We start from the raw sequence: 144,179 nt of genomic DNA, 5'->3' as shown, positions 1-144,179 counted from the left end.
TCACGCTAGGTTTTATCATGGGAACCTTCCTCATATGTTGGAGTCCTTTCTTTCTGATGAATATCATAGCTTCCCTGTGTGCGTCTTGCGTCTCGCCCATTCTCTATGCAACGTTGACGTGGCTTGGGTACTTCAATTCCACTCTGAACCCTATCATATACAGTATCTTCAACAGGGACTTTCGCGAAGCCTTTCGGAGAATACTGCGTGGACTGGTGTGTCTGAACCGACAGTTTGGATATCGGGAGGGCTACCGGGTGACAACTGCCACCAATCGGGTCGCAACCGCCACCAATCGTATCACATTTACACGCCGATACAGTACGTACGTGGTAGCAGAGCGGGTCACCACTATTTGACGGGACGGGGTAGCAATTGTTGGGCACAGCACTGCAGTAATTCGGATGACCCTGGTCAGTTTATGCAGTCAACCTTTTTACCGTCTTCTGTTCTTAATTCTCAGTGTATTGACCACTAATCCGTTGTTTCCCAGTCAGCGACAAAGATCACGTAACGGACAAACCATTTTGAAATATTACATGGTTGAATAAGAACAACCTCTGGTTTAATGGTCGGTTTCAAAGCCTCATATTTACTGCTTTAATGTGTTTGAAAATTGATTCAGAAAGATTGCGATTATAACTCAGTGCACTGTGAATGACACGTGTAAATCCAGAGCCTTGATTAAATTCGGAGATTGTCATGGTTGATTTGTTCTAAGCATGAAATGAATCACGGTTCAATTTGTACCGAGGGAAAATAAAATATTATTTTACATGAAGAGATGATGTTGAGGGTATTAATAACGCTCACCACCAATCTGAATTCAGGAGACAGCTTTATTTGAGCTTCATCAGATACTGTCTCTTGGTTCGTGCATCCGTTTCTTTCGCCGTTCTTCTTGCCAAATGAAACGGTTCTTCGGATGACAACTCGGCAAATTCTTTTGACACATATTGTTTCCTCAAATCGTCCAAAATTGTAGGCTGTAAGATTCAGAATCGTTACCGTGACGACCGCATTGCACGCTAACGAGATAGCAACCAGATTGCACTCGCATGCAAGAGAGAGTAACCCTGGGCGACTCGTGAATTCAATCGACCGGACGCGAATATAAGTCTCTTCGTGCCGTTAAGTATTTCCTAAGAAAGTATAGGCGAACTGTCATACGCTGTATGAAAATGAATCAAAGTACCATGCAAAAAGGTGGATAGGGTTATAGAAATGTCCCTTGACTCTATGCAGCGACGATCCAACTAAGCCGAAAGACATGTCTGATCATGCCGCTGACACGGTCCATTACGCTCAGAGTGCGAAAAAATTTAAATATATTTTCACAGGCGATGCATTTTTGTGTTCTGAAACAGTCGAGCTGTGCCAGAGTTACGCCCTCCTTCAATTTTCTTCTTTCCTTACAATGGTATATTGGGTGTTAAGTTCATTTTTAAATTAAACCTGTCAGAGATATGACATCAGTAAGTGCACAGGGGATCTTCTGACGGACAGTTGACCTTTCGCTTCCACGAAAAACGGTCCGAATCAATTATGCTTACTAAGCCTCTGGGTAAGGCATTTATAATTCTTACCATCAGGGAAAAGATGGACTCGATGCTTAAATCTTTCATATGAGGTAATCTGCGTTTTGTTAGCGTCCAGCTAGGATTTAAAATGCTACTTTCATGCGCTGTGTGTCAAACCTAAAATAATCAAATGAAGCGTGCTTGAAACCAGTCCCACCAACTACAACCTCACCACTCTTCGGCTGTAGCATATGCCTCTATCGGTAACGTGCAGAAATTAAACATACTTTCGCGATCAGATAAGTTAGCAAGTAAGAAATCGACACTTCGTTCCTTATGAATATCAACTGATAGTAAAATTAGGTCACCTAACACAGAAACGACATCCAAAAAGTTCCATACTTCTTAAAATTTAGATTCTGGCCATGTAGTAACGGACTAATAGCCTTCGCATTTGCTTATAATTGGAGTACAAATATTTTAGTGCAGGTTGCTTGCTGGGAATATCAATGCACCCTACAATGTGTACGGAATATAAAAACCTTTACGACAACAATAAGGAAACACTCATTGGTAGGGTAATGATAAAAATCTTACCGTGATCCATGCTGGTTTTGTTCAAAATGGTCGACCCCTACCCAATGCCCTGCATGTGTACATCATTTCTCCCTTCGCGTGCAAAGCAGACAATTAGTTGAAACTTTCAAGATAAAAAACATTCAGTTAGTTGAAACTTGAAAGATAAAAGCATTCAGGGAGTTGTCGTTAAATCAATGGATATATTTCATTGGATTGAAACTTTCAAGATAAAAGCATTCAGGGAGTTGTCGTTAAATCAATGGATATATTTCATTGGATTCCGTTTATAATCTCATGTGTCTCTTTGTGTGTTTTTTCTCTTTCTCTTTTTACCTCTATTCAGTTCTCTCAGTTTCTCTTTGTGTCTCTGCCTCTGTATCTCACCACTTCTCTCTCTCTCTCTCTCTCTCTCTCTCTCTCTCTCTCTCTCTCTCTCTCTCTCTCTCCTCTCTCTCTCTCTCTCTCTCTCTCTCTCTCTCTCTCTCTCCCTCCCGCCCGTGTATGTGTTTCCCTCCTATCTCGATCATAGTGTTAACAACGTCTTGCGTAATCCAAACCAACAGGAGTCAATTCAAATCTGCGAATACTTTATCCCCTGTTTTTAGCATTGCAGGCGCCAAGATTGTAGATGCTGTACTATTCCTTTTACAGTTGACGTCTTGCACAGTTTCTCTTCAGATTTGTATGATTGCGAGAATAAACCTTTAATCAGACGCCCCCGACAGAGTTGCAAATGACATGCAATGACTGTGTTGTGACGCGTTCAGCCGCATCGTCATTTCAAAAATATCAAAGATCATCTGAAGTTATGAATGACTTCCTACGTCAATAAAACCCCCAATTTGGCCTGAAAAGTATTCAGTTTTAACACAAACATAAAGAGACACCGCAACATAAAGATGTTTCAGGAAACCAGCGGTACGTAATAGCGTTTTCGATGTAATCTGTTTACAAACGATTTAATCTTTACTGCCGCGGTCGTCCACAGTCGTGATGGGACTCTGTTCCATTCGGACTGTTTTGATGAGTCAGAGCCCTCGCTATTGTTGACCGATTACAACGATGACTGTAACCTCTGACCCGAGAGATGACCTTACTAGTGTTTAATATGGCGACATAAAAAACAATATCAGGTTTTCGAAGGTGTGGTCGATCAGGCCAACAAAACATTGACTTTTCTGTCGACAGAGAATATTCGTAAGTGGGTGCATTTATAAAGAATTGTGATCTTCCCTGAATGAATTTTCAATCTTTTACAGGACGCATAAGTGTTTTATTTATTTTCATTTTCCCTTCGAAATTAACATCAGAATAGGTCCTTAAATACAATACCGGCGTGAAGCGAACATATGTTTTGCTGTAGTAGAATTCGCCCGTCAGACCCGATATTTGTGACATATTAGGTAAAAATAAACTGACTGACCATGGAAGGGATGGTATTAAATGAGGAATAATTTTGCATGGCCGTTGCCATGGAAACTTAAATGACTACAAACATGTTCAGTTTTTGCCTTCTGAACAGTTTACTTCAAAACAAGGGTTATTGTAGCATATTTTTACAGTTGATAGCGAAGTCGCTATTTTCCCCTTCAATTCTGGGGGAGGGAGGAGTCGCTGCGAATTCTCAAGCAAGACGTGATTAGGTCGATCTTCAGAATTTGTGAAGCTCAATCTCAAATATTAATAAATATGTCTATGCCCGGGAGATTTCATCGAGGTTGAATTTGGCAGTGTATAGGGCTTTCAGAAACCGCCAGTCGTATATATAGTGTAGCATTACCCTTTTCTGTATCAAAGGTCATTTACTGCGGTTTTCAAGTGCATGTGCGCTTCAGTGACAGATATCTCTGACTCCAGAACCCGCAGAGTTTAAAAGCAAATCACGCTAAATTTATTAATAAAGAGAATGGCAACTTAACATCTTCTAGTAATTGTCACAGAACATAACGAGTATCTGATATCTGATAGGAATGTTTTAAGAATAAATATCTATAATATCCAGGGTCCCACTATTGATTTTTCATTGAGTTTTAATATAATTGAGTATTGAGACGCCCATTTCTTCATTATTTTGATAGTATATTACATTTTAATCCCGTCATTCTATGGCAATCCACCCGGCCACAATGCAGACAAATAGAAGCCACGCTGTGACATCAATTGTTCAAAAGCTATCACATGAAAACATTGTGTTCACAGAGGCGAGGAACTCGACGTAAGTGAATTCGGAATTTCAATAAAGCCTGTTTTACTCCTGACTGACACTTCCGCAATGTCGTCCCCTGAAAGCATTTTCATTATAAGTGGTGAGGTATTATCAAATTCGAATAATTTCGCCTGACGAGGCTTATCCTATTCCGCCAGCGTGTCGGGTTCATTCTGATATTCGATTGAGTGGAGTGCAAATACTCGTTTTTACGTTCGGTCAAATGTCGTGGTGGTGAGACTGAATGTTTACCATATTGTGTCGATATGAGCAATCCGCTTAAAACACTCCATTTGCATAGCGCTCATGCAATATTCTAACGATCTTTTTGAGCAAAAGGAGATGAGAAAACCACCGCGATTCTGTCCATAAACCTTTATAGCATGCATGAACTTCGGGCAATGTGATTTGAAACATGCATGCCCATTGACAGCCTGTCATATCACGCCACACGGCACAACACTCAATCGCGTTCCTTTGATGCATAGTGTATAATGGAATTCGTAAGATGTCAAGTTTGAAGTTCAATATCAAAAAGGCATTAGGCACGAGTTGATACGGTTACATTATTGACGCTGTCAGCTTTCTCGCAAGGACGTCGGATGATGAATACATTTAAATTGCATATGCAAAATTTTGAGCTTGTAATGGTGATCGGATTACAAAAACAGCAAAAAGTAACACGTTAGTGAGTGTGTATACTCATTAACAAAATTGTGATTTAAAAATTATTCCGTTTACATTTATTTAACGGTAAAATAACGTACTCATATGCTTTCAGGAATATGATTTTAAATGTTAATTATTGCTATTAAAAAGTTCCATTGCCTTAGCTGGTATCGCCACTTCTAGTCTGACAAAATAAAATGTAATTTTTTAACTGCACATGCGTGAACTAAAATCGAAGTGGGTGACATGCACGAATTCGTGTCGAAGTGGCTTTTTCTTACCCTAACATAAACTTACATCTACATCCACAGATTTTTCTTTCATTAAGTATCCAACATTTAGCGTTTTGCTGCAAGAAAATGCTCTTTTTTCTTGAAGATGAGTAACAGAGGAAATTCCATACAGAATTCAGTGAATATGGTTGGCCATTATTACTGACTGTTCAATTAAACTTGCAGATTCATGTATACCAACAGGATGTGCGGTCATGTAAGGGTCACGAACACAGTTTGGATGAGCAATAGTTGATTGTAAGTCCAAGGACACTTTTGACAGATAATTAGCCTTTTAGTGTTATGGTTTTGTACGGACTCACTGAGGCATAGTGGTTTCGATTACTGGACTACTCTCATTGTTATAATTCGGTTACTACAAAGCTGTAGATTCAAATTTTGTAACATGAGATTTTGCCACAAACTGTCCAGGCGGTTAAGTAAAAGGGCACATATGATTCCCTTTGGTAAATTTGTCATGAAAACCACTGATATATGTTATGCACCTGACGATTACCTCCACTGATTTAATTTAAGGTAGAGGTAAGCACAAATATAACAGTTCCAAAACATATGGTATTTGCCCTTCTGCCCTCAATTAACATGACCTTTGACGTAAAAACAACAAAATATTGCTTCTTGTGATTTTCATGTGGATTTGCAATATGTAGAAACAACAACATATAGTGGATCAAATGTGTTTTTGTATTTAGCTCGCTCGCTCATATGTCACGTAAAGTTCTTTTCATCATTTAGAAAAACGACCGTGTATGGCCACCATACTTTACCATACGTTCAGAAATTTACATTGAAATGACATTCGATCCGTTGCACGAAAACGTCACTCAGATAAAACGCACAGACAGATATGAAATATCATGAAAAAATCGCTTCTGACATGCCAGAACACAAAAATTACTTCGCCTGGTCTAATCACGTAGACGACCAAGCACCTTATGACTGCGTGTACTTTATAAGTAAACCTGACACGCCTTTATCGACAACATTCATTTGATTTTCAAAGGTCATTCACTGAGTGTATTCAGGTGACCTAACAAATTAAGATTAAGTGGTCCGATCTATCGACAAGCCGTTACTCTCTAGTCCCGTCTGAATTTCTAGCAATCAGGCATGTGCTTTGGAAATGTCTCAAGGTATTGGCACGGGATAAACGAAAGGATATCTGTTGACGAAATTCTAGTGAAAATGATCTAAAGACAGACATTTTGATATCGAAAAAATATCAAATTTGTATAGTACATTAAATCACCGTGAAATGTGTTTCACTTTATCAAATACAGGACAGAGTAAGTCACTTTATGAACTAAAGAGGTACAGGGCTTTTTTTAAAATAGGGGTGAGAAAAACCCTCAAATATTTCGCCGTGTCTTCTTCACTTACCAACATGCATAATAACACTAGGGTATTCCAACGTGAATTTATTCGAGTAGGTCAGAGCATTAAATGGATTTCTTCGAATATTTCAGACTAAACGGTGTTTATTTTTCCCAGTACTAGAATGCTGATATCGGATTAAGGAGGCAATGAAACTATAAAAATGCTTTTAAGAGGCGTCTTTCATACGTACTGCTTATCTTGTGAGGTTTCTTGTAGATGGAAGGGAAAAAGACGCAACTACTCAAGAGATACCAATGGTTGTTCTATATTGAATCATCAGCATGCGCGATTTGGTTGTCATTTTGTGTTTTTTCTGTCATTTTTCTTCTCTGTTGCTGATTTCCAGCTACGCGGAAGGAAGTCATTACAGACTTTGCGAATGCCACGCGTTATGTATGGCGGGCTGCCTTTCATGCGTTTCTTGCTCGATTTGAGACATTTAGTCGGACTGATCCGTGTGTGTCTTGGCGCGGTTATTACAAGTGATTGACGCAGACACGCAGGTTTTCGCTTTGACTCCGTAGCTGGCTCATTTCCTCCTTAAAGAGATTGCAGATGCATCTAAACCCTGATTTTATTCATTACCAGCTGCGTGCGAATGAATAGCCGTACCCTAATGGAAGTCAGTGAAGCGATGCTTGATAAGCAAATATGCTAATTATTGCTGCCACTGAAAGATTGATGGGGCTCTGTTCAGTGGTTCTCAGCTCCAGTGATGGATGTGAAAAACTAAAACTCGTTTGTCTATGCCATTATGCAGAAAGAATTGTTAAAGAACCTACCGTCGATCAACATCGAGATCTTTGCATAAATTTACATGAGTAATGAGTCAGCGCATAACATATTTCTACAAGGGTCACTGTTCGCTGTAAAACCTTGCCCGAGTTGAATTACGGTTCCCACTTGATGCGTGTTTATATACGCTTCAGCCATAGAGGATAAGATTATCCGTGTGCTCTCATAATTAAATTTGAAAGAACCGCGAGAAACCGCAAAAAGCAGTTTAAAATAGCTCTGAACAGCAGTGATAGGCCAATGAGCTACACTGTAGAAAAAGGTTTCAATGATCGTTTTTCAAAAAGACGGCGAAATTTTATTTAAAATTTGCAAATCAAGTCTACACTTTGAGTTAAAACGGAATGCACATCGATGAGAAAGATTGCATGACTCTAAAATCTTACAACTGTTTGTTGATATTGTCTCACAAATTTTCAACTTGGTGATAAAAAGTGTTTAATTCCTGGTGGTTTTATTTGAACTTATATAACTTGTAATACTGGCCCGCCTTCGCTTTGACTCCAGTAAGGTATCGAAACAATGCTTTAAAGCTATCGTTCAAGATATGAACAACATGCAAATATGATCAAGGGCAATGCTTTTTACAGAAATTTAATTTGCTATCTGAAATGAAATCAACAAAATTTGATATACCAAAATTCTGATATAAAAGCATAGGTGACAGGAAATGTGCAATCTTCACGACAATAACGATTATTTAATCATCTATAATGCAATCTGTTTGATAAAGTCATGCAAACATGTTTTATGTTATTAAGCAATTTGTGTCCATCTTTAATGTTTAAGATGCGATTTTGTGTGTTTTTTCTGTATTTAAGGATACGATGTGTCGGTAGCGTTAAGGTAATATGCGCCTCAAAAGTGAAAGACTTAAACTTTTGCTCAAACTTTCCTCAATGAAACTTTTGACCATTCTCTTACCAAAGCATGGATAAAAATCAGGGGTCACTGTGCAGACTTTGGTCCTAGAAAGACAAATTATCCAAGATTCCCCAACATTTGAAATTCAATTTGACCGCCATCCCTGTGTTAACTCTGGGGGAAATAAAATTTTCGATTTTCGAAAAACTAAGACTGTGAAAGCTTTTCTTGATCAAGAGCTTTAAAATGAGCTCCCCACAGGCGGTAGGTCAGACGAGAATTGATAAAATTAGAAAGGCCGAATTTCTGTCCCCGAGTCACGTTCAACCTTAAAAAAGTTACAGTGCTTGTCTTAAAGGTGCATTATGGGTAAAAAGCCAACCTCTGTGCGATTTAGCATGGACATTGCACCTATTCATGTAAGAAACATTTTAGTCAGTATACGCGGTTCGCTGACCATTTCAACCTTTCCTGTTACTTTACAAACATACAAAATTCTTCAAGAAATATAATGAACTACGAAACTTACCGGAAGTCAAAAGCGGTGAAAACTAAAAAAGTTATCCTTGACACAATTTGAACAAAACGCTGTGAAACTTTCAATTGAATACCGAGATTTGATGATCAAACTGCTTTTCGAAGCAGCAGACGTCGACTAGGATTCATGGTGATATAAATAACTTTAGGAATGAGAAATTTCTTCTTTAAACATTGTCTTTCTTTTTTTCCCTCATATATAATGTATGTAAAATGCATAGCTTTGTTGCAGCACTGTTCAAGGCGTAATAAACACTTGCAGTGAGCACCATGCGCCAGGGTTTTGCCATCGCAGATCACGTCAGAACCCATGGAGGTCATTGGGCGTAATTGCCTACTCAATCCATCTATATGCAGATCATGAAGCTCACTATCGGCTAATTATCCCTTGTTATCATATTTCGGCTTCAAACTTCAGATAAAATTCATTACGATGTTGATCATCGAAGGACAGCATATGCTACACGCAAATCAGAGAACTACTTGTGCCGTATTGCCCGCCACTCTACCGCAGAGCCAGGCACGGATGTTTACGTTCTGACTCTGCCTCTCTAGTCACGTTTGAGAAGTTGGAACTGCAGCATGTTTTGGAGGACTTTAAAAAAATCAATTCGACGCTATGTATTGTATATACGCACGGGGGATTTCAAACTCGGCATACTTATTGATTTATCATAAAATGGTTGTTTCGGCTGATCGATTCATTTTGTTCACAGCTTAGAGGGCGTGTTAATCAGGGTGAAACATGTTTTATGATACGATCGTCATGTACGGCGTAATCCTGGGTATTCGGCACGCTGCTCTGCCGCAGTGTATATTTTCAACCGCATTTAGGGAGCTTTCTGTTGAGAAAACATTACTCCGCGAAAAGCGGGTGAACTAAAAAAGACAGGACTTTCTTTTAAACGCACTGAACCGCATCATTCAGTATTTTATCAGCACACTGATCAGTACATCATGCCATGGCTTTATCATTAACAGAATTCCTGTGCGAGAATGCGATTTTTCATTTACAGTGACGGATCAGCGTGTTCAGCACCGGTGGATCTCATTAGCATTTGCAAATTATGCCGATACACGTCAGTCGGAGATAACGTTAATACAGTTACACCTCGTCGACCTTAAAAGCTGTGTATTCATAACTCTGTTAAAGAAAGACATCCTCCTGGCCAAATCACTGGCCAAACTATATTATTCACTCAGATGGGAATTTGTTTTAGTCCATTAAAGGTTTCCATGAGAGACGCGCTTGGGGGAGTTTTCTGATGTCGTTTTGGCATTGCAGATATAAAAATACAATTGAAAGGAAGGTTAATGGCTGGCATATATAAACGTAATAATGTTCGACTGTAACATGCGTATACTAAATCATAAAGTTTGTAGACCTACACTGGAAAGCTTAGTCTCTTTGCAATAACGGGGGTTATATTTATTACATGTCTTACTTTATAGGTTCTGGAGCCTGTGGTGTATCAATGATAGTGAATGAAAAAAGAAATACAGTATTAAGTTCCCTTTTTATAGAAGTCAGACTCGGTTTCTGCTTCATATTTCCCAAACGTATATTTGTCATTTAGACCACGTGACAAGGAACCAAAGCCTTGTTCAGATGAGTATTTCCATTCTCGAATCGTATCTATGGAGAGAGACAGACTTCTGAGAATTGCTTCGCGCCAAGAGAAGTAGGTTCGGTTGGAAAAGATAAGGCCTATTGAAGGAAAGTTGACAGAATCCGAGGAGTCCGACCTCATTTATTATTCAACTCACAGATGCGGTCTCTTTTTTTCTCGCTATCAGCGTGATTCCTTTAAGCGGAAATTTACGTTATGAATGGCTTGCCGATAAAGAGGATGCACTTCGGTGTCTGAAGAGGTTATATGATTTAAGAGCCATGCAACAAGTCTTTTTTGAGAATCGTATTTTGTTTACCCTTTCCATTTCCATCTTCCCCATTCGATGGAAACTGCCAGAATGTTATCCTGTCCCGGATTCATAACTGAGTGGACGTTTCACATGGTACACATGGTAACATCACGTATTTCCGATTAAATTTATTTACAAATTCCACTGGCCATGTCTGTTAAAAGCTTTTTTTCATTTTGTCTTTTTTCAGTCAAAACTAAATTACTATCGCAGGTATATTTCTTATGGCAAAGGATAATCAGGTTCTATTTTATTTCCAGAAATATGGAGGAAATGATCATATTATATTTCAGTGATTAACGACTTCTGCGACTGTATTTCACATTCTGATGCTTTTATTTACTTTTATACCAATTTCATTTCATGGGATCATCTAGAAAAAATTCTTTGTTTGGTGAATTAATCTAGATTTGTGAGCTCTGGGGAAATGCACAGATGTACGCGGTAGTAATTCAAAGGGGAAAATCAAGCGATTTTTTAGTTTTGTGGAAGACAAGGGCTGGTGGTATGCAAATACCTTGCATGATTTCAGCGTCACGATCCTACATTGAAAAACCTGCATTGACGTGGCGAACAGCTCTACTCAGCAAACCAATGCCGTATGGCAGACTGGTATACAACAGAGAATTATTATGGTAATCATGCGACCTTTAGCTGTCATATTTATAGAGCTTGTAAATTTGATTCCTTCCCTGGATACGCAAAAGTGTCATCCATTTGCGTCATTATTTGTTCATGCAAAGCTAAGGTCGTCAACACAAATAAAAATGTCCCCCGAGGACATATATATATATAAATATATAGATGAAAGTCCGGAGCTGGATTATTAGATTAAAACATTTATTCGCTACTCAGAGTTTCGTGCATCTTGCGATGCAGTCATCAGGCAACTGCCAAATACAAACCAATACATTCTAGAGTAATGAGAAAATAGAACAAAGGCATTCTGAATGGAACATAACGAGATGCGCGTATTTACGCGCGCGTATACGTGTTTAATTTATGTGGGATAGCAGAAATCTTTTAGAGTGCCTGCAGCACGAAATTAGCTCATTTCTTTTGTTGAGCGTTGCCATGGTTGGTCTACATATGATAAAAAACTTTTCCCACAAACACAAGTTGCACTTCTTGTTGGTATTGGAGTATGGCTTAGCTTGTTTTACCTTTCTCCATTTGATTTCATACTCAATGTTCTGGTCTTTTAACTTCCAAATATATTTACTTAACTCAGTTGCATTTTTATAGCGTTGGTTTTTGAACGAGCAAATATGGTTTCTATATCTAAATTTAAATGTTGTATCACATAGTCCGATGTAAGTTTGTTTTGTGTCCGATGTAATGACTTCCGCTTGGTATACTATGTGTTCATCATTGCAACTACCATTCATCGGGCATTTATTATTGCAGTTGCAGTTTGTCTTATTCTCTTCACTGGGGTTTAAGTTGTTTAATTTAGCCTTGTTGTTGTTTGTTATTATTGTACCAATATTACTCATGCAACTATAACTAATTTTTAGTGTATTTCTCGAAAAGATTTTGTGCAAAAGATTTTGTGCAAAAGATTTTGTGCTTATATAAATATATATATATATATATATATATATATATATATATATATATTATATCTTTATATATATATATATATATATATATAGAGAGAGAGAGAGAGAGAGAGAGAGAGAGAGAGAGAGAGAGAGAGAGAGAGAGAGAGAGAGTGAGAGAGAGAGAAATAGTAAGTATTGCATGTGGAGACACCATGTTAGGTGCCATGGAGACACATAATGAAGTGTATTCTTCAGGAAGTTAATCACCAGCTAAGACCTTTTAGTGATTGGTTGTAAATTTATCAGCAGGACTTGGTTGTTGGTTTCCATTAAATCCAATTACAGTATACAATATATCAGAAGCACTTACAAAATTGTGATAAGCTCAAACGTAACCATTCCATCACAGTTGGAGTTCTTCCTCATACAAATTTACATTTCTACTCCAAATCCAAATTTCAAGACTACGAGGCTAGACAGGGTCATATTGTTGAATTAGCGCTACAATATCAGTCTAGATATTGCACTTACTTATGTCAGTCTGTGGGAACACACGCATACATACATACATACATACATACATACATACATACATACATACATACATACATACATACATACGTACGTACGTACGTACGTACGTAGTATGTACATACATACATACATACATACTTGATGCATACATGCATACATGCATGCATGCATGTAGGCAGGCAGACAGACAGACAGACATATACACTTACATACATATGTGCACATTATACATATAAAAGTAACTTTTCATTCTTTTAGAGAAGGATACAGTTTGACGTAATCTGACGATGTTTGAAATCAAACAATAGATGAACCATTTCGCTCCAGATCACGTATCAATATCGATCATCACAGCTGATGACGACCGAGTGTATCGGTGGAAATATTCAAAGTACAACTTTGTTGTTTGAGTCCAGAAACTAAGCACTATCACGTGTCGTTAGTTGTACAATTAGAGATAATATCCAAAATCTCAAGTCCAGATGGCTGTTATATCACCAAGGAAACTTTTCGAATGACCGACTTAGGAAAAGAGACTGCAAGCCGCAGCAATCACTAATCGCCCAGTTTGAACTGAGCCTGTGTTTCTTCCATAGAGAAGGAAATTGTCACGTCACTCTGCAAAAATGTTTGAATTTGACTTCGTATGTCACTTATTATTTATGAGAATAACTGCGATTATGGACCCATGGGAACTCCCATAGTTTCATTAGTGTTCGTGTCTTTCGAAAATGTAGCACTGGCGTTCCAAATGGAAGTAGGTAATCAGTGGCTCTATGTACCTGTTGGTATCTGAATTCTCAAGGGTCGCTCCAGCTTTATTCTGAAATGGTCGGGTTCATATTATGTTTCGACGCATACGTGGATGACGTGATTCATTTTGCGTTAGTATTTGTTTAATGATTTTGATGATTTCTTACACTATTTTTTGTTTTGTTTTAATGCAACTACTGTTTCTTGTTCTATTGCCCAAAGCTTTGAGATACACAGTATTCAGTCTGTCAACTCAACCTGTACATATGCTGTTGTTGACACATAAATTCTGATCCGGACCAGAATTCAAACATCAAAAAATATCAGTTTATTTTATACGTATAGACACGGTCTTGGCAGTCTAAATGTTGATCTTTCGACAAGCTTTGGGGATTGAAAAAAAATTTAAAAAATAAGGAAAAAAGGAATAAAGCATCAAAAAGTGCACCTACTGGTGCTTTCATTATCAGAAACAACGATTGTCTGCAGTCTGTAACCACTGGTTGCAATAACTCGTGACAAGCTGACGCCAAAATCCACTCTCTCTCCTAGCACAATTCCGTTTCAATAGATATTGAGTGTCTGCCATGCGTGTACACTTCAGGCACCCCTGCTTCATGTAAGCCACGGTCCGAGTTTTCCATTGTATACGATTACAGATAACATGGAGACTGTCTTGTTTTAGATTTCATAAGTAGGTGGATGTGTCTTGTTTTGTCTACGCATCTGATAAGTACCCTCCTAGAATGCCAGAAAGTCAAGTGTTCGCATAACCAAGTACTGACCCGACGTGTGGTATTAAAGGAACTTCCAAACCACATTTTGATCCGGGTGCAGTCCCATTGCCGGGAAAATAAGAGAGTACTTTTAAAAGACGACATTTAGTTTAAGAAAGAACAGTCTGACTAAACTTCAAGATGAAATATTCTCATTAACTAAAGATTTAATCTTTCATCCATTTAAATCCCGGCACACAAAGTGCAATGTAGACCTATACACGGACGACAGGGTATGAGACGTCAGGCCTATACAGGGAAATGCCAACGTTGAAGTTCACGTTGAAGGGGATCAGTGAACGATAACCGACAAGCTGTACAGTTCGTGAAACATATATTCTCCCTCTTTCGAATCAACTATAATGTCATATGACAGAGGGGAAAGGAGCTGACCCAAACTATTGCAGGTTATGTTGTCCCAATTTGATATTGTTGCGGCCGGCAGAGTGGACGCAGACAAGCCAGGCGTGTATACTGATGTTGCCGCAGCGCAACAGCCTGAAACTGAATATCAAAATATCTTGGTTGGGACAACTTACCGTGATCATTGCTTAGCAACGGAGGAGTAAATCTCGCATGAAAAATCGTACAGTGTGATTTTGTCATAAACTGGTGCCAATCATAGAAAGTGAAAGGATGGACTACTTTCCAAAGGCGAACAATTATCAGATACAAAGACTATTTTCACTTACTTCATGGTTACGTGTTCAGCGGTGTGAATGTTGAATTCCTCATGACAAAACCTAAGTAGCTATAGGCCTAACGTGTGTCGCTTACTTTTTATATTTCTGATCACTTTTCCTTTGTATATAAAAGTGCACAAGTTTCTGGATTGTAAATACCAAGAATAAATGAATTAGAATCCGTCCCCAAATTTGTTAGTCGACACTGGCGATCAAAATACGTATCTGACATATACCGGTGCCGTCGTCAAACCATAAACAAGGTGCATCGATATAAGTTGGGAACTGACCAAGAAACTGTCAGTTTTCTTGACTTTGATCGGATCTGATGCAAAATAAGCATTTTTTATGATATAGGCTAATACTGAAACAAAATATAAACTCATTTTTCGGGGTTTACACCTGTCGTACAATTTCATGATCAGTGTCAATTTACGTATACACTACTGAAGTACCTATTTTTGGATAATTGCAAAGATTAAAAAGTAGAATTCGAGTTCAGTTTGACAAGTGAAAAAAACCTATGAAGTCGGGAGAAAGTTTTCTCGTAACCCCCAATATATACTGAAAGTATTTTATCCATTGACATACACACCTAGAGGTACTATTAGGGTGAATGCGTTTTTTTTTTTGGGGGGGGGGGCGGTAGGATTGTGTAGAAGTTGTGTGGCCTTGCGCAAAAGATAATACATGACTAAAATTTCAGAAAAAAATATGTCCCTTTGTAAGTCCGAACAAGGCTTTACCATACGCGAGAGGCAATGGATACACAGATAATAGGTTTTGGGTTCTAGTTATCCAATGGAAAATTCAGGAAAATCTGAGATCAAACTATTTTATTTTCCAAAGAAACGTTTGCCTGTTGAAATGAACAGTTTCGCGTAATCATGCCCTTTATATATAACTTTTTCCTGTTGACTTAATCATTGTGGTACAAAAATAAAATTATTTGGTTGTATAAAAAAATTTAATTTTTTCACCATGCATATGAACGAAATTATTCGACAACAGTTCCGACTGCGTTCAATTTGATTACATCGAGTTGAAAGGAGGCACAGCTCTCATCGAATGGAATAATATCTCTCTTCATATTTGCTCACCTCTTACGATCTTTACAACTACACTCAAGAATTTTCAATTTACGAGTGGTATTTCACTACGTTACATTTTTCACGGTCGGTGCCTGGTTCGCCATCGGCAACGCCATCAATAATAAAATTAACGTTATCTACAGAATTCAAGTTCAAATTCTGCTTCAAACCTGGTGGTCTTTACTTCATTATCACCGTGAGTTACCGAATGTAGGATGGCTGTTTTGAAATTTGACAATATTCACAGTACTATTTACAATAAAAATCTCCGAGTTGTTTTCTATTGGAGTGTTTATTTCGAGGCAATTTCAGTTCTGGGACAACCTTGCGTTTAAATTAAATAAGTCGAAATTAAACTAAAAGCAGCATCAATCAATTTCTTTTTGCATGTCAGTTCAGATTCATCGCACATGCGCAAAAACAACATTTTATTATGTTTTTATAAATAGATTTCATAATATTATATAATTTTATTTCCCGATTGCTTCCTTCCATTCCCTAAACTCGTTTAAAGTGCAGCTCTCGACTCCTTGTTTAGCTTTGCGGTATCTCATACACGGGGATGTGAACTTTCAATAGTTCAGTGACAGACATCGTAAGTCCGATTCAATTTGATCGAATATTGATTTGTCCTCGTTCAACCACAGCTGCAAGCCATTAATCCATTTATCAAATCACACAGGGAAGGAGGAGACACACTCTGTTGCAATACTTATTTCCCTTCTTTTTTGTGCAACAGAAAATCAAAGTAAAAATCCCTACCTGACCTGCATCCCCGTTTTATCTTGACAATGAAGGTTTATTATTGGTTGATTTGTGTTTTGAGCGAACACGTCCCGGAAGAGTTGTGTTGATGAACGGCTTATAACTTTCGATCATTTACTGTATGGGTGGTCGGGCGTGACGTCCAAGGCGATATGACCTTAATTACTAATTGGTCATCCCATTAAAAATTGCTCCATTGGATTTCTATAAGAGAGCAATGCAACAATACAACGATTAATGTGGAGGGTTACAATCCTTACCGTGGGGCATGTATCGCAATATTTCGCTGGGTTAGTGAAATTAATTGGAAATAGCCCACGTCTTAAGCAGCTGTATCACCTTACAGTCATTTCTTATTTTGGGATTTCGCCAACACGGAGTTTCTGGGCGTCTAGACAAGATCACCGGTATTATTCGGTCGCCAACTTGGAATTGCCGTGTCGCCTTTTAAACGTTGTCTTCGAAATCAATATTACAAAAGGAGCACAAATTTCTTCCTTTTGGCCATCATAAATGAGTCCGCTTATTGGCAAGTGAAGAGCGTTGCGTGGATTTCTCTCATAATGTCGTATTGCCAATTAGAAGTGACGGCCCAATTTCGTATATTACTGCTACTAACTCCAAATTGACGTTATAAAGTACAGGCCGTATAGTCTTTTCCATTAAATGGGTCACGCCAAAACCGGCGATCCAGCACGCAATGATAATATAGCTTACTTATGAATTTCAGAAAAGGAGAGTTAGCGAGATTGGACTCAGTGTTTTTACTCGTGCGGCATTGTGTCTTTCCTTCTACTTATTGTTTTATGCTGTTATCGATTATGAATTCATTCAGTTTATTCTACACTTTATTACTCTATGAGAACGGTCAAATGTCTTATTCTTCGGGTCATATCTAAGAGAGTCCAACTTATCAAAACTTGATGTTTTAAACATGCCTATGATAATGTTCAGTTGTAGTACATACTACGTTAATCGGATTTCAACATTTCGTGTCCTTGCTAGCTAATTATTGTATACGGCACGTGCGTTTGACTGTACATGTGTAAGTGCCCTTGCGCACTTGCACGTCACACATATGGTAAGTCTCATTTGTCAGTTATTTCTGTCAAGAAATTGAGCATTGATCTTCAATGGCATTATCAAATAAGAAATGGGAAACAGACCAAAAATCATTTACCATAAACTGAGAATAGTTTTGGTAGGAATTACATATATTTCATTAAATGTGGTGATTCACCTCACAAGACCCATGTACCATATAGAAACTCTGAATAGACCCGCCTGTGTCATTACGGTGACGAAACTTCCGTTCAGAAGTGAAAGGAACATTCAAAAAAACAATAGAGAAATGAACGGAATAGCTGTTCGTTGCGAATACAAGCAAGGTCCTACGTACAGGCTTCCTGTCTTAGTCTAGTACTTAACCACTGGAAATTCGAAAATCTGAAAACAAGTCGTGTGGTCTTAAATTACAAATCCTTATCGAAGGAACCTCAGCTTCTCATTCTACAAACGACTCTTAAAGCAGGGAATAAGTAGGTCATGGCGATATAAACATTGGGAAGGGTCAGTAAAGACGACTACGAGACGAGGAACCTCTATGAAACGAGCTGCCAATACAAGACAGTGGCAGTCAAATCCTTGTCCGTCTACCATGATTGAGACACTTCTCAAAAACTGAAAGACAGGTGTGTGGACGTTTACTTACACTGAATCACCGTTTCAAGTCGGAAACCGTATTCTCTGTCACTCCGATTAATTCATCACTGTATTCACAACATTGGTAGCTTTTAGGCCAAACTGTTCGGTGATCTAACAAGAAGTCTTAGTCGTTTTCTAAAGATTAGATCTTTTACAAATTAAGGTGGCGGTCCTGCTTTTACGCCTTCAAACCACTGTAGCGTACGCGTAGCAACCTCAGATTTTCTGGAACAATGTACAAACAGCATTGGATACGGGAGAAAAGCACCGAGATCGAGTGTGGGTGGTTTAGTCATATTGTCTTTTGAGGGCGATGTGTTCCATAACAATATTTCCGCCTGCATACATGTATTGACATTCGCAAGGATTAAGAATTATTTTGATGAAGTTTGAAATGTATTGTTCTTTACAACGCAAAAGCGTCACTTAAGTTTTGTTATCAACGCATTGCGACTACTCGAGGAAATTTTGTACTCCCGGTTTACTAAGCCGTTAATTTTTAATTTTTGCTCAGAAAGTTTGCCAATATCTCTACGTAGATAGAATTGGAATTCAAATAGCATGTGTTCATTTCATCTAGGTACCGTTGATGACTGCTTACTCTCTCGGGTTTCTGATCAAGAAGGTTGATCAAGACATGATTTCTGTGGATGTGTTCAGTCGCTCGCCTCCAGCTTAGCACTCGCCTTTTTCCCATTTCCAGGAAAAGCCTCTTACTTTTACAACACGCATGTTTCCTAGGGAAATAGATTTTCTGTTTTCCTAGCCGTTTACAATGCGTGCTTGTACTTTGTCAATTTTCCTCACTTCGATTCCTGCGGGTGACTAGATTAAGAACACCGCTCCCATGATACCAAATACCGTAACGAAGAGTTTTCTAAATTATCTGTAATTTGCCACTTCTGAAAATCCATAAATTATTAAGTTCCACCCCGCCACTGTCGGCGGTTTTGTAATTGTTTCACGCGTCGGCGTTAATTGCCAGGGGTTCGACGGAACCCTATGGCCGTTATCAGAAAGCGAATCAAGATTCTCGTCAGATCACCCAAGAGATCGCTTTATCTGATAATCACCTGATCATCGCCGCGAGTTGACCTAGATACTAAGCACCGTACGCTTGCTAATATTCCGGGCGATCTGTGCGTGGTTGAAGACCGATAACGGTGTTTGCTAACATTCCTTTCACTATTTTCTTCCAAACTTACACGTCGTGTCATTTTTTCTAACTGTGAAATGCGTTGTGTTATATCGCGAAACATGTATGTGAAGAGTTTTGAGTGTCAAACAGTTTTCGGGTTTATAAAATATAAATAGTATCAACATGCAGAGTTCCGATTCAAACTCTGCTGCTTCTGACAAGATACAGCTTTCTCCAGTGTAGATTTGAACTTCCCACCAATATCCGAAAACGAACCTGTGTGGTGCATCTGTGTCGTGTAAAACGTGAAATTTTTGATTTCAAGGGAAGATCGAGAAAACCTCTCATTCGTTTAGAGATTCGATTTTAGTAAGTTCAACCCTATACTTGTCATTTCTGGAGGTAAACAGCTCGACCTACATTTTGCTTGTAATTCAACTCACAGCAGGTTTGCCTATATTCCCAATAAGGGAATAACGATATTTAATGCTCGTATCACGTTATCAAACTGTTAGCGGAAAATCTTACTAGCTTTGTCCGGCTTGGTGAAAGAATACTGATAATAGCGATTAAAGCACTGTAAATTATTAATGTGTTTTGATTTCATTACCTGATCTTGGGAATATGGCGCTTCGTCTCACTGTATCCCGGATGCATCGGATAGCGTTGATCAGAAGAATATAAGTCAAGTGTTCAATTTTTCATTAAAACGCTAGAACAGACTTTGACATTGCATTAAAATTCTATGATTCTTCAATATAAGCACACACTCATAGCGTGGATAAACAGTCAAGATTGTTTGCTGAAACCCAAGCTGAATTCAGCAACACAAGCTGAATGACTTGACAGAACTTTACCGGGGGGAACAAATGGTCGCTACCATGTGAATGTACAGTCACTGTTAACAGGAAGGAGTACGAAAAACCAGGAATTGAAGACTGTCGATATGCAGGAGATAGTTCTACAAGCACTTGTCGAGGATATATGTAATATTTTAAAATTTGATTTTGGTAGCCCCGTGACTTCTCTTTTCACCATGGCAATAATCAAGCAAAATTATATGAATACGACTGGAAATAGAATCAGAATATGATCATGGAAAATTGACTAAAATTTCATGATTGATTTAATGTAGTTTCCTCTTTATCTAATTTGTCCTTTTATTGTTATTCATCATATCATAATAACATCAATGTGATAATATCATTTTGTATGAAAACAACTAATGTACACAGGTTGACGTAAACAAATAAGGACATCAGAATAAATCATACAAACTGCCTGCTCGTCGTCATCACCATCATCTCGCCATGGGTAATATCTAACGCCAAATAGCCGACACATAACACAGTATACAACATGAGTATACTGTACAAAAAGAATCACGGAAAGAATACATAATCAGACCATACCGCAGGACATTAAAACACACCACTCCTAAAATTGTAATATTTGATTTGTGGAGCCACGTTCCCTTATTTTACACTGACCAAAATTTCATGAGTTTCATTCATTGTGGTTTCGTTCCTTGTTGTCTAATTTCTCCTTTTATTGTTATTCGTCATATCATAACATCAATGTAATAATATCATTTTGATTATAAAAAAAAACTAATGTATAAATGTTGACGTAAACAAATTAAGACATCAGAATAAATCATACAAACTGCCTACCTTTCATTATCGCCATCCTCATCTTCATCATCATCATCATCATCATGACGACCGTCGTCGTCCTCCTCCTCCCCTACTCCTCCTCATTATCATCATAACCAACAGCACTACCATCACCGCCATCGTCGTCATCTCTATCACCATCATCGCTTAATCAGCGTGACATACACCTACTTTTCCTTGGGAGTTAACATTTTTCAACCGGTTCCAAAGTATTCAGGCAAATTCCGTGGGCTTATGTATTCTAACTTACCTTCACAATCCATGCTGTATTGAGAACAGTACGTTTTATTCTCGTCAGCTAAATATGATTTATTTTGTCACTCGGTGACGTGGTTTTAACAACTTACTTTGATTCATAATCACGTCGTTTACATGCTAAACTATTTAACACTCTGATACAATTTATTCTTGTCGTTGACTGCTGTCTACACTTCGAAAACATGATGTGTATCGATATCCTGTCCGGCTGTCCGTAATGGTTGGCGAACACCAGACTCGGGTAACTTCCATGATTGACGCCTATGATGTTTGTAACTGTCACAGTGGCTGATATGATCCCTTTGGACAACATGACTGATGTCTGGAAAATGCGACGACTGTGGTGAAAACAAGCATAATGTGTGCCAAGAGAAAAGAAGAACATGCTTCGTATCAAAATCACGCATTGCTTTATTTTGCTTCTTGTTCTGCAGAGAACGAATAACACATCGCATCTTTCAATATACTCTCAGAAGGTACAGTCATCTTGAGGAAAATTTACACCTGTGAAACTTGTAAAGTATTATATATGTACCGGAATTCTCTATATATAGTTTTATTGTTTACTCGAGGTTAGCCAGACAAATGTCTTTCGTCCATGAATAATTGATTCTTGCTGATAACTTTATCATTGATCCCATTAAATATGTATTTTTTACACGACGTATTCACACGATAAATAATTCAACATTTTCATCGGCACAGATTACTTCATCGCCAAGCATTCAAATCGACAAAGCCTTTCACGTTACAAAATGTGGCTTGTAAAGGTTGTGCTGTAAAATACAAACCGACACTCTGCAGTTGAAATTCCTATAAGGTTACCAGATACAGATGGTCTGCAGGTTAGGAATGGTCTCATGCCAAATCAGACGTAGATGGCGCCCTCGTGCTTCTTGGCGGGACTCTTCCGTGAAATTCTTGTATTGAAGCATAGTCCATCCACCCACTACTTGAAAGCCATCGTTGTCAACAGTTTGTGCAGAATTCACTTTGAAAATTACTTGTAGAAAATGACGCGTATTGGAAAGTTTCGTTGTTCGTCATTGTTGTTACCGGCTATGTGTTGTTTCTCTGATCAACATGATGCAGATTGCCTCGAACAACCCCTCCCCAGGATATTTACGTTTCACAATCGGAGACAGAAAGGTAAAGTTTAACCAAGCAAAGAAGAAAACTCCATTTTCGTAGTTCCAATTACCAAGGCCAATTATCATGAAATCAACTGATTTTTGCTATTTTCGCTGAATACCAGGATAAAATGCTCTCAGCACACTGTCTGCAAGCCTATTAAACTCATCAACCGATTACTCGGGATTCGATGCTGAGAATGGAGGTGCAGGGCGGAGGACCACTTCAAACTGTTCTTGAAAGCAACCTATATCAATCAATTCTGTGATATAACTAGTGGCAAATATCCTTTTGCTAGATAGCTATCTCTGAGACAGCTTAGATGTTTTTAGAGGCGAATATATTTCTTGAGGAGTCTGTGATAATGTTAAATGTTCTCAATTTATTCACACGGAAGCGATGGTAACTGATTTTTAAAAGTTATACCCTTTACATAAACAGAAAAAGTGTTTATGAAGCGGAACTTGCCGAATAGCAAACTGTTTTTCCTTAGTCCTATTCAGCTTTGCATTATAGTTGTATCAACTCAGTGTTCCATGCTTGTTTAATGTGATGTGTGTGCCGTACCAGAGAGAGAGAGAGAGAGAGAGAGAGAGAGAGAGAGGAGGGCAAACGGATGGACACAAAAAAGAATCCGTAATGATGGTCCGTTTATATGCAAGTTACACAGCCGTATCGTTGGTGGCGCTATATTTAGCCAAAAGGTTGGGTACATGGTTTGGTTGAGATAGGAGATAGTTTGCTTGATTTACAAATTACAATTTTTTTAGACATTTGATAGAAAACGTCGTCATAATTAAATTGACATTCTCACTGACAACAGAAAAGACTTTACTTTGCATGTGTAGTAGTTTATCTCGATCACCCTGGCTTTCATAGGGATTCAAAAAAGAACTCAGATGATAGGGACACGGAAACCATTACTTATCTTGAACTAGACACATCTCGATGATTCTCAGAAAATTTTGAAAATTCGACAGAAAGATGATCAATTTGGTATTTATCATCCTTAAACTATTATACTCCCAGTAAAACAATAGAAGAGGTATCTTGATTGAAAACGAAGGTGTTGCGTCATCTTTCAAAAGTGTACATTCAATGTACAAACGCATAACTTCATATCATACAGTCACGGTCTGTTGACATGACAAGCAACAAGCCCAGTGTAAATCTGGAATGGATGACAAAGAACATATCTGTTATAGTTTTCAAAGTGAATGCTTAACTTGGTACCAAGTCTGTGAATTAAAATTAAATTTGGTGAATGCGATGTAGTGGAGAAATCGTGACTTTTTTCAGACGGCGACGTAGTGAAGTTATCGCTAGATTCCAGGAGAAACGTACTGCCGAAGGTGTTCACTGTATACGCATGTGCAAATGCACGGTGCCACCGCAGGATCAGATGCGCAGACAGCGTAGTTCTGATCCACCGTGAGAGAGGAGTGACGGTGTCTGATCATACTGCAATCATCTCACTCAAGGCGTTCCATACAAAAACTATAATCTGCTGAAATCACCCACTTGAGCCAAATGTGAGTGTTGGCCTGAACCAGCAATGAAAACATTTTACAATGGGAGTGCCACAATTTCGAGAAAAGGGGCCAAGAGACATCGCTCTAAATAGTAGGACTAAATTCATCCAGTGACAGCATTTACCACGGACACTGTAGAAAACACAGGGCTCGAAATTAACTTTTTTCCCCGGTTTTTTCCCGAACAGTTTTCGCCATGGCTTATTTTAAAATTAACGATTCGTGTGTTAATTTTCACACTAACAGCCAAAACATTTCAGACACTAAACACACCAAAACACATACAAGACGAGATGAGTGATGTGTGAAGCCACTTTCCCTTTATTACAGTGGATTTTTCCCCTTTATAATTGCTCTCACAGTAGTAGCAGTAGCAGCATACTAGTATTTATTATAAATATATACATATATTATGTTGCAGTTTAACAAAAACTACATTTTTTGCATGTTATTTTATGATTGTGTTTTTTTTTTGTTTAAGAGTATTTATAAACATGTCATACTGGTACATGTGTATGTTTTATAGTTGTGAGTAATGTATTTTGTAGTACAAGTTCTATCAATACATGAGTGCCCTATATGTTGCGTGTCTCTTTTCAGGATTTCTCTGTAACATTTCAAATTATGAAAAATTTTCCGTGTCTTCCTTGCACAAAAATTAGTGACCCTCCCCCTGACTCATGCGCAAAATGAAGCGGCCCTCCCCCAAACCGCTGCATGAAAAATAGTGACCCTCCCCCCAATCGCACCGGCCTCCCCCCTGTTAATTCTGACCAGGCCCTAACAGAAAATGTATTTACTAAGAGGTGTAAACTTTGAACATCAAAGCTGTTAAAGTCACTTTAGTAGCAGCAGGTCATGGTCGATTGTGTCAAAAGCAGCTGACAAATCGAGAAAGATGAGTTCAACTTAGTTTCTGGAATCAAGAAACACGCTAATATCTTCGTGAACTTTAAGTAGAGCAGTCTCTGTACTGTGAAACTTTCTATGTTTAGATTACAAAGTTTCCAGTAGCAACTTGGAAGTGAGGAGTGACAGTGTTTGCCATTATTTTATAAAAATAAAAAATCTCATACGATAGCTTTTTAGGCTATTGCTTACTTGAATAACGTAATAAAGGTACTTTTCCAGACTGTAGGGAGCGATTAACGGTTTGTGTACAGAATTAAATTATTCAAGCATTTCTTCAGCAAGGCTGTGGGAAGGGGATCAAGACAGCTTGTTTGACTGTATGATGAGAGATAGTTCTTCGGCACTGGTCGGATGGAAAGACGAGATACTGAATTTACCAACGATATGAAAATTTAAGAACTAAGAATCTAGTCTATACAAGGATATATATTTATCTTTCTTGCAAACTACAAAGATAGAGGTACAAGCGAGATTACTGCATTTTCTGGTTGCCAGTTTCACTTTTTGTCGTTGTTATGCTCATTTTAACACTTCCTTTGTTGTGTTTCGCACCTCCTGCACCCTTTTGTTCTCCTGTGTACATACCTTTTGACAGTGAATAATTATGTGGGTACGTTTGTTTTGGGCTACAGTCCTGTGATTCAGTTTTTGCACGGAGCACGGTTACTCTACCCATGGAGTTCCTACCTCCATGCTCTACCCTAACGTGCATGGGAATACAAGCAAGAAGATCTTTGCTTAGATTTCTAGTTTTCGAAAACTGATACTATATACCACTGATCGAATTTAGGAATACAACCTATTGCTGTAATGTTTACCATTGAAGATCAAAACGGCGGCTACTCTCTTGCAGTACCGACACTGATAGTTGCAAAGGTGCCTGATATATTCATGAAAGCAATAATACATTACATTTTGTGCAACAACTTCTCTAAGGCTCAATGTGTTCAACTTGAATTGTGATAAATCAAAGACTTTTCCATCATCATACCGTATGGTTGGAATAGTGGAATCAAATGTAAGCATTAATTTGTCAAAATTGGTTAAATTGTTCACTCTCAAGGGTGGAGGTGGGCTGAACCATCGTGGCGCAGTGGTAGAGTCCAAGCCTTTGGAACCATAGTCAATAGAAGTGAGGTCGATTTAGGAATACAACCTATTGCTGTAATGTTTACCATTGAAGATCAAAACGGCGGCTACTCTCTCTCTTGCAGTACCGACACTGATAGTTGCAAAGGTGCCTGATATATTCATGAAAGCAATAATACATACATTACGATACCCGCACAGGCCCACCTTGATGCAGAGACACTTGGCGCACCTCTACTTGTACAAGCTACCAACGACAGAGCAAGGCGAACACCAGGCCTGAATACGGCCCAGAGTCTGCAAAGCAGTCTGTGGTCATTTATTTTTATTAAAATGGAGACAATGGTTTCCATGGTTGGTATACTGTATTTTTTCTTTAAAAATATAACTTTAATAAAAAAACCTTTGCTTTTATTCTTTGGAGGTAGTAAGTTATAATATATACTTTCTTCTGCTTTCATGATCCATTATCATTATCACTTTGGAAAATATGTGCAAAAGTTGGAACAACAAGGAAAACTCTTTCCATGTAGGATATCCCTATCTAGGCTAGCTATTGATTAAGCAAGAAAGTACTGTTACTGTATTACTGACATCAAAGACATTTTTCTAAAAAAGCAACATTTGAAAATATGACCAAAAAATACACCAACATCACGGTTGTGTAAATCAAAGTCTTGAAATGTAACAAATAAGTCTACTTCTAAGACTTCAACAGGACTGTCTGTACATCAAATGCCGTGCCTGTTAACTGAACTAAAAGCGAGATATGTGCAGAGTGAAAACATTTCATGATACAAGATATCAGGGCAACAGTTCAACTTGGGAAAAAGTCTCTGCGATAGTGTAGTCCAGGCATGCAGTGAAACAGAAAGTGTGACACGGTGATATATTCAATTACATCATATGCCATCATCAGTTCGTATAGAACTTGAAGATGAATTCCAACCTATGATTAGGTGAGCCCTGTTACCATGTCCTAATATCTATCCAACAGTAGTAACAAAAATGAATAAAGAAAGGAACATCAAATTAAGACTAAATTAAGCTTCATTAAACCAAGGTAAGTTTACTTCAAGTTGAGATCAATGCGGTCGTTGAAAGTAATGCTTGAGTCAAGGACGATGTTAAAATCCCTGATAAGTTAAGCGTCTAATTTTCGTTGTCATTTCTGTTAATTGCCCTCCCTGAATCCCTTCATTAATTTGTCCTACCGATCACCGATGCGGGGGCATATAGCCTTTACCAAATAACTCGTTAGCAGCTCTTATGATATGCTAACGAGATATTTGGTCAGGGCGATAAACCCCCGCGTTAATGAAGGGGAACAGGAATGATATAAACTGTTTTCTTTGAAACACTATGACGAGTTAGCGATGGTAAATAATAGGTACACACGTGACACAGGTAAGGCTTATATGATGAAAAAAGGTCAAATACACGACATTTATTGATCATATTCATGACTTCTAGACGAATAATGCCTGCAATACCCTGTGACCTATGTGAGTGTTTTGCTTAAGCTGCTGGCGTACGTAAGGGAATCACAGTAAACTGAGTGAACAGTTTGACTTTTGACCATATGTTGATCATTTATGTAAGGGTATCAGGGCTCGAAATGAACTTTTTCCCCTAGTAGTCCACTTTGACTACCATTTTCTGAAGTTGGTAGCCAGTGACAATGGCTAGTAGCCTATGCACATTTTAGTTTAGGGTTATTGTTTTTTATTAACCAGATAAGAAAAAGCAATTTTTTAAGATACTGCCCATGAAGTGAATAGTGAATTTTCTAGTCATTTGATGTGAATACTTGCACACCTAATATCCAAAGGAAACAGGTATAAAGCCCCCCCCCCCTAAAAAAAAGTTTCTGGTCTTTGACATTCAGCAAAAGTGATGCGGTTTACTTTTTTTTTAATTCTTAACTATGCTGGTTTGGCATTATTGATGCAACAGTTATTGTCTTTTATCACTGGCTGCATAATACTTCCATTTTCTTTTTAGCAGTTTTGGACGTGAAAACAGGGATATCAAGGATAGCTGTACTGATGAGTATGTACCCAAAAAAGCCATGACGTGCAGGTTCTGAAATGACATACGCGGTGACCAGAAACGATCTTTTTTGCCTAATGGACTATAGTGATACTCAAAAGTTTGGCGACCTATTGACAAAATGCAATGAAAATGCGTTTTATTGGCCATTATTTCTTGTGCCTGTCATCCAAGTATTTGAAATTTGGTTGCAAAGTTTCACTGCACGGTTGTCTTTGTAATTTGTATAACAGAATCATAGATTGGCCTTACTCATGTTACTGTGTCCAACTGGATTTGACTGCACTTTAGCTCGTTCCAAAGTGACGGACCCGACATGGCACGCCAAGTACTGACTGAATTTTATGGGCTACCATTTCATGGATTTTGGTTGCCCCAGGCAAAAGTGGGCAAATAGGGGTGTGTTATTGATGAGGAAGACCAGGTCTGGAACACTTTCGTTGATACAGCTCTGTTATAAAGAAGATTTCGTCAAGCAAAGGAACCTAGTCGCTGATGACAACTTGACATCAATATTTATTTTGTTTCTTCGTACTTCAAGCATTTTATCAAGAAAAATTTTGTCGAGGTTTTATTTTACGATAAGTACAGTTTATATTTTTTAAGTTTTGAAGTGTTGCTGCTTGCTCTTCAACTGTAGGGTTTACACAAATTTTATTTTGAATTTTAATAAACATCTTTTTCGTGATAGACACTCGTATAGTCCTTTTGTATTTTAGACAGTCATGTGACGAAGCTGAGAGTTATTTGAGTCAAGAGGTGTAATGACATTTTAACAATAAACCCGTAAGTCGTTATAGCTATTCGAAATACATATATTGTTTTGCCGCGAAATGTGACGGATTGGCAAAGTCACCAAATAATACACACACTGCAATGTTTTATAATATACACGTCGAGGAACTTGTATGAGCCAGAAGTGCAATAGCACTAGATGACACATTGTGATTGGAATTTTTTTTCATAGAGGACATGCCGATTTTGTGACGGAATGTATATAACATGCATTCCTATAAACGTATCGCCCCTCTTCATAAAATTGGTAAATTTGGTAAAATTAAAATAAATCTTATAGTCACACATTTTTTTCATTTAAATTAGAGTCTTTACTTTCCGAAGTTTTACTTTTGTGTTATTTTACAATGAGAATGTAAGTAAATCAAGCATGGTGACCCCACCTTTTTTAACATTTGATAATTCTCACATGCCAGAATTCAAAAATCCCAGTTAACTTTCAAGTCTGCTGGTACATGGTCTCACATGTGTTGCTTGCAGACCTGATCTTGTGTACAAGATATGTTTCACTGTCATCACATGACCCGAACTCTTCTTCAGCTATTTCCGTTCATTGTCAGAGTTATCTCTGTCACTGCCGGTGTGCAGTGACAGTGACACTGCCCTTGGAGTAGCAGGGCAGTAGCTGTATTGACTTTGATAATTTTGACAATAATTTTGTTCAGTTTATACAACTACAGCGTGTTGAACTGTCCACTATTCAGCTTGCAAACTCAGCCTGTAAATATGTACCCCGCATTTGTATCATTAACAAATGACTTTCAGTATGGACTCTAATTCAATTATCATCCATATTCATAAAAGCAGGCTTTTGTTGACAAACTGAATATGTTTCAGAATGCTGTAGGGAAACAGTAAGAAACTGTATTTGATATACTGCATAGAAATATTGAAATAAATTATCAACAGTTGCAGCTTCTGCCCCGATACTAGACCTACTTGTTTGGGTTTTTTACGAAAATTCATACATTTTTAGATTTTTTTCGAGACAAAAGTAATGAAATGCAAAATGGTTCTAGATCTTGTTTTCTTCAAACAACAGCAGAACTCATCCGCCTTTTGCTATAAACAACTTGGTCATAAAATTACAGGTGACCTGATCTTCATTACCAAAAGCAAACTTCGGCAACTCTTTCAATATGGCCAAAATATCGGGAGCCATGAAATAATAATTGGAAATTTAATTTCAGAATTATCATGGATGCCACGTACTGAAAAGTATGCAAGACAGTGGGCCGTAGTTGAGGAAGTCGATGTGGAATATCTCTCTGACTGGCTGAGCAAAGTCAGAGATATATTAAAATCACGCATTTCACATCTTCATGCACTTCCTCAGTATTAGATAACTCATCAGTCAAAGTATACATCAATGCTTAAAACAATGAATATGTTGTATGTATGTATTATTATATCCAGTGTATAATAGATGAATTAAATCTTCATTCAGATAAGAGTACTACAACCTACACTCTTTCCTCCCTCCCTGATGAAGACATTTTTTCAAACCATGCATCTGTGCTAAATGAATTTGGCATTCTTTTGAAAGAGGAGGACAAAATACTGCCTTTGTTGTATTGGATACCTAAACTGCACAAGAGCTCTTACAAACAACACTTTATCGCAGGTTTAAGCAAATGCACCACTAAACATCTGTCACAATTTCATATTGACTGTAATTTTAACAACTATCATAAAATGGTCTTTATCGATATTGTGACAAAGTGTTTGTAATCAGTGGGTTGAATAAAATATGGACACTAACAAGTTCAAAGGAACAATTGCTTGATTTAAAAGTCAAGAAAAACAAGAACGAGTCGATCCGAACATTTGACTTTTCTGCGTTATACACCACAGTTCCCCACGATAACCTAAAAATAAAGCTGTCCTCTTTTAAATTGTGAAAAAGCTTTCCTGCATAAAAACGGCAGCAGAAGATACCAATACATTGCCATCAAACATAGGTCAGGTTATTTCAATTACCAATTGACAGTGTCTCTGAAGTTCAAAAGGATGCATCGGAAAGCGTTGATCAGAAGAATATAAGTCAAGTGTTCAATTTTTCATTAAAACGCTAGAACAGACTTTGACATTGCATTAAAATTCTATGCTTCTTCAATATAAGCACACACTCATAGCGTGGATAAACATTCAAGATTGTTTGCTGAAACCCAAGCTGAATTCAGCAACACAAGCTGAATGACTTGACAGAACTTTACCGGGGGGAACAAATGGTCGCTACCATGTGAATGTACAGTCACTGTTAACAGGAAGGAGTACGAAAAACCAGGAATTGAAGACTGTCGATATGCAGGAGATAGTTCTACAAGTACTTGTCGAGGATATATGTAAGATTTTAAAATTTTGATTTTGGTAGCCCCGTGACTTCTCTTTTCACCATGGCAATAATCAAGCAAAATTATATGAATACGACTGGAAATAGAATCAGAATATGATCATGGAAAATTGACTAAAATTTCATGATTGATTTAATGTAGTTTCCTCTTTATCTAATTTGTCCTTTTATTGTTATTCATCATATCATAACATCAATGTGATAATATCATTTTGTGTGAAAACAACTAATGTACACAGGTTGACGTAAACAAATAAGGACATCAGAATAAATCATACAATCTGCCTGCTCGTCGTCATCACCATCATCTCGCCATGGGTAATATCTAACGCCAAATAGCCGACACATAACACAGTATACAACATGAGTATACTGTACAAAAAGAATCACGGAAAGAATACATAATCAGACCATACCGCAGGACATTAAAACACACCACTCCTAAAATTGTAATAGTTGATTTGTGGAGCCACGTTCCCTTTTTTTACACTGACCAAAATTTCATGAGTTTCATTCATTGTGGTTTCGTTCCTTGTTGTCTAATTTCTCCTTTTATTGTTATTCGTCATATCACAACATCAATGTAATAATATCATTTTGATTATAAAAAAACTAATGTATAAATGTTGACGTAAACAAATTAAGACATCAGAATAAATCATACAAACTGCCTACCTTTCATTATCGCCATCTTAATCTTCATCATCATCATCATCATAATCATCATCACATCATCATCATCATCATCATCATCATAATCATCATCATCATCATCATCATCATCGTCATCACGACCGTCGTCGTCCTCCTCCTCCCCTACTCCTCCTCATTATCATCAAACCAACAGTACTACCATCACCGCCATCGTCGTCAGCTCTATCACTATCATCGCTTAATCAGCGTGACATACACCTACTTGTCCTTGGGAGTTAACATTTTTCAACCGGTTTCAAAGTATTCAGGCAAATTCCGTGGGCTTATTTATTCTAAGTTACCTTCACAATCCATGCTGTATTGAGAATAGTTAGTACGTTTTATTCTCAAGTCAGCTAAATATGATTTATTTTGTCACTCGGTGACGTGGGTTTAGCAACTTACGGTATATTGAATAACTATCAAGTCGTTTTCATGCTAAACTATTTAACACTCTAATACAATTTATTCTTGTCGTTGACTGCTGTCTACACTTCGAAAACATGATGTGTATCGATATCTTGTCCGGCTGTCCGTAATGGTTTGCAAACACCAGACTCGGGTAACTTGCACGATTGATGCCTATGATGATTTCAAACAGTGTTTGTAACGGTGGCTGATATGATCCCTTTGGACAACATGACTGATGTGTGGGAAATGCGACGACTTTGGCGAAAGCAAGCATAATGTGTGCCAAGAGAAAAGAAGAGCATGCTTCTTATCCAAATCACGCATTGCTTTATTTTGCTTCTTGTTAAAATTACTTCACAGAACGAACAACACATCGCATCTTTCAATGTACGCTCAGAAGGTACAGTCATCTTGAGGAAAATTTACACCTGTGAAACTTGTAAAGTATTATATATGTACCGGAATGCTCTATATATAGTTTTATTGTTTACTCGAGGTTAGCCAGACAAATGTCTTTCGTCCATGAATAATTGATTCTTGCTGATAACTTTATCATTGATCCCATTAAATATGTATTTTTACACGACGTATTCACACGATAAATAATTCAACATTTTCATCGGCACAGATTACTTCATCGCCAAGCATTCAAATCGACAAAGCCTTTCACGTTACAGAAATGTAACTTGTAAAGGTTGTGCTGTGTAGAAAATACAAACCGACACTCATGCAGTTGAAAATCCTATAAGGTTACCAGATACAGATGGTCTGCAGGTTAGGAATGGTCTCATGCCAAATCAGACGTAGATGGCGCCCTCGTGCTCCTCGGCGGGACTCTTCCGTGAAATTCTTGTATTGAAGCATAGTCCCTCCACCCACTACTTGAAAGCCATCGTTGTCAACAGTTTTTGCAGGATTCACTTTGAAAATTACTTGTAGAAAATGACGCGTATTGGAAAGTTTCGTTGTTCGTCATTGTTGTTACCGGCGATGGTGACAATTTTAAATTTGAAATAATGGTAATGTAACGTGTTGCTTCTCTGATCCTCATGATGCAGATTGACTCAAATGCCCAATCCCCAGGATATTTACGTTTCACAATCGGAGAGAGAGAGATAAACTTTAACCAAGCAAAGACGAAAACTCCATTTTCGTAGTTCCAATCACCAAGGCCAATTATCATGAAATCAACTGACTTTTGCTATTTTCGCTGAATACCAGGATAAAATGCTCTCAGCACACTGTCTGCAAGCCATCAACAAACAAGCAAACTCATAAACCGATTATTCGGGATTCGATGCTGAGAATGGAGGTGCAGGGCGGAGGACCACTTCATACAGTTCTTGCAAGGAACCGATATCAATCCATTCTGTGATATAACTAGTGGCAAATATCCTTTTGCTAGATGCAGAAATAACTCTGAGACAGTGTACTGCGGCATTTTGTAATATGACGCATTTTGTAACAACTTACGAAAAATGTAATAAGGGTATCAGCATTTGTAATAAAATGGTCTACGCATTTTGTAATAAGGGTATCAGCATTTTGTAATAAAATATTGTTTACGCGATTTGTAATAAGGGTATCAGCGTTTTGTAATAAAACGCGTTTTGTAACATTAGTTAACGCATTTTGTAATAATTATAAACATCCACTGATATTGTATGTATTTCAAATGCTTTGTCGTTTCTGAATACGTAAAATGTAATAGCATATAATGATGTCGAGATTATATCTCACTACCAGTGCTAGGTTATCATAATAACGCCAGATATGGGGGTCTGAGTTCAACTGATTCCCAGTATTAGTCCAACAATTATGAGTGTAATTGTTAGTAAATAATCGTCCACTGGCGTTGCTTTCCTTATTTCAAGAGTCAATTCAACTTTTAACACTGTTACGAACGGTTCAGAACAAGTGATCACGTACTTCTACCAATCAACCTCAGCGGGCGTTGTTCGAACAAATATTAAGTCAGTTTAACTTTTTGTGACACCACATGTCAGGCAGCTGGAACTACATTAAGGTAACGACTCTGCTCTTTCCCTGGAACATTTTTTTTCAACCCAAAATGCCCAGTCAAGACAACAAGGTCACCCCTAAGTGTATTTTTACTATCAAATACGTGTAGCTGAAATTTATTTCTATAATTATGTATCTTTACTTGTAAGCCAGAAATGGATCGCTTCAGGGCACATAAATCCATCTGTCAGTATGACGTTCAAATTGATTTAGGTACATCACATTTACTTTTTCAGACTCTTTATTTCATTCAAGACATCAGCTTACGTGGGAAAACAAGGTCAAACTGTCTTCCCATATTAGCTGTCGATCATGATTGGCAACTCTCTACAATTTTAGATTTTATAAAATTGATCAAGTATACGTGATTGCTCATAGCACTGCTCTAACTCTGAGCAATTTATCACAAGACGTTTCGTACACATTTTCTATAAAGAGCAACTGGATATTTTAGACAAAATTACCACGCACAGCCGAGTATATTCTTTAAATTTATATTGCACGTCAAAATTGAGGCCGAGATGCACTTTTGTGACAGGAAACTGCTTTCTCATTGATCATGCTCTTCATAATCGACTACCGCTAACTGAAGAGATGCTCTCACTAGTAACATTTTCACATATATGAAGCGCGATGTCATGACATTTTGTTAGAAAAAGTGAATTTGACATAAAACTGCCGATAATAAACGTAAGAAAGGTTGCAGTAGTCTCAGCAACTTCTATACGTATGATATGTATTTCTCTAAAGTTGGTTGTCGATAATTTACGGTAATGAGAGGGAGGGGCACGTTAATATGTCAATGCTGACAACTGATATTTATCAAAATATACTGATATAAACACTGCCGTGAAGCAGTTAATTAAAAAACTGAATGATAATTCATTTTAATCATCCCATACACATGGACAAAATAAAGCTCGATCGACAGGCCTGCCACTTTTCCTTGTATATAAAAGGTGACAATTCATATCTACTGAGCCATGGTTTTGTTTTCTCAGATCTATTTCTTTCCCGTTGTGTTCCTCCTTTGAATCTACGCTATCGCCCAATGGTACAATTTGTCTAGCCAACGAGCTAGGATAAGCTGCCCTGCAATACTATGATTAAGCTAAATTTGACTCGCTATCCTACTGGTTATACCTGCCAAATATCTGTCATTATCATTAAATGATAACAGACATAGAAAGATAGATAGACAGGCAGACAGACAGAAAGAGAGACAGACAGACAGACATACTCAGACACTCTTTCCTCCCTCCCTCCCTACATTCATTCATGCATGCATGCATGCATGCATACATACATACATACATACACACATACATACATACATACATACATACATACATACATACATACATACATACATACATACATACATACATACATACATACATACATACATACATACATACATGCATGCATGCATGCATACATGCATACATACATGCATGCATGCATGCATGCATGCATGCATGCATGCATACATACATACATACATACATACATACATACATACATACATACATACATACATACATACTCAACAGGTCAGATATACTTCCGCTTTAGTGTAGCTAAACAAATCAACTCACTAAAACATCAGATTATTCAGACTAGTTTAGTATAGTTTAGTTTAGTTTAGTTTAGTTTAGTTTAGTTTAGTTTAGTTAGTTTTAGTTTTGTCTACTTTAGATAATTTCAGTATAGTTTAAGGTTATTACGAAAATAACGCAAAGAATGTATAAAGACACATACATGTAGTCATTAGCACGCGTGTAGCGCGTCGGGCGATGCGTTGCACTAATGTCTGAGTGCTTACTTTGCGGTATTTTCGTAGTAATTATTATCATACATATCCTTTTTTATCAAGAATATATGCACCATCGTTTCCGATGGATTATTCCCTACACTTTAGAGGCATATTCTGCATCGCTTTCTTAACTGCGAGCGGGTTAAGGGTAAGCGCCATCTTTGTTTACATCGCGCGCTCATCCAACATTCGATGTTCGAGCCGAGCAGCGTTGCCATGTCATATCTGTACAGTGCCGTCTTGGTGAACTTTCGTTTTTACCTCATAATATTTTTCACCTTCAAACAGTCGTAATATATTTACTTCTGATACTTTTATCAGAAGTTATTTTCAAAGTACAGTGTGGAGTTTCAGTATGGAGCCATTCAATGACGCACGGTTTATCATCAAATATGAAAGTAAAAGGGTTATTGCATGCCCGTTACGTGCCCGTTTTTAAGGAAGCTCGATTCTATTGTGTGCGAAGGCAGGTGTACAATAATTTATTTTATGTTATTATATTTTATTTTATCTGAGTATCTACCTGTTGATTGCTGGTTGTCTGCAATACATCAGAAAGAATGTCGTTATCCTCTATTTAATAAATCAACTGACTGTGTATACCAATGATTCTCTCAAATATATGATAATAAACTAGTCAAAATCTAGTAGTTACCTGCCTCAGATGATCAGTTGGTAAAAATACTGTTTGACAACTATCTAAAATTAAGTCTTTCTCATTTGAAATGGAAGTCAGGGAGCGATCAATTTTTGTACTTACTTAACGAGTAAACACACACTTTGTAATACCATTCCAAAGTCAATAAAATATCTGTTAATGCTTTAAAACTGGGAAAATTTTTTAAAATTATTACAAAGTGCTAATTATTATACAATGCTGATACCCTTGTTACATTTTGCGTAGACAATTTTTTATTACAAAATGCTGATACCCTTGTTACAAAACGCGTAGACTGGTTTATACTGCAGACGTTATTACAAAACGCGTCAGTTTTTTACAAAATGCTGATAGCCCTTATTACATTTTGCGTGAGTTATTACAAAATACGTCTGTATTACAAAATGCCGCAGCACAGACAGCTTTGATGTTTTTAGAGGCGAATAAATTTCTGGAGGATTCTGTGATAATATGAAATGTTCTCAATTTATTCACACGGAAGCGATGGTAACTGATTTTTAAAAGTTGTACCCTTTACATAAACAGAAAAAGTGTTTATGAAGCGGAACTTGCCGAATAGCAAACTGTTTTTCCTTAGTCTTATTCAGCTTTGCATTATAGTTGTATCAACTCAGTGTTCCATGCTTGTTTAATGTGATTATAGTGTATGTGTGTGCCGTTGCCAATAGCAGAGAGAGAGAGAGAGAGAGAGAGAGAGAGAGAGAGAGAGAGAGAGAGAGAGAGAGAGTGGGAGGGAGAGAGAGGGAGAGGAGGGCAAACGGATGGACACAAAAAAGAACCCACAGAGACGGACACAAAAAAGAATCCGTAATGATGGTCCGTTTATATGCAAGTTACACAGCCGTATCGTTGGTGGCGCTATATTTAGCCAAAAGGTTGGGTACATGGTTTGGTTGAGATAGGAGATAGTTTGCTTGATTTACAAATTACAATTTTTTTAGACATTTGATAGAAAACGTCGACATAATTAAATTGACATTCTCACTGACAACAGAAAAGACTTTACTTTGCATGTGTAGTAGTTTATCTCGATCACCCTGGCTTTCATAGGGATTCAAAAAAAGAACTCAGATGATAGGGACACGGAAACCATTACTTATCTTGAACTAGCGACACATCTCGATGATAGGCCTTACTTTAAGGCGTATTCTCAGAAAATTTTGAAAATTCGACAGAAAGATGATCGATTTGGTATTTATCATCCTAAAACTATTATACTCCCAGTAAAACAATAGAAGAGGTATCTTGATTGAAAACTCAGGTTTCGCGTCATCTTTCAAAAGTGTACATTCAATGTACAAACGCATAACTTCATATCATACAGTCACGGTCTGTTGACATGACAAGCAACAAGCCCAGTGTAAATCTGGAATGGATGACAAAGAACATATCTGTTATAGTTTTCAAAGCGAATGCTAAACTTGGTCTCAAGTCTGTGAATTAAAATTAAATTTGGTGAATGCGATGTTGTGGAGAAATTGCGACTTTTTTTCAGACGGCGGCGTAGTGAAGTTCTCGCCAGATTCCAGGAGAAACGTACTGCCGAAGGTGTTCACTGTACGCATGTGCAAATGCACCGCAGGATCAGATGCGCAGACAGCGTAGTTCTGATCCACCGTGAGAGAGGAGTGACGGTGTCTGATCATACTGCAATCATCTCACTCAAGGCGTTCCATACAAAAACTATAATCTGCTGAAATCACCCACTTGAGCCAAGTGTGAGTGCTGGCCTGGACCAGCAATAAAAACATTTTACAATGGGAGTGCCAGAATTTCGAGAAATGGGGCCAAGGGACATCGCTCTCAATAGGAGGACTAAATTCATCCCGTGACAGCATTTACCACGGACACTATAGAAAACAGCATATTTTTCAAGAGAGTGCAGAGGGTATATGAGTTCACTGACTCTATATTATATTCATACAGGTGGTAATAGCATGGACATGGAGAAAGATGTCATTTGTCAGTGTATTGTGAATGTAAATGGTGATACGTAAAAACAAGTATCGATTCCAATGCCAATTCTACTGTCACATGACTACTATTATGCACTTTAAAAATTCGCCATCTTTTATAATACGACTTATTATTTTAATACCTTTTATCATTTTAATTATCTTTTCATGAATGCCGACATATTATTTTATCAACTTTTGAAATGTCAAAAACTTAGGGTAGAATATTCATAAAGTAATTTGATGCAACTTGTCCATCAACAACTGCTAATAAAAGTATTTACGTCGCTCATTTATTGAAAAAGTAATTTGTATTACACATGCGTAAGCGTAAGTTGCGCACGAGGCTCGCTGTAAATTATTTACAGTTTAGAGAGTCTGCCGAGGCAGTACAGTGACCGCGCATCAAATTACTGAGCAATGCTGCTGCAGTATAACTATATTGACCATATTTCTGAGGCTCTGTACAACAACTGTGTGAATTTGGCATTAATTCTGATCATCATTTAGAATTGGAGTGCTGTGGGGTACTTTTGTAAGTATTCAATAACGACAGAAATATTAGGTTTTTTTCCAATCACAATGTGTCATCCAGTGCTATTGCACTTCTGGCTCATACAAATTCCTCGACGTGGATATTATAAAACATTGCAGTGTGTGTATTATTTGGTGACTTTGCCAATCCGTTAAATTTTGCGGCAAAACAATATATGTATTTCGAATAGATATAATGACATTTTTAGATTTTTTCGAGACAAAATAATTTCTTTTTCATAGTGGACATGCCGATTTTGTGGCGGAATGTATATAACATGGATTCCTATAAACGTATCGCCCCTCTTCATGAAATTGGTAAATTTGGTAAAATTAAAATAATTCTTATAGTCACACATTTTTTCATTTAAATTAGAGTCTTTACTTTCCAAAGTTTTACTTTTGTGTTATTTTACGATGAGAATGTAAGTAAATCAAGCATGGTGACCCCACCTTTTTTAACATTTGATAATTCTCATATGCCAGAATTCAAAAATCCTTGATAACTTTCAAGTCTCCTGGTACATGGTCTTCCATGTGCTGCCTGCAGGCCTGATCTTGTGTACAAGATATGTTTCACTGTCATGAGTGTCACATGACCCGAACTCTTCTTCAACTACTTCATTGTCAGAGCTATCTCTGTCACTGCCGGTGAGCAGTGACAGTTATACTGCCCGTGGAGCAGCAGGGCAGTAGCTGTATTGACTTTGACAATAATTTTGACAATAATTTTGTTCAGTTTATGAATACACCATCGCTAAGTTGAGGGAAAGAGAGGAGGGTTTATTGCAAAAAGAAGAACAGAAACACCAACAAGGTATAGAACAAAGCACAAAATGAAACGGCAAATATAAAGCAGTAAAGGGCATAAAACTAGTGCCCTCGCAGATCTCAAGCTAAGTACTAACAAAATTTCCAATACAAAACAGTCAAAATAGAAGTAGCAAACTAACCTACAATAAAATATGAGCAAAATATATGGGAGAGGGCCCCTTCAGTCAAGCAACCGAGCAAAGGTCATTGGTGACCTTGGGGTCAAGGTCTGAATGACCTTGATGATGAATCCATCCTGAGAGGCCGAAATGTGGGAAAGGAGTGGAATTCCCGAGAAATGGGGGTCAGGATGGAATCCAAAGCCCGGACACTTGAGAGAAAGGGAAAAGAGAGGAGGAGACAGGGGATGGTGGTGGGATTGGCCGAGCTGGTATGGCATGAACCCAGCGGCTGAATGAATGAATGAATGAATGAATGGGAGCGATGAGACAAAGGCTTGATGATGTAGTGTCGTGTGCAAACGTGGCTGATTGGCTGGGAAGGAGGATTGATAACAGTCATGGGTAGAAGAGCTGATTGGCTAAGGGGACGACGATGATGATGTAAGGAAGGCAGATAGCTAGGTGTAATCACAAAACACATCTGTGATAAAACACAGATTCCACTTTATGAATACACCACCGCTAAGTTGAGGGAAAGAGAGGAGGGTTTATTGCAAAAAGAAGAACGGAAACACCGACAAAGTATAGAATAAAGCATAAAATGAAACGGCAAATATAAAGCAGTAAAGGGCATAGAACTAGTGCCCTCGCAGATCTCAAACTAAGTACTATCAAAACTTACAATACAAAACAGTCAAAATAGAAGTAGCAAACTAACCTACAATAAAATATGAGCAAAATATATGGGAGAGGGCCCCTTCAGTCAAGCAACCGAGCAAAGGTCATTGGTGACCTTGGGGTCAAGGTCTGAATGACCTTGATGATGAATCCATCCTGAGAGGCCGAAATGTGGGAAAGGAGTGGAATTCCCGAGAAATGGGGGTCAGGATGGAATCCAAAGCCCAAACGAAGGCAGTATGACTGAAGTGACCCCCAAAAGGAGGGAAGGAATTGAGAATGATGTTAGTAAAGGGGTTCTCGCACCCAGGGGATCACCGCGGTGGTGATACGGCCTGGGGGAGGGGGTCCTGGGGGACAGGTAAGTTGTACGAGCCAAGGGGGAAACATGATGGAATGAAGACGAGGTTCTCGCACCCAAGGGATCACCGCGGTGGTGATACGGCTTTGTGGGAGGGGGTCCCGGGGAACAGGTAAACTGTACGATCCCGGGTGGAAACATGATGGAACGAATACAAGGTTCTCGCGCCCAAGGGATCACCGCGGTGATGATACGGCTTGGGGGGAGGGGGTCCCGGGGGACAGGTAAATTGTACGAACCCAGGTGGAAACATATCCTAATATTGCAAACTGAGTCATTAAAACAATCAGCGTACAAAGACATTTAGCAGGATCATATCAATTATTGCTTTTTGCATATTTGATGAATGTTTGAAATTAGGGTGATATGTCTAGAACTACTGCAGCAAGTATGATGAATCTTGGTACAGATCTTTAGTTCCTATAATATTGAACAAAGATATTTAGCAGTATCACGTTAAATGTTTGTTCGTTTGTGTATTTGATGAATTATCATATATAGTGTGATATGTCAAGAAATGCTGCAGCAAATTTGATGAAACTTAGTAAAGATGTTGATCTCAAAGTTGTAACAGCATGCAAAGACATGTGGTAGTGTCATATCAATTAATTGCTAATTTGCATACATAATGAATTTCTGTAATTAGCCTGATATGTCAAGAAATACTTCACCAAATTTCATGAAACTTTGTACAGATGTTGAGCTCACGTTGCTTTAACAGTGAATAAAGACATTTTTCAGTGTCATGTTAGTTAATTTTTAGTTTGCATATTTAGTTAACTTTCTTGATAGTTTGATATGTCCATAAATATAACACCAAATTTGATGAACTTACTACAGATGTTGATCTCACAGTGCTGTAATAGAATGCTATTTAGCAGTATTGTTGAAATTAATTGATAATTTGCATACATAATAAGTATGTGGTGTTAGGTAGAATGTCTAGCAGCGCTGCATGAAATTTCATGGAAAATGGTACAGGTGATAATCTGTCAGTGTTATAATAGGACACAAAAATGTTTAGCAACATCCTGTGAATGAAGGTGAAGCTGTATGTTGACAACACAATTTTTTTCAAAGGAATATTTCTCATCTTAGATGACAAGGAAACCCCCTAGCTGATACTATATATTTTCAAACAGCAGACAATCTAAAGTTTAGTATGGTAGCAATAGTTTATTCGAAGGAAGAAGGGGATGTATATTTGGGGTAAAAATCCCCAACTTTGGTATTATTTTATGAAATGTAATATTTCACTTGAAAGAATAGAATATGTAGAAAAAAATGACTGTTTTACATAATCTGAAAATTTCACACAATTTGAATGGAGTTATATTCTTTGGAAACATTGAAACTGGGAGAAAAATGAAATGGAGTTATTAAATTCTTTGGAAACATTGAAACTGGGAGAAAAGATAAGCTGGGAAATTGGGTGATTTGCATACATTTAACACTTCTCTATCACATAACTTATTACTGCTTTAAAAGCTCAAAGGTGAACCAAACCAATATTTTAATCTTAGGTCAACAAATTAATTAAATTTGAATGCATATTTGCAAAAAATTATTTTGGAGCAAGATACACTTTGTTAGGTGCAGCGCCCCCTTAAATTGACTTATTTAAAGACCTTTATGTAATAAGGGTGGCAGGGAAGATTGGCTTTACGTTTCCACCATCATGGTTCGGACCGATTCCTGTGGTGGCCTTCTACCAAACTTTAAGAAGTATTTCAGTTTATTCCTATCTTAGCTTCAATTACTACCGGTACTTTCAACCTTTATTTCATGCAGATTTCCTTAGGCCAAAAAATATAAATTGTGCTGTTCTGATAACATGGTTTTCAAAAATAGGGTAGGTACTAAGGTTGGCAGGGATTTTTTTTTTCCAAATAAATATTTTTATTTTTAAATATGCATTTTTCAGGGGTTCAGGGCAGTCAAATACTGGCCATAACATTTCAAGAAAAATAAATCATACATATAAAAGAAAAAAAAACATAAAAGACATCCTTGTTCAAGCAAAAAAATGCCAAGAAACAAACGTGTGATTTTTACGGTTGTTTCTTTCTTGTTTTTTTACTTCCGTGTTTACGTAGCTCTAAACAAACAGGGTAGGTCGGGTTATCGGAACAGGACACTTTTTTTGTTTGGCCTTCGCTTAGTGTATAATTTTGTTATCTTAATTACTGTCAACTTAGCTTTGCTACACTTATTCTAACCTGTTATACCTTATGACCCCGAAATTTTTCAAGAGATGCGTACATGATTGTCACTTAACGAACCATTTAAAAATATGTCTTCTACTTTTTTCTCCATACATGTATACATGTCCCTTTCTCAAAAATGGGCTTAAAATCGCAATGTGAAAAATAGTCTTTCAGCTATATGTTGCACATTGACTCCATTGTTTGTCTAGTTCACAGTGAGTGGGGTTGTTGATCAATGCCAATAATACTAGGCGGTCATTATGTCCAAGTGCCATTGGCGGTATTTTTAATGTCATTGGGTCACATTCTGTTAGTCACCATGCCTATGCAGATGACAATCAACTCTACAAAGCAACCAAAATTGATGAGATCCATTCTGCCATAGGTTCGATAGGAGATTGCATTAGGTCAAAACATGGATGAAGTACAACAAGCTCCAGTTAAACGACAGTAAAACTGAAGCAATATCTGTGAAAAATCTTGGTGTCACTTTAGATAGCCTTTTAACCATGTCAGAGAGCATACATAACATATGCAGAGCTGCCTATATTCAGCTGAGGCAGATCAGTTCTATTCGTCCTCTGCTCACTGTTCAAGCCACTCAGACTCTTATTATTGCTTTTATTCTATCTCGTTAAGACTATAACTGCAACAGCTTTCTTTCTGGCTGCCCAAAACACAACGTGTTCAAAATGCATCTGCTATACTTGTCTATAAAGCCAAAAAAATCACACAACATACTACTACTTTTGAAATCGCTGCACTGGTTCCCCTATTGGTAATCGTACACAGTACAAACTTACTACAGTTTTTTCGACTTGGTTTCAGGGACTGGACCACAATATCTCTCTGACCTTTTGCAAATGTATACTCCCTCAAGACACTTACGTTCTTCATCTGAGACGTGTCATTTTAGAATACTGCATGTTACCACAAAATACTTTGGTGAAAGAAAGGTCTTTTCCCACTCAGAACCAAAAACTTGGAACAGCCCTGCCCTTAAGACATATTTTTTTAGGGAATAGTGTATTTTGTCCTGTGTGTAGAACTCCCTTTTGAGATTAGGCGCATTATAAATATTCTTTACTATTCTTATTATCTCAGTGGTGAATTTCAGGTCCACATTTTGTATTTTATCACCGCTCTGGAATTTCACCAACTTGAATATCATTCATTCATTCTGATTTGTAGAAGTCTGGAGTGGCAGCTAGTACAGGGACCTCAACACCAACACCATCGTACGTACCGGGTTCAAACAAACCATTAACATCACTGCTCGCCAACATCGGTAAGACACAATGGTACTCTCCAATAAAATGAAGGGGATGTGTTTTCTGCCACAGCATGTCATGAAATCTGATATGCACATTTTTGTGGAGAGACTGTGTGGTTTAATATATGTCCATTACCTGTAACTTTGATGATTTATTCACTGTGTATGTTGTTTTAACTACATTTTCTTGTTCTTCTCACATTCACCATTCAGCCTGTACATGTGTAAACTGCATTTTTATGGTTGACAAGCGACTTCTTCTTAGAACTAGAATTCAAATTTGAACAACAATAATAGTGCATTTTACACATACAGACATAGTATTGACAAGCTAAATAGTTAGTGTTTTGATATGCCGTGGGGAATAGAACAAGAACTCATGATTTGTGTACAAAACAAAACTAGTACATAAATCATCAAAAGTTGAAGTCAATGGCCCTTTAATAGTCAGCATACATATGTGTGTGTTACATTGTAGTGAACGTGTCACAATGTTGAAATACAAAGATTAACATCTCTTCCATCTGTTCTCAAATCTATGACGAAAAAAGATTATATCAGTGTACCGGTATATGTGGTAAGCCATTGAACTCAACTCAAATTATATATCTTTTCTGTCACCAATGGGTCAAACAACGCCCCCTTCAATACGGGATGCGAGAGAAAACTTACAGCAACAACTACAGCAATAGCTGCAGCATTCACAGCTCAGGCCGCAGACAACAGTAACAGCACAGCAGCAACAGCAGCAGCAGAAACCAGCGGCTGTGATTCAGCCAGCAGCAACAACTACAGTACCCACTGCAGCTACCACAACTGCAACACCTTCAACGGCAGCACCTGCTGCAGCATCCACAGCTACAGCACAGCCTGCAGCCAAGAAGGGATTGTCTCTTACCGTGAGTATGATTGCTGCTTGGTGTAGATGAATCCCCTGTTGATCAAGATCAATCTTGTTAAAATCTGTTAGTCTGTCAAAAAATATTATTTATTCATGTTCTGAACAACTGAAATATGTTGAGTGTTATTTCAAATCTTCTCTTGCCGGCCTATCACTTCCCCTTGTACTGAGTAAGTAAAATAAGTCTTTTTGAGCCGAACTAATACATATTTTCTCCTACTTTGCCTAGTATGTTATAGCGGGTCAAGTCAGTAAAAATCAGTATCTGTGTTTTCAGAGGCCTTTGTATGTTTAAATCTTTATTAAAATGCAACATATGGGAATATTACATGTCACTGGTTTCGACCAACTTGACCTGACGGTGATGTAAGAACTCAGCAGTGTAAAGATTAATATTGCAAAAGGAGAGGTGATATTATAGAAATAACGGGCGACGCGGTGACCATTAACGTTTATTTGTGGGCAAGGGCAAGAGGAAAGCCCAAAATTAACGGGCGAGGCTTGCCGAGCCCGTTAATTTGGCTTTCCTCGAGAACCCAAGAAAACCATCAAAATTTCCAAAAATTTCTGGAGCGAACGACAACTGGGCCCCAGAAACTGAGCTATACGCGACGCTCTGTCACACGCGCTGTAAAAAATTGGCAAATCCGAAGATGCTTTCAGAAAAAAGTATCTCAACTTGACCTACAAGTGCTCCATTTTATTTTGTGATTGATCATGATTTACGTTTGAGCTGTAAAGTTACAATACTTTGAGTTGTTAATCTTATTATTCATATTCACGGGCATCTAAACAAACCATTACTGTGTATTTGTGGTCAGTCACGTGGTTCAGCTCGACCAATCAAAATGCGACGGGTAGAGCATGGTAATACAATTATACTATGACTGGCGTTGGATGGATGACAAGAGAAATTAAAACTTGTTGGATGTTGTTAGAGCTGAATTTGATATAGTATTAGGCTACTTTCAACTAAATTTAACTTAATTGCAACATATGAATTTAGACCTCATGTGTAAACAAGCACCACATTCATGCTTCCCCTACCAATTTTCATCGCATTCTGTGAACTTTTTAAACTTTTTCTATACTGAAAGAACTATGTAGTTATGAAGCTTTTACTGTTGCAGGTAATTCCATTCTGTTTTATTGAATAATATGCATCATACCAATGGTTTTGTCAGAGGGTACTAGGATAACTACATGTACAATTGACTTTATGGTACAATTCTGCAATATGCTAATATGTGGCTACTGGAAACAATTTTAGACACAATTATTATCCACAGATCCGAAACAAAATGCTTTACCCCAGTGAATATCCAATCTGATACTATTCTTTCAATGCAAGTACATGCAGTCAGGTAATTTACCTACTGTGCATTGTTGAAACAAAGATCTGTATGTCAATGTGTCCACCTTTTCATTTTTTTGCACAGAGAGAACAAATGTTAGCTGCGCAACAGATGTTCCGACTTTCAAACAATGTGACCAGACCAGAGAAGACTTTGATACTTGGATTTATGGCAGGCTCAAGAGGTATCAAATAAGATATTATCTTTCATGAAATCCACAGATTTTAATCAAACAGTATGTATTTTGTGGTGTTTGTGAAGCCTTGCATTGCAAAACAAATGGCCATCAGTACCTTGCTAAAAATATAACCATAATAATGTACAAATGAAGTAGTATATTTTATAATTTTGTTTCATGTTTTGAAAATTACCACCTGAATATTCCCCACCACTGCGTACTTGCAACCAGGCTTATAGATAATTTTCTGATTGATTACTGAGAAGAGGGTAACTGCTCTCTACTCTATTATTGCAGGGTACTCCAGGGGGGGGGGGGTTGTTGAGTGGCGGCCCGCCCCTCTGTTTTTGGTGACCGCCCCTCTAGCTAATGTGCCGCCCCTGCAATTGGAAACACCGCCCCTTTGTTTTTGATGGAAACGAAGCTCGTAGTTGGCAATTGTTAGCGAGCAACTTGCGTACTTGCCGTGATTAAAATGAACAATACAAATGGTAGGTTGTTCACAACTCGTAATCTTGATGGTGACACTTGGTCTTGGCAAATGGAAATCGTTTCACACCTTTTTTTTGAAAGCGGAGTTTGTCAAAGTAATAATAATAATAACAAGGCAGTATTGCTGAAGGCAATGAGTACTTGGGCCGTGATAGAGTAATTTTGAGGACAATATATACTACTATTCAAATATGATCTTGAATTCCTCCTGTCAATGAGGCATTTGATTAACTGGTTATTAAACGAAGCAATGGCATGACAACGGCAAAATATGTCTAGCAACTTTTGTGGAGTTTGAGGCAGGGGTCTCTTATTTATAGTGAAATTGCTTAAACTCCTTAAATATTCAAATTACAGCAAATTTCTTTTGTTCTCGATGGTAGATGTCTAATATTTAGATGGGCATATTTAGATTTCTACCCTATAGTTATCCTATATACCAAAAATCGGACATCCAGCTCTATTGGCTTGCTCAGAATTAGATATGCGCATAATTAATGAGGTACAATATGTGGTGTCATAAGGTGTCCCATCATACCATTTATGAAGGGTGTAGCACTTGTGGTTACTGAGTTGTGGACAAATATATATATTTGAGGTCAAAGGTCATCGAGGTCACGTCACATTTTGTCAAAATAATTGTATTGCTAAGTTATTCCTATATACCAAAAATCAGACCTCTAGCTCTATTGGCGCGCTCAAAATTATATATGCGCATAATTAATGAGGTACAATATGTGGTGTCATAAGGTGTCTTATCATACCAAATATGAAGGATGTAGCACTTGTGGTTACTGAGTTGTGGACAAATATATATATTTGAGGTCAAAGGTCATTGAGGTCACGTCACATTTTGTCATAATAATTGTATTGCTAAGTTATTCCTATATACCAAAAATCAGACCTCTAGCTCTATTGGCTCGCTCAAAATAAGATATGCACATAATTAATGAGGTACAATATATGGTGTCATAAGGTGTCCTATCATACCAAATATGAAGGGTGTAGCACTTGTGGTTACTGAGTTGTGGACAAATATGTATATTTGAGGTCATAGGTCATCGAGGTCACATGAAGTTTTGTCAAACAAATTATATTGTTAACTTATCCCTATATACCAGAAATCAGACCTCTTGCTCTATTGGCTCGCTCATAATTAGATATGCACATAATTAATGGAGTACAATATGTGGCATCATAAGGTGTCCCATCATACCAAATATGAAAGGTTTAGCACTTGTGGTTACTGAGTCATGGACAATAATGTATATTTGAGGTCAAAGGTCACCAAGGTCACATGATATTTTGTCAAAATGTCTGAGATATCTGCGTGAACCGATGGACTCACTGATGCACTCACTGACGGATATGAGCCAATCTATAAGCCCCCTGGACTTTATCCGTGGGGACAAAAAACTGTGTCACTGCATCCTTTAGGCAATATGAATACGATGAGAAACTAAATTTTTATTTTTCTTGGCATCATACATGCGAGTCTATGGAGAACTGCCTTATACATGGGAGTCTATGGAGGTGTAAACTAAAAGTCCTCTAACACGGCCAAATTTGATAGCATTGTGAAACAAATCGACGTGCATCTGTATGGGGTTGGGTACTGTAGGCGTGAACGGACGGACGGACGCACGGACATGACCAAACCTATAAGTCCCCTCGGACTTCGTCCGTGGTGATTAAAACAACGCAACAGTTATTACAGCTACACCGGCGGTAGGTTCATATCCAGAGCCCCGTACGGTCTGCCGCCGTCGCTTGAAAACAATCTCATGCACCCGGCCATATGGGCAGCTGGCCGGATGCATGACTTCCCGGAGAAGGCGAGCTGTCACGTTCAAGCTCAGGATTATTTGTCGATCAAATTTCAGTAAATTTACCTACCTAGATGAAATTTTGTCTATAGGCTGAAATTTCGCCGAAGTTTGACAAAATTACATCGATTTTTCAGGTTCATATGCGACATTTTTGAGTTTTGAGTGCAGACAGAAATAAGTTTTGAGGCAACATGGCTGCGACCCCATGTTGACCCTAGCCCTGCGTACGATGCTATGTGCTACAGCTAACACACAGCATCGTACGCAGGGCCAGCGAGAGAGTTGCCGACATCGACGGTTATTTACGAAAGTGAATAAAAGACTGTCATTTTGGAAGCGATCGAGTAGCTGAGGTAGGCTGGGATACGACTTGGGCCCAAGAACGCTGAATTTCGGCAGTAATTTGGCTTTTTACGTCAAGTCCCAAAATGGATTTGAAGTCACCGACCCAACGTACGGGTCTTTGCAGGGCTGTGGTGAGCGGGGCGGTTAGCTGTAGCGGAACACACAGCATCGTACGCAGGGCTAGTTGACCCCCAAGTGAAAATGTGTTCGCGATCAAATCTTCCTATATTTTTTCAGAATTTTCAACAAAATCATTGCTTCTTACATCTTTTGTAAAATATAAAATACTAAAATAAAACTGCGATGTGCCATGTCTCCAGATTTCTAAAATATCGTTCGTTGACCGTTCGACGCAAACTTGTGACGCAGTTGAAATTCAATACTGACCGCCAAATAAATGAGACGAGATCAGTCAAGACATCCTCCAAATTATCCAACCATTCGAATTGGAGTTCAGCTCGCTTAGAGTATCATTACATTTTTCGGCCTTTTAGATCGACCCTAATATCTCCCATTTAGGAAATAAATACACAAGCTACCTCGACAAAACTTCGTGCACCATCCAAGACCAAACGCACTACAAATCTGTCTTGACGTCATCATCTCCTTACATGGTAATCGGCATACCGTATTTTTTAGCAAAGGGACACAGAATACGTCGGAGTATTCAGTTTCAAAACGTATTACATTGTGTGATGTTGTCAAAAAAAAGTCATGTCACTGCAGTGTATAAATTACAAACACAAAAGTTCAAATCAGTTTATTTTGGACTGGCTTTACCCAACATTTCATATTGTTTCTTATGCCAGATTTGACCACGTGCTTACTGGCGACCCCTTTTCATGCAAATTTTGTGTCAAATGATGTGTTCCCCTGGAAAAACAAACGTACGATTTCTAAATGAAGGAGGCGAAATTTGCCCTCAAGACTCGAAACCACCTCTTATGGGGTGTACCTAGCTATTTTTAACGAGCTTCTCGAATCTGCAGCTCTATTTCGAAATGATGGTCTGGTTTTCTCAGCTCAAGGATAAGTGTTCTCCATCGCTGTGGGCATTACTATTCTCAACCGGGGGTACAGTTTCCAGTCGTAATGTTTTTCATTGTGTCCGGGATATAAAACCTTTCCTTTTCAAACTTTCTCTTTGATTAACACTAATCCACATCTTGTCAGTGATTAAACATGTTTCAAGTTTAAATGTTAAATTCTGGTCTCGAGCCCTCCTGTTCGACCAAACCGAAATTACCCCTCCCACTTTGGCTCGTCCAGTGGGTGTAGCAAGGGTCGTGCCATCGCCTAGTAAACGGAGGGTGCATTAATTGTTGCATTTCGATGCACATTTTGATTATATTCAGAAGATTTTGTGGCAAAAACTCAGATAGAGAAGCATTTATATTCACATCTCACTTATTCAAGACTGGCTGAGAGCAGCACTTCCATTCAGTTAACATCATTACGCCATTTATTATGCCAAGAAAGATGAAGCCAATACATTTTGCCCTCCCTGGTCTCAGCCAGAAATGGTTATACCTTACAGTTTTTTCCCACGGAATGAAAACAAATGTACTTGGGCTGAGGCCCAAGTACAATAATAATATTTATTTCTTTAAAGCGCACTACACATACGTCTCAGTGCGCTTTACTCATTTTAAATTGATAAAATACCAGCAAAGCAAGACAAACTTAAAATGTAAAAACAATCAAATTGGGCTAAAAACGTACATGGTTAAAAATGATGAAAATTTCTGCAGAGTAAAAACAGTCAAACTACAAAAACATTATTAAAATTCTACAGAGTAAGTAGCAGAAAACGTTAAAATAAAACAAGCATCAGCGGTTACGGTAAAATAGTGACCCTTCCTAAACATTAGTAATAGTGCTTTACAAAAAGGTGAGTCTTTAAAACGCGCTTAAAACAGTCAACGGACTTGGCATTACGAATTTCAGGAGGCAATGAGTTCCATAAAGAAGGTGCGCAGACAGAGAAAGCTCTCTGCCCATATGCCTGTTGAACGTTCCACGCGGTGGCACTACGCGTAAGGAATCACTCAATCTGAGATTTCTGGCAGGGGTGTATATCTCGATCAGATCCATGAGATAAAGTGGAGCAACATGATGAACTATTTTAAAGGTCGTCAACAAGATTTTGAATTTAATTCTAGCTTCTACGGGCAGCCAGTGTAGATCAATGAAAACAGGTGTGATATTATCAAATTTACGAGTACGTGAGACAAGGCGAGCTGCAGCATTCTGAAGTGATTGAAGGCGTCCGAGCTGAAATTTCCCAACACCATACAAAAGACTGTTGCAGCATGGAGGTCTCTACTACCTCCATGGTTGCAGTAATCCAGCTGAGAAGTGACAAATGCATGGACCATCTTTTCTGTGGTGGGTCTGCCAACAATTGACGGATCTTGCCAATTCTACGCAATGCATAAAATCCATTCTTACAAGCACAGGCGCTCCTTAGCTGGGTCGTCTGCTAAGTAGATCGATTTTCGGATCGATCTATTGATCCCGTAGTCGATATGCCCGCCACTGCAACCTAAATACTCACAAGGTGTGCAACACAATCACTCAAAAAACACACCACCCGATTTGTCAACTGGCCGTGCGCTTACACAAAACATTCAAATCTACACTCCCATATACCTAGTTGGATCACAAATTTACCCATCTCCTCAAAAATCACGCCGATGAATGCGTTACTCGCGTCATCTTGAAGAAATCGGCCGTGTTATGAGACCACAGTCGTTTGGAGAGCTATTCAGCGCTGGGTCTATTCGCCCCACAGACGAGTGTGCAGAACCGAGAAATACTCCAAGTCTGGAAACAGAATGGCTATAAAAACCATGCCATGTCACATTCCGTGTCCGATTTCACTGTGAAAATTAGCAAGTTCATCTATCATGCAACCGTCGATCGTTCCCTTCATTCTAAAATTTCATACCTGATACTTTATCTGATTCAAAACTCTCGTTTCATGTGATTATCGGCCGAATTCGACGGACACCTCGCCAAAACCTGGGGGTGAGCAACATTCCGGTCACCTCTTGGGTACCTCCACTTTACTGACGTTGGCGCCGCCTATCCATGAGGGATGACTGGAATGTTGCTCACGCTTATGTTTTGGCCAGGTGTCTCTCGAACTCGGCCGAAAATCACAGGAAATGAGCATTTTGTAAGCAGATGAAGTATCAGGTATAAATTTTCGTGTGATTTTCGGCCGAGTTCAGAAGACACGTCGCCAAAACATAAGGCATGAACAACCTTCCAGTCACCCCTCATGGGTACGCGGCGCTAACGTCAGTAAAGTGGAGGTGCCCAACGTCCACTGTGAGGTGACCGGAATGTTGCTCACGCTTATGATTTACTGACGTGTCCGTCGAATTCGGCCGAAAATCACACGAAACGAGCGTTTGTGAAGCAAATCAAGTACTAGGTATGAATTTTGATAATGATAGGGAACGGTCGACGGTTACATGATAGATGAACTTGCTACTTTTCACGGTAAAATCGAACGTCGAAGATGACATGGTGGCACAATCCCTATACGAAATAGCCATTCTGTTTCCAGACTTGGAGTATTTCTCGGTTCTGCACACTCGTCTATTGGGCGAATAGACCCAGCGCTGAATAGCTCTCCAAACGACTGTGATGAGACCGAGCGCGGTGAAATGCGGCCTGCAGAACGATTCTACCATATGATGTAATTTATTCTAATTAATTTATTTATTTATTCTACCACTGATTGGCTAATCAACCGTCAAAGCAAAGGTCATGGCAAGACGTCACTGCTGAAGTACAGTTGAACCAATCAGCAGTGGAAAAAATGACGTCATATGGTAGAATCGTTCTGCAGGCCGCATTACACCGCGCTTGGTCTCATAACACGGCCGATTTCTTCAAGATGACGCGAGTAACGCATTCATCGGCGTGATTTTTGAGGAGATGGGTAAATTTGTGATCCAACTAGGTATATGGGAGTGTAGATTTGAATGTTTTGTGTAAGCGCACGGCCAGTTGACAAATCGGGTGGTGTGTTTTTTGAGTGGTTGTGTTGCACACCTTGTGAGTATTTAGGTTGCAGTGGCGGGCATTTCGACTACGGGATCAATAGATCGATCCGAAAATCGATCTACTTAGAATTAGCAGACGACCCAGCTAAGGAGCGCCTGTTCTTACAAGTACCGATCTGATCAAACACGTGTAGGCCTATCCCAAAAATCATTGCTAATGCAGTCCTGTTCTGCCACGCACGCTGGGGGACTCCGCAAAGTCTACAGTAGTGCAATTTCAAAGGATTTGTACTTCGAAGGTGTTAATATAGACGCAATTTACCGGTGCACGACAAAGTTTTTCTACAGCGTACACGAAACTCTCACAGCGAACTGCTATGCATGATCAATCGAAAGTTAATTATCCCTCATAAATGGAATCTTCCAGTCTTAGCCAATCAGCAATCGTATATTATACGGAAATGTTTGTCTATGCTCATAATACTAAGGCTTCGTTGCTGAGTGTAGTTGCCCTATGGAACGTACCTTTCTATTGGACAAAGGTACTCTCCCTTGTAAGCTGTACGGAGATGTTAAAATGGCGGCTGTTTTAAGTTAGCTGCCGTCGCGGCTATCGATAGCGGTCCGATCCGTGCATATTGTTTAGCACTAGAAGTTCAGCTTACGCAGACTAGGTAGGAGACGGTGTGGTTTGAACTGCTAATGATTGCAAATGTGAAATCGCGGTAGGCTTTTCTGAATAACCATGCGTCGGGTGGGAGATATGGTTCCGTGTTGGAAGTTCAAGTTGTGCACAGTCGTTTGGAGAGCTATTCAGCGCTGGAACTATTCGCCCCATAGACGAATGTGCAGAAGCGAGAAATACCCCAAGTCTGGAAACAGAATGGCTATAAAAACCACGCCATGTCACATTCCGTGTCCGATTTCACTGTGAAAATAACAAGTTCATCTATCATGCAACCGTCGATCGCTCCCTAGGTCATTCTAAAATTTCATACCTGATACTTTATCTGATTCAAAAACGCTCGTTTCGTGTAATTTTCGGCCGAATTCGACGGACACCTCGCCAAAACCTTGGGGTGAGCAACATTCCGGTTACCTCTTGGGTACCTCCACTTTACTGACGTTGGCGCCGCCTACCCATGAGGGATGACTGGAATGTTGCTCACGCTTATGTTTTGGCCAGGTTTATCTCGAACTCAGCCGAAAATCACAGGAAATGAGCATTTTGTAAGCAGATGAAGTATCAGGTATGAATTTTCGTGTGATTTTCGGCCGAGTTCAGAAGACACGTCGCCAAAACATAAGGCATGAACAACCTTCCAGTCACCCCTCATGGGTACGCGGCGCTAACGTCAGTTAAGTGGAGGTGCCCAACGTCCACTGTGAGGTGACCGGAATGTTGCTCACGCTTATGTTTTAGCGAGGTGTCCGTCGAATTCGGCCGAAATCACACGAAACGAGCGTTTGTGAAGCAAATCAAGTACCAGGTATGAATTTTGAGATGCTAGGGAACGGTCGACGGTTACATGATAGATGAACTTGCTACTTTTCACGGTAAAATCGAACGTCGAAGATGACATGGTGGCACAATCCCTATACGAAATAGCCATTTCATTTCCAGACTTGGGGTATTTCTCGCTTCTGCACACTCGTCTATGGGGCGAATAGTCCCAGCGCTGAATAGCTCTCCAAACGACTGTGGTTGTGCACAGCTTCGTATATTATACTACGTTTGCAATATAGGAGTTCACCAGTACCACGATTCAACTCTTACTCGGTATAAGCTCCATGATACAGCGACCAGAATTGTATAAAGATGGTTTTAGCTTTACATTCGGCCCTTTCCATAACTCTTTCCAACTGTTTGCAAATTGGCCGACGATGGGATACATGCCCGGGATACATGCGTTTGTTACGGCCATGCCATGGACGTCCGTGGTCTACCGTACGTCCACGCTCAGACTTTGGAGATCGGAAGGTTCATTCGCCTTTGATCATAAACAGTCAAGCGGAAGACTCATTTCCTTTAATGTTTCACAGTGTCATAACTATAATTACTTGATCAGCAAGTTGAGAGAAAACTATTACTTATGTCTTTGTTCAATTGTTAGAGAGTACATTAAAAAAAATAAAGACGATTGTTTTGAAGTAATTATCATATTCTTTAAGTATATGACAATTTTAAGTTTTCAATAAAAATGATACATTTAAAAGGCTCTGTCCAATTTTTATGTTCTAAAGTAAATTTTCGAATACGAAAAGAAACATGCTAATTATATGCAAATGATGCTAATTTTATGCAAATTAGCAACGCCTATAAAATCACAAACCGTGGAGAACCCTGTATTGACTCTATCTCTCTCACCGTTTCAAAAACAACCCAACACAAATGATTACAACTGTGAGCTTGAATTGCAACAGTCAAATGTATTTTGATCTTTAAGGAACTTTTTATTTAAGTGAATAACTTTTGCCAAAAACACTCATGACAGGTAAACATTCTCCTTCACCTGCTTATACACCTCTTCAAAACTTAAGCTGTACACTCCCAATATTCCTGCAGATCCACAATTACCATTGATAACAATGGGTTTGGGTTAAACCATGCTGGTGAAAGGGTATGTCTCGTGGATGATTGTTACATGTACATGTATGCAGTCCTGGTTGTAGAATTTCTTCTGATGATATTGTTCAAGGGAAGCTTCATGGTAGGTGTGTACTATAACTCTTTGTTTTGCACTTCTGCTCACAGAAAATCCATGTCCTCAACAAGGAGACATTGTCACTATAAAACTCAGTGAAAACCTAGAGAACAGCAGTGATGGAACACCGATGACCGTCGACAGCTATTTTGAAATGAATTACAGCAATGGACAATGGAAGCGATACAAAATAAGATACAAAAGGCAGTGACCATTGTGATGTGCATCGGCATATTTGAGGTGGCAAGATACACACACCATGAAATTCCAGACTGACAGTTTGTTGTCATCCGTACTGAGCAGTCTATAATGTCTGAAATATTTGTAATGAAAAAGCCCACACAAGATGGGGGATGTCATTTTTTGGTTACAGGTGCATAATTGACTGCTTTTGAAAGGCATCCATGTGTACAACTTAGAGAGTCACAAAATGATAATTATAATCAGTTATCACTATTTCTTTAATTTTCTGTCAATGTATGGCTCGTCAGATAAGATTTGTTTCCTTCTGTATTGAGATTCCATCCTCAAATGAAAGCATATTTCTCACCATGGTTATGTGCTGTAAATAGAAAACAAACCTTCAAATGAAACTCTTGCATTCTAGTGAAAATGCAGTGTTGTTCAGTTTTATAGCTTTTTGTGTAGACTTTCAGTCATGATACAATAACTGTTGCAGCAGTCAACATATTGCTGTAGCCCATGTCAGTGAAAGCAGCGCATTTGCTGAGGGCCAAGAGCACGCTGGTAGCTAAGATTACTGGCAAGTATCACTCCCATCTCAATATTTGACCTGTGTGTGTTTGGAACATCCATTCATATGACTGTAGAACCCAGGTATATTTGACAGATACTTAATGCTTCCTGAAACTCAAATTATATAAAATAATTTATTATGGTCGACAAAATTCAAAATCAAATAATAACTAAAGTCTTTCACTGAAATCAAATCTTTCAATAATCGTTTTCATGACATACACTGCTTTGATGAAAATTACATGATCAAGTGTTGATTTTGTGTTTTCCAGGTGTTTTAGAATGTATACACAATTTTGTGATGTTAGCAAGAATTTAATATGTATCAAGACATTATTTATTTATTAAGCCTGTGATCATTTGTTGTTGACAGGTTATTCAGGATTAATTTGCTTCATAGTGATGAGACTTTTGCTGAAAATAAAGCATAATACTTAAAAAGTAGTGTTAGAATTGTAGGTCAGTCACTACGTAGCTGACTTATGTCAAAGAAAATTTTATGAAAATCTGTATATATAAATCAGAAAAAGGTGATCAGCTTTTTCTGAGAGAATGGCTTTCATCATCAAATTTTTAATTTTTGTTTATTTTCAAATGAAGTAAATATAAGTAACATTGTTACTGTTTGTTGTCAGAGAATATCCAAAGAAGGAGAAGAAATGAGACTATCCTGTCATAAATTTCACTCCAGTTCTGTATTTAACCATTGAAAACAACAGAAATTACCCTTACAAAGAGGGAAATATGTTTATACATGGCAAATTTATTTCAGTTTCTCTCATTAATTTTGAAAGGAGTTATGTATTGACTTTTATGTTGTATATATCTGTGCAATGCAAAACTGCAAAGTGCTGAAAGAAAGTGATCAGGAATGGGTAGGGAGCCCTCACAGTCCAACTTGATGAAAACTGTTGCAAAGTCTCATATGAACTTTGCTTGCACAGACTCTGATTAGTAGATGAATTGAATAACTTTAGCTTCACTGTGAAATCATAATTTAGGTAATACTTGAAATTGTAAAAAGATTTCATTATCATTCATGAAAGTTGTATTTATTCACTCTGCTGAGAAAACTATCCTGCAGTTGTGTGTGCTATTCAGAGAATTAAACATCATTGAATTTATCAAAGAAGTAATAACTTGTACCTTCTTCATAAATAGAAATCATTTCATATATCAATGGAATGATTTCTGTATGCGTCAAATATTTGAATATGGTTGTAACCAATGACTTCATTGCTCACTTAAGCCTTTGAATTGGAGCAATATTATTGATTGAGTGACACAGGATTGTTTTTAAAGCCCCAATGGCTACGAATTACATGATTTTTTTCATTATTTTTTTCAAACCACCGTTGGTTAGTGTAAAATGTGCTGACTGAAGGACATGTATTGACGTATCACTGCTGCCTGATTTAGACCATGACGAGTATTTTAACAAATTAAATAAAAAATGGGTGCTGCACCCTTAAAATGGAGCCCCATCGAAAAGTACAAAAAATGCAGTATTTTGTGCACATATGCACATAATCATCCAAGAAATAAGCATGATGCCTTTTACTTGAATGCACCCACACAATGGCTGACATACAGTATGTTGTTGAATCTTTTTCTCTGTCACATGATTGCTTTTTGAAAATGGCGGGAAATCTAAAATTATGTAAAAAGGTTGAATTTACTGGTACATGCCACTGTCAACACTTATGACAGTACAGTGTTATTCAAAGAAAACTCTTGAAAAACAGGATATTTTAAATTTGAGATTGGTTTATTACACATTCACAGCTATCTGGGCTTTAAGGAAGGATAATTGCAGATTACAACTCTGAAGTGACACATTATTGTAATTTGCCATGCGAAAGAGTTTTATCATGGATGAGTTCTGAGAAGTGATTATATTTTTGATTATTGAATAGTCAAGAGCAGTTACAAGTTTCATGGCTCTTCCTTCAAATATAATGTTCTTCATAAAACTAAGTTGTCAGTGATTATTATGCTGTGTAGATAGTGGAAAGAATTAAGATTGCAAGTACACGAAAAACTGTCATAAAAAGTGTGCATTTTGATTAAATGAATAAACCATTAATGGACTGTAGTGACAGAACTACTTGATGTATGACCATGGGAACTGCATGTCAGCTAGTACAAATAACGGCAAGCTATATCAGACTTTGAGTGGGATCACCGTGACAGGGAGGGGAGGGGGGGCTGATTCTCAGATTTTTTGCTCATTGTTTGCTTGTTTACAAAACATACAGGTTGAGTAAATAACAATATAGTTGAAAGATGACGGTGTGTGTTTGTTAAAAATACAGCAAAAAATAAAATGTGAAATGAAAGCTAGAACAGCACACACACTCTGCCCAGACAAATATGTGTGTAAGTAAAGTTATACTTGAATTTATTTGTTGGGTATTTTGTCTGAGCCCATACGGTGGCATTTAAACAGACATAGATGTAAAGCAGACAATTAATAATTGTCTGCTTTAAAGACGCTTTCCAAAACTTCAAGGGTGGTCTTCGATATTTGTTTCGAGTTACTTTCAGAAACTTGACATTGTATTCTGTCTGCTCTCTGATGAAAAGGAAAAGTATGAGTCAGAAAGATATTGTGAACTGTTTTGAAATTCTTCTTACAAATTCAGCTTCATTGTATATTTTCCCTTATCCGTTGACAGATCACAGGGCCCTCAATCTCTGATGATAATGATGATGATGATGATGTTGATGATGGACTGTGGTGACAGAACAGAGTCCAAATATATTTTTATTTTTCTTCATTTTTTAAATATTTAATCATCATCATCGAAGGCCCAGTGGACAGATATGTTGATATGTAACTTTTTGTGTTGACGACATGCTTCCTGTCTTGGCAATTGCCCGAGGTACATCACGACATAAGTCGTGGGGTGGGATAATACATGGGTAATCGGTTTACGGCAGTACCAGTGAGGGCGCTGTCACCATTGCAAATTTGAGCGTGAGCTAGGGGTGTAAGAGTAACCACTATTTGAGAAGTTAAACGGCCCCAAATCAGGTGACTCTGAGCGATAAGTCATGGCGACTGCCAGTATCAACGAAGTAACAGGTCCCGAGATGGATCGACTGTCTGATCCATTGTTGCGAACTCCTACATCGTTGTCCTCAAGTTACAGCGAAGACCAAGCAGTATACAGAGTTTACAAGAGACGATGGTACATGCTCAGTGTTCTATGCGTCCTGAACATCGCTAATGCTATGGTAGGCATTCATTCATATACCCAGTGAGAGGGACTGTGACCCAGGGCTTCGTGAAATGTGTTTACGAAGTCCCGTCCATTCAATGCCCTTCCAAGTTCCAATGTCCTGTGGACTTTAGCGTACGGGGAGGGGCTCAGTAGTTTGTAGAGTAAATGTTTATTTAGACGCATTTTGTATTCTGCTATCCCAATAAAACAGATTGTTCGTCTGTAAGATCGCTTTGCTACCAAGATTATAGCTTATAATGATTGATATATGAAGTCCGATTTATTGTCGTGCGGTAGAGAAAGTACTACTACTAGTAATAATACACTGGATCTATTACTGTAATCATGTATCAGTTCAATGATATACTGTCTCGGGTGCATCGATTGCCACCTTATCGGGAATACGCCTCTTTCAGGTTTTTGAGAAAACCTCTGGTTTCCAATCCAAGGAACTATTTGTAATTTTATGCGAGCAATATTAGGTCATTTAGCTGCAATAATTGTAGCCCATGGGCCTTTGATTGCCGTGTTGGCTAAAAAGCCCCGTGGGCTACAATTATTGCAGCTAGACTCTAGAAATCTCCTAAAAATAACATGTAAAGTTTCAGTTAGTTCTTACCATACCTCCATGGTTCTTTACAGTCCACAATTCCATTCAAGAAAAACTGTCGAATAGAATTCATGTTAAAAAATACCACGTCTGGCTGATAATTTTTTATTTCTCCGTTATTTGTCAAGCAGCAGATTTTTAGTGTTCACTACTACACTACAAGTTAATTTCTTTTAATAGTGTTGCTGTTTTCATGAAAAAAACTCATTATGCCCAATATCTATTAGGAATATTGTCCTCCTATTTGTATGGCAGTTTTGAGTAATTCTTGTATCTTTACAAATTAAACGGTATAATGCAATGTTATATTGGAAAATTTCACTTCATTTTTTTCTTTTTTCATGCAGATTTGGTTGACTTTCAGTCCAATTGCTGACAAGGCTGGGGAATACTATCATGTGGATTATAATAAAATCAATATGCTCTCCCTTATTTTTATGATTGTTTCCATTCCACTGGGCTTATGTGCAAGTTGGCTGTTAGACACATTTGGACTCAGAGCCAGTGTGAGTATGATAATGATTCAAACATTCAATGCGTTTTACTTCTGTATTTTTGCAATTGCGTTTCTAAGGAAGTGCACATTCCGCATTGTCCCTGTTCCTTTCAAAGAATTTATTGACATTCCGTTTTGTCTAAGCATACCATGTGCATTTTGACAATGGACTCTGCAATAAATCAATGATAAGAAAAGCTATAATTAGGGAAAAGATTCATGTGTATAATAAACCAGTGGTTTCCTATTGGGGTTCAACCTATTTACAAGGAAATGGGTTTAGGCAGACAGAAACTAGCAGCTACCTGCTAATTGAAATGATTGCCGTGCTACGGTGATATTACTTCAATGTGTCTTTGTATTCCCTCAATTAAAAACCTATAAAACTCTAGAAAGTATCACACATTTTAATGTATTTTAAAATAATCAACAGATGATAGGATGCCTTTGGAACCTGAAATAAACATTAAATGTGTTATATTAATTATTAGTTTTCAATGCCAAAATATTTTATTTCATAGTATTAAATCACAACCTGTATTAACCATTCAAAATACAAGGTGGCATCAGATCTATATTTGAATTTCAATCATGTGATACAGTAATAATACAATATAATTGTACTGGTACAATTTGCATTCGTTCATCTCATATTTCATTAGCAGTACAGTAAACATCTAATTACAATGATCATTGTGCTGCCTCTAGATATTACGGTAATTATTCCTGGGTCACTAAGAATCAACGTACCGGTACATTCAGCTATTTGAAATGCACATTATACAAGTCAGTTCAGGTCGGACCTGTCCTTACAGAGCGATCACCTCTCTATAGAGGTAAATTTGTGGCAGTCCTGTAACATATTACATACCAAAGGCCCTCTTCAGAACAGCCACCTCTATTGTGTGGTCAGTGGCCACAAGTAATTGCTCCAATTTGGTACAAAACCTGGGTATAATGGTCAGCATATCTGACCTTGAATGACCTCTGTCAAAAACTGCCTAGGCTGAAAGCAAGAAATGAATATTTGACAAATTTTATATCTTCATCACAATTCTTTCAGAAACTTAATAAATGTATTATGATTTTCAACAGATTTATGGTATGAAATTCTTATCTTTTCCTAAATTTGCCACTAATATAGCACACACCACCCACACTGCAAGTAATGCCACAGAAAGGCCACCTCCACATAGTGGTCACCTTTTCTTTTTCCCTTGAGTGACCACTATACGCAGGTTTGAGTGAATTTGGATGATACCGATGAAGAAACTGGCTCTATTGCATCATTATTACTCTCTACGTCCAAATTTTGTTTACTTTGCCAGCTACCAGTCATCATAAGAGAAGTGTTTTCTAAGCATGTAGTGTATTTGGTACACACTATTTTTAAAACATGTCTCATAATGAAAACCATGTTGGAGTTTTACATCATACAGGCACAATGTAGCAATGCAGCTGATTTGAATATCTATCATCCTTCAACAAATAATCATTACCTGAACATAAACGTGTGTATTTTTGTCCCACAGATAATCTTTGGTTCCTGGCTAAACCTGTTTGGTGCTGCTGTCAGAGTACTCAGCACATTTGACTTCATTCCCCATAATGTCAAGTATCCGTTGGTATTAACTGGTCAAGGAATTGCTGCCTGTTCTCAACCGTTCATACTGTTCTCTCCAACCAAGCTTGCCGCCACTTGGTTCCAGGATAACCAGAGAGCAACAGCAAATATGATCGCTTCTATCTCCAATCCACTTGGTATTTTAGTAGCAAATGTTCTGTCTCCATTTTTAACAGAATCAGCAAAAGATCTTCAATTTACGGTGAGTAACATATGTGATAAAATACTTGGTTCAAACCTGTTTTTTGTTCTAGTTTTACAAAAGTTGTAGTTTAAGGTTGAAGAAATAAAATGCATTGATATTTGAAGTTCAACAGTTACCTAATAGCTTTACTAGACTCTGTGATTCGACAAGTTGTGTGATTATTTGTCACATTGACCAATCATGACTCATCTAGCAAACATCACATTCACTAGATAGAGGTTGTGTGATTGGTTCATAGTTGAGGGAAAGTCTACAATAGGATTGTCCAAAGTCTTAAAGTGGACAAATCACATGCAGAGTTTGTACAACAGAGTTCTACCCTTGTACTGTCTCTGCAAGCTAGCAAAATGAAATGAAAGTAAAATTTCAGGGTGTCCTTGAACAAGTGAGAGGTACGTTATTGTATACTCAACAACACCAAACTGTTTCTCACTCTCACAAGTCTGAAGGATTGATCCCATGGTATATAATGGTTTCAATGAGATCATTGTACTTAAAAATAGTATTGTTCACTTAAAATTATTCAGTTAAACATCTTGCATTTTAGTTTGAAAGTCAAGGTGTAAATGTATGTGTCTGAAATGTTGCAAGGCAGAATATATATATATATATTTCAGTAGACGATAATTTAAATACATGGAATCAACATGTCATGAATATTCAAAGCATTGATGATTGCTGTGGCTAGTAAGTTTTCATTGAATGTATCCTTGAATATTATTTTTTGTTTTGATATTCTCCCAGTTATGCATATACTGTATACCAGCTGGTGTTGGCATGTTGATGGCCACCTGTGGTTTTTGTAGCAGTCATCCACCGACTCCTCCCTCAGCAAGTGCAGCAGATGTCCATGAACCGTTTTTTACAGGACTAAAAAAGGTATGTACCATATGTAATTGCAAATGTATCAGAATCCCTCAGTAGAATATCCTTATTTTAGGTTTCAAATGAGTGCAATTTTTCTGTCTGTTGGCAAAAAAAAACTAATTTTGAAAGGAGCACAGGTTGGCACATCTTTATAATGATGAAATACTTAAAAGAGAGATTTTGCCAAATTTTCAGCCAATTCAAAGGAACCTGGTGTTTCATATAGCATTCTTGCAAAAGGTAAACATGGATATTTGGTTGACACACAGCATGATAAAAATTCATTAATCTCCTCTTTTTATCATTTAAAGATCTTTGTCAGAATCTCTTAGACTATAATTCCTGAAAGAGCTACAATTAAAGTCATTATGCTACTTTAATCAAATTTTTCTGAATTGTGCTAATTTTATTATGCACATATCTTATTAGTCCCCAAGGACAAACGCCGGGGGGACTTTAGGTTGGTCAGTCCCGTGCGTCCGTCGTGCGTCCGTGTGTGCGTGTGTGCGTCCGTCCGTTCACGCAGATATCTCATAGACGCCTGGAGCGATTTTGTTCAAACTTGGTTCAAGGATAGTACCCTACCTCATACAGATGCACGTCGATTTGTTTCACAATGCGATCAAATTGGCCATGTTAGAGGACTTTTTAGTTTTCACCTCCATAGACCCCCATGTATAAGGCAGTCCATAGACTCCCATGTATAAGCACAGGCGACCCATAAAGTATTACTGAGATTTTCACACAGTTTTCTCTATCATTTTCTCTCCTTTCTTCATGCTCTTACTGATCGGAGTAAATAAAATAAATGGTTTATTAGTCCCCACGGACACCGTCCGGGGGGACTTATAGGTTTGGTCATGTCCGTGCGTCCGTGCGTCCGTCCGTCCGTCCGTCCGTTCACGCAGATATCTCAGAGACGCCTGGAGCGATTTCGTTCAAACTTGGTACAAGGATAGTACCATACCTCATACAGATGCACGTCGATTTGTTTCACAATGCGATCAAATTTGGCCGTGGTAGAGGACTTTTTAGTTTTCACCTCCATAGACTTCCATGTATAAGGCAGACCATAGACTCCCATGTATAAGGCAGACCATAGACTCCCATGTATAAGGCAGTCCATAGACTCCCATGTATAAGGCAGTCCATAGACTCCCATGTATAAGGCAGTCCATAGACTCCCATGTATAAGGAAGTCCATAGACTCCCATGTATAAGGCAGTCCATAGACTCCCATGTATAAGGCAGTACATAGGCTCCCATGTATAAGGCCAAGATAAATAAAAATTTAGTTTCTCATCGTATTCATATTGCAAAAAGGATGCAGTGACACAGTTTTTAGTCCCCACAGATAAAGTCCAGGGGGCTCATAGATTGGGTCATGTCAGTCCGTGAGTCCATCCGTTCACGCAGATATCTCAGACACTTTGACAAAATGTCATGTGACCTTGGTGACCTTTGACCTCGAATATACATATTTGTCCATAACTCAGTAACCACAAGTGGTAAACCTTTCATATATGGTATGATGGGACACCCTATGACGCCACATATTGTACCTCATTAATTATGTGCATATCTAATTTTGAGCGAGCCAATAGAGCTAGAGGTCTGATTTTTGGTATATATGGATAACTTAGCAATACAATTTTTTTGACAAAATGTCAAGTGATCTCAATGACCTTTGACCTCAAATATACATATTTGTGCATAACTCAGTAACCTCAAGTGCTACACTCTTCATATTTGGTATGATGGGACACCTTATGACGCCACATATTGTACCTCATTAATTATGCGCATATGTAATTTTGAGCGAGCCAAAAGAGCTAGAGGTCTGATTTTTGGTATATAGGGATAACTTAGCAATACAATTATTTTGAAAAAATGTAATGTGACCTCAATGACCTTTGACCTCAAATATACATATTTGTCCAAAACTCAGTAACCACAAATGCTACACCCTTCATATTTGGTATGATGGGACACCTTATGACGCCACATATTGTACCTCATTAATTATGCACATATCTAATTTTGAGTGAGCGAATAGAGCTAGAGGTCTGATTTTTGGTATATAGGGATAACTTAGCAATACAATTTTTTTGACAAAATGTCACGTGACCTCGGTGACCTTTGACCTCAAATATACATATTTGTCCATAACTCAGTAACCACAAGTGCTACACCCTTCATATATGGTATGATGGGACACCTTATGACGCCACATATGTTCCTCATTAATTATGTGCATATCTAATTTTGAGCGAGCCAATAGAGCTAGAGGTCTGATTTTTGGTATGTAGGGATAACTTAGCAAGACAAATTTTTTGACAAAATGTCACGTGACCTCGGTGACCTTTGACCCCAAATATACATATTTGTCCATAACTCAGGAACCACAAGTGCTACACCCTTCATATTTGGTATGATGGGACACCTTATGACGCCACATATTGTACCTCATTCATTATGTGCATATCTAATTTTGAACAAGCCAATAGAGGTAAATGTATGATTTTTAGTATATAGGGATAGACTATAGGATAGAAATTTTTTGACAAAATGTCATGTGACCTCGATAGCCTTTTACCTAAAATACACGATTATGTCAATAAATAAGTAACCACAAGTGCTATGTCCTTTATATTTAGTAGGATGGGAGACCTTATGACAACACATGCTTTACCTCGTTAATTATGCCCATATATAATGTGGGCAAGCCAATAGAGCTAGAGGTCTGAATTTTGGCATATATGGATTAATTAGCAATACAATGTTTTTTTTCAAAATGTCACGTGACCTTGATGACCTTTGACCTTGAATATGCATATATATGCATAACTCAGTAATCACAAGTTCTTTACGCTTCAATTTTGATAGGATAATAGACCTTAAGATGTCACATCTTGTACCTCATTTATTATGCACATATGTATTTCTTGGCTGGCCAATACAGCTAGAGGTTTGATCTTTTTTTCCCGATTTAGAACCATAACTTAGACATGCCTCTTGTTTCAAATTTGGAACAATGACATAGACCTATGTGTCCATAGATCTGAACATATACACTTTAGTGATACTTCTTAATGACCTCATTTCCCTGCCCCCTCAAGACTAATACTCCTATTACAAGTGGGGACTATGTCATTGTCAATGACTTGTTGAATTTCTAAAAAAAATTTTTTCCCAATGAGTACGTAAGAATGCTAAATACAGATTGACGTTCTATGAGATAGAGAGTTGTCAACCTGAACTATGTTCCTGTTTACTGATATTGTAATGGAGATTCTTGTATGATGTGATATGTCCTAATACAAGCAATGATACCATAAATAGTATTTATTTTGTGTGTTTACACATTCAACACGGCACTGTTGCTGTATCATATGAACAAGTTCAGTGATAAAACATGATTCAGTTTCTTGGGGCACCCAAACTTTTGACACAACAAAATTGATTAATTTTATCAATTCTTTTTGTTGCAGATTATACAAAATAAAGCCTATTTAATCCTGGCATTTAGCTTTGGAGGAGGAATAGCTCTGTTTAGCACACTGACGACACTCTTTCAACAGATTCTATGTCCACAGGGCTACAATGATGTAAGTATTAAAACCCTTCAAATTTTAGACATGAGATATATGAATTAAATGAATTTTGCATATGAATCATGTTCCAACATTCAGTAATGGACAGTGGATGGTGCATTGTAATTTTCAGTTTACATTTCTTCAATGATAATAGTTGAAAAAGTCTTTTAAATTCAAGCTTTTTTAGGTATTGATATTAATTATTAATATTAACTATATTTTAGTTTGAGGTTATCAATGGCCTGAGGTCAGAGATCCCAGAGGTCTTATATCCGCAACCAAATACCTGAGCACACCATTTATAACCCAGTTATAATATGCTAAAGTTAAATACAATTTGACAATGTCGTTATTTAGGACCGAAGTTGGAACGAGGGTTCAGGCAACCAGCCTGAACACAAACTCTAAAAAGAATGTTTCAGAACACGCACGCCTGCACAAGTGATTCTATACAAAGCGGTAACACAATGCATCGATATCGCAATTACATATCAAACTTGAGGAATTTCACTTGAAAAAACGCTCAAAAAACGTTTACAAATTATGTTGTTGTTACATCGCCGTCGCTGCTTATACAAACTCTTCATTTGTGGGTTAATCAAGCTGCACCAGACTAATATTTAAAAATCAAAATCATTCTCAAACCGTACACTTGTTCAACATTATGGCACGTTGAGCTTTCAAGCTGGAGTTCGAAATTTGCGCAAGCTCAAAAATGTACGAGCGCGCAGGTCTTCTAGTTGAGAATATGAACACTGGCTCTAGCCAATCAGATTGCCGGATTCCAGCTATGCATACTATAATATTTTTTTAAGTATTGATTGTGTTGATATGGCACATAATAACTCTACAATAATACTAAAGTTAGCCAGCCTGACTTTAGAAATGTCCTTGAAGACTAAATTTACTTGTGTCTGAGATGCGCCTTGAAAATGAAAGACCTAAACTTTTGCTCAAACTTTCCTCATTGAAACTTTTGACCATTCTCGTACCAAAGCAAGAATAAAAAAAAGGTCACCATGCGAACTTTGGTAATACAGAGACAAATTACCTAAGATTTCCCAATATTTGAAATTCAAAATAAAATTTTGGATTTTTGAAAAACTACATGTAAGACAGTAAAACCTTTTCTTTCACCAAGAGCTGTAAACTGAGCCCCCACAAGTGGTAGATTAGAAGAGAATTGATAAAATTTGAAAGCCTGACTTTCTGTCCCTGAGGCCGTTCTACCTATAACAATTGTACCAGTGTTCTTTGCCATGAATGAATGATAAATTGCAGTGACTTTGACCTTTGATCCTTGACTTCCAGGATGAAATTGGAATTTATGGTGCCTTGATGATATTTTCCGGTATTATTGGAGCTGGATTTGCCGGCGCAGTGGTGGATAAAACAAAAAAGTTTATGGAAACGGCCAAAATATCATATGGTCTTGCTGCAGTATCGTGTTCTTTCTTAGCTGTGGTATGGTCATTTATTGAATCTTTTCAGTCAGTTTTCTCTGAAATACACAAACATACATGTATTGTTGTCAGGACCCACTAGTTGTAATGAGAATACTACCGTATCATTACTGGATGGTGTTTCCAGGAGTTTTGCTTCAAAACTGGCCAGATAAATTTATGTCAACATAAAAAGAACTGACCCACAAAGTGGTCAAAGACTATAGAATTACACAAGCTTCACACCTGAGTCTGCAGAGTAATGGTTGGCCATTAGTATCATGACAAACTATCAAGATACACTTTATGATGTTACCAGTCTATTACGTGGGTAGATTACAGGGTATATGTAGTATAAAGAAACTGTTCATGGCTTTCTTTCATATAAAGATAGCAATGACAAGTTAATAAAGCGGTACAGAATCACAAGAGTTACGTTAATATCACGTGGCCAGGAGAGAGACAAAACACACCCTATCATTGGCATCACTTGAGATCAATGAAGGACACAATATTCACTGTCAACAAATTATTCCACAGATCCTATGGCATATCCAATTATCCATTTGTTTTAGTATCATCATTTGCACACATTTCTTTTGTACATTGATTGAGAGAGAATATTATCTTGACCTTTGACATCTTTCTCCAACAAATAATTGGGTCATAAACATGGTATTCAAATGTGCTCATCAACCAATCAGTATGGGAAGCTCGAGTCTGTTGTACGGTACTTTGATCAATATTTTACCTGTTGTCTTTTTTGTGTACAGATATCTCAGCAACCGAATCAGACGATATTGACCGGCGTTGCATCTGGGCTGGTTGGTTTCTTTTCATTTGCACTGTTGCCTGTTTGCTTAGAGCTCGGTGTGGAGTGTACGTATCCTGTAGCTGAAGGCACTAGTGCCGGATTACTGTTTACATCAGGGTAAGTGATTTAACACATGGGATGTACACTGTCTGATCTAAGAGATGAAACATGGTATCAAGATAATTTTATGACTGTAAACATGCATGTGTATAAAGATGCTCTCAAGAAAATTGGCAAGTTTTAATGGGCTTGAAAAACTTAAAATGACATTCAAGCAAAACCAAACTAAGTCTATGTGTACAGTATTTCTGTAAATTTATACAATCATTGAAGGTTCATTGTTCACACATCTAGATTGGAATTTTCTATAACATTAAAATGCAGTAATTGCATAATTATTACATATACAGTACTTGCCTGATACTTTAATCACGTTACAAAATTTGTTATAAACACAATAAAACACACTTATCCCTCTGCAGGGTCCAAACTGCTACTCCTTAAAGGTATACAGTCACCTGTAATCTAAATATGCCCATATATGGTCAAAGGGGCGTTCCTTGGTATTCAAAATGCCCATTCAAGGGTGCTGTTTTTAAAAAGTGGCCACCCGCTTAAAATCTGCGATTGGTTAGATTTTCTCTTTCCATGGTAACTGTAGCAAAATTGGAACAGGTGACAGTATACCTTTAACACTCAGCATGTGAACATATCATGTATTTCTGCATCTCACCACATTGTGTTTGCATATCTACCACATGGCAATCCCGTATGCAGCTTCTCCTAATATGGTGTGTTCACATAGTGTTATTCAGGGTATGGTACATGCACACATTAACACTTATGTTCTGTTGTATTGCAGACAAATCCAAGGCATAGCGTACGTCTATATCATGCAAGGTCTTGGAAGACACTTGACACCATCCCAGCTTGAAACCCAGCAGTGTACAAACTCTTCATTGTCAGTTGATATTCAGCCAAAAGATATGACAAGTAAGAAATCCGGACGTTTGTCCATGAACTTTCTGTCCTTTTAGAAAATACTGCATAAGGCCAAAAAAAAAAAAAAAGCTGTTCAACGGGCGGGATGACTTCAAAGTTGGGTAGGTAGGTCGGATTTTTTTTTTTTTTTTGGATATTTTTTTTTTGGTTTTTCTTAAACAGAACATATAATATAAACACTTTTTAGGTGTTTCATACTTTTTCTTAGTCACATAACATATACTGGATATGTTGTTTAGTACGTTCATGAATTTCTCAAAATTATCACAAAACCTGTTTTGAAGGCTGATATACCGATTTTTCTTATTTTTGACCCTGACCTAAAACTTGGAGGGGAAGTGAGAGCTGTTCGTAACTGCCCTCCCACTGGTATACACTGAAAATGTGCCCTCCCACTGAATTTTGATGCCCACTGCCCTCCGGTATCTACAGTCTGCCCGCTCCCCACTGCCCACAACAATTCACGCTCCCCGCTGCCCTCTCCCTACTACTGAAATTCCCCATTGCCAACTAGATGCCCACTATGCAACCCAGATCAACACAAAACCATGCAAGCAGTTAGCAGTATACCTTGGAACATTGCTCCCCTCTAAGTTAGGTTCTATTAAGCACGCCGCTTTCCCCTCCCTCTACGTATTTTCCGTTGCCCACTGTCAAAAATTTTCTCCCCGACCGCTGAAAGTAATAAAATTTCTTCCCCGCCCACAGTAAATATCGATATTTTCTCCCCGCCCGCTGATTAGTTTTGAAATCTGCCCGCCCGCTGAAAAACTTCGCACGATCACCTTTTTGCACGAACAGCTTCAATGGCGCCACCTGAATCTAACGGAGCTAATTTCTGTGTTGGTGTCACCAGCCATATGAGCACGGTGCATTCCAACCAAAACTCGCGACTCAGAAACTGACGGGTCAGCCCCGGGGATGTACAGGGTGACATCGTCGAGCGAGGGAGTGAAATTAGACCATTCGTCCTGTGTCCAAGTCAAACAAATGTCACAAGGTTGACTCCTTGTGCATTCTCGACAACGGAAACACAAATCATGTCCGTCCTGCAGTGAGAACTGCTGCTTACAATCACACATTCGATAGGAGAAAGCCATGATGAAAATCGGAACGAGTGATGACTCAAAGAACAATAAAGAGTTTTAAAGGAACACTGAAAATAGGAACACTAGAAAATATAGACTGTACAACCACTCGGACGTGAAATAAACGCCGGTGAAACAATACAGTACAGAGTGTCTAAGCTATACGGAACACGTGGCGTAATAGTTTATTTTCCATGGCATATTAACCATGCCCTTCACCTTGACCAAATGTTTGTGATGCGCTTCCACCTTTACTCTTCAAATCATAGCCTGTATCTATCTCACTCAAGTCAATGTCATCGACAATGTGAAGGTCATTCATCTTACAGACAGATGTTCACTGAATAACATCTCCGCGTTTCTTCAGATTCGTAAAGATTTCGGGAAAAAAAAAAGAAAAATGTGGAGTGGTCCAAATATGGGTCGGTCGGGCCCGTTGAACAGATATTTTTTTTTTCCTCGCCTTATGTAAATCACCTTATCTGTAAGATAATGCTCGCTTTTACAATACAAGTACCAAAACATGGAACATTATTTACTTGTTTTGAGATAATGTGAGCAAACAACTAGTGAAAGTATTTGCGAAAATTGGTCAGGTCTCTGCAGAGATACCAGGAGATGTAGGTCTAAATATTTTTGTGACTCTCTCATCGAGGAGTATTCATTTTATCATACTGCACAATTGTTTACAGATTATATTGACCCCTCATTTTAAAAGGTGGCATTTGACCCCCTGGTAACAATAACTATACAAAGTTTAGATCTTTTTAGGAATGCCACTCCTGTCATAACTGAATTTGTTCCCAGTATTCAAAACCAGAATATTTTTTCCCTTCCAGTTTCAGTGTTGGTGTTTGCCGGCATGGCAAGCTTTGCCGCCGCCATCTTCATCATATTTTTCTACACGGACTACAAACGACTGAAAGCTGAAGAATGTGAAGCTGCCGAAAGGATATTGAATTTTAGTTCATCAACCCCCTCGTTTCCTCGTAGGACAATCCAGCATGTGTCAACGTAGGACTTATTCAAGATTTATGCACTTTCATCGCAGACAAGTTTTGAAAAACGTTTTAAATTACAGCAACTGAAAATGCATCCTTTGATAGACATGTTTTTCTGTGACGCTGAATAGTGTAATTCGCTGCTAAAATTGCATATCAGAAACATACTAAAAGTATGGGTAAACTATTGACAAAAGTTTACTTATGCACTAAGTGTTTCTTGAAGTAAATTTTGTCAGGTGCCCAGGTAGTGGCTAGGTTTTGCTATTTGCTCCGGACAGACCGGTTTCAAATATCATAACTGCCTATTTCAACAATGCAACATATTTTTAGACCTTCTTCATTCTACTGAAATCAACTTCATTTTCAAAATTCATAAGTTGTTATGGTGCTAAGAGTCTAAAATTTTGATAAGCAGATTCCCTACACAAAATTATTGAATCTATTGTTGAGAGTCCAAAGACACTTTGTTGAGTCGATTCATTTACATTTTTTTAAAATAATCTATTATTGCACACCATATGAAGTGGAATTTTACAAGTAAAAGTAAAAGATGTTGCATTTTTAGAAATCCCTGTAAATTTATTGGATAGTGAATTCACATCAGCTACGGTATGAGCACTGCAGAGAAGGAAAATTCAACTTGTGCTGTGAAAATCATAGTTCAATAGAACTACTCTATATAAAATCACAATTTTTTGAACTATAGGTCCTCAACAAAAACGAGGGTCCATGTTTGAACTTTGCTTCATATGTTGTGTGAGTTAATCATTATTAAATGTACATGTGTTATAAAAATGTTATCATAATGTAGCAGGTTCTCCTGGTACTTCCATAAAAGAGCTATGAGGTCAGAGGTTAAATAGCATCCGATGACATCCAACATTATTGTACTGAAATTTAAATGATGAAACTCCATAGGTCACAGACACAGGCCTAACACACATTGTTATACATAAGCATGTACATACTCCTCTTGTACAGAAGACTTGAAGATCTGTGGCTTGTCTAACAACATTGGAGAAAGTGCAAGAAAGGCCCTCCAGTGTCTGGTCTGCGAGTCTGCCCGTATAGCAAATATCAAATCAACATGTTCTGAGTCACGTTTAGCAGTGGGGTGTGGCAAATGCATAAGCTAGCTGATCAAAGATCTAAAGTGTACAAAGTCATGCACAAGCCTTGAATTTCAGTGATAATCAGTATGATAATTTGTCCATCTTTTACACATTAACCTATATTGTGGAGGCTAAAAGAAACATCTCCATCTTGATACACAATAAATCTACACAACCTTTCGTCATTTCACTTCGGACAACAATGGATTACACTGACCAGGTTTTCTGCACTTGTCATTGCAAGGCATCAATATATATTTACAGTCATATAGTAAAGGGTTATATTGACTGAAAGATGTTATTTGTGTATATTGTGTGAACGTCTGCATTCTAATCCCACTTAGTTTAACCAGTATACGATATCAAAGCACAAATGTACTTTCTCTGACAAATTTCAATTTTCTACATTTACCTTCAACCTTGTTGACCCAAGGAGTGCTTTGTCACACTATTACTGTGCAATTACCATCAGAAAAAACTGTGATCATCAAATATAGAATCACAAAAATTTAGAAGAAAGAGTTACATATTTTTCAATGTAAGACTCTGCTATTGTGGAGCTGATATGACATGGTTTATCAAGAATTATTTTATCAGTATTCAGTGTGTGGATAGTCACTTCATTATCCATGATTCAAATTTCAAATATTTTTGTAATGTATTTTTATTTCAATGTATTTGTGCTTTTTGTCGCACAAATTTTGTATGCTGGCATCTGATACTGGTACATACATGTAGGTATTGTAGAGAGAATAACATTGATTTTGTTCCTGTATATCACACTTTGAAGCATATATCACATACATTTACTGCACAAGTATAACGTTTGTCCTTCCTGTGGCAAGCTATGTAATTGACAACTGAAAGGGTACATGTTGAATTAACAGTAACCATGTGCCACATATCCCTTGAGTTATGAACAAAGCTTGTAAATACTGGATGTATTTTACATATACTTACACAATTCCCAAACAATTGTGTTGTACATTTCAGTCCAGACATATCCTCTGTAATGTTGATTAAAGGAAATTGATATATGGCTGCCCAATTTTTTTTTCCAAATTCGAGTAGTACCCTCTGATATTAATTTGACAGTAATCCAAATTCCAAATACTACTGGTAGTATTAGGAAAAGGGGCGGAGACAGGCTTTTACAAAAGTTGAAAGCAGAAAGATGTATGGACTAATTTCCTTAAATTAAATTTGATGTTGTCAAATTCAGGATGATTATTACTGATGTTTCCTGAGGTAAATATTTGATAAAATTTAAGCACTTAACTCTGAACATTTAAGTTCACAGTCATCTTGGTAATAAGATTACAGGAATTTTTATACTTTTTTGAAATTTTGTAAATTTCAGGTAAAATTGTGAATTTACAAGTGGGGTGAAATTTGTTGTAAATAATTGCTAGTCATGTTCATGCAGGGCCAATAGGTTGGACACAATATACCTCACAATGTATATTATCTTATTTTTTGTACATTTTGTGTGTGTTTTTTAATATGTGGTATAAGGATTCTAGATTGTGCAATTAACTGAATGTACATGTTTTAATCACTGTAATTTTTACTGTTACTTTTTTTCAAGAATTAGATGTAATTTAGTTTAATAACTTGATGATCAATGTTTAAATAACTCATGAAAATACTGAATCAAATACAAGACCAGATTTTTTCAATGCCTGTAGGATCACAACAGTTCTTCATTTTATATTCAATGTTGATAACCAATGTGCAACCTGCTGACATCTAGCCATATGGGCTACTGAATTCCAGTAGCAAATTTACTGGGGTTGGGAAATACAATACTGTATATGACTCAAAAATTAAGATTTCTAAAATACAAGTCCAAACTACTGCATTGATACATTGTGTATACCAAGGCAAAGTCCCTCCCAGGGGACTGTGACCAGGGGACATTGGGAATCAACTTTGGCACTCCAATTAACATTTACACAGTACAAGCTTATGAACATCTGTGTATACTTCATTCAGGGTTCTCCACAATGGGATTTTGCAGGGTAGCCCGCCCCTCCATTTTTTAACAATCCATTGATATCTAAATATCCATACAAAAATGCATTTCAAAAAAATGCTTTTCATTACAAGAGAATATGCAAATTGTACATAGTTATGTAAAATGACTGCCCTCATACAAAAAATGCATTTTCAAAACAATGCTTTTCATAACAAAAGAATATGCAAATTGTGCAACCCCCCCCCAGCCCCCCCCCCCCCCCCCCCCCCCCCCTTCCAACTCTGGAAAGCACCTATGTATGGAAGTGGGATGTGTTCACACATTTGCTTTGTTCATGTCAATGGAGGGAATTGACTCGAAATACATGTACAGTGTCTAAAATTAAATGCTCACTGTTGATGTCTCTTCACTAACCTTCATCATTGCTAATTAGTCACTGAACCTATTTCACACTGTCAATAGTCCTTTGTGCCTTCTTTTCCTTAAATACCAACACAGCTACTGTGGCAAGTGCCATGGAATGTGAGCCCAATGAAACTTTCCAGTGGCACTGACCAGCAAAGGCCATAATGGCACAAGCAGCTGTTGGCAGCATACACCTGTATGAGCCCTAACATGAATGGAACTGGTAGTATCATGTGCAAATATACATATATAATGCCAGAAAATAATGTATGGTAATTTTTTAATACCAAAATTGGAATTGACATTCTTTGTTCAAAATATGAAGCCATGACAGAAATCATTTCATCTGCAGGATTTCAAATTGAACCTCCACTGGGACCATGACTGGCACACTGCAGTATTTATCATCTTAAACTTGTTTACACTAGCTCTTGATCAATTCCTGATGTAAAGGTTCATGAGAACTACATGTACTTATTAAAGTGGCAAGAGAGAACACTGATATTAAAAACAGACAGCGAATATTGTCCTTTGTGTTGTTAGGAAACCTGTAAATTACCTGGCAAACTTTATCGACAATTTTGTACATTAAATACCCTGGCTCGCATAAAAAAAAAACAAAATCAGTCTGGACAACTTAATTTATGGGGTAAAACAAAATTAACTGCACACAGGTTTTATATCATTGATAATATTACATCTGCATGGCAGTGTTTTGTGAAACTTGTCCCAATAATGTTTTGTAAATGAATGTGAATATATTTTCAATGTTTAGAACTTGTTAATTCCTACAAAAACTGAAATAAAGTAGATGAAATTCTTCCATGTTTTGTTCATGATGCACAAGTCACTATTGTTACTTGTCAGATTTGGAATGTGAGTTCATAGCTGATGACAGTAGTTTTCTTATGCCATCAAGTGTCCTAAAATTTTGGCTGTGCATGGAATAGTACATTTAAACCATTTAACAAATGTATACTGAATGTACAATGCACATTTAACATACATTAGAATCTTATCTGTACATCTTTCAAAGGTTTCTGTTTGTTGACCAAATAAATAAATGACAACCATTACTTTATTACAAGTTTTACAACATCAGATCCCTACAGATGTTCATATCATCGCTCAGTTTTCACCGAGGAATTATGCCAGTGTCAATTTCAACTAGGACATGGCCATGAAAACTGAAGTTTCTCATTGCACTTCAGTGGCAGTACCGGTATTTGGTAAACAAGGTTGTGTATATAGTTACTGTTTAATTTAATTTGCCTTGATCTTAAAATACACCTGATAACTACAACTACACTAGTTACCAGGTAAACGTCTTGAATTCAAAAATCTAACCTCATCCAGAGGTATTGAAGAGATTCCCAGTCTACTGGCTTACTACGGTAGACTGAGTTGTGACTCCTGGAGATAAATGTCTGATTAATTAACGGTTCTTTATTGGTTCAAGCTGGTGATGCAGCGGAATTCCATTTTCCATAAAACACTCTTACATACAGACTTGTGTGCTGAGAACTGTTGAATATTTTGAAAATGACACCTCAATGGACAAGGGACTTAGGAATACTTCAAGCCAACCGTTGACTCCTTGATTCTAAATTTTTGGAGAATCTACCAGGCTCACGGAAATTTTGAATTCTTGTTGTTTTGTCTAGCACCCAAGGGTACCAATTCTGTTGTCAGGGTCTGTATACATACATGTATGTACATATGTCTGAGTGTGTATATATGCAGAGAATTATTAGGTCTTATTCAAAATGTATATTGGCAAATGTTACAAACTCTGAACAAACTCATGAGGCCAAGGAAAAAAAATTGTGCTGTTCCGATAACCTGACCTACCCTATTTTTTACATGCCGACCCTAAACTTTTTAAAGCTACCTATAAACATGGAAGTAAAAAAAACATAGGGCCAATGTCCCTGAAGCTACTATAGACATGGATACAAAATTAAGTATTTCCTGACTGTATGAAATTATCTCACTAAGGTCATCCTAGGGACCTGTAAACCAAATATTAAAGCTGTCTGACCAGTGGTTTTGAAAAAACAAGCGACCCAACAGTTGACAGAGCTCTGCTGTGTTATGTAGAGAATTACTTTTTGTGACACATGTATTGATGAAGAAGGTGGATATCTTTGATAGTTATTTCATGATGGCCTGACCAAAAATGGCAAAATTAGCTGCAAAACTACAAAATTGATGATTTCATCATAATTTCAATACTGTAACATTACATAAGATAAAGGCTAAGAACCTGTATACCAAATGTCAAAGCTATCAGATGAGTAACTTTTGAAAAACAAATATTTTGACCAAAAATGGCAAAAATTGAAGATTTCATCAAATTTTAATATATTGCACTAAGACAACCCCTAGGAACTTGTATACCAAATATCAAAGGCATCAGACACATAGTTTTTGAGAAACACATTTTTTGACCAAAAATGGCAAAAATTGCACTAAAAATACAAAATTGCAGATTTTGTCATATATTCAATACATCATATTAAGTTTATCTGTAGGAACCAATATACCAAATATCAAAGCTGTCAGACGAGCGGTTTGATAAAATAAAGTTTTGACCAAAAATGACAAAAAAATTCCTAAAAAATACAGATTTGCATAGTTCAAAATTTGAACAAATCTAAGTTGGGTTATCCCTAGGGACCTGTATACCAAATAACAAAGCTTTCTGACCAGTGGTTATGAAGAAGAAGATTTTTTACCAAAAATGCCTTTTTGGCACTAATTTGCATATTTTCAACAATATCAAAAATTTAAAAAAAAATAGTTTCTCAAAATCATATTTTTCATCTACTGAACAAATATCAAATCAGTAAGTACTGCAGTTCTCAAGATATTTGAGTGGACGGACGCCTCACAGACATACATACATACATACCTATATACATACATACAGACTGACGACGGATGCCGGACGGATACCCATCCCAATAGCTTCTATAGACTCTAGTCTATAGTAGCTAAAAAACAAAATCATGCATTTATTACCTGGCATTTGATTTTTGTTTGAACAAGGATGTCTTTTGTTTTATTCCTTTTATATGTATCATACGTTTTTACTGGAAATGTTGTGGCCAGTGTTTGATCACCCTGAACCCTTGAAAAGTGCATACTTAAAAATATTACGGACAAAAATATCCCTACCGACCTACCTACCCTATTTTCGAAAACCATGTTATCAGAACACCACAATTTATCTTTTTTTTTTTTGCCTAATACACACACGATATGTGTGTGTGTTTCAAATCCCCAAACTGGTTTTGGATGATCATTTCATACAGGGTGAAATATTTCAAATAATGGTTCTCAATATTCATTAAGTCATAATTTCAATGTAATCTACTGCGGATTGTTGGCTGAATAGCAAGCTCATACAACAGCGCCCTCAGAGTCAAGCAGCCACACACCTGTTACAGTTACTGATCCATGGCTAATTTTTTTGAGTGTTTGTTTGACACAAAAAAACATTAATGGCAGTAAAGTTTACTTTCAGAAAAAAGTAGCTTGTCAATATAGCTGTAAAGAAATGGACTTACAGAAGAAAGATCTCTTGGTCTAGTTAGGTTTCCGATGTTTTTTCTTTTCCACTTTAAAAAAGTACAGCACATTTATCTAAAGGGACGTAAGCTGTAACTTGTGGCAAGTTTTTCAGTATTCTGCTTCTGTATATCAACTACCATGTCTGACCCTAATCCATTTGTCATGCTGAAATTTTGAGTATTCTTTTTTTTGTCAACACAGCTTGTATGTGTGTAGTGATCATTGTTTATTGTTTAGAAATGAATTCTAGTCTGGACTTGAATACAATTTTCAACAATAACAATGTAGATTATACTCATATAGGTTGTGTTGCTGTGCCAAATACTTGGCATTAAATTAAAGTTTAGGGATTCAATGCAGAAAGTGCAGGGAAACGACAAAACAAAAGTTCTGAAAAAATAGCCAAAAGATACAGCTTATGGAGCTTTAAACAAAGTGCTCATTGATCTCCAGTTTTCACTGAACTTGACATTTTTTTTACACTGTACATAAAATAGGTAGTAACATTACATTCATCACGAAAAGTGAGTGAAATCAGCAAAGTAAATGACACACTCGCACAACGAGTGTCATGTTTGTACAATTGCAGTCCAGTCAGATGCTTTTATGAAATGGTCTTCAAAAATTTTAATTTGATTTTAGATTACAATATCAATTTCACAGAAAACTTCTTGATGGAATCACAGTAAAATTTGTTCTGAACTAGCTTGATTGATTTCATGATTCTGATAGGATTGTCCTACAAAATAAATTTAAGATTTAAAAGATACAAAGAATGCGCCAATCATCTCTAGTACTGAATTTACATTTAAAATCTCAATAATGAAAGTTTGGCAAGACATGGCCGAGAGTTTACAAAACTTGATTGCAGAAATATGATGCTTTCCTTGAAAATAAATAAATTTTGTACATACTGTAGCCTCTATGTATCATGCTATTTCGTCAATATAAAATACAATTATTTTGATTCTCCTGAGTTGTAGCTCAAAGATCTAAAAAGAGTCTACAGTGTCTGCATATTTGTGTTAAATTCATACACAGAAAATACATCCTCAAATTCAAAAAAGTTTCTGGTAAAATGTGGCTGCTATATAAAAGTCACTGGTCTGAGTGTATGTTTCTATATTAAACTATAACATGAGTCAAATTCTCTTCTAGTATTATCTACATGGAGTTTATGACCAACACAACATCTGGCTTCTTAGATACAGTATCTCATTATGATTATTGCACATAATTTACATTTTGAGAGACAATGATTTTTGATTATATTAAAGAAATTACCTTAGTAGTACTGCCAAAGGCCTATATTTTATTTTGATCTTGCATTAATATGCACCAACCTCACTAACTAAATAAAAAGTGTGGGCTCTGTTGGCAAAGTATTTCAATGGCCTGCTTAATTTTAACGTTTCCAAGATTGAACTTCATCACTGGCTCACATGTAATGTGTAGTCAGTAAGGATCTGAACCCAGTGAGCATCCATGTACGACATGTAGAGGTGTGCTTTTTGCTTCTTGCTCCCTTCTAGAATGATATCAGAACAATAACTGGTATTCAGGTCATGTCTGCTAAAAATTGGAAACAAACTTGAACACCAGTTTTGCACCTTTATAGATTTTCCTGCAATTTACTCATAATTTTAAATTTCAATGTCAAGTAACTACAGCTGGCATCAAAATATGATTTATGAAAACATTACAAAATGGCAATGCCTCTTTAAAGTTTATGCATTCACAGAAGACTCTCCTTCTGCAGGCTCCATTGTTTCTTCAGCTTTCAGTCTTCGATTGCCAGACTTGAAAAACAATGTCAGAGCAATGGCTTGAAAACACTCCAGACCAGCAAACACCATCATTGCCACTGAAAGAAAGAAAATTACAGATAAATGATTCAGCAAGAAGGGCATGTATACAAAGCCAAGTGATATTTTAAGCAACTGTAGAAATAATAATTAGTAAAGGTTTTTTGTTTTTAGGGAAGACCAAATACAGTGATCTGAGGTCTACAATCAACGATTACCCTGCCAAAATAATTAACTTTCAAACAGTCAGAGCATGGAATGGTAATGGAATTGGATGGAAACGAGTGTTATATACTGTATATTTGACTTTTTACATAATAATTTTAGGTTATTGGACCACCTGACCAAACTTTACTGGAGTACTACCATAAGGAGTACCCAACACAAAACCAGTTTGCTCCCTTGGATAAAGTGTACCTTATAGGAAAAGTATTGTGAAGCCAAAATTATCTATCTGAAGAAATGATTCCATTGAATATAAACTCTAGTATGAAAAAATATCAATACAACCAGTTTAGTGAATGTTAACGTAGTTTACTGTCAATTGCTGTATGGAAAAGAAACACTTATTATTTTTTCAGTTGATCACAATCAATGGTTAAATTCCTTGAGATGTCAAGATAAGCATTCACCTGTCATGTCTTTTGGTTCTGAAACATTTGTTTTTGTCACACTGTTATAAAACCTGGATGGATGATACGTTGATGAATCATAGTATCCATGGATACCATACGAGTTGTTGTAGCCATGGTAACCTGATGTTACGTTACTTCCTTGATGATGGGGAGTTGTTGGATTACATTTTTGATGGATTCTTTCATAATTTGTCATCGGTTGACTCAACGCTTCTAGGATAAATGTAAATATGACGCCTTCCAAATGTCTGGAAATACAACATTGAAAAATTATATTACATAGTTTTTCATCAACGGGAAACAACATAGCAAAAGACAAAGACAAATCAATGCTGTAACAGATGATTGAAATATTGTGGAAAACTGATACACACAAAAGAAACAAACAAAAATATTAACATATTGCTTGATCTTTCTGATAGCAGATGTACGCATAATTGATTGTGACTCTGCATTACAACACTTACAGGCCAGGGACTTGATCCCCGGGATCGAGTTTGTTTTAGTCTACAAGAGGATTATGTAGTGTCATAGCCTTTTGTTTTCCATTGAAATTGTAATCTAATAAGTAGCTTTCTCTGCAAGACAATCTGATGCCAGCACAGGCCTTTAAGTCTCTTTTCTGTTAGCAGTGTCACTTTTTTGTTTGAAAAAGAAGAGTGACAGTATTGCTAGAATACTGACATATCATTGTTGACTATGGTAGAATCGCCTCTACATGGATGCCTTCACTCTACCAGCTTTTAGGTGTGAAAATAAAACATGGCAAACATTTGCCATTTTGCATTGTTCACAAGCAGCATTTAGACTTGTGCTAAATTCATCTTCATCATAACTTTACATGAAGGCAGCTGACATCTGCATTAACATTTAAGATATGGAATAAGATTTGAACAATTAATAGTGATATCTCATCAAATAAATTGATCTCCTCATTTTGGAAATCATTGCACAAAGTACAAAGTTATCTTTCACTGTACTGTAATACAAGCATTTTCACAAATAAAACTTACATAAACATTAAGATCAGCCCATTTGAAGTACCTTCAGCCACGGGGTATGAGGTTTCCACAGAAAGTTCTAAGGCAATTGGGTAAGCTGCACTGGAAAATATTCCGTATGCTATATTGGTGATGAGAATCGGTGCTTGCATGTGAGGAATACATGACACCTGAATATGGAAAGACCAAAACATTTGCTCACTGATTCAAGTATATTAAAGTCCATTTTGTTTATCAAATTTTAGTGCAGATAAAGTTTTTCATTAAGCTATACATGTATGTATTTATTCTGGTGACTATAGGGTATAGTTGTAAACCTGGAAATATTTTCTCAGGTTTAACTCATTTCAATAGCTCTGTACTACAATGTTTCAGGTTGCTATGGCAAATTCAGTACTGGTTGAAATTTCCAAAAAAGTACTAAATATACCAATCACAGTTTATTGGCTGTGACAGTTACATAAGAAACTTACATATATAAACAGTTTTGCTGCAGCCGCTGGTAGGACAATGTCTCATACCGGTATGAACTATTTTCCACTTGTCCTTAAATACATTCACTATACTGAGAGGTGCAAAGAATCTAGCAACAGTATTAAACTTGGAGGTACAAAAAATGAACTGCTTTGACCAGTTTTCATTTTAACAATGTCAATATCACCATGATACATTGGAAAAGTAATTCCTGGCAATGACTGGCGATAGAAAATAGAAGACAATTTCCTTTCCAATAATTATCGTGAAAAATATCTAGAACACCTTTTAAGAGTTGATGTATTTTTTTTCTCTTACAGCGACAAGTGCTGACATAATTCACTCATCCTCTGCTCTGTGTTTATGAAGATAAGAAGTGGTTGTATACAACAGAGAAAAGGATAAGGTCATGTAGTGATGGTATGGAACTTTGAGTACAAAGTATGATCACTCTGAAACTATCATGAAAATAATTAATCATGCACCATGTCCCTTGAGGGCGCTGTTTTAATAGAGCTACTTGTCACCCAAAAGGCCAGAAAAAATAGCATAAATATACACATCACCAAATCAAAAGAGATTTGTAACAACAGGAAGTATAACAACCCTGGCATATTTCTCCTCTTTTAAGAAAACTGACCGGTCTTTTCTTCCAAAAAACTGACAAACCTGTCTGAATTTAACCTCTTGATGACCCTGAATGCCGAAAAGTTTCTGGTTCATTATGAATTAGTATGTATCTTGAATGCTACAAATTTCAGCAAGATCCTTAATGTGTTCATATTATCTGTGATACACATGTCATATTACTGAATATCACACTACAAAGGTAGGAAATATCATGAAAATTTCAAATATACAAGGTTTATAAATAATTTTCAAATTTCATTGATTTATTGATTTACTTGATACCGTACGTATTGCAGTATGATTATGAAGGTCTCTGAAAAACATTGGCAATGGCAGTCAGGGAGTTGCAAGAAATGAACTTACCGTCATCATCAGAGCTACACTTGTGGAAGACAAGCAATACAACACTTTGAGTGTTTCTTCAAATAACTTGGTTCTATCGACGTAGAGAGATGCAAATAAGGCTCCAAAGACACCAACACCAGACTGTACACCCATCACAAGTCCAGAAAACGTCTGCAAACAAGAGTGATTAAAGACACATGAGCTGCAACTTTTGGCATTATTTTCATAATTTTTTATTTAGACTAAAATTAGTTCATAGAAATGTTCTTACTCAGAGATGTTTACTCAAGTATAATTATCCACTGAGTGGGACTTAATGGGGAGGTTTCAGTAAGACAAATACTAAACGGGTGCCACACCCAAATGTGGCCGCTTCCATACAACTACATGATAAACAGCATAAATGTTGAATGTACACGTTTGAATCTTAACAAATACAACATGGTGCAACCCACTGAAAGGATGGGAAAGGGATTCACTCCACTTTGACAAAAAATTCTCCGTTTTTCACATAACATGGCAAGATTTTGAAAATGGCAGGAAACAAAACAAAAATCAGTTCAATTTCTTGCCTTTTCTGCCACAAGCAAATGTTGTTGAGGCATAATTAATGACGGTTCAATTTGCAGATTGCAATGACTATCCGAGGAAATTGGAGGTACCTTAAGGTTGGACAAATATCACAGAGTTGCAGCTCATTGGCCTTTAACATCAATTATCAATATTTTTATTATGGAAATTTGAAAGAATTTACATTGAATAGAATTGACTCTGTCAATCAACATTTATAATAAGTGAGTTCAAAATACACTTGAAATTTTTACCTTTCATTCTGGGCATGCCCTTGCATAAAATGTTTTCACATTCAATAACAACATTTATACATTCATGTTATTTTTGTTTCTTGTTGAAGAGTACCAATATAATTCTCCTTAATGAAAGATTATCAATGATTGGTCAACTGTTAACTGCCTGTTAACATATCTTATGGGCGCAGTGTATACCTTGATGAGAAAAATTGTGTAGAAATCAGAAAATCAGTTGTTGGCATACTTAGGATGTGAGCATATTCCATAAAGAAGTGTAAAATGATCCCAAACTCCAATAATTTAAAAGACCAAAAAACCAAAATGATATCAAAATATTGTGATTTTAGTCATTCATTTTAGACTCTCATGTCATATTTAATCTTAGTGAACGTGAGTGCACTTCATCAACATTTTTGGTTCTATGGAGATCCCTAACTTGCCCTGAAACAAACTGGCAGATATCATAATTTAACAGAGAAGGGCTAAAACTTGGGTAAACTCACCGGCTCATATCCATGCGTACACATCATTTCCTCTGCTACAACACTGAGGGCGTCAAACAAACCACTCTCAAGACCAACCAACAGCATCAAGATTATAAACTGTCGGTTTTTCAAAATCTGCAGGAGGTCAGAATTTAAACCCTGGTTGTATCAGGCATGTAGCATTATGAATACAGCTGGTAACATACGGTATCTGTTTTATTAGTGAACCTCCCGGCTTATTTTCTGCTGCTAGCACTTACCGATTAATAATCAGCATCAACACTGTACATATGTCTCATTTTGGTATTGTGCTTCATTTCAAAAATGGTAATTATGTCAGTAAGCAAGCAATTTATCATTTTCAAAAGAAAGTCAGAAAAGTCATGCATCTGTCAGCATACACAAATCACCATTCTGCTCATCGGATTGGCTTACATGATAGCTCATTGGGTCAATCGTTCTACGAATCACCACTTCTGCATGCCACCATTCGTGTGTATGGAAGGTCATGAGGTGAGTTGTTCTGTGATCATGTCAATGACAGTCAACAAAAAACGGTCATTAAGCATTTTGAACTGCAACTCTAGTACACAAATCACAATTATAAAACTGATTTAACTAAAAACAATGAAATCAAATGAGACCGAATGCTTGAGTAAATTTGCAGCGATTTCTCATCCAAGATGGAACAATTGACAAATTTGTTTATTCTATCTGTCAACATAATTCATCAGGCTTCTCTGTACATTTATACCAGTACGATAAAATCATAAAAATCATAAAATCTATCCTTTCCAAATTACATCAGTTTAATCAAAACACTGTTATCACAGGTAAGTATAATCTTAATGTTTCTTTACCTGTTTGACACCAGGCCAGAATGGTTGAACCCCGGCTGCAGCACTTGGCGATGGCGGTGTTGGAGGCTTACTGCTTGTCATTCCAAATGTTGTGATAAGAGCTCCAAACAAGGGAAATCCAGCATACAAAATAAACTATAAAAACAAGACAGACAGACAAACTCAAACTTAATAGAACAATGTGGGATGGCTATTTATCTTCAACCAATTAATATTGATCATTAATTTGTCAAAAGGTGTGTTCAGAGTTTTCAAGTATACAAATAAATTTAGTAAAGTTTAAAGGAATTCTCCTATATGCAGCCAATGTCATTTGATAGTAATTGTCCACACAGATAAGTCACTTTCTTTCTAAGCTAACTGAAATCTGATGTCTTGTCAGCTGTTAAATGGTGACTTCACTCCACTGTGTAGGCAATTGAATATATGTATGTTCTAATCAGCATTTTAAAGGGACAAAGTCAGCCATTTTTCATGAAGTTTGTTTGATGCAAGATACTACTTATATTGTGTGACATGTTGAAAGATACTGAATGAATGGGTGACTATGCCTATATTCAACCCCGGTTTTAGACAAACTAAATGAAACCATCACGAAAATGAACTAATGGTCAAATGGTCATGACCATTAGTTCATTTTGGCAATGGTTTCATTTAATTTGTCTAAAACCGGGGTTGAGTTTATGCATAGTCACCCATTCATTCAGTATCTTACAACATGTAAAACAATATAAGTAGTATCTTGTATCAAACAAAATTCATGAAAAATGGCTGATTTTGTCCCTTTCATGAGAAAGAATGATACTCAAATGATTTCAAATGATCAGCTCTAAGTCTCAGCTAGGGGTTCAAAATTATTTCAAGCACATGTCATAAGTGGTTAGGCTTGATCAGAAATGTACAGCATATATCCATGCAACAGTGAGAAAAATTTGATTGGCAAAAAGTAAGCCAAAACTTGTAAATATAGTCAACATACCACAAGAAAAGAATGAAGACAATGTCTGTGTATATATATGCTTACCATAAACTGAACTCCTTTGTACTTTATTATTATTGGCGTTATCAAATTTGCCAGCGTAATTCCATATGATGCTGACACAACCATAGTTGACAGGGATCGCTGTTTGGGTCCAAACCACTGTTCTGAAACTTTTGTTGTGCAGACGTTGAAGATCGGAGCAACAGTGGCAGCGATTGCCTGTCCCGTCAGGACGACTGGAAATCTCCAAGATGATGGCATGAAATGCATTGTGCTGATCACTCGCAGCACACTGCCTATCAAAGCAACCCATGAACCAATCAGCAGCTGTAATACAAGGTCATTTGCACACTGAACTTTTCACCTTTCACCTTTCACCTTCCATTTAATCAAACATGAGAAAAAGTTGACTGATATACCTAATCAATATACATTACTTCAATTTTCTGAAGGAAATTCAATGAAAATGTTTTTTGTTCTTTTCTTTGTTGGCCACCATATTATATTTTTCTACAACTTTTTATTAACCATTCATAACTTCATTGTATGGTGCCTCTATCAATATTTTTAAATGTCATGCATTTATCTATCAATATTTTTAAATGTCATGCATTTATTTGCCAATCTTTCAAAGTAAAGAGATACTTCACTGGCTTTAATTGAACAAAGTATCCAGTAGGGAAGCTTGAAATTGACGAACTTTCTAAGCTACTCATTTAAAGTAAAACAAGCGACCTAGCGGCCGATATAGCTCCGCTGTGTTTATGTACAGAATAACTATTTTTGACACATGTTGATGAAGAAGGTGGAAATCTTTGATAACTCAATGCAGTGGCCAGAAAAATGTGGCTAAAATAAGCTGCAAAAATACAAAATTGAAGATTTCATCATACTTTGAATATATCAAATCCGATCATCCCTAAGAACATGTCAACCAAAGCTATCTGATGAGTAGTTTTTTGAGAATAAAATATTCTGACCAAAAATGGCAACAATTGCCCCCAAAAATAAAAATTGCAGATTTCATCATAATTTCAAAATATCACACTTAGTTATACCAAATATTCAAAGCTGTTAGACCAGTATTTTTTGAGAAACGCATTTTTTGACCAAAAATGGGAAAAATTGCCCCAAAATTCAAAATTGCAGATGTCATCATTATTTCAATAAATATCATTTAGTTCATCTATGGAAACCTGTATACCAAATTTCAAAGCTATCAGATAAGTAGTTTTGGAAATACACATTTTTTGACCAAAAATGGCAAAAATTGCCCCAAAAATACAAAATTACAGATTTCATCAGAAATTCAATATATATTACTAAGCTTATCTGTAGAAACCTGTATACCAAATTTCAAAGCTATCAGACCAGTACTTTTTGAGAAACACATTTTTTGACCAAAAATGGGAAAAATTGCCCCAAAAATTCAAAATTGCAGATGTCATCATTATTTCAATAAATATCATTTAGTTCATCTATGGAAACCTGTATACCAAATTTCAAAGCTATCAGATAAGTAGTTTTGGAAATACACATTTTTTGACCAAAAATGGCAAAAATTGCCCCAAAAATACAAAATTACAGATTTCATCAGAAATTCAATATATATTACTAAGCTTATCTGTAGAAACCGTATACCAAATTTCAAAGCTATCAGACCAGTACTTTTTGAGAAACACATTTTTTGACCAAAAATGGCAAAAATTGCCCCAAAAATACAAAATTGCAGATTTCATCATAATTTCAATAAATATCATTTAGTTCATCTGTAGAAACCTCTATACCAAATTTCAAAGCTATCAGATGAGTAGTTTTGGAAATACACATTTTTTGACCAAAAATGGCAAAAATTGCCCCAAAAATACAAAATTACAGATTTCACCAGAAATTCAATATATATTACTTAGTTCATCTATAGAAACCTGTATACCAAATTTCAAAACTATCAGACCAGTACTTTTTGAGAAATACATTTTTTGACCAAAAATGGCAAAAATTGCCTTAAAAATGCAAATTTGCATATTTCTGCACAATTTGAACAAATCTGAAATAGATCATCCCTAGGGACATATGTACCAAATATCAAAGCTATCTGACCAGTAGTTTTGAAGAAGAAGATTTTTAAGATTTTTTACCAAAAATGACAAAAATTGCCTTAAAAATACAAATATGCAAATTTCACCACCATTTGAACAAATCTGATTTAAGTCACCCTAAGCAAACTGCATATCAAATTTCAAAGCAATCGAACGAGCGTTTCAGAGAAGAAGATTTTTTTACCAAAAACACAAAAAAATGCCCCAAAAATACAAATATGCAAATATCACCATGATTTGAACAAACTGAAGTAAGGTCACCCCAAGTGAACTGCATATAAAATTTCAAAGCAATTGGACTTGTGGTTTCAGAGGAGAAGGCAATTGTTGACGGACGACGCCGGACGACGACTGACGACGACGGATAATCAACCTATTTGATAAGCTCCGCGTCGCTGACAGCGGAGCTAAAAATATTCCTTTGAATTAACTTTTACATGGTAAATAAATGTGAGTTGGGAAATTCCATGCAATTAATTTGACTTACAGATGGTCTAAGTCCATAGCTATCGAGAAGCCATGATGCGACAAAACTGAAACCAATAGGAAGGATCATGTGTGCAAGAGAAACTACATTTATTTCATTTATAGAAACATTGTAATAGTCGGCCATTATGGTTGCTGCAGGACTGAATGACATCCATATCTGCGGAAAAAAAACCCATAAAATACAGCAATACAGAACGTTACTTTTCTTTATTATCTTTTACTGATTGAGAGCGAAAGCAATCTAAAAATCATTCTGGAAATTGTTTTCTTTACACTGGCTGCATAATACATGTATGTACAATGATCCATGCATCAAAAGTTCATTTTCACGTGTTGCAAATTTCACTGCAATATGCCATGTATGACAATGGTATTGGCTACCGGCAAGAAATCTCCCTTGGAAATTGAAAATCGCAAGTTCTTTCAAGAAAATGTCTACAATGCTTTTCATCACCATATATACACATATATATAGAAACAGATTTATGTCAATAAATCAAAATAAGGTAAAAAATTTACGTAGACCAAACCCCAATGGATCATGATCTCAGATCTGAAGATGTGATGAGGTGTAATCAAGAAAGCTGCAGTTAAAATATTTCTCATATCCATCAATACTTTGAACTACTGTATATGATCAACTTCAAACAAATGTCCTTAGACTATGTTGTCGGAGTATCAGTTTGCAATAAGTTTTCATGCATTGCAATATTTATAAATTGATGAGAGATACACTGAGTTTCGTTTTGCCAATTCAGTAGAGCCATTACAGAAATTGTTTGGTCAACCTCTGCTGAAAAAAACTCTTATAAAATTTCAACTGTTGATTTCTGTTTCAATGAAATGTAACGCAAATGTCTCAAACCTTTCTCTCCAGTTACATCTCAGTGCAGGTGTCTCAGAATATCATTTTCTTCATAAAATCAACTCTCTCTTGTACTTACCATGTCTGAAGAAAATCCCAAGAAAGTCACAATGAACAGTACCAGCCATCGTTTCTTGTAGACAACATATTTGACTTCCTCGCCATCACTGTCACCATCTTGCTGTGAATCTCTATCTGATAACAGAGCTGTAGATGTTGAATCTTGCTGATTGGTTTCCATCCTGAGTTACTACTTTCTAAAGTCAATGAAAAAATTCACCAACACTTCCTGTCACAAGAAAAAAGAATTGAAAAGTCTATACTCAAAAGTGTATGAACATTGGACATATAGTAATTTTTAAACAACCGTCTCACCAAATGTTGACGTACTCCGACCATCCAATTCTTGAGTCTCTGAGTCTCATCTTCAAACAATGCCAGTGAGAGTTCTCAAGAAACTGTCTTCTACAATGAATATTCATTACAATTCAAAATATGATGCCTCTTCCTGCTTTAAATGACCATGATATGTAAATTAAACTCATCAAACTTGAGTGCCTGCGACTAGATGCAACCAAAGGTATGAAAGGTTAAAGAAGGGCATGGTATTTTTTATCTTTGGGAACACATACTGTGTTATCAATGCCGACCATTGGAATTGGATACTTTCAAGGTTATCACTGAGTTATTGCCTGCAGTGGTTATGTAAATCTGAAGGCACAGTGATGTGATTGGGTAAATTTCGATATGTCAGGACACAGTTTAATGACTAGTGGATAACACAATGGCAGGAAACAGGAGTTGCTTTATAATTTGCAGTGTGCGGCAGATTACCACTACTTGTGATTTGCAGGAAGCTGACACAGAACTCTACAGGATTTGTTACTCTTAGGTTAAAAATATTGTATATCACATTAGCTTAAGCTTTGTATGAGAAAATTCCAGCTTATACAATGTACATGTCTTATCAGTACCTCCACGTTCTTATCAACAGAAAATGTCTTTACCCCTATAAGAAAAATGTACCAGCATTATAAGCAAGTAGCCTCACCAAAAAACAACATTTAGTAATTGGCACAATATGCAACAGTGCGCCCCATCAATTAATGTTGCGCCAACAGAATCTTGAGATCCCACTGGAAACATGCACATCAACTTCAAAATTATGCTGCTGAATTGCATCTTAATTGGCACCAAAAACTAAACCTATATCAACCAATAATGTTTTACTTTGTCTTTTCAGCTTTGACTTTGAGTGTGAATTGCTTCCAACTTAGGGATCGTAACATTGGATTAGTGTATCCACATGTCCCCATTTGTATAGCAAACTTGTCTATCAACACGCTGTGTTACCAGGGTAACATTTCACCGCAACTTTCTGGTAATGAGACGATGACCGACACCCTTTCCCCAATATCACTGTGATTTAGGCCAGGCTACCATCAGCTTGTCGCAAAGATGTTTTTGCAACCAAGTGTGACATTTTACTGTTCTTTCCATTCGTATAAAGTTTGAAGTTTGAAATTAAACCACAGACGTCATGCCAAATATTTTGATTCTCGATCGTTATGTGGAATGTACAATGATAACAATACTGGTATACATGTATTTAGTCTAGAGCGATAAGCTTTGCTTTGTAAAAGGTATACTCTTGAAAGAATATCACTGAAAGTTGCAGGTGCACAGGACTGAGATTGTCCCATGTCGTTCCTTAGTAATCACTGCAGCTGAACACAGAGCAAGATCAGGAATGGACTTTAAAAATGGGAGTACCAAGCACCGATCGTTCTAAATTCGATTTCATAAACTTCACTTCTATTCATAATTTGAACTTATTTAACATTAATAATAATAATAATATTTTTATTGCTTGCTTGTAAATATAGGATTTACATCACATTTGTGGCAATAAAAGTGTGATACAAAAATAAGTTCAAATTTTCTTCAATAAAGATAAAGTATTACAGTATAATAATATTAGCTAATAATAAATATAACTAGGTATTTCTGTTTTATATAAAGTAAAAATATAATCTGCAAGTTGTTTATTGAAAGATTACTCTTGTTTTGTTAGTAGAGAAATAAGCTGATTTTCAGTATTGTCCTTTGGGAAATTGATTTTTTTTTAATAATAATAATATTTTTATTGCTTGCTTAAGCCTACATTACACTTTTTTCTGTCAAGTTGACAAGTAATTTGGTTGTTAATCTGTGTTACATTGAAAATACCCCATGGACTGCCAAGCTGCCAACCCCATCATTCATAGGATCACCCAACTCCATTTGGAACCATGGCAAAATTATTGCGTTCGTTGGCGCAATGTTACGTATTGCAGTGCAATGTTGCGTGTTGCGCAGATTGCACCAATGCCCCAAAATCCGCAGGTTAACTGGTAAAATGTTACATTGATTTACTTAAATTATAAATAGTAAATTTTATGTTTCAAGCTTTAACATATAAGACAGTTATGAGTACTCCTACTATCTCTATCATATCTCAAAGAAAACAGTCCATGTCTGTTTAATTGCCCATCCTCATTGTGCCCTGCATACCAGGAGGAGTATTTCTCTGTCTGAACAAATTAAGAGTTATAAATAGAAAATGGGTTTTGTGATTTTTAGTACGAGATGGATGGGGTAAAAGATGGAGATGTTAATGAATTGTTCAGTCAGGGTGAAAAGATTTTCTGAGAATCGAGAAACACCATAGGGAATCCAGAAATCTGGTTGTTCTTGTCATTGTATTGTCGTTCATGTTTAAATAGGCGTGTTGATGTTGCTAACAATAAAGTTCAACGAACATAACTATTGTGATTGTTTCAAACATATGTAGATGTCATAAGAAACACTATAAGGACACTATCGTTATTTGATGCAATGCAACTCTCTCCCAATATAAACTCTTAAACCAATACTTACACATATACTGTACATATATGTATGTGTAGAGAGTGTATGTTGGGAGATCGAGAGTTGCATTGCGTCAAACAATAGTAGTGCCATTGTCCTTGAAGTGTTTATCTTTTGACATCTACATTACGTTTGAAAGAACAACACTATAGTTATGTTCGTTGAATTTTATTGGTCAACAACAACAACATGACTAATATAAACATAAACAACAGACAAACAACAACAAGAACAACAGCCAGATTTCGGGTTCCCTATGGAACTACGCACGAAAAACAGATAAGAATCCGTGACCCGGCCTCGATCCCTATCGGAAAATTAAGCAGGCTGTGAACAGCTCACGAAAAGGGAACAAGAAAAAAAAACATGGAAATTACATGTAAAACGAAATCACTTACCACATGACCATCATGGCTAATCTAGGCTGGCTACTCTGTAGTTTAGGTGACTACATGCATAGTGCTGACCTACTACATCCAACTTGCCCTTCAGGGACAGTGTACATATATGATACGCTTTGAACAGGCGATCATGTGAGCGGTCAGGTGACCCATGGAGGTAGTAGAGACCTCCATGGGTGACCTAACAAACTCTGTAGACCAGTACGCGCGCACCCGGAGTATGTCATGTGGTTGCAAGCCTGTCACACGAGTACCAGTAGGACGTTCGCCCTCTATGGTCATCTCTCTCGTCCGAACATGTTATGCAGAGTTGCATTGAACTTACAAGTATTACTGGTGAGACGGCGTGTGTTTTTGCCTGAAAAATGTCAATAATTTTTCTGTTTTGGTAGAGCAATTGGGTGTGAATTCATTAGAATCTTTTTTTTCTCTGATGGTGAACAAGACAGGAACAACAGTGACACAGGATCATGTTTTACTTTCCAAGATTTTATTAATTTCAACAATTCAAGATTACAACAAGTAACAATACAATTTTACATAATCAAACTTTCTAAGGTTAACAAAGGATGAAGAGTGAATAAAATTAACGTTTTCCTGTGGTAAAAATCTTACTTAGGGAGTCGTAATTATTAACGACCTTGGGGGGAAGTCTGGGGAATTTCATAGTATTCTGAAATTTCGAGTAAACCCCATGCCAACCCCAATGCATTTGAGTAACCCAGTCTCTAACACAGACATTTTGACTATCCCTCCCCTCCCCCCCCCCCCACTTAGACCAGTTAAATACCAAGACATGTATTTGTAAAATTTACAAAACTACAGCAATAGTAAAGACCTTTCATATCCTGCTGGAATATCATCGGTTACCTCATGACAGTTGAAAAAGATGTGACCAGCAAAAAGAAATTCAAAAAGTCACAAAAAAATGTAGATACAAAAGCTCATGCTGTAACCACTATCCAACCATATAGTATTGTTTACCATACAATATTGTTTATTTTGGATGGGTATCATGACAAGGTTTCCACTAAGATATCTGACAGGGCAGAATTTGAAAGTACAGGAGAACAGTCAGGAGGCTGGGGGAGGGGCAGTGTCAGAGGAGTTGTACCCTCTCGTGTTGAAAATTTGAGAGATTGATGTGTGCAATAATGCAGTCTGGTGCAATATGAGAGATGTTATCAATTTGTGTAAAACTGTTAGAACACCCACAGGGGAAAAGTGTGAGAGGCGTGTCCCCTCTGCCACGTCGGAAATTTTGAGAAATTAATGAGTTCATTGATGCAGTCTGGTGTAATATTAGGTGTTTTCTATTTGTTTTTACTAAGTAAAACTGTCAGAACACCCCAGGGGAGAGGAAGTGACAGGGGGTCGCATTAAGAATTTTGAGAAATTGATGAAATGGTGCAATCTGAGAGGTATTTCAATTCATTTTGTACCAAAAATTGAGCAACCCACTTCTTTCTCTCCAATTTTGAACAACCTCCTTGTAGCTTTCAATTTTTTGAGTGACTACCCTCACATTCCTCTGACCCCCCAGGCCTTTATGTTAAATTACTCTAAAAGACCCATAAAAATATTCTTGATGGCCTTAGAACTAAATTTGTGAACAACATGTACAGTAAAAGTGGTCAACTTTGATGCAGTCTTGCTGATGCATTTTATGGGGCTTGAACTCACAATATCTACATACTAATTCGCCTAGCTTAGCAGTCATTAAAACCCCTACAAATAGGCGTTTCAACTAGCAGCGGCCTGGTGGCTCATGTAGCTGTACTGTGATAATATTCAAGAGAATCCATAGGATAGCTAGGTGTGTGCCTCAGGCAAAACAACAGTTAGCAATAATAACAACTGTAATAAATATCAATTTCTGCAAGTCATTTAAAAATATACCACCAAGGGCACAGTATTGCTCCTATCTGACAAACAAAAAGAGGTATTCCTATTTCCACTTATTCACTCAAAATATTATTGTGTTTGCAAAGAGTTTGAACTTTCAATTTTCATGGGCAGAATTCCGTTTTAACAGCCACTTTTCAATTTTGTAGATCAACAGTAAAATTTGATGGTCCTTGCTTGAAATGTTAAGATTTACTCAGAGTTAAGTTATACACAGATGAGCCAAGAATACAATGTGCAATATACACACCAAATAAACTGGTGAGAAGGAAACCTCCAACAGGTCAATTAACTTTCAAATGTTGGACGTCAGAGAAAAATTGAAAGATTTCAATAACTTCCTAGTTGTATGTGTAATATTAATGTGAAAACTTCTTGGTTTCAGATAAAAATGTGCAACTATATTTTGACAATTACTGCAAGCAAAATATATTGTAAGTCAACATTGTCTACTGCAAGTTCAAAGTTGTAATCAAAAGCAGACAACCACTGGTAATTGGTCAATGATAACTGATAAATTCGAACCTTGGAAGGAGTAAATATATGCAGTGTACTGATCAAAAAACAATATGATGTCAGAGGGATAGGTCGTCAACAACAATATCGTTGTTTATTCTGTTTGTGTGGTGAAGTGACCTGATATTATCATTCATCACTCATCTTATTCAATCTACACATGATTTCACTCAGCTGCCTTCATCTTTGTGAAGATTTACTTAATTAAGTGATACCATGACAGGTTTTTTTGTTTAGGTAACAAAATGATTGGAACTGATACAAATAAAGTGGAGTCAGTTTTATATAATGGTATGGTGCATCTTGCCATATGCCTTCTTGTGGATTGAAATCCCTCATCAGTGTATGGGGTTTCCTCCATTAAATATTTGCTAAAGTTGATCCACTACATAAAACATAGCCTCATAACTTTTTTCTAAATCATATTTCACTACAAATTGGCACAAATAAAACTACATTATTTTCAGTGTCTTCAAAATTGATTTACAAGGTATTCAGGGTTGGAATAGGTCATTCAAGCTTGCAGACTAATATATTGGCTCCAAAAATAAAAAATCATGGGTTCCCCCAGTTTGAAAAATGATTTGGCTTAGGTAGTCTCCAGGGATTTTTATAAGAAAATGCAAAGATATCAGATAAACACCAATTAGACAAAAGCACTTTTTGACCAAAATTGACAAAAATTGCTCCAAAAATACAAAACTTTGCATTTCCTCACTGTATAAAAATATCTGACTTAAGTCATCCTAAGGACCTGTATACTGAATATCAAAAAGTCTGACAAGGAGTTTTGAAGAAAAAAATAGATTTTACAAAATCTTATTGCTGTCATCCTAAGGGACATGTATAATCAATATTAACGTGTCTGACCAGAACTTTTGCATGATATTTTTGGTTAAATATGACAATAATTGCCTTAAAATTTAAGTTTTAAAATATTTCATAACAATATGGACAAATGTCAATAAGGTTATCCCTGCAGAACAGTACATTTAGATTTCTGTGGCAATACTAGAGTTTATTTGCTTCTCCAAGCATAACCATTCTTTTCTTTGACATAAGGTAAACTTCAGCCTCCTCCAACAACACAATTGTGATGTAGTCTACAACAAACCTGAGTGAGAAAAATAGAAATATAGATAAACTATTAATACATTTTTGTATATTTCTTTCACCCATGAAAACCTGTGGTAGATAATGTCATAAAATGTATGATATCATGATAGGGCAAGCCAATAAACTTGTGCATAGTAATATTGGAAATGTAATTCAATAGAATGTAATAGTTCAATAATTATATGAGTTCTGTGTGCAATAAAAAATATTTGTTAAAATACTCTTATTTAGCACGGGTGTTGATGACCTCCACTGCTTATGCATGTGGCTCCTTGTTGAGTCTGATTACCCAGTATACTGTGCACCAGGATGCTGATGTTTCGCTTCGATAACGTTTGTATGTGCGATGTGTGAAAGTGAGCATGCGTGAGTGAGTGCTTCACGAACTCTACAACGTGTGGAGCGGTCTCAGTCAGAAAAATGTAACAATTTAGCAGGCTATTGAACCACTCTTTTTAGAGTGGGGATTTAGCTGAGCGGTTCTCTCTGTGGCCTCTCCGCTAGGCGACTGATGCCGTATGTTGTGGGTTCGAACCTGATTGAAAACTAGCCGTATTAAGGTGGCTGGAAAGGCTATGTTTGCACCAATTCTTTTCTCAGAGTTAATGTCAAGTTTCAAGTGTAGAATCAAGATATTTAGTTCAAATTTTCAGGATAAGTCTCTTAGTTAATACTTTCTCCAAAGAATATAAAAATTGTATATTTGCAGCCATGATTTTGAAATATGACACCAGTAAATATTAAAATTTAATTTTTCATATTTTTTTACATATTTGAATTTAATAATAATTGGATAGTATTAATATTACCAAATTAGTTATAAATATGTTGACACTATTAATTGTAAGATTTGCATGGCAGGATTTGTAAATAAAATTTGTTTTTATGATTTTACATGGGTTTACATATCAAAAAATTATTAAAAATTCTTTCAAATTTCAAAATGTGATTTTTCAAAAAGTACTTCAAATACAGGAAAATTGTGCCATACACATCTTATCTGTAACCTTGTTAATAGGCTGTAAAAATTCCATGTCCATATCTCATTTCAAAAGTTGGATAAATTGGTATATAATTATGTAGGAAAACTATTATTCTGTCAAAACTGTTGAAAACAAGCCATATTTGCACACCTCTTTTGAAGTCACAGAGCAGTCTTTTTGGTTAATCTCACTTTTGACACCTCTTTGACACTCAAAAATCTAAAAATGAATTTACAATAGCAGTCACTCACTCTGAATGCAAGCACCACTTTGTCAAACTTTCCTGAAAAACAGCAAATAATGACTTTCCCTTTTTAAACATTTTATTGGGGACCTCTACCATAGTTAATACACTGAGGACTCCCCAACTTCTTCTTATTTGGTCAGTTTTTCAGAAGTTTCAACAGGCTATAACTCTGCAATGCCTTTGTGCCCAAATGTCTAGTTTTTTTTATTCCACAGAGAATGTTGACTACTTTTATACTTTGATAGTTTTGTTGAGTTTATAACTGATGCTCTAGCCTTTCCAACCACCTTAAAACAAGTCCTTACGGCTGCTCTCCAATACCAGTGCAATCACACATACAAATGCTATGCTGACAAGCTAAATATTGATTGTTAGCAATCTTTTTCTAGTAAAATAACAACTTACAGTGGACAAATATAAATAATGAAAAAAATATCAAAAGTAAGCATTACAGGCCCTCTAAATTTTTTTTGAGTTGTAATATAATAACTTACACCATTATCCCAAAACCATTCACATGATACAGCTCAAGTTGTAACTACAAAATGGTACACCAATGTGAGAAGCAACATATGAACATAATACCCTACTTACATTGACGTTTCTTTCACATTCCTCTTCCAAAACAAACTTCTTACCATCTGTTGTTAAGGCAGGGTTATAGCATTCAAAGATACTGTCAACACAAACAAAAATCCATTATTACATCAGAATGAATAGACACTGTTCACACGACGTTTCATATTAAAAATTAGACATGCCATAAACCTTCAAAAGACACAGTTTATGTTTTACTTTGCATATAAAAATGATATAAGTCTTGCATTGGTTATATATATATATATAAGTGGAGCTGACAACAGTTGTCTTAAATGGGCAGTGACATATATGATTTGAATAAAATATCACTTTTAACATGGTCGTCATTTCCTTCTTTTGGCAGGTTACATCAGGACATATTTTACAGTACATGATCCTCATACAAATTAAAATGCCTCTTATTCAAAGTGTAAGAACTTTATTGCCAATCAAAAAAGTTTTGTTTAACAACATTTAAAAAAAATAATGGGAAAATTTAAGAAAGTTTGACCAAGTCAGTATGGAGTTAAATTGTTTGGAAATCTTGAAATTGGAAGAATAGTGAAGCCAGGAAATTGGGTGATTTGCAAACATTTGCAAAAATTAACACTTCTGTATCAAGCAAGCTACGACTGCTTGACAGCCTTGAAGATGAACCCAAATAATAATATTTTAATCTTGGGTTAACAATTTCATTAAATTAAATGAATGTCTACAAAAAAGTTATTTTGGTGCAAAATACCCTGTGTTGGGTGCAGCGCCCCTTAATTAGCAAGTTTTATACCACTGCAAAGTCTCTGTGCAACCAGTTGACACATTCTGACTCAGCATGATCTAACAGCAGATTCCTGCATAAAATTTTTATTTCAAAACTTGAATCACTTTTTAATAGCATAAAAAGAGCAAAACCAAGGAGAAACTTAGATGACAAAGCCTTATAAGGGAAAGAGAGATGTACCACATGACTCCGTGCAACCAGGTGACACATTGTGACTCAGCATACTCAAAATGCAGTTCCTGCAAAAAATTTAGATTAGACAACTTAAATCAGTTGGCGATAGCATAGACAGATGAAAACCAATGAGAAAACTTAGCAGTCACAGCCTTAGCACAGTAAGAGAGATGCACCAGAGTGTCCGTGCAACCAGGTGACACATGGTGACTCAGCATACTAAAAATGCAGATTCTGCAAAAATATTTGATTAGACAACTTAAATCTGTTGGCGATAGCATAGAAAGATGAAAACCACTGGAAAACTTAGAAGTCACAGCCATAGCACACTAAGAGAGATGCGCCGGAGTGTCCGTGCAACCAGGTGACACATGGTGACTCAGCATATTCAAAATGCAGTTCCTGCAAAAAATTTAGATTAGACAACTTAAATCAATTAGTGATAGCATAAAAAAGATGAAAACCAATGAGAAAACTTAGCAGTCACAGCCTTAGCACAGTAAGAACATGCACCAGAGTGTCCTGCAACCAGGTGACACATGGTGACTCAGCATACTAAAAATGCAGATTCTGCAAAAATATTTGATTAGACAACTTAAATCAGTTGGCGATAGCATAAAAAGATGAAAACCAATGAGAAAACTTAGCAGTCACAGCCTTAGCACAGTAAGAGAGATGCGCCGAGTGTCCGTGCAACCAGGTGACACATGGTGACTCAGCATATTCAAAATGCAGTTCCTGCAAAACATTTAGATTAGACAACTTAAATCAATTAGTGATAGCATAAAAAGATGAAAACCAATGAGAAAACTCAGCAGTCACAGCCTTAGCACAGTAAGAAAGATGCGCCGGAGTGTCCGTGCAACCAGGTGACACATGGTGACTCAGCATACTAAAAATGCAGATTCTGCAAAAATATTTGATCAGACAACTTAAATCTGTTGGCGATAGCATAGAAAGATGAAAACCACTGGCAAAACTTAGAAGTCACAGCCATAGCACACTAAGAGAGATGCGTCGGAGTGTCCGTGCAACCAGGTGACACATTCTGACTCTGCATATTCAAAATGCAGTTCCTGCAAAAAATTTAGATTAGACAACTTAAATCAATTAGTGATAGCATAAAAAGAAGAAAACCAATGAGAAAACTTAGCAGTCACAGCCTTAGCACAGTAAGAGAGATGCACCAGAGTGTCCGTGCAACCAGGTGACACATGGTGACTCAGCATACTAAAAATGCAGATTCTGCAAAAATATTTGATTAGACAACTTAAATCTGTTGGCGATAGCATAGAAAGATGAAAACCACTGGGAAAACTTAGAAGTCACAGCCATAGCACACTAAGAGAGATGCGCCGGAGTGTCCGTGCAACCAGGTGACACATGGTGACTCAGCATATTCAAAATGCAGTTCCTGCAAAAAATTTAGATTAGACAACTTAAATCAATTAGTGATAGCATAAAAAGATGAAAACCAATGAGAAAACTTAGCAGTCACAGCCTTAGCACAGTAAGAGAGATGCACCAGAGTGTCCATGCAACCAGGTGACACATTGTGACTCAGCATACTAAAAATGCAGATTCTGCAAAAATATTTGATTAGACAACTTAAATCAGTTGGCGATAGCATAAAAAGATGAAAACCAATGAGAAAACTTAGCAGTCACAGCCTTAGCACAGTAAGAGAGATGCGCCGGAGTGTCCGTGCAACCAGGTGACACATGGTGACTCAGCATATTCAAAATGCAGTTCCTGCAAAAAATTTAGATTAGACAACTTAAATCAATTAGTGATAGCATAAAAAGATGAAAACCAATGAGAAAACTTAGCAGTCACAGCCTTAGCACAGTAAGAGAGATGCGCCGGAGTGTCCGTGCAACCAGGTGACACATGGTGACTCAGCATACTAAAAATGCAGATTCTGCAAAAATATTTGATTAGACAACTTAAATCTGTTGGCGATAGCATAGAAAGATGAAAACCACTGGGAAAACTTAGAAGTCACAGCCATAGCACACTAAGAGAGATGCGCCGGAGTGTCCGTGCAACCAGGTGACACATTCTGACTCTGCATATTCAAAATGCAGTTCCTGCAAAAAATTTAGATTAGACAACTTAAATCAATTAGTGATAGCATAAAAAGATGAAAACCAATGAGAAAACTTAGCAGTCACAGCCTTAGCACAGTAAGAGAGATGCACCAGAGTGTCCGTGCAACCAGGTGACACATGGTGACTCAGCATACTAAAAATGCAGATTCTGCAAAAATATTTGATTAGACAACTTAAATCTGTTGGCGATAGCATAGAAAGATGAAAACCACTGGGAAAACTTAGAAGTCACAGCCATAGCACACTAAGAGAGATGCGCTGGAGTGTCCGTGCAACCAGGTGACACATGGTGACTCAGCATATTCAAAATGCAGTTCCTGCAAAAAATTTAGATTAGACAACTTAAATCAATTAGTGATAGCATAAAAAGATGAAAACCAATGAGAAAACTTAGCAGTCACAGCCTTAGCACAGTAAGAGAGATGCACCAGAGTGTCCGTGCAACCAGGTGACACATGGTGACTCAACATACTAAAAATGCAGATTCTGCAAAAATATTTGATTAGACAACTTAAATCAGTTGGCGATAGCATAGAAAGATGAAAACCACTGGGAAAACTTAGAAGTCACAGCCATAGCACACTAAGAGAGATGCGCCGGAGTGTCCGTGCAACCAGGTGACACATGGTGACTCAGCATACTCAAAATGCAGTTCCTGCAAAAAATTTAGATTAGGCAACTTAAATCAATTAGTGATAGCATAGAAAGATGAAAAACCACTGGGAAAACGTAGAAGTCACAGCCATAGCACACTAAGAGAGATGCGCAGGAGTGTCCATGCAAACAGGTGTATAATGCTTTGAGCATTTTCGACCATTGTTACTGAAGCATGCATCCTATCAAGAGAAAAGTGATAATATAAAACAAGGCCAACCACCATAATGTTTGTAAATAAGTAGACTTTGATGTGTTTCAAGACATCTCTTTGACTCTTTTGACACAACTGTGAAACATCTGGTGAATTTAAGAGACACGTACGCTAACAATCATTGCTCTTAACGATTGTAGAAGAGTGTATACTGCTGTGTGTTACACCCCTAAGGTTAAAGTGATCAGTCTAACACAGGCATTTTGTCTTACCTAATGGTCCTTCGAACTGTTTGTTTTTAAATTGGAAAAGTCAAACCTCCATTGGTTTCAATACGGATAAAAATGTTGCTAAGAGATTTGCTATTGATATTTAGCAGTGCCATGAATACAAAAGCAAGCACAGTAGCATTGTACGGCTTTGGACCATAACAATCAAACACTAAAGTGCTGAATCTGTCGAGGTCGATCATGATGACTGATGTATGTAGACACAGTCAGAGGCGGACTGTCATGTAGACCTGGTTTCGTCTGACCTCTGAATTTTAAAGACCTCTGAATTTTAAAACCGCCTGCATGCTAACACCAGAGATATATGAGAAATCGTATCCTTGTGTTACAAGCCTACGATCAAGAATCGAACATACTACTATACTTGTACTCACTTGCTTCGAAATGGCACAAATTAAAACGTGCTTTGACAACCAGAGCTAGCACAAGGTATCAAGAATGCTTGGACTTTCAACTCTGATCTTTGACATCGAAACATAACCAAATATGGGTGTGTCACAGCCAACAACCACATGATATTTACAACCAGATGACAGGACTCCCAAACGCGCGTACTCCCTCTATCAACAAACTTCCTGACAGTCGGAAACAGCTGCCAGCTTTGCCTCCGCTATCTCGAGATCTCGACGTCGACCAACTCCCGGCGGCTCAAGAAGCCCCTGTACAATAACATAGAAAGTCAGTTTGTCTGAACTGCAATCATCGACCCTCGCGAAAGCGAACTGAGTGCATGTGGCTCTCTCCAATCAGTGGCGACGCTCATACGCGTCGTTTCTGTACAGCATGGGCAACGCACGCTGCCTAGTGGTGCGCGAGCGGTGACCTACAACAAGGTCATTTGAGGTCACATCAACGATTAGCCTAAAGATAGGGTAATGCATAGGAGACTTCCAAATGTCCGTCCCCGGGGGCGGGGGTAGGGTTGTCTTGGGATCAGCACAGGGTTTTTCTTGCTATGGTTTATTAGTCCCCACGGACACCGTCTGGGGGGACTTATAGGTTTGGTCATGTCCGTGCGTGCGTGTGTCCGTGCGTGCGTGCGTGCGTGCGTGCGTCCGTGTGTGCGTCCGTCCGTTCACGCAGATATCTCAGACATGCCCAGGTCAATTTCTTTCAAACTTTGCACAAGGATAGTTCCCTACCCCATACAGATGCACGTCGATTTGTTTCACAATGCGATCAATTTGGCCCCATACAGATGCACGTCGATTTGTTTCACAATGCGATCAATTTTGGCCGTGTTAGAGGACTTTTTAGTTTTCACCTCCATAGACTCCCATGTATAAGGCAGTCCCCATAGACTCCCATGTATAAGGCAGTCCATAGACTCCCATGTATAAGGCAGTCCATAGACTCCCATGTATTAGGCAGTCTCCATAGACTCCCATGTATAAGGCAGTCCATAGACTCCCATGTATAAGGCAGTCCATAGACTCCCATGTATAAGGCCAAGAAAAATAAAAATTTAGTTTCTCATCGTATTCATATTGCAAAAAGGATGCAGTGACACAGTTTTTAGTCCCCACTGATGAAGTCCAGGGGGCTTATAGATTGTCCGTCTGTAAGTCCATCCGTTCACGCAGATATCTCAGATATTTTGACAAAATGTCACGTGACCTTGGTGACCTTTGACCTCAAAAATATATATTTGTCCATAACTCAGTAACCACAAGTGCTACACCCTTCGTATATGGTATGATGGGACAGCTTATGACGCCACATATTGTACCTCATTAATTATGCGCATATCTAATTTTGAGCGAGCCAATAGAGCTAGAGGTCTGATTTTTGGTATATAGGGATAACTTAGCAATACTATTTTTTTTTCAAAATGTCACGTGACCTTGGTGACCTTTGACCTCAAATATACATATTTGTCCATAACTCAGTAACCACAAGTGCTACACCCTTCATATATGTTATAATGGAACAGCTATATGACGCCACATATTGTACCTCATTAATTATGCACATATCTAATTTTGAGCGGGCCAATGGAGCTAGAGGTCTGATTTTTGGTATATAGGGATAACTTAGCAATACAATTTTTTTGACAAAATGTCACATGACCTCAGTGACCTTTGACCTCAAATATAATCAAAACCTTTTGGATAAATCTTTTTATGTCAACGTTTGGACACGCTTTAGAAATGCGTGATATAGCATACTGTATATGTCTGACTGTCGGGGAAACACTTCTTGCGCCGCTGTCGGACTCAGTCGCGCGATCGCGGTGTCTTTCCCCGTCTTTCCCTCGCACATTCGCTTTCCCAAAAATGTGTTTTTTGTATAAAAAACCGCAGCTTTACAGTTTAGGATGTTAGACTTCGAAGTTTATGCAATCCATCATCATATGGCCACTGGCTCGCCTTTACATGTTATGTGGGACTTTGCTCGGAGTTCACTACAATTTGACGTAGGCTTCGTCGACTGATAGAATGGAATAACAGAGATGTGTACATCGGACACAAATGCGAATGCACTGTTTTTTGCGCCTCCGTCGGACTCAGTTGCTGTGTCTTTCCCTTGCACATCAGCTTTCTCGAAAATGTGTTTTGTATAAAAACAACTTTACAGTGAACGATGTGATCCCTTGAAGTTACTAATACACTTGTCGATTTGATATGCGAAGACACACTGACGACCAGTTATTTATTAGTTCTCAAACCTGGTGAAAATCATTCCGCGACACTAATCGATTATATGTCTTTTGGAGAACGTCCTAAGAACCTGACATGACCCTTGTTTGATGCGTTAGGTAGTTGAGTATAAGGATTGATAAAATAATGTATCAAAATATACACAGATTCACGTGACTGCACTATCATATTCTTGGCAGCTCAATGACGTTTATGGCCGAGAGGGCGGGAGTCTCAGACCCAAGGGAGCATAAGCAGTATGCAGTATATTGCATGCTTTCCATGCAAAATCCGGCTTTGACTAATGTTCCCGTCCTGTTTCCGAGCATAACTTTCGAGCTGCGTAGCTAGTAATGTTGAGGTCAAGATATCCGAATCGTTCGTGTTCGAAATGCTACTTGATTTGCAGAGAGAACACTCGACCTTCTTGTTAGTGTTTTAACTTAGCACATGGGGTCAATTGAAAAATTCAAAGCAAAATACCGCGGTGTATAAAATCTGCAGGCACGTAGTCACCAACCCACAAAACTGCTTGTACTGCAGAGCACACAAGCGGTCGTATGTAAAACATGTCTTTTGTTATTTGAAAAAGAAGACTAATACAAAAGTGTACGTATTGCAAGAACGCAGTTGATAAACTGGACAAGTTAAAGGCGAGCTCGAACGTCGAGTTAATAAAGTCTTTTCTGTTCTTGTTCTCGACTAACACGGAATTTTTCAATATACCCGTGAAGTCTGATTCACTTCGATGCGGTGTTAGGTACGTCGACCAACGTGGTTTTTGCCGGGCCAGCAGGAAGAGTATAAACACATCTCCGATACGTTACCAAGGTGTGTTGAACACATACCACGCATTCCTGGGAGGTCCTCCTTTCCGACCTGTTCGTTTACAAATGAATATTCAAGTTTGTTTTGCCTTCTGTTTGTTTCTGAATACATGAATATAAAGTGTCCACTAGTTTTACGGACCACCTCTGGACACAGCTTTTGAGAGTTTCAGCCCTTTCTTCAGTTATACCTTGCTGGTGCGTTCGTTGTTGACTTTGTCAAATTTAATCCGGTGATAATCTGGTGAGAGCGTCCACAGATTAGTAATTTACCCTTGATTACTTTGGCTAATTACGCACTCAAAATAGACGCAGCATGTTGATAAAACGTATACGCAAGATTGTCAAGGGCAGTGCTAAGTTAAGACCGAAATACCAAAGGTTGGTAGAATATATCTTTATTAGCGATACAACGAAACACCTACCCACCCCTGGGGACGGACATGTAGACAACGCCCTGTGCTCCCCTTTGAAAGAACGATTAGTAATCGAGTGGCCGGAAGTTGCTATGAAGAAAAAAACTAATAGTAACACATCTGTTACAAAAACATTGTCTTTTAGAGTATTTCCAAAAGACTTTTGATAATGTGGATCACAGAAAGCTTTTTAAAAAGCTGACAATGTCAGGAGTGGAAGAGAAAATGTTAAATATGAATCAGAACATTTGGTTGTGGAATCATCTAGTTAACTTACTTAATTCCAACCTTTCACACAGCTAAGGTGGTGGGGGCCAGTGCCAACTTTTGAAATAGGCGTTTGATATTGTTTTACGGCTGTAACCGTGCACGAAACTACATGTATAAGTGAAAATACCCTGAAAACTCACTTGCATTGATCGACATATCTCACCTTCTGAGTCACATGACATTACATGACAATAACCTACAACGTGCTAAAGCGAGCATTGCGAACTTAAACTACATTAGAAATAGGCGTTTCGTTTGAAATTATTTTACCACTGTAGCCGTCCAAGAAGCCACATCTCTGACAAACTAGTATTATGTGGTGATCCATATATTTCTATGGATATCACCTTCCAAGTCGCACGTAACTCCGATGACATAATTCGCGACAGATTCGCCCAGCTAGCCAAGCTCATGGTTTAGCCAAAAGTTTAGAAAGCTAAACTACATTTGTGTAATATATCCAAGCCCGATCTAAATATCGTACATAATTTCTAATTTATAATAGCTGGAGTTTAGATCGGCTCTGAGGAGTCTAAAATTTTTAGTTTTCAGCGATATATCTGATAATTATGATATTTAGCCACCGTAGATGAAGTTTCGACTTCTTTTATTTAAGTAGAAATTGATGAATGATGGATGAGTCAAAATGACACGTGACTATAACAATGTACGATTCTTTTTTGACACTTCAGTTTGCAACTTCCGATGCATCTAAGAAAATGCAATGGGACCAATCCCAAGTCTATCAAGTTTGCGGTGTAAGATATGTAATGAGGTTTGAGCTACCCATGGAGCTAGTACAGTGTACGACCTCCATACCCTTACATAAATGATCAACATATGGTCAAAAGTCAAACTGTTCACTAAGTTTACTTGTGTATGATTCCCTTACGTACGCCAGCGGCGTAAGCAAAACACTCACATAGACCACAGGGTACTGCAAGCATTATTCGTCTAGAAGTCATGAATATGATCAATAAATGTCGTGTATTTGACCTTTTTTCATTATATAAGCCTTACCTGTGTCACATTTGTACCTATTACTTTACCACCGGCGCTAACTCGTCATAGTGTTTCAAAGAAAACAGTTTATATCCTTCCTGTTCCCCTTCATTAACGCGGGGGCTTATCGCCCTGACCAAATATCTCGTTAGCATATCATAAGAGCTGCTAACGAGTTATTTGGTCAAGGCTATATGCCCCCGCATCGGTGATCAGCAGGACAAATCACAGGCGACCCATAGGTTCTGAGTTTTTCACACTGTTTTCTCTATCATTTTCTCTTCTTTCTTCATGCTCTGAATGATCGGAATAAATAAATAAATGGTTTATATAACCTAACCTAGCCTCTGTGACTCTTTATTTATTTTACACTCCATTACAAGGACGTATATCTCTCATACACACATGCTGTAATTAATTAGTCAACACAACTAATTATGTTAATCCGTGGACTTATCAGGAATTTTACGGGTTGGTCAACATCGCGAAAGATAGGAATGGTTACTAAAACGGGAAGGTAAGAAGCTGTCCTGAAATGTGTCCAGAAATTACCAAATTGCGGCCAGTCATGACCTTTTATCCACAATCTACTGCAGTCAATGTATTTCGATGGCCGAGGAGAGCCAGCTACTCTTATTTCAAACATTTAAATGGTCGCGAACAGTGCAAACCCTGCCAGTGCCTTGCCTGCAGTTCATGGCATGAGGACGTCCGTAAAGCAGGAAGTCGGAAGTTGAAACCTTTGACCTTTACGTTGTTTATATGTGGGCAAACTTGTAAACATATTTCCCAGGGACAAGTCTGATTTTGACTAGGGTCAAAGTTCGTGTGGTTAAGCGTGGTTCTCTCAATCGGGTGGTGTTGCTAAGGTTTTATCTGCCCGCCGTCCGTGGGTGTACGGACGGTGGTCTGCCTTCAGTTTAGCTGTGCGTTCTCGATAATTTTGCTGTATTTTTTCTCACAAACATTGGAAATTCGTTTAAGTTTTAAGAAACATTAATTTTTATATGAGGAATATTCTAGCTCGTATCCTCGAATTAAATCAGCCGATTTTCTTTGATACAGTTTTTTATATGGTTTGGAGAACTCTTTGGGCGGCGTCAGATAACAAGTGGAATGAGACAACAACATTTCGTTCATGTAAGGAAATCATATAGCAAGTACTTCTTGCGCTGGTGCAAACTCTACGAAATATTATGATATCAAAGATGTTTTCCATGATAGTTTACAAGGTTTCTTGTCTAAATTCGCGGAAATCATCAAGAATATCTAAAAAATACTACACGTAATTATGACTACATTTTGTATGTGTAGAGGTGTTGTTTGCCGTTCCGAACGTATATGTTCTACACGTACGCGACATATGGTTATCACTGATCAGCTGATGATGGAACGTAATTTCGTGTAACTAAACTTCTCCATAACGATATGTTACCGGCAGACATGGAGATAATAGCGAGTGAATAGAAATGACGGTGACTGGTTTAAACAATTCACAGTGCTGGTAAAAATTCTCACACGCTTCTTAACGTAGTGGCCGACATCATCGGTGATGTCAGTTTGTGTTTCGATGTTGCGAGGTCACCGCTCAGGTTACTTTAGTGACGGGCTGCTCTGAGCCTCGTCAATCGCTTGTACGCCAGAAAAAGAACGGTCTGCGAGTAGTCATGTCGAAAAAAGCTGGAAAAACTGCGATAGTTTGGTGATTTTTGAGCGGATTTCTGGTAGTGGTAGGCCCCTAATAACCATGTTGTCGATGAGTGTTGGCAATTTGGTTGAAAATTTTCGAAATATCGACAAACAAAGTTGCGACACGCGTGCTGTCGGGCAGAACATGGACGTTCCCATGGCTGTGGTGGTGACGTTAAAGTCAAAACCAGCCGTAAAAGGCAGAAATCCCGTCCGAAAACACCACAGCTATGGACCCAAAGCTAGCCTAACAGTACAACGAAGTTTTATAGCCCGTGCGCCGCTTCTTTCGGGAATTTTGCTAACAGCATAAGGCACGATTGAAAATCGATGAATTCCTTAGACTAGTACTAGTAGCGACCATGGAGCTAGAGATTAGCTCCATGTAGCGACCAACTCTCTTTTATTATGCGAAAAAAGAAACCGGCGACTCTTTGACGCCGTACAGTCATTCTAATCATGAGCTTGGTTGCTACCGTATACCAGAAAACAACCGACTTTAACGTCAAAGGCCTATTGCTGCTACGTACTTTGAGACAGAAAATAACGGTATGTTAGCCGTAGACATGGAGTTAATAGCGAGTGCAGAGAAATGAAGGTGACTGGTTTAAAAAAATTCACAGTGCTGGCCAAAATTCTCCAGTGTGTGCTCCTGCTAATGTGTCACCATTGTGCCTTGAATCACGACGGCGGTTTGTAAATTATACTCGGTATATACACTCGCAGAAAACGACGACGTGAAGCATACATCTATATAATTTTGTTGAAAAACTCATGAAACGGCACCTCCGGCGATCTTTTTCTGCTTGGTCGGTCGATACTTTCTGGGTGGCATTTGTTACATGGAGCAGGACCATGTCTGCTTAGTTATGTTAGAATTTGGCGCTTGGCAACGAAAAGCATGCGCGTTTCCAGCGTTCCTTTCGATCTAACTTCCCGTTTATTTTTGAATAATGAGCAGTGTTTGTTTGCGCATATCATGAATATATAAGCGTCCACTAGGTTTACGGACGTCCTCGGGACATGTTTCCCTAGATCTTCATACCTTCTCCTTTTTCATTAACATCACTATCTTTCCGATGTTGACCAACCCTGATAAGTCCACGGATTAGCATAATTAGTTGTGTTGACTAATTAATTACAGCATGTGTGTATGAGAGATATACGTCCTTGTAATGGAGTGTAAAATAAATAAAGAGTCACAGAGGCTAGGTTAGGTTATATAAACCATTTATTTTATTTATTCCGATCATTCAGAGCATGAAGAAAGAAGAGAAAATGATAGAGAAAACAGTGTGAAAAACTCAGAACCTATTGGGTCGCCTGTGGACAAATTAATGAAGGGGATCAGGGAGGGCAAGTAACAGAAATGACAACGAAAATTAGACGCTTAACTTATCAGGGATTTTAACATCGTCCTTGCTCAAGCATTACTTTCAACGACCACATCGATCTCAACTTGAAGTAAGCTTACTTTGGTTCAATGAAGCTTAATTTAGTCTTACTTTGATGTTTCTATCTTTATTCATTTTTTTACTACTGTTGGATAGATATCAGGACTGGTAACAGGACCAACCTAATCATAGGTTGGAATTCATCTTCAAGTTCTATACGAAGCGATGATGGCATATAATGTAATTGAATATATCACCGTGTCACACCACAGCGACCCAATAGGTTCTGAGTTTTTCACACTGTTTTCTCTATCATTTTCTCTTCTTTCTTCATGCTCTGAATGATCGGAATAAATAAAATAAATGGTTTATATAACCTAACCTAGCCTCTGTGACTCTTTATTTATTTTACACTCCATTACAAGGACGTATATCTCTCATACACACATGCTGTAATTAATTAGTCAACACAACTAATTATGCTAATCCGTGGACTTATCAGGAGTTGGTCAACATCCCGTTTTAGTAACCATTCCTATCTTTCGCGATGTTGACCAACCCGTAAAATCCCTGATAAGTCCACGGATTAACATAATTAGTTGTGTTGACTAATTAATTACAGCATGTGTGTATGAGAGATATACGTCCTTGTAATGGAGTGTAAAATAAATAAAGAGTCACAGAGGCTAGGTTAGGTTATATAAACCATTTATTTTATTTATTCCGATCATTCAGAGCATGAAGAAAGAAGAGAAAATGATAGAGAAAACAGTGTGAAAAACTCAGAACCTATTGGGTCGCCTGTGGTCACACTTTCTGTTTCACTGCATGCCTTGACTACACTATCGCAGAGACTTTTTCCCAAGTTGAACTGTAGCCCTAATATCTTGTATAATGAAATGTTTTCACTCTCCACATATCTCGCTTTTAGTGCAGTTAACAGGCACGGCAATTAATGTACAGACAGTCCTGTTGAAGTCACAGAAGTAGACTTATTTGTCACATTTCAAGACTTTGATTTACACAACAGTTATGTTGGTATATTTTCGGGTCATATTTTCAAATGTTGTTTTTTTGAAAATATGTCTTTGATGTCAGTAATACAGTAACAGTACTTTCTTGTTTAATCAATAGCTAGCCTAGATAGGGATATCCTACATGGAAAGAGTTTTCCTGGTTGTTCCAACTTTTGCACACATTTTTTCCATCACATTTTCAAAGTGATAATGATAATGGGTCATGAAAGCAGAACAAAGTATATATTATAACTTACTACCTCAAATACTACCTACCAAAGAATAAAAGCAAATTATTTTTAAAGAAAAAAATACACGGTATACCAACCATGGAAAGCACTGTCTCCATTTTAATAAAAATAAATGACTGCAGACTGCTTTGCAGACTCGGGGGCGTATTCGGGCCTGGTTTTCGCCTTGCTCTGTCTTTGGTAGCTTGTACAAGTGGAGGTGCGCCAAGTGTCTCTTCATCAAGGTGGGCCTGTGCGGGTATTGAACTCTATTCATTCGGCCTGACTTCTAGTGACTTTGGTTCCAAAGGCTTGGACTCTACCACTGCGCCACGATGGTTCAGCCCACCTCCACCCTTGATCATTCACAATTTAACCAATTTTGACAAATTAATGCTTACATTTGATTCCACTATTCCAACCATACGGTATGATGATGGAAAAGTCTTTGATTTATCACAATTCAAGTTGAACACATTGAGCCTTAGAGAAGTTGTTGCACAAAATGTAATGTATTATTGCTTTCATGAATATATCAGGCGCCTTTGCAACTATCAGTGTCGGTACTGCAAGACAGTAGCCGCCGTTTTGATCTTCAATGGTAAACATTACAGCAATAGGTTGTATTCCTAAATTCAGTGGTATATAGTATTAGTTTTCGAAAACTAGAAATCTAAGCAAAAACCATCTTGCTTGTATCCCCATGCACGTTTGGATACGGTAACCGTGCTCCGTGCAAAAACTAAATCACAGGACTGTGACCCAAAACAAAATTATTCACTGTCACAACGTAGACAGGAGAACAAAACGTCGCAGGAGGTGCGAAACACAACAAAGGAAGTGTTAAAATGAGCATAACAACGACAAAAAATGAAACTGCATACCAGAAAATACAGTAATCTCGCTTGTACCTCCATCTTTGTAGTGTGCAAGAAAGATAAATATAAATCCTTATATAGACTAGATTCTTAGTTCTTAAATTTTCATATCGTTGGTAAATTCAGTTTCTTGTCTTTCCATACGACCAGTGTCGAAGAACTATCTCTCATCATACAGTCAAACAAGCTGTCTTGATCCCCTTCCCACAGCCTTGCTGAAGAAATGCTTGAATAATTTAATTCTGTACACAAACCGTTAATCGCTCCCTACAGTCTGGAAAGGTACCTTTATTACGTTATTCAAGTAAGCAATAGCCTAAAAAGCTATCGTATGAGATTTGTCATTTTTCATAAAATAATGGCAAACACTGTCACTCCTCACTTCCAAGTTGCTACTGGAAACTTTGTAATCTAAACACAGAAAGTTTCACAGTACAGAGACTGCTCTACTTAAAGTTTCTTAAAAGTTCAAGAAAAGTCGTTGTCATTGCCAACATCAAAATTTGCATATAAGCTCTGCGTATGTGTGAATAATTCGTGAAACTTTGAGGCGTCACCGTTGTCCACTGCACATGGTATACCGTTCTCCTAAGGCTATGATCTGCAGGTATTTATGTCAAATGACTAGAAAATCCACTTCCTGGATAGAATCATGAAAAATAAATCGTTCATTGTCTAGATATAAATTAAAATATCCTTTAAAAAGAAACCTCTTCATTCATGCAGGGGCTACCAGACCTTGTCGCTGGGCTACCAACTTCAGAAAATGGCAGCCCAATCGGACTACCAGGGAAAGAAGTTAATTTCGAGCCCTGCAAAGGGGATGCCGGTCACGCCGCTAGAACGTCACAGAGGACTATTCACTCAAACTGTACGCATTGATTTGATTATATTACTTTCTTGGTTCTACCATAGACTGTAACCTCATATTCCATTTTAGATCAATCATTCAGTCCAGGTTATCAGTGGTTGGGGAAGAAAGACCTGTCAGTCTTACCATAGACAGTAGTCTCAGTATGGTTTTACGAAGCAATGAGCCAGATTTTGAACAGTATATACCTGCTGTAAATCTCGCTGCAGGCTCAGTTTGTAAAAATCTGAAAAGTCGTCAAGGGTCTGTAAAGCGTCCCAATCTACGTAGACAAAATGTGTGTGGACATGGGCGACTTCAACTTTCACGTTTCCTTCCGTTATTTTCAATGCAAACTTCGATTTCGTGTTGCATCGTATGTTTTGTTTTCTGCATTTGGTTTTATCCACGGTCACTCTATGGATTCTTACCGCAACGACCATAGGTATTCTATTTGTGACGCGTGCATAGTTTAAAGGCCAGGGACTTGATACCCGAGATCAAGTTAATCCCGTTCACCTTTGACATTCACGGGCGGGATCTTATGATTATGTCTGTGTAAATTACGGTCACCATTAGTGTGCACAGGAGGTTGTAAACAGGCCAATGTGTTGACGTGCAAACAAGAGATTATACGTCACTGCATGAATATAACGGCGAGACCATAATACCTGTACAGAGAACCAACGTTTCATGAAGCCCGCAATGCTTGTAGCAATAAGAGGTGTACTTCAACAGTAATGACAAAGGGTACAGTCAATTCACGTGCACGACGCCGCCGCAACTGACGTCACTTAAGTTCCGAATTAGAGTTAAGCTTACCCGGGGCGCGGGCGCGGGCTACAACTGTACAATTAATTATTGCAGTTAGTCTAATAATAAAATGTTGGAAGGGTCACGACAGAGTAGCACGTGACACTATGATAGGTGACATAGGCCAAGTGGACTCAGAATGTTGGATATAGTTGCTCTGCATAAGGGTTTAAAAGTGACCTGGGTCAAACACTACCTTTTCTCACGTTTTCATCCTTGGAAATTGGTCTTTGATTACTATTTGAAACCAGTTGGTGGACCTTTTATTTTTAAGTGCACTTACTCACTAAAGGCACTTGGTGTAAAATTTCCTCCTTTTTTGAAAGAAATACTACAAATCTGGAGTTCCTTTTCACAGAATGATTTACCCCCACCTTTTGAAATAATATGGAATAACAAAAATATTTTGATTAATGGGAAAAGTATATTTTTAAATGACTTCTACAAACTGGGGATTGTTTATATCGCAGATATTTTTACCTCTGAAGGCAATTTTAAAGACTGGAATTTCTTTAGAAATCTCGGGATAAACAAAATTAACTTTTTACAGTGGCAAGGGCTAATATCTGCTATACCTAAATACCTGAAAATTCATCAAGCAGTTTGTGTGCGACCTGAAAATGCCGTTATGGTGCATGGTCAGAATTTGTCGCTTTCACTTAGAAAATCATCTTCAAGATTGATTCGAGATATGATATCTGATTCTTATTTTGTCAGTCCAAGAAGTTAATTTTTCTTTACCAGAATTTTCCAAGAAGATTTAAGCAGATTGATTCACACCAGTGTACAATGAGTCTGGCTGATTCTCACCAATGAATGGTGAGTCTGGTTGATTCTCACCGTAAAAATTACCATTCTCACAGTGCTTGGTGAGAATTTCCATTCTCACCGGTGACAATCTATTATCTCACCAAGGAGTGCATTTCTCACTGGTCACCGGTCACTTTCTCGCTCCAGTCTCGCAATTTTTTCCTATAGTGTTTCAGTCCCCATATAAACTATACGCTTCTGAATAGAAGATATATACACCAGTTATCCTTGCCTGACAAGAAGTTCTGAGGTGGTGCTATCGTATTTTGCCGCTATTTGACCTTTGGCGTCACACAAGTTTCAAATCCTAGGAAAACAAGATTCGTTATATTTCCAAATGTAATATTACCACCACACAGTGAGCGATGGCAGTGCAAAACCTTTGAAATCAATATGAAATAATCCTCACGAAATTCAATTTAAATTTTTAGGTTTCGTTCTCTGTGCTTAGTAATAGCAGACGCGCTCAACGCGTTCACAGTCTGCGTGCGATTACGCGACGCAACGTACGACACCTGGGACTGAAAACCAGCCAAACCGCTACACCGTCTTATCTTGTGAAATTGGTACGCCGTGGCGCTAAGCGCCTCCGTTGTACAATTGTCGCATTACATCCTCTGATACCGAAACTTACTGTACAATGAATCTCTATAGGTTACAGACGTACGTGAGAACCATCATATTATCAGGTATATTTATGTGGTAGAATAAAAAGATTCAATTTGCTGAATATTTTTACGTATTTGCAGATAAATAACTGCACGCCTTTGCAATTTCGGTTGCCCGTAAAAACTGTGGTCCGCAAAGTCCTTTATGAAGTCATACAATATGCAACTTATTAGTCATTCGATATGTTGTTCTAGTCATTTTTCACACTATAATTTTTTATAATAGACTAAATTAACTGAATAAAATAAAAAATCAGTTTATCATTATTGTTTATTTCGGATAAAAAATAATCCATAGAAAATCCATAGAAGGTAAGAAAAAAAACTACAAGTTAAAATAGTCTTTGACACCGAACATTCCACAACATGATATGGAGACCCATATTCAGACATCGATAGATAATAATGCTATTTTGACTTTTTGATAGTTAAAAGGAAAATGTATAGGTATTAGTTAGACAGAATTTTGAAAAAAGATAGGATGTTCAAATATTGAATGAAACTCTCCAAGTAAAATTCTGATTGGCCGCTACCATCCTCACAAGGCTTTTTACCGATTTCTCACACTTTAACTTGAGGCAAAATCTATCATACTTAGAATAGGGCCAAATGCGCTTCACCTGCTCGCCTAAAATATTTGAAATTTCAAAATTATCCTTCAGTCTATTTTCCATAGAATACCTAAATTAGAAAATCAACTGGCCACAAAGTGCCAAGGAATTGTCTCAGCATAGAAACTACCGTTTTATTGTTAAGTATTTTTGTAAGTATCAAAGAAGCGCGCTTGTTTTAAACATCGCCTGAGAAAACGTCTACTAAATGTCTGAGGGGATAATTACAAAAAAATGTCAACTAAGTCGGGTCAAAGTCAATATTGAAAAAGGCATATCCTAAATAAGCGGCTGCATATCAAATTGCAATTTTGTTGCGCGCATTTTAAAACAATGACCACGGATTCTGTAACTTGTGTCACGCGCCATTAATAATATGTTGATGGGAGTGGTGACTATCGTATGGAGTGGAATTTTGGGCTTTTTATAATAAACGATATAGCAACTTAGCGAAATAAGAACGAAATAGGGAAATGACGAAATTTCCACAATCAAAAACATTTACTAAAGGTATTCAATACACGATAGAGATTGTGTTTTTTCTTTACAATTTATTTTGTGACTTTTTTATTTAAGAGACAACCAAACACATTTCATATCAATCTTAGACAGTTTCGTTTCGAGTGCCCCTTTAAGCCCCAAAATGCATTCAAATGCCCCCCCCCCCCTCCGTATAGACTTACCCTTGAAAATTGTCCTTCTGACGACAAAGGCAACAACTTGTTGACAACCCTTGGCCATGACTCATTTGGAAACGAAACTAGCCCAGGTTAGAGCAGGGTCAGTAGAGAAACGTTACCGTCTGTGGTTCAAAGCCCCTTTAGCTTTAACTCTTGAAATGTTTTGACCTGAAAAGGCTTTCTATTTGCTCTGGTTTTCTTTAAATTCTACAAAATTTAAAGGATATAGTCTTTCACTATTGAAAAATTTGACAATTTAAATTTTAATCGTTATTTTGACTTCCCGCCATATGATGTCCTAGTGGAAAACATTCAGCACTATGCATTATATTGGACTACTCTGTTGTTTCTGTGAAGATTCCAATGCATATATGCATGACGTACAGTGTTTTTGCTTTGTTTGCATGAGGGCGCCATTTTATGTATTGGCAAACGTTTAATATTTATCTTGCTCAAAATTGCACATGCAGTCCGAGTGGACAGTTTATTATACTTGTATAAACACCTCTCAATGAGTATATTCCCACGAACTTGTTTTAGTTTGGAAGTAAAATCACAAAAATAATGCTAACAGATACAGCTATTTGGTCTTTAAGTTCGAACGCTTGTCAACTTTTCAATGTAATTTCCTTGAAATTTCTTTATGTCTTTGTTTCACGAATACAGTTTCTTGTAATACTCCGAAAATCATGTGTCTGGTGTGAGGTTTGATTGTCGAAACTGATTTTGGTTTTGATCAGAATTAATCTGACAACACAATGACTGCACATAGTACGGAATGGGCTGTGTTTGCAAGGCTAATGTTCCTATTCTTTGTCAACATACTTTAGGTAGAAAAATAAGAAGATTTACAGTTGCTCAGAGCAAAAATAATGGAAAAATGAAACATTATATTGTCCCTTCTTTGAGCAGTGGTGACATTTGGTAAACTTTTTATTTCACCATTGTCTGTTGCTATACGTGGAAGTTCACATACTTCCTTTTGCAAACAATACACATTTTTGGATATTTTTCTTTAAATTTCATAGGCGAACCCTCACAGTCGTATCGGTTCACTTGTTACAGTCTACTTCATTGCAATCAAGTATCATTAAGGCTAGTGTGGTCTTGGCAATGGATAAATGTAAATGCCTTTAAAGTTGGCCGACTTCATACAAACGAATTCATCTTTTTTTCAATCGCAAACGACGCATACACTTTTTTGCGATTTCCGGTGATGTTTTTATCAAAGTGTTAGTCTTGAATAATTCAGCGCATTTTCTGTGTTCCTTCTCTTGTACTCCGTGCTGAATAGCAAAGTGAACGAAATCACGGTCAGTGACATCAGACCTGCAGCAAATAACATCGACCCTGTGAACAAAAGTGTAAAAAATTATATAAAATAAATATTTAATATGCAAACTTTGAGTTTTAAGGTAGTATGCACCTCGATGAAAGACTTAAACTTTTGCTCAAACATTTCTCAAGGAATCTTTAGACAATTCTCTTTCAAATTCAAGAATCAAAATCAGGGATCACCGTACAAATTTTGGTTCTAGAGAAACAAATTACCAAAAATTTACCATTATTTGAAATTCGCAATGGCTGCCGTACCTGTGTTAACTCTGTGGAGAAAAATACAATATCTGATTTCCTCAAAAAACTAAGACTGTAGAAATTATTCTTATACCAAGAGCTTTATAATGACCCCCACAAGTGGTAGATCAGAAAACAATTGTGAAAGTTTGACAGTCCGACTATCTGTTCCCGAGACGGGTTTGATCTGATGGAAATTCATGAACATTACTTTACATTAGAATGACTATAGCTCTATAGTTTGGCATTTATTGTAATTATATATACGTCGATGGTTTCACTGAAGTTCAAGTGTATTCGTATCACAAATTTGTTGTTGGCTTACAGGTCATATCATCCGGGAGGTCGCTATTGGTATCTTCTGCATAAAATGTAACGGTTTGGTTTCCTTTATTGCATTGTTGAACGTCTACCAGATGATCAGGTAACGGTCTCCCTAACGCTTGCATTGCAAATGTGTACGCAATACCTTGTATGTGACTGTGGAGATAGAAAAGTTACAGTCGATTTAGAAGGTGTGCCGTACATCTGAAAATACAAAGTGTTACGAGAATCATACGAAGTAGAAATACATCCGAACGTTGAAGAACGGCTAAACTGGCTCTGGTTAAAATAGGTAAGCCTATGTGCTCTTTCCTGTTACTTAAATTTGTGTTACATGTCCGACAAGGCAATATTCATTGTCACTTTCTAAAATACACTTAGCGAATTTCTTAACTATGCTAACCAATATTCAAATTTTAAAAAAAGATATCTTTACAATGGTCTGTAGACATAAATTTGTTGCTGAAATTCCAGAGATATTTGTCGACAAACAGAACATACTTCTTACACCAAACCCAAACACCCTTATGGCCATCATTTGCTATGGAGGCCAGCTCTTCTTAAACAGTAAAATAACTGTGCAGTCTTTTTACCCCGAAATGAGAATAAGGCCAGTGGATGTCGCCTGTGCTATTGGATAGGTTGCTTCCACTGCTAACTCCAATACAATCGGATAGGAACCACACAGGAAGAAGCCAGTGATAGCCGATCCAACGGCGACTGATACTTTTTTATCCGAAATACTGCCAACCTGTTTGTAAAGAGTGAAATATACCATTCATCAAATTATGCAGTCAAAATCATCAATCGCAAAATAACGTAACAAACACAATTTTGCGAAACACAAACTGAGAAAAAACTATGCAATTTTAATCGAACGGGAGGCTTTCCGTATTTTTTCTGGTACAGAAGGCTGCAATCATTCTGTACAGTGCAGTCGCAGATTTGAGCTGTATTCAACTATAAGACAAGTCCCGCGGCTTGGGTATGCACGAATCGAAAATGAAAACTGAAAGACGTTCTATGGTTGGTCTCGATACAGTTATTGTGTCATTAACGAATCAGAGTTCCTTGCCATGGCTACACAGCCGTGGTCTGCTGCCTTCCCTTAGGTCTCTGAAAATAGCGAGATGTTCCAGATTAAGACTCTGGTAGAGGTGTAGAGTGTCTTCAGTTAAATGTCTTAGACGCTAAAATCAATACAAACTATGAATAAATCATAATAGATTAATTAATTATAAAATTTATTTTAAATGAATGAATTTAATGTCTGTTGTTCCTTGTTCACATGTGCGTATTGTTATTAGAGAGAGAACGTACGAGTACGTAATAACACGAATATTATAGTATTTCACATCGACTCTCTTTTTGGGTTTGGTGAAAAGGATCTAACTTAAATATTTTTATATTTATCGAGAAGATAATTTTGAATGGAAAAAATCAGCTTCATTGTTTCAGTTATGAAAAGGGACAAGATACAAATCCCTTTTAGAGAAAATGTTTCACTCTTTAGAAATACTTTTGGCTCTGCCATCTCATTTTAAAAATATGCTTCTTATCGAATTTGTTACTTGAAATACTCATGAAATCAAAAATTGCCTGAGCGATATGAGGAAACGTTTACTATTCAAAGTTGCCAAAGTTTAGAAATAGATAATAAGTACACCTTACAATTAGTTCATCATCTTACCGCAGCCAAGAACGACATGGCGATCGAACCCAAACACAGCATTACTTTACAGATTTCATCGTACATTTTAGTTCTATCAAGTATAATGCTTGCAGTGACGGCTCCGATAAAACCGACGCCAATGATTAAAGCTCCACAGATACCTGCAAAAGTCTACAAACACGAAATTATTTCAACAGCAGGAGTTCTAAAGATGCGATGAAATGCATCACCCACGCCCTGGGGCACTGTCATAGCGAACGGAATTGTAGACTTTGTGCTTTGCAGTTCGAACGGTGCAGGGTGCACCGTCACTTGTACCTAAACAGGGCTTGACTACCGCCCTCCCGGTCATAAGTCAACCGCTTGATACATAAGCTTAGGGTATACGTGAAGAAATTACTGTGAAAAACATGACAACAGATAAATGGGAAAGCTTTAACTTAATTGGATGTATTCTGGTGACTGTCAGAAACGTACGTTATTAATTGACGTTGACTCTATCTATATATTTTAGGTATATAGTCGGCAAAGGATTTCACATTAAATTAGTTTCCTCTTCAAAACGGTCATAGCTGAATGGATTTATTTACCAAATGTGTACATTATCATGTTTTGTTTACGCCATGTACTGACTGCATCTCTTACAAACATTTCTGTCTGGTCTTGTCACTGGAATTACTTTCTGATCTGTGTCTGCCTTCTAAAACCGCAGTGACATCCACCTTTAAAATGAAGGGTACATGGATAAAGAGAAGTTTGCGGTGAAAAGTGCCTATTACCGGAGTGTAGCCATGGGGACATAGGATCTGCTCGAGTAGGAGGCTTACTGCATTGAACAGACCAACTCCACATCCGCATAGAACCATTAGGATCCAAAATGAACGGATTTTCAGAATCTGTCAGAAAACACAAAGGTTTTGATCTTCATGAAATGAGGGAACATGCATCATAGAGACAATCTCTAGTAACGGTATGCAAAGAAAGGGTATTTGCATTCACATGATACATTGGATAATTAATCTTTGGCAGTTACATTTAACAATATACTTGATTTCCTAAAGAACCATGCCTGATACACTATTCCGACCAAATGACACACAACTGATACGATATCTATAAAATCGCCATTTTACGCATCACTTGTATACTCATGTATATTAAACAGAATAACATTGATCGCTATGGATTTGGTAAAGTAGTCGGATATAATATATCAAACAGATTCGGCACTCTCAGACTAGTTGCAAGCTCCTTGAAAACGAAACTCGTGATAAATACATCAATTATAATTGATGAGTAATAAAATTATAAAGTTAAAGGGAGGTTGTCTCTAGAGATGCATCACGTCAACATGGCTGCAACCCGTAAATTTTACGACATGCATTGTTAACAAACATGTTTTAACTTTCATCAGTCGCTAATGTACCATAGATACAATGTTTACATCGGTCATAGGGGCCCCCGCAAGCCTTTGAGCAGAGTTCCGACGACACTCTCCCTTTAACTACAACTGTGACACAACAAACGCCTTCGTCGATAAACATTAAATTGTTCAGTCTTATCTGTTAGCTTTACCTCTTTGAATCCAGTCCAAAACGGTTCATCTTGTCGTTCGGCTGCTCTCGATGGCGGCGTGGGAGGTAAGCTGTTGCATAAACCAAATGTTGCCAGCAATGTGCCAAAGGCTGATGGTACACATATTATTATTAACTGGAAAAGATTATAAATGCGGGGATTGTTAGCGAACTTTCTCGCGTTACATGTAACAGACAGTGCAATTTCCTAAGATTAGATTCACGAATTTCGAATGCTTTGGCTCGACTTTTCATAATCATGTTAAAACGTATTCTGGATACATGTGCATCAACGTTTACGATTTTACGAATACATCATTTACCTGTACCGTACACGGTTGACAGGACTGATCGACTGTAATCTAAGCTGGCTCTTGAAATATTGAAAAAAAAATGTGAAAAGCTTGCAAGCGTTCCAAATTTCATATCGATTCACGTATATATTATAAACATGAAAGTGCCGTTGTTCTATTACCAGCGGAGCTTGTATGGCTCAGCTCGGTCAGGGATATTGGACAACATCAGGTAAGCTTTGCAGAGCTTTGAAACGTTGGGCTGGCAAGGATGCGGCAAGTCGGTATTGCAAAATTTGTCACATTTTCACGCACCAGTCGTGCGTGGTGATACAAGTAGATTATTTGTTTGTCTAAGAAGAGTGATGGTTCGTTTGTTTGTTTGTTTTTGTTGCTTTAATCAGTCGAGGCTTTTTGATGATACGAACAAAAACGATAATTCGTTATACAACATAACATTATCCCTCAAACCTTTAATCGATCACATTGTATCGAATATTTGGATATAGATTGATTGAATGAATGAATGACTGGTTGATTGGTCGGTCGATCGATCGTTCAATCGTTTGACTGGTTGAAAGGTTCATTTATTGAACAGGTGATTGGTTGTTTTGATCAACAGGGGAACGTATTACCATGGCGAAGCTAAATTTCCGCACCTCTCCATATGAGCTTCAGGTGCCGATTAAAAAAATATTTCATGACACGGTAGGTTGAAAACGTTGATTTTATCCTTTTTCATCAAGTGCAATTTAAACTACTAAATGTACTGCGAAATTACCTACAGAGAAAATTACAGAAGCATTCAACATACCACAATGAGACAAGAAAGCGCTTGTTCACTGAGGTTACTGCCAATGGCGGTATAAGGGACGTCAATATCAACACTTACCATAAACTCAATTCCACCCATACCAGGTGGCTCTTTTTTGATCAGCAACGGCGATAGCAAATTTGCCAATAGATATCCCAAAGGGAAAGTGCCGATCATGGTGGCCACGGATCTTTGATTTTCACCAAACCATTTATTGGCGACTTTCGTCGGGCAGGACGTGAACACAGGGTAAACTGTTGCTGCGATGACTTGGCCAGCCATCGCGACAGAGAAAGCATGAGACTTTGGTACGAAATCGAGCGTGCTGATGATTCTAACGACGCCACCGATGGTGTTCACCCAAGATGCAAGCAAGATCTGAATACAAAAACAAAAGCTTTTAAATATCTTAAGTCATCGGATTGTATTCTGCGAACCCTTTTAGCAAAGAATCAAAGATACAAAATCCATCAAGTGCAAGTAATTGGCAATGAAGCAATTACCGTGACTAAAAGGCCAATATTATAACTTTTGACGATTCTTTCACGATGTTTGTTTTGTATGTCAACTGCAAGTTTCTTGTCCTACTCCCTAAAGCACGTTGACACACCCACTTTTCAGCTCGTCAACATAGTGTGCATACGTGTAACGCGCATTCAAGCTGCTATTGTTGATTTGAATTGTTGTTCGGACAGAGTTCACCTGTCAACAGTAGCAATGCAGTCTAGCTGGGTTGACTAGCGAAATACCGCGTATCTCAGCGTGCTTTGAGGAGTTTAATAAGGAAGTGATTTACATTGAAAGCAAAAAGAACGAAAAAATCACCAAAAGTTACTGCGACTGACCGTTAATGTAGATCCTTTAAAGTCACAATTGCAAGTAGTAGGCAACGGCAAATTAAACCACTATACATACATGTATTCAAGAAAACGGAGACAACTCACCCCTGGCCTGAGTCCATATGTATCTAGCAGCCAGGCCGCTACAAAACCCATTGGTATTGATAAAATTAGAAACATTAGAGAAAATAGGTTGATCCTCGACACCGGGACGTTATAGAACTTTGCCGCTTCCGTGGCGACTGGACTGAATGACAACCAGATCTGTTAAAGGTTAGAGTACATCAATATCACACTATGTTCCGATAGCAGATCGTCGGACAGCCTTGACAGAGGAAGGCCCTTTCCATTCAAGATACGTTAAATTTCTATTTGGAAGCTGTCATCTATTACACGATGGTGGGTCCGGGTGACGAACTGGTGCTGTCAAAGCTTACCCAAGGGTCATGTGATCATCAAGTTTGGGGTAATGTTTGATACACAGTAATGGTTTAAAGAGAAAATTACCAATATTTACCGACTGTTGGAACTCAAACTGGCCGCCATCCTTAAGTTACCTCTATAGGGAATATATAAAATCTTCAATTTCAAAAAAAATTACCGGTGAAAACTTCACTTAATACTCCATGAACACTCACAGTCAAGTGTTAGACCAAAACGTATTGTGAGAGTCCGAATGTTTGTTCCTTAGTCGCGTTAAGGAACGTCTTAATGGCCAGGGACTCATTTCAGTGTTAAATTAAATGTATTGTGGAAATGACTCCTAGAGAGCTAGCTGCAGAGCTTTCTGATCTTGTTTGATCTGTTCAATGTGGAAAAAAATGTAAAAAGAGAGTCTACAGTGACAAAATTAGGTCGACTGACTCAAAAGTAGGTCATGCTTTTGGTCACACTGTTTTGGAACCCGTCGACCTTCTCCTTAAAATATATTGCCTCACAACAATACGACAACTACAGTATCATGTTACCTGTGTTCAGAGAATGCGAAAAACAACAGAAAAGAAATGGCTATTACCATTTGAGCTGAAGCGGCGTGAAGAGCGACGACGAACAGTACAAACCATCTTCGTTTGTATACAGTAAAGCCTCCGCCCACAGCAATATTTATGGGGACTTCTTGCCTTTTCGCCTCACCCCGCAGTAGTTGTTCACTGTGGACGTCCAGGGGATCGTATTCCATGCCGAACTTGTAATTTTACCCGGTTCAACGGGATGAAACGATGAGAAAGTCGTTACGATGAACTTCCTGTTGTGTTGAGAGGAGTCCATCGTTTAAAGGTCCAATAATGAACTTTGCGCCCATGTCATACAGTGCGGTGGCATTTGACATAATTCCTACCGTACTGCAACATATTAGCGTGGGAGCTATTATATGGCCAGCTGAATTTGTAACTCATCTAAAGGGAGTGGGGTCGTCGGAAATGCATTCTTATGTCCAATACTACCGATGTAAACACTGTTCAAGTGTACATTGGCAATTGATGAAAGCTAAAACGTGTTTGTAAACAACATCGAGGTCCAGTCACATGCGGGCGCTCTTTTAAATGTGACCTTTGGAAACTGAACGACTCTCTTGCATCGGCTTACATCGTAAAATTTTACTGTTGCAGCTGTATTGACGGGATGCATCTAGATTGCGTGCATAAAATGAAATGTTTGTAAAACAAGAAAGTCGCACGTGTACAGTTCCGACTACACCTTCCCTTTAAAGGCATGATGAAAAATGTATGATTAAATTTTTATCAAAATAAACTCTTTTCGCTGGAAACTGATGCAGCATTACAACTACAAAGTAATCCATGAAAACAATTGTATCCGTGTCATGTGCGATAACATTTGTAAGACAGCTCTTTCAGTTTCTGAGGGTCGCATTTAAAAGAGCGCCCGCATGTGAACGGACCTCTGCGTTCTAGTCAAAGTTAAGTAACAAGCTATGTATACACCACCGTAGAGGAGTATCCATAACTGGAAACTTACGGTGGCCCAAAACTACCTGTTCTCCGCATTCAAAGTCTGCGTCGCAATCAAATGTTTTTCTCTCACATATGTCTCTGCATTCAAAGTCTGCGTCGCAATCAAATGTTTTTCTCTCATATATGTCTCTGCATTCAAAGTCTGCGTCGCAATCAATTGTTTTTCTCTCACATATGTCTCCGCATTCAAAGTCTGCGTCGCAATCAATTGTTTTTCTCTCACATATGTCTCCGCATTCAAAGTCTGCGTCGCAATCAAATGTTTTTCTCTCACATAAGCTTATGTCTCCGCATTCAAAGTCTGCGTCGCAATCAATTGTTTTTCTCTCACATATGTCTCCGCATTCAAAGTCTGCGTCGCAATCAAATGTTTTTCTCTCACATAAGCTTATGTCTCCGCATTCAAAGTCTGCGTCGCAATCAATTGTTTTTCTCTCACATATGTCTCCGCATTCAAAGTCTGCGTCGCAATCAAATGTTTTTCTCTCACATATGTCTCCGCATTCAAAGTCTGCGTCGCATTCAATTGTTTTTCTCTCACATATGTCTCCGAGGTATGCCTCAGTGTACGTTATTCCGCGAAGCATAATTTCTATCGAACAGCGCTCTCAGACGGTCGCTATTGACAACGACGAACATTGTATCAAGTTATTTTCAATAGATTATCGATCGAAAATTTGTTTGGACGGGCCGGGCGCTCGTGTGTTGAGGTCACGTCATAAACATTTCCACAATAACCCATATATTGACTTATACACTTAAATATCAACATTGAAGGTATCTTGGTTTCCTGTACTGAAATTAAATCGACGACAATTTTTTTAGTTTTGGTGATACTTTTACGTACGTTTCGGCACATTTTGGCGCACCTCGGCGTAGTTTGGCGCCATTGTGAACGGGGGGGGACTACACGCGAGTGAGCGAGACAACAATGTATCAATTTCGGACAAAAGGATATCGATCGATAACGTTCACTGCACGATTACAGTGGAGACTCTACGCCCGTTCGCCTCTGTTCTGTGTTATTCTTGCAGTTTACTGGGATTTTCATAGTTAATATTCGCCAAAATTTGGTATAAATTACAACAACCTGACTGGTATTTGGTCTGTATTAAATTATCAGACCCAAATACCAGTCAGGTTGTTGTAGTCTTCCGTTCACAATGGCGCCAAACTACGCCGAGGTGCGCCAAAATGTGCCGAAACGTACGTAAAAGTATCACCAAAACTAAAAAAATTGTCGTCGATTTAATTTCAGTACAGGAAACCAACGGATACCTTCAATGTTGATATTTAAGTGTATAAGTCAATATATGGGTTATTGTGGAAATGTTTATGACGTGACCTCAACACACGAGCGCCCGGCACAAGCGGCGTCCAAACAAATTTTCGATCGATAATCTATTGAAAATAACTTGATACAATGTTCGTCGTTGTCAATAGCGACCGTCTGAGAGCGCTGTTCGATAGAAATTATGCTTCGCGGAATAACGTACACTGAGGCATACCTCGGAGACATATGTGAGAGAAAAACAATTGAATGCGACGCAGACTTGGAATGCGGAGACATATGTGAGAGAAACACATTTGATTGCGACGCAGACTTTGAATGCGGGGACATATGTGAGAGAAAAACATTTGATTGCGACGCAGACTTTGAATGCGGAGACATATGTGAGAGAAAAACATTTGATTGCGACGCAGACTTTGAATGCTGAGATATATGTGAGAGAAAAACATTTGATTGCGACGCAGACTTTGAATGCGGAGACGTGTGAGAGAAAAACATTTGATTGCGACGCAGACTTTGAATGCGGAGACATATGTGAGAGAAAAACATTTGATTGCGACGCAGACTTTGAATGCGGAGACATATGTGAGAGAAAAATATTTGATTGCGACGCAGACTTTGAATGCGGAGACATATGTGAGAGAAAACAATTGATTGCGACGCAGACTTTGAATGCGGAGACATATGTGAGAGAAAAACATTGATTGCGACGCAGACTTTGAATGCGGAGACATATGTGAGAGAAAAACAATTGATTGCGACGCAGACTTTGAATGCGGAGACATAGCTTATGTGAGAGAAAACATTTGATTGCGACGCAGACTTTGAATGCGGAGACATATGTGAGAGAAAAACAATTGATTGCGACGCAGACTTTGAATGCAGAACATATGTGAGAGAAAAACATTTGATTGCGACGCAGACTTTGAATGCGGAGACATATGTGAGAGAAAAACATTTGATTGCGACGCAGACTTTGAATGCGGAGACATATGTGAGAGAAAAACATTTGATTGCGACGCAGACTTTGAATGCGGAGACATATGTGAGAGAAAAACAATTGATTGCGACGCAGACTTTGAATGCGGAGACATAGGCTTATGTGAGAGAAAAACATTTGATTGCGACGCAGACTTTGAATGCGGAGACATATGTGAGAGAAAAACAATTGATTGCGACGCAGACTTTGAATGCAGAGACATATGTGAGAGAAAAACATTTGATTGCGACGCAGACTTTGAATGCGGAGAACAGGTAGTTTTGGGCCACCGTAGGAACTCGGTATCAGCAAAATTAAATTCATCTATACATGAAAGTATTTAACAATGAACAGATATGGCATGTCTTTATCAGCAGTGTATTGATAAGACTGCGTTCGATATTTTATGCATACCGCGTGCCTGATATGATTTTCCAAGCATCCCTTCGATATCCATTTGAAGGGTCTCCTCGCATTCTGTAAAAGTGTCGGATCTCCTAGACGAAATCAGTCATCTTGATAGGTTATTGCAAGACGTGGTCAAATCCATGACCAGGAGGATTGATAATGGAGTTCTGAATCAGAACTCTGTTTCTGCAATTCAACCAAGCATAGACCTGGAGCGCAAGAGGTATGTGGGAAAATGTCTGATTTCACACTATTAAGGTAATATGCACCTCGAAAGTGAAAGACTTAAACTTTTTCTCAAACTTTCCTCAGTGAAACCTTCAACCATTCTCTTACCAAAGCAAGAATAAAATCAGGGGTCACCGTGCAAACTTTGGTACTAGAGAGACAAATAACTTGCAATTTCTCGATATTTGAAATCCAAAATGGCCGCTATCCCTGTGTTAACTCTATGGAAAAAATAAAATTTTCGATTTTCGAAAAACTAAGCCGGTGAAAACTTTTCTTTCACCGAGAGCTTCAAAATGAGCCCCCACAAGAGGTAGGTCAGAAGAAAATTGATAAAATTGAAGCCCGAATTTCTGTCCCCGAGGTGCGTTCTACCTTAAGTGCGAAATGACTTTGTACTGATGTTAAAAACCAGTTACGTTAAACTGTGTACATCCTGCCAAAGGCCAATACACACATCGAAGATTGAAATGTGGTACTTGGCAGGAAATAAAAATCTTCAGTATACCGAAGGCTTGGGCTTTCACTGACGTCAAAATTTGTATTTTACTAGACATTAAACCCTTTATCATTCTAACACGCGTACAATTAACAAAGATTGGGACGATGTGTTCTCTGAAAATTCATTCTGAGTAATAAAACAAACAATTCTATTTATTGTTGAAAGACTCTACTAGGTTAAGTAAGGTTTAGTAGGATATTTTCCGATTTCGAGCCTGACTTAAATAAAACATGAAAGGATGAACATCTTCAGAAAACAGATAGAGGTGAGTATAAAACTTAAGTGGCGAATTTACCAAAGAGAGTTTATCATGTAACTAATGTCAAGCCATTGAAAACAGGTGTACACGGTGTTACGAGAGAAACGCCCTCTATCATTTTTTTTCCTGTGACCACGTGACATAGTTGGATCCTTTTGTTTTCTTTTGCTTATTTGCGTGACCATGTGATTATAAATGATGTATTTTTGTCGTATGTTTACGTGACCAGGTGTTTATGAATAATTTATTTCTTTTGCCGTATGTAAACCTTCACACGTGCTACGAGTGGAGGGTCGTCGGAAATCCACGTCTACGGAGCGGAGCCTCTCACCTTTTGTAGACAGAGCCCAGTTTGACTGACTTTTGTCTACCTGCTGGTGCCGAAAACTCTGACTGCGGTCTGGAAGTAACTCTGTGTGGCTGTAGACGCCTAAAGAAGTTCTAGTAACGTACCTGTGAGTACATTCCTGTAACTTGGAAACGTCTTAGTGGTATTTTCTTGTTGTGACTTCAACTTGGATTATCGTCTGAACTTGTGCGTCGAGCTGCTGATTATTGTCTGAACTTGGGTGTCCAGCTCTGTGGCTGTTTCCCGTAGACTGACGCATCGCGGAACGGAGTGGGCACTGAGAACCAGCGTGATTAAAGTGAGGAGAGAGCTCTCGTCGTTGGGTCTGTGAACATTTTGTTAATTTTCTAAAGTTTAAACAAGTTTTTTTTTATTCGTACCTGGTCACGCTCATAGTACAAAATAATTTCAATATTGTACATAGTTGTTTTTGCCGTCACTACGTGACGCTCTGTGATTAAATAAGGATAAGAAATTTTTAACAATAATTTTGTGTCTAGTTTCCTTTATTTGACCATCTTTTGCAAGTTGCGGCCAGGGAGTTTGCTCGGAATTGTTTCACTTGCTAAAAATAGCTTAAGACGGCCACTTTCAATTTTTGCCTAGTCGACTACTCGTGGTCGTAACAACGGACTGCCCCTTTCTTACGGCATAATCGCGGACTTTCAGACGATACGTTTTCAACGTATCCAGGCCAGTGCCATTAAGTGTTGTCTGACTGACTGGGTTGATGTAACGAAAAACATGGTTGGAAAGAGTGCAATTTGTATAATTTAGGGCTACAGAGTCGGGAGTCAAGCCTTCATTTTAGAATCAATTTCAAGGGAAGGCGCTTATTCTGTTTGTTTGTGTGTGTGTGTGTTTGTGTGTTGTTTGTTTGTTTGTGTGTGTGCGTGTATGTGTGTTTAGCTACAACGCAAGGAAAAACAAAGTATTTTATAACAAAAGACTGCAACGCACTTTATTTATTGAAAAAGACAGATATTAGTCACCATAGATGTTACAAAATGCAAAAATAAAATTCTCATGTCTTACGAAAATAGACATCAATTTCACAAATTCCGTAAATTTCAAAGGAACAAGGAGAGCTTTATTTTATTGATGTGGTATAAATTTTGATTGTTCCCATATTTTCACGTCCGTTAACTTCCCAGTGTTTACAGCTAAATCTGCGTTGATGCAAGATTTGCGTCACCAGTGAATTTCAAAACACAGTCTACGACAAAACTATAGCACATGTATAACATGAATATCATAGTCTGTTATGTTACGAAATTTTCATATCCCAGGTACTTTCATGGTGTGACGATAGTCAAAACACTGGTGAGTAAGATAACTTGGAACCTCCTTATTAGAATTCTTCGTCTTGCAGAATACATGCAATCGATTGAAGACTTAATTGCTAAAAAAGTTAAAAACTCACAAAGGTGTACTACCAGCCAAATGAAAGGTAAGTTTTTTAGTGCATCACAATTTATATAAAATTTGAACATGAAAGTGTTGTGCTCTAAAATAAACATCGATGTATATCCTTCAGCTGGTCTAATACTTTTAGGAAAACTTACAATGTTATAATTTTTATCATGACTACAATTTTCGAAAAGTTTGTGGAAACATTCATTCACCTTATGAAGAGTACAAGCATCTCTCTGTGGACTGAAAAGTTTAATACTGGTGAATTTGAGGATCCTTAAATTTAACAAATATTCACTGAATATGCTAAGGTCAAGTGCCTAGACTTTCTTAACACGTCACTCTCCTTACAAAAGGGCCAGGCAGTGGTGCAACTTTCGACGGCTTTGTCACAAATTTCTGTCTTGTAGGACTGTTTGTACTTTGAAAATCATGCTGGTCAGGGCGTATGTCTGACTTAACCAATCCTTTCAACTAACTCACTACAATAGAACTAGCAGGTGCATAAAATTACAAACACGCTGCTGCTTTGACGTCGGTGAGAACAAAAAATCCCATCGACAGGGGCGGTAGCTGGATGATATCTGAAGGCCCCATGCGCTGTGGCGATAACTCTGGTAAGGTTGAATTGTCCACTAGCTGTAGGACTTGACCATTTAGGTCTACTCGCCTGTTTGTGAAAAAGGAAGGAAAATAATACATTGGATTCATAAATGAAAACTCGATAGTGAAGGGTACAGACTATTAATGGGTATGGGTTTTCGATGAAGTCATAGCAAAGATGAGTCGGTCTTAGTGAAGATAATTTGGTATTCAGATGATCCATGTTCTTCGATGCGATGTGGATACAATTTTACAGATAGTGAAATAGAGCACGTCAGTTTCAAGTTTCAGTTACTATATTTACAGTGCAGGTATGATAAGCCGAGGGACAGATGAACATGTGCAAATCTTCTTTTTAATCCTATAGATCGACATTTAACAAGATATTCTACTTCGTGATGACGTGTCCATCGTTGCATGTCGGTACGGATACTGACCGGACAACCTACAATCTTGTGTAAATACATAAGATTATCGGCGCGTCTTCGAGTCTAGTTTTGTATGTGTGGTTGTATCGGTGATTTTGATATTCTATGCGAGCGATACACGGAGGTAGAATCTTACAATGTCGAGTGACGAACTGGTACTCTCTCCGAATCTTGCGCCGCTTCTTGTCTAGAAAACTTCAGTTTATCTGAACATTGCTTCGTCTAAAGGGTTTTTCATTTTTGTGTACCAGTATTTCTGCAGGACATTTCAACGAAATTAAACGACGTCAGCATGTGCATACCACTGTGTACATACAAACTTAAGTAAATATGTGTGAGTACGTGTGTGTGTGGATGGATGGGTTGGCGAGTAGGTGGATGAATGCATGTATGCATCCATCACCCCACCCGTCCAACCCAACCCAACATACATTCATGGATAGATACATAGATGCATGCATGCACACACATACACACATAAATAGGCATCCCTGTATATGCCATGGAATAGCTACCTTGACGTGATCCCTTCTCCTTCATGAGCTGACAGTACATACTTATCTACGGAAGAATGACTGAGGGCACCAGTTAGATACACTGTCACTGTCTCGTTACTCAGTAGAGACATCATGAAGACCGTGACAGAACCAGCTGTATAGTTTGTCCTGAAATACAAGAACAGTCGTAGATGTGATATATGATTTGAAAGGATAAGATTTTACCGAAACATCAAATGCTAAAGTCTGTATTCGAGCCCATATTATAAGCTTACATCTCTTTATATCAGATGTGTCTCGCAAGTGATCACAGAATCCTTAAAGGAAAATATCGTACCCGGTAGTTCTGGTGCAGTGTGCATATGCCCGGACTCGCACGCCTGCATCGAATTTCTCAAATCCAATTTTTGTGGCAATCTTCGTCGAGAGAACTCTGTGTCCGACCAGCCTCTTATATAACACCGATAACCAGTAGTCCTAAGGAAATGCGAGAATTGGAGTGATGAGAGAACAAACACACACTCATGATATTGGCAAAGGCCTCTCAAGTTATTTATCACAGCTTGACGCGTCATTTTCCTTCTTGTGCACTGTAATGTGTTAATTTCTTTAATTTTAGGACTTGCTTTCGGTTATATAGGGTAATGAGCCCGTAAGATTAAGTTTGAAAGATATTCCATTTGGTGAGAGTGATTACTAGTATATTCCTTGAAATCCATTTTCTAAATCTGGCTACCATTTTGTAGAGTATTTCCAGAATTTGGTGTGATGATGTTGTGAACGGGTCAAGATGTGTAAGCTGTCATTGACACCATGCAGGCAAATCTTCATTACAATATTCTGGAAAGACTCGTTGCATGCTCAATGATTCATCCTCGGGTCAAAGGGATCGAAGTGAGACTTACATTGTTCATTGGAGACATGTATTTCTGTGTACGGAAGGCAAAATCGCGCCTTGCTCTCTCTCAATTCACTTAGTCTAGATTTCATTTGTATACCCAATTCTGTTTCATCTGCCACGGGCCAAACTTGACAGGAACACTCTCTATTAAATCGAAATTCTCTGAAAGAATTTACTTGCCGGCAAAGGGGTAAGATCGTCATCAACCGTTCCCTGGCCACCCCCGACAAACGTTTGACGCACAACGACGTCTAGGCCTTGGGAGGCAGCTATGCCTAATTTGTCCATGTACCTAACAAGAAAGGAAAATTCTCTTTTACATGTGTGGCTGCAATAGTCTTTATGCTACAAAACTTGCCGGTAAGGGTGTGGCGTCACTCTCAACCATTGCTTGATGATCACAACAAAACGTTTGACGAATTACAATATTGAGACCGTTTGTCGCAGCAAGGCCGAGCTTGTCAAGCCACCTAAAATGGAAAAATTCACTTTAATATATTCAGTTTGTTTAGATTGCTTCCTGTATACGTGTTTGTTTTTGGGGGGCATGAATCTGTAAGTTTGAATGGCTTTTTTTCACTAGTTCTCTATGCAATTTAAAAGTTATTTCTCTACTCCCCGAAGCATGTAGCTTGTAAAAACAGCGTCTATACGCGTGAAATCCACTGTTATTGTTTGCGAGCACTATAGAATTAATTGTAGTTCGGACCTAAATCACAATTACGAATCATGCAAACGTTGAGTTGACAAGCTGAATACCGTGTATCTTGGCATGCTTCGGGGAGTAGAAAAAAGAAAATGTAGTTGACATTCAGAACAAAAATAGTGAAAAAATCACCAAAAGTTACAGCTTCTGACCCTTCAAGCTCTATTACTGCATTTCGTCGATAGTTAATGAATTGTCATCGATGCCATTCAAATTCCAGAAGCAGTCATCACAAATTGATTTTTAAGGCAAGCAATCGCAGATACGACCTTACTGACAGTGTGAATACTCAACTGCATCGCACCTTGCAGGGTGGGTGAACCCCGGCGGTTTCCCAAATGTTGACTCGGTAACATTTGACATTTTCGTTTACTGCTCCAAGTCTATGCGATAATTTGCGAACACGCTGTCAATGCTCGGTCTTGACGTCAACATCTTTGAGTTGATAATGTGTTGACTTCATTGGAGGATCAATATGTAAGCCAATATGAGCGTGATCACCGGCGGCTTCAGGAAAGACCTATTTTGTATGGTTTGCCTTGTTTATCGCCTTTACATGATTCGGAGAAACTGTGTTGAAGTCACCCTTGATTTTTCTGATGTGATAAATACATTTGCAGATAGGCACATGGTCTTGAAAGTATAGCCTCGCACAGCTATTAAGGTAGTATGCGCCTCGAAAGTTAGACTTAAACTTTCACTCAAACTTTCCTAAAAGAAATTTTCAACAATTCTTTCACCAAAATTTAATCACGATTAAAAATCAGGAGTCACCGTGCACAATTTTGAACTAGAGAAACAAATAACCTTACATTTACCGATATTTGAAATTCAAAATGGCCGCCATCTCTGTTAACTCTCGGTCACTCCACGACCGTGGTTTACTCTATGGGGACACATGAACTTTTCGATTTTTCTTTTTACATAAGCCCCAAAGAGTGGCAGATCAGAAAAGAATAGTAAAAATTTGAGAGTCCGAATATTTGTCCCACAGGCGCATTCTATCTTAACAAAGGAACAGGCATGCGCAAAAGATAAACAGTATTGTACTTAAGTATGCTACGATAAAATGTTGCACAGGTGGATTGAGGTTAGTAATAAGCTCACAATGGCGACTGTTTATGATTAAAATGAATATCTGAAAATCGTTCAATTTGCAGCAAGTTTCAAAAATACCTTCGGCAACGGAAGCATACATGTTAGTTGGAAATGTAATAAACATTATACATCGAGGTTCCTTTTATCACAGTCTCATTTCATGTTTTGGGATGCTTACATGAAACCGGCGACGTAGGTTTTTGATAATGATGAGGACCCAGCTGAGCACGTAGTCCCTGTTTCTCCCAGCCACAAGGCAGAACCAGGTCTGTAACGATTGACGACATCTCTGGCCGCCTGGATTTGTTTCGGTAAAATCTCCAGATTGTCTGGATTGATGAAACTCTCCGGTGTTGGGGGATGGCTACACAGGTAGTATTGGTGGAATGTTGTTGCGTTGGTAACGTTGCAAGAAGAGACAAACCTGTAAAATGATAAAAAAAGCACGAGCGTCTGATGTAATTTTATGTACATATGACAACACTATTACCCTCTTCGGAGCACCACCTTTCGAATGCAACGGTCTTGTTGCCAATGCTAACTTGCCATGTGATGTGTAGTGTTTCTGATTTGGAAAGTTCTATTGCTAAACTCAACCGTCAGGCATCTCTATTTAACAGTCTTCTTACGATTAGGGAATGAAACAATAAAACTGGTTCAGGAAATATCACATAAATTCTCTCAAAAAGCGTAGTAAAATATCATGACAAAATCGACCATGAGCAGATCAGGGGATCTCATTAGCTCACGGCAACAACTGCCCAGGGTGAGCGTACATAGATTAGGTTCCGTAAATTCTGAAGATTTTATTTCAAACAGATCTCGGCAGAATGAAAGGTGATTAGCGCACTGTCACGACATTACAGCAGACGAAAATAACAATTAAACGACAGGAAACTAAACTGAATCCGAAAATATGCTACTATATGACACTCCTTCCTCGCCCATTTTGCAATGAAGCCATGATGTGGCTCAGTGATACATGTACCCATAATGCTCTGTGCGCTTACCCTTTCAAAAAATCGAATGCAGGGTTATTTTCCCCGTCTTCCAACGGTTTCGTCGTGTCGGGGCCGAAAAGGAGACTGTCTCGGAGTTCCTCTTTGCTATTTAAAATATTCCTCAGCGTTCTGAAGTCTTTTGCAAGCGCCGATGGTGATACTGTCATGTTAGCTTTGCTTGGGAATAAATTTGGCTCTATAAGAAAAACAAACACGTGGACATTTTAATTTCGATTGAATTGCAGGAGAGATAATAAATAAATTATACACATTTTGTGGGTTAATCTAAGAAGAAAACTCTTCATGACATTTAAAGTTGCTTTTGACCTGATGAAAGAAAACTAACAAAAAAATTCAAAATATGCCAAACTTACCATTACCGAGTTCCCAATGTACCCTGTATCCCTGTTGTATGGTATATTTGAACAGTTTCAAGGCATTATCGGGATTCCATTGACCTTGCCCGTCACGTAGTAACACGTTCAATCCGAATATGAGTTGCCAACCAACCTTGACCGCGAATGTGTTGATAATGTCCCAGTCTTGAGCTGAGTGCAATAAAAACTATATCATAAGAGGCGAATATATATTTTATTGATATTGTATCGAAATTGGCATAAAGTTTTACCTGCTTCACAAATTGATGATATCCCTATTGACTTTTTTCACGGCCACTGTCAGTCGAAGAAAAAAAAGATGCAACATACTGTATGGTCATCACGTCATGTTTGAACTCATGTTTTGTATTGAATTTGCGATGAAGAGCTCAATTCTCCGAATTTGAGATGCAAACGTTACTGTATGAGAAACGATTGACCGGGTAGAAGGAACGAAAGAAAAAGTAATGTTTTCAAGGAGCAGACGCCCACTTGAATCCTGATTCAATAACTGACTATATTGACACACTCAATCTATTAATCCGACAATCAATAAAATTAAAGTTCTTGTCTCGTACCTGTCATCGTAAAATTTAGATCACTATGGAAGTTGTCTTCTGCAACCGGAAGTGACGTCGCAGTGTCGTTGAAAATCATGAAATCGGCCGCCGTTCCGCTGACACGCAGGTAGCCGGGCTGTAGGGCTTCAGCCAGGGTCAATAACCTCGGTGCACTGAAAGAAAATACACCTATACATGAACATGACATTTGCATCCGTTTTAAGTTATCGATCTCATTTAGTGTCAGGCCAAATAAAACTATGCGTGATTGCTATAACCCAATCTACCCTATTAAAACCCTTCGACCATAAACTTGTTCAGCGTTTAGTATGATTTTGTAAAATCTTGCTGTATTGTGATTGGCCGCAAAAAGTAAATGAAACTAAAACTTTCCATTTCATTGCTCATTCCATTTTATTAACGGAAACATATTTTTGGTCAATTTGTCTCTGTGAAACTTTACTGGATGTGAAACTGAAAATGTGCGGTCAAACATATCCATCCGGATACACGCAGGCCATGCTATTGGTTTCTGTCAACATGCTTCAAAGTTGCAAGAGTTTCATTGTAAGCGGCATTTTATGTACAACAGTAACAATACTGATATGGCATCCATTCAAAACTTCGTGCGAGCACAGAAGGGTCAGTTAACTTTATTTTTCTGCTTTTCCGAACTCTCTTACGGCTCCTGGGATACCTATATAGAATTACAGGTCTGACCATTAACGTGGCCTTGGGCCGCTGATAACTTAAATGATAAGGTTTTTTGACAAGGGGCAAGCTACCGTTGTGTTCGACTGAACGTCGGACCTCAGAGTGAATTGACAAGTATCGCCGCCTCAGCCGCCTTTCCTTCGAAGGTCACGGGTAGCCTTTAGATAGGTCATTTTCATTCATTCATTCATTCACATTCATTCATTCATTCGATCACGAGAACGGAAAGTCATACCCATGAAAGAGGTAGGTGAAGCGTTATGAACCCACTGTTGTTTGTCATGTGATGACCTTCCATTGTGTTCGAACACACTGTAATGACAGACAGTCAATGCAGCGTGGGCATCGCATACAAGTGGCCTGGGACAACTGGCATTGCTCAAAAGCATGTGACTCGCATGCGGCAACACTTCAACCCGACTACCTGTAAACTGAAAACTTCAAAGTTTTGAGACTGGACGTCCTTTTACGTCCAGAATGCGTCCAAAGGCATATTTATTAAGATTTCCTGACCTTTCGATTAAAAAATAATTTTTTATCTCATCAGGATCTACTGACTTCGTGACTGTAATAATTAGCTGTCAAGTTTTGCTGATCTAAGTGTTTGGAGTATATGACATATGTCACTTCCGAGTTGTCCACATTTGACAGTAAAAAATTAAGTAAAGTTTAAAAACGGCAACTTACCTGAAGTTTAGATCGTGATAATGCCAGTGATTGCGAATCATGAACGCATCAATCGCAAATGAAAGAAATTTATCGCTGACATTTCTCAAGACAGTGTCAGTGTTTACTCCTAGATGTGTATATGCTGTGCTTTTCGATAGACCCTGGAGTTTGTATCCGTCGAGTTTCTGTCCGCCCGCCGCATATTTCAGCCCCGGTTTTGAATTACGGTACCCAAGAAGGTTAACCTTTACAGACGGGGTGCAAGCTCCAACAGCAGTAAAGTACACACCAATAAGGCAGTGCAAAAATAGAAGTTTTTCAAAGGAAGTCGTCATTCTGAGAGAAACTTTAAGCGACAACCTTGTACAGATGTAAGCGTATCAGTTACTGTGCCAAAGTCCACGGTTAACCTGGGTATGTGGCGCGCCCTCTATAACGAAACCGACAGTGTGACGTAATCTACACATGTCGGAACAATCGGAAGTTTGCAGACAAGCGAATCTTAAAACATTTGGAGGTCATTTTATGTGTAAATAAATCCCACTGATTAGCATATAACGGGACTTGGACCAGTTCACACCGTAACACGTGACGAGCGATGAAGAGAACTGGTCAAAGTCGAGTGGTAAACTTCATCGCCTCGGTAGTTTAATGCTGTTGTATTCTTATAATAAATTTCTGGCATGAAATGTTCAATTTACTGAGAGTTTGCACATTATGTAGCCCAAAATGTAAACAACGGCATTTAACTGACGCTATGTACACCTTACATGTTTCCGTGCACGCGCTCTGGTATAAAATTCTCCGCCACAGACTAAATTACAATAACCAAAAAATTGCTCGCACCATCGTAAGAAAAAGTGGGTACAGTTTTACTGTAGTTATTGTGTCTCATCTCGTTAATTAATTTAAGCACAAAAAATCCACAATTCTCTCCTAAATACCTCTTATCTAAATTTATTGATCAAGTATTTACATTATATCGTAAAACTTGGTTCATTTTCAGAGCCACATAGATTGGCTCCAACTGTAGTAAGCGGGAATAAAGAACTATTGCTTTCGTGTCTCGTCATCAGTGTTCTGGTATAGTAGGTAGTGTCGACAGAAAATCTCAGCTTAGAATGGCCTATTGGCGATAGCATTATGCTTGTATAAGATGTGTTCTACCTTTTCATTAAAAAGAAACAAAATTAACCTTATATCAGACGGAAACACGGGCAATCGTACTTTCATATCACCAGGAAACGAGCGATGCTGTCGAAACGGCCACCTCTGACATTTTGGTCGAACGAAAATAAAAGTTTATGTAAAACTAGTCTAATCCACTATAAAATGACGCTATTGTGACGCCCGTGTGCATTTGATCGCCCCTGTAACCAATCAGATCATGTCAAGAGTGGTTCAGCTTGTATTCATTTCGGATAATTGAGTTTCAAATTCATTTCACTGCTTCGCGGGCACTTCAGCTTCCACGACGCTTGAGGCAATCAGCTCTTGAAGCGTTGTTGAAATTGGAAATTGACGTAATGACCGCAATGAGGTCAAAACAATTTGTGTGTGTGTGTGGTGTGTGTGTGTGTGTGTGTGTGTATGTGTATATATATATATATATATATATATATATATATATATATATATATATATATATATATATATATATATATATATATATATATTCTCGGGTTCATTTATTATGATCTTTGAATCGTCTTTTCATATTTACATATCATTATTAACAATGACGTTACCGATGAAAGTGCCTGTAATGATAGAAATGAGGCTTCTTGTTCAATACGTGTTTGCTTTGTATGGTTAGTTTACGGTTACACATCAAAGCTTATCTCTTTCCTTCTTATACTGTCTATCTAATCTATCGTTCATCAATCAATCTATCCATCAATAAGCCAATTAGACAATCAATCAATCAGTCTGTCTATCCACCCACCCACCCATCCATCCATCAAGTGTCTTTCTTCCCTTTTCAGTTTAAGGTCGCTTCTTAAGTGTTGCGTTGTGCGATAAAGGGAAGAATTTATTTTAATTTTGTAGGTCACCCTGATAAGTGAAACGACGTTCCAGGATCAAATTAGTTTTTGTCCACGGTCATGATCATGCTATGCAATAATTCTCACTGTGCATAGAATTTGTCATTAACACAGATTTGTACACATTTCACCCTGAAGAGAGCAACGACAGAAGGAAACAAAAGAAGAGGGAAGCAAAATAATGTCAGCTCGACTGTTGTCAGATACCACATAAAAGGAAAACGGTGAACGTGCTCACGGCAACGAAGTGGCTCATTT

The 144,179-nt window shown here is 37.7% G+C and overlaps 5 protein-coding genes and 1 long non-coding RNA gene across 7 annotated transcripts in view; 3 read left to right on the top strand and 3 right to left on the bottom strand.

The window, feature by feature from the left end:
• Positions 1-749, top strand: part of LOC139120624 (dopamine receptor 1-like) — a 2,746-nt gene extending 1,997 nt beyond the window's left edge. The window contains exon 1 of the mRNA XM_070685135.1: positions 1-749. This exon is cut by the window's left edge and continues 1,997 nt beyond it. Coding sequence (XP_070541236.1) covers positions 1-359 — 359 coding nt within the window. The 3' untranslated portion in view covers positions 360-749.
• Positions 750-45,183: 44,434 nt separating this feature from the next.
• On the top strand, positions 45,184-58,771 carry LOC139120625 (uncharacterized). Its single transcript, XR_011549124.1, has 3 exons — positions 45,184-46,012; positions 47,454-47,553; positions 56,988-58,771. It is a non-coding gene; the product is annotated as an uncharacterized lncRNA (long non-coding RNA).
• Positions 58,772-60,726: 1,955 nt separating this feature from the next.
• Positions 60,727-78,244, top strand: LOC139120622 (solute carrier family 49 member A3-like). The gene is made up of 9 exons (XM_070685133.1): positions 60,727-60,933; positions 61,878-62,036; positions 63,559-63,852; positions 64,600-64,734; positions 68,214-68,330; positions 69,630-69,782; positions 70,534-70,691; positions 71,437-71,567; positions 73,504-78,244. Exons 1-9 carry the CDS (start codon positions 60,751-60,753, stop codon positions 73,680-73,682), a joined length of 1,509 nt encoding a protein of 502 aa, XP_070541234.1. The 5' UTR covers positions 60,727-60,750; the 3' UTR covers positions 73,683-78,244.
• A 2,386-nt stretch (positions 78,245-80,630) lies between these two features.
• On the bottom strand, positions 80,631-95,675 carry LOC139120621 (solute carrier family 49 member A3-like). The gene is made up of 10 exons (XM_070685132.1): positions 95,527-95,675; positions 92,298-92,507; positions 91,352-91,510; positions 88,808-89,092; positions 87,784-87,918; positions 86,942-87,058; positions 85,648-85,800; positions 84,193-84,350; positions 83,177-83,427; positions 80,631-82,603 (listed from the first exon to the last, which is right to left on the bottom strand). Exons 2-10 carry the CDS (start codon positions 92,457-92,459, stop codon positions 82,467-82,469), a joined length of 1,557 nt encoding a protein of 518 aa, XP_070541233.1. The 5' UTR covers positions 92,460-92,507; positions 95,527-95,675; the 3' UTR covers positions 80,631-82,466.
• Positions 95,676-120,203: 24,528 nt separating this feature from the next.
• Positions 120,204-128,261, bottom strand: LOC139120619 (solute carrier family 49 member A3-like). The gene is made up of 9 exons (XM_070685130.1): positions 127,936-128,261; positions 127,026-127,184; positions 126,160-126,459; positions 124,976-125,110; positions 124,180-124,296; positions 123,419-123,571; positions 122,322-122,479; positions 121,730-121,884; positions 120,204-121,179 (listed from the first exon to the last, which is right to left on the bottom strand). Exons 1-9 carry the CDS (start codon positions 128,098-128,100, stop codon positions 121,055-121,057), a joined length of 1,467 nt encoding a protein of 488 aa, XP_070541231.1. The 5' UTR covers positions 128,101-128,261; the 3' UTR covers positions 120,204-121,054.
• Positions 128,262-133,843: 5,582 nt separating this feature from the next.
• LOC139120618 (heparanase-like) lies at positions 133,844-142,322 on the bottom strand. 2 transcript variants are annotated; one of them, XM_070685127.1, is made up of 9 exons: positions 141,895-142,322; positions 140,512-140,666; positions 139,931-140,104; positions 139,566-139,752; positions 138,734-138,979; positions 136,932-137,043; positions 136,188-136,327; positions 135,869-136,018; positions 133,844-134,992 (listed from the first exon to the last, which is right to left on the bottom strand). In XM_070685127.1, the coding sequence occupies exons 1-9, from the start codon at positions 142,209-142,211 to the stop codon at positions 134,833-134,835; spliced, it is 1,641 nt and encodes a 546-aa protein (XP_070541228.1). In that variant the 5' UTR covers positions 142,212-142,322; the 3' UTR covers positions 133,844-134,832. The 2 variants fall into 2 exon arrangements, with proteins under 2 accessions (XP_070541228.1, XP_070541229.1); XM_070685128.1 differs by lacking the exon at positions 136,932-137,043 and adding an exon at positions 137,110-137,221 and having other exon boundaries at positions 141,895-142,291.
• Positions 142,323-144,179: the final 1,857 nt, after the last annotated feature.

The sequence above is a fragment of the Ptychodera flava genome, chromosome 20 (genome assembly GCF_041260155.1).
Source record: "Ptychodera flava strain L36383 chromosome 20, AS_Pfla_20210202, whole genome shotgun sequence".
Lineage (NCBI taxonomy): Eukaryota > Metazoa > Hemichordata > Enteropneusta > Ptychoderidae > Ptychodera > Ptychodera flava.
The sequence above is the reverse complement of the archived record's forward strand: the minus strand, read 5'-3'. Positions and strand labels throughout refer to the sequence as shown.

What these genes read in the sequence shown, in the direction of transcription:
- LOC139120619 (XM_070685130.1), bottom strand. Translation starts at nt 128,100, where the DNA reads ATGGAATACGATCCCCTGGACGTCCACAGTGAACAACTACTGCGGGGT. An exon ending in TTTGGACTGGATTCAAAGAG is followed by an intron (nt 124,297 to 124,975) that starts GTAAAGCTAACA and finishes GTTTTCTGACAG; the next exon opens with ATTCTGAAAATCCGTTCATT. An exon ending in CCTCCCGGATGATATGACCT is followed by an intron (nt 121,180 to 121,729) that starts GTAAGCCAACAA and finishes TTTTGTTCACAG; the next exon opens with GGTCGATGTTATTTGCTGCA.
- LOC139120618 (XM_070685127.1), bottom strand. Translation starts at nt 142,211, where the DNA reads ATGACGACTTCCTTTGAAAAACTTCTATTTTTGCACTGCCTTATTGGT. An exon ending in ACGATCTTACCCCTTTGCCG is followed by an intron (nt 136,328 to 136,931) that starts GCAAGTAAATTC and finishes GCATTTCCTTAG; the next exon opens with GACTACTGGTTATCGGTGTT. An exon ending in GGAGAAGGGATCACGTCAAG is followed by an intron (nt 134,993 to 135,868) that starts GTAGCTATTCCA and finishes TTTCACAAACAG; the next exon opens with GCGAGTAGACCTAAATGGTC.
- LOC139120621 (XM_070685132.1), bottom strand. Translation starts at nt 92,459, where the DNA reads ATGGAAACCAATCAGCAAGATTCAACATCTACAGCTCTGTTATCAGAT. An exon ending in ACAAAGGAGTTCAGTTTATG is followed by an intron (nt 87,919 to 88,807) that starts GTAAGCATATAT and finishes TTGTTTTTATAG; the next exon opens with TTTATTTTGTATGCTGGATT. An exon ending in TCTGGCCTGGTGTCAAACAG is followed by an intron (nt 87,059 to 87,783) that starts GTAAAGAAACAT and finishes GACCTCCTGCAG; the next exon opens with ATTTTGAAAAACCGACAGTT.
- LOC139120622 (XM_070685133.1), top strand. Translation starts at nt 60,751, where the DNA reads ATGGCGACTGCCAGTATCAACGAAGTAACAGGTCCCGAGATGGATCGA. An exon ending in CAAAAGATCTTCAATTTACG is followed by an intron (nt 63,853 to 64,599) that starts GTGAGTAACATA and finishes ATATTCTCCCAG; the next exon opens with TTATGCATATACTGTATACC. An exon ending in TTTTTACAGGACTAAAAAAG is followed by an intron (nt 64,735 to 68,213) that starts GTATGTACCATA and finishes TTTTTGTTGCAG; the next exon opens with ATTATACAAAATAAAGCCTA.